We start from the raw sequence: 110,682 nt of genomic DNA, 5'->3' as shown, positions 1-110,682 counted from the left end.
CACGATGACTTCTGTTGTCAGCTGTAGACTTTAGGCCTGTGCTTTTATCTCTGCAGCTGATACCTGGTAAGGATGGTAAGTATTAGAGTGGAATGATTGGGTCAGGCTTTGTTATCTTTTCTGGAACTATCAGAAAAAGTGCATGTGAATTTTTTATCCAGGATGGTCTGCTGGCTGAATGACAGTATGCTTTGTTAAACTGGTTTAGAAACAGTTGATTTTAGCTGCAGTGGTTCCTTTCACTCTTTCCCCATCCCCCTGCAGTCAGTGCTGCTGCTCTGAGGAGGATGCTTTGTGCCCCACTTTTCAGATAATTGTATTTTGTTATTTATATCTTATTTTTTTATCTGTGGATCTAGATGCTACTCATGTCTCAGCTAAGGTAGGAAAAAGGAAATTACTTCAAAAAACTACCCAAACGAGCACCTGATGCAAGAGAGAAGTAAAACTGGTTTTCTCTATGTGTGTTGTTCACTTTGGTCAGTTTTGGGGGATTTGATACTTGCCACTGCATGGATCTTACTTGTTGGTCAGAGCTCGTCAAAGATATTAATGATGAAACCTGTGTTATGTGTCTCAGACCTGGATGAACTGTTCACGTGAAAGTGCTAATGTCCAAATCAACCCTGACCCAACAGGCCTTAATTGCAATGTCTATAAGAAGCTTACAATCCTATTGCAGAAATAAATGGTGTGGCTGCATCTCATGTGAAAAGTCAAAAGGCGACAGTAGAACTGAAAACCTGCCTTTGACATTTCTTAAACATCAGTATGCTCTGCTTTTAATGAAAACCTGCTCCAGTGACTATGTGATCCTCAGCCTGTGAAGCTGAGAGGTTTGTGTGTACTGTACTGATATCCTGCACTGCAAAACCTATGGGTTGTCTTTGTTACTGAAGTGATTTTGGTCACTGTGGACTCTGGTAAGCAACCACCCTGTTTCCTGATCTGGAGAATCAGTAGGAAGATCCTGAAGGAGGGATGAGGAAGATAAGTAGGAAGTACTTATGAGGAACTGTGATGACCTTGCTCAAAGAAGAAAATGCTCAGTCTAGGTTTAATCCAGGTTTGTACATAGAAACCTGTCTTTGTATCTCGGTGCTCGTTCTGACAAGTTCACTCTTAAAAAAACCAAGCATTTGGATGCTTAAATTTCACTGGGTAGTGTACAAAGCCAGGCTGCATGAGAAACACAGATTTCAAGATGAAGTGTCCAAATACATCATGTCATAATTTTTAAGGTGTGTGATGGTCTAGGTCTTCTGTTTCTGTCAACATCCATGTCAGTGCAGCACGGAGAACTGTTGGGGTTGCCTCAGTTCTTGGAAATGACGGTCAGGCATAATGTCCTTCCTGGTATGCAGATGAACTGGATGAAAAGATTTGCATGTGCACTCAAACAGTGGAATATGGTTTCTAACAGTGATACCATCTATGCTGGCCGTGGTGTGTAAATTTTAAGATCCTCTTTCTTAATTATCCCAGCTGTAAAACTCAGTTGTCTGCAGTCCCTTTGGAGGAAGCAGTGGAAGTATCACTGACCAACTTGCTTATTTCAAAGTCTATGGGGGAAGGGTGTGAACTCTTTGACATTAAAGATACTGCTCCGATGATAGTGGATAAAGAAGCTGTGATGAAGGTTGGTTTATTTTAATTGTTTCCCGTGGAGCGGTTTGCCAAAAAATTTCTGGAGCTGCAAGAGGAAAGGTGAGAGGATGAGTTCAGCTGGGAAGAACAGGTGAGTACTTGTGTATCATGTTACTGTTTCCACATATCTTAATGATAACGCTAAGAATACATTGAGCTTGGAAAAACAGGGAAGAGTGGAAGACTTCTGTGCCATTTTAAAGTGTCCTAAATGAAATTGTAGGGAGACAACTGTTAAACCAGTATCTGGAAGAGCCTAGTATTTGTGCATAGCCAAGAGTGTAAAGCAATTCTGGAAATAATGACCAATGACAAAGTGTTACCCTCTTTTTTTTTTTTTTTTTTTTGGTGTCTTTCAGCAAAAAGAAGAATACTCCAAGAGCAGTCAAGAGTCAAGTTAGGATGGACATGTTCTTCAGCTGGAACATGGCAGCAGTTCAACAGCAGTTACACAACAGGAAAGGGTGTGCAGGCTGCTGCAAGTCCCTATGTTAAGATCTGGTATCTGAAAGAGCACAGTAGAGAGAAAAAGGGTTGATTCCACAGCTTCAAACTCACAAGTTGAAGAGAGGGCTCATCTAATACTGAAACAGGAAATTGATTTGATTTTAGATACTGGGGAAGATAATCACAATATGCAGAACTTAAAAGTGCTAGTCAGGACACTGAAAATCTCCCAAGTAGCTCAAGTTCAGCAAACTCCAAGACTCCAGTTATGGCAAGCTCCCTTTTGGAAGGCACACATGCAGTGGGGAGAACTTGGTAAACAAGGGAAACAAAAGTTCTGCAGCTGTTAGCTACACATGGATATATCTCTTAAAGTGAGATGGCCTGACATGACTACTGCAGATCATAAGGCTGTAGGCAGACTGCATTTCTCTTGAAAGGATGTATGCCACTACCCAGTTGAGAGCCACCCAAACTGCTTCAGTTTTTGTCAAATACTGTTAGTTCCTGGAACAAAAGCTTTTCTTGTTCCACCTAACTCCTGCAGAGCCAGCTGGCTGATGGCAGCTGTGCACTGAAGATAAGCCTTCCCCATCCCTGGATTGCTGGATAATGGCACACAAGGATGACTCGGATGGACTCCAGGGTTGAGCTTAAATCCTTTGGTTGCCCCTGTTCTGGCTTTAATATACACAGTGGGTGCCCTGAGGACTTTGATGTAGAACAAGAAACACTTGGAGTGCATGTATAGATGTACTTTGTTTATGCACTGCCCTGTTCAGCACAAAGCTTGATAAAACCCCATATTGCATAAAGCAGGTGGACGTATCACACTGAGGTTATGCTTGGTGCAGACCTGACTCAGTTGCCACTAATCCCAGGAAGGTCTATTTTTGTTGTGGCGTGGTAAACCTGAGTTGGTAACTGATACAGTTCAGCTGATGGGCTTGTCTGTGCCAGGAGGGCCGTCCATGAGCTGACAAATATTCAAGCATGGTACTAGCTTTTACTTCTTTCAACATAAAAAAATAACAATAGGAGGGGAGGGAGCAGAAGATTTTTAAGGGCCACATAAATTCTACTGAAATTAAAAGCAGATACTAAGAAATTTTAATATGTACTGCTATTAAAAGCTATATATCTTCATTGAAAAAATACATTTGGGAAATTATCTCCTTTGATGAGGGCAGTATAAACCTTTGGTTATGGCAAGTGTCCAACACTCTTCCTTGACTTTTTTTGTGAGGTTGTAGGGGAAGAGTGTTGTATGAAGGGAGAATGAAAGCCATAGCCAGAGGTTAATATTTAATTTTAGCAACTATTTTTATGTGAAGTGATAGGCCATTAATAATTTTCAAAGGAAGTCCCACACCTAAATTGATACACTGGAATCGCCTATTGTGTGTTAAAGTGTCTTTGGGTTCTTCAGCTACTTGAGTGCAGTGGTCCAAAATTACACGTTGCTTCCTATAAGATTCAGCTTAAAATACAAGCTTGGGTAGTGTGAGTACCTAAACCAACAGTACTGCAGTCAGAGCATTCCTTAGCACATACTGTTTCCTTTTGAGTAAGGCTGCACTGTGAAAAAGCATGCAGCTCCTAGGACAGTATCATTTGATTGTGTTGCCCGTGTCACAGTTCCCTGGGTTTGCTTTCTTCCTTGTCCTGGACTCTAGCCAAACTTCTAGTATTTCTGTATGTTACCACTGGTTGACTTATTTTGGGGTGGGGTTTTTTTGCTGTTTCTTTGCAAATGCCTCTGCCTGGAAAACTGGCATCGACAGTAAGTATCTCAGGTTCCTGGCCAAGTTTCCACTCACATGGTTTCACTTGCTTCATCCTGTCAAGTTATTTACATGTGGTGTCCCAAGGATGTAATTTAGTGGCTTGCTTGTGAGGAGCTAACCTTCACGTCTTGGCTGCAGTCCACGTAGGTTACACAAACCTGCTTCCTCATGAATTCAGTGGGTACTCTTGCAGCCCTTGGTTTCCTTTATGAAAAAGATAATGTCACACTGCTCTTGCAGAGATTTAAAGATGGTCACACTAGCACTTCTCACTTTACCTGCCGAGTTGCGTGACCCAGAATGATTCCTGAACCTTGTTCTGCATGCACAACACTTAGGGCTCACAAGGTGAGAAGGATATGTTCTTCATGTTTTAATAGGTCTGATGTTCCACAACACAGGAAAGATAACACAGAGATGTGTAGTTGATGACTTAAGCAACCTTGCTCAAGGTAGTCTTAACCCTCATGTTCAGGTTTCATGTGTATCGCCATTGTTTTGTTTCTAGTAGAGCCTCTGGGCATGCATTCCCACGTGGTGTAATTACTTGAATTCCCTGCTTTTGAGCTCTTGAAAAATGCAGTTGCATGAAGCAGAGGCAGTGGTGGCCTTGGTAGTTTGAGGAGTTGGGTGCTACCTTCTGCCCTTGTCTTCCCATGCCTCAGCACACCGTTCCCTTTCACGGCAATGCAACTACCTGGAGCGGTGTACATAGCTATCAGGGTGTTAACATGTTAGCACACACTTCCTGCTCTGGGTATGCTTTTCTGTGGGTCATCGTAGATGTTTGGAGGAGGAGGTCTGTATTTTGGTGGCTTTCTAGAACTTGAATTAGGTTTGTGAACTGATCTAGAGCGTTTTCACCGTGGCACAAAAAACAGGTGGCTGGGTGCATGCAAGAAGTCCAAAGTTGTCACCTTGTTATTGAAGTCTCTGACTCGTTGAATCCTGCATCTAATGATGCTGTTAATTTTGTAGGGGAGGAGAGCAGCAGTATCCCTTGTGCACATGGGTGGTTTTGTTAACCCTGTTTTTCTGTGTTAGGTCTCATGACACAGTGTTTTTGTGGTTTTGCTGTGTTTAGCCTTCTGACCAGGCAGCAGCAGCTCAAGTGACCCTGCTGTCTATAAGCAGCTGTAGAGATTGTTCAACATACTCCAGAAAAATCCTTGTGCAAACAGAGCTGGAGTAAGATGTGGAACAGTTTTCTCCTAAGTTTGGGGGGTTTTTTTATTGCTGGGACTACCAATATGTTTTCCGTAGATGGAACTAACTCTTACATATCAGGAGTTGTATATTACCCCTGCACACATAGCCAAATACAGTTTTACATTTAATGGCAGAGTAGGTCAGCAAAAGAGAGAATTAGGTACTAAAATGTTTCACACATGACAGGTGAAAAATTTATCCCTATTGTCATTTTTGTAGTGCTCCTCCTCTCAGTGAAGGCTGCTCTGCTGTGAACTCTTACTATGTAATTATGATTTCCTTTATCCATTCTGATAATGGTGAATGTTGCCCTCTGATGAGGACAAGGAGGTGGCAGCTGTTTCAGAGAGACCTGCAGTAGCTTCACTGTACATGCTGTGCCTCAGTGGATATCAGCTAAGAGAATAATTGCATCCCCCATGCGTTAGATTGTTGCTGCTGTTAACCTTTCTGGAGAAACGAGCATGAACTAGGGGCAGGTGCAATCCTCAGATGAGTCAGTGGTCACGTGGGTGCTGTGTGTCACCAGGGATGACAGGCAGTCACACTTTAGTAACTCACGGCAGTGAGGTGCATTTGGCCTCCTGAAAATTCTTGCACACTGAAAGCTCATCTCCAGGGTACATTGTGACTGGAGAAACTGCTGTAGCAGTGCTACCTCCTAGAAACAAGGGGATGATGAAATGGAGTTTCTTTTAGTAGGTCCAATGAGAATAAATGAATGTTGTTCATTATAAATATTGATACAATAATTCATAAGTATTTTTAGAGTGTAAATTATTTTTAAGTACATATGTGGACATCTAGGCATAAATGTATGTATATAAAATGTATGTCAATACATTTGTATACATTGTTTTATATATTATTTATAATTTAACACTTTTTAAAATACAAATTAGTAAGTTGGGAGAATGATGGATAAGGAGAGGAGCTTAATGTTGTTGACAAACTCATGGGATAGAGAAGCTATTCCCTCTTGAGAACACATTGAACACAAACGTCTGGCCCACAACAAATCCAGTTGGCAGGAATTGTTTTGTTAAAACGTCTGCTCACGTCTGTCTTTTAAACTCTTATCCTTGAGAGAGTGGATTAACCTTGTCGTGAGTACTGAGGCATGTGACATGCTTGGCCATGAAAGCAAGGATGTGATGGGTGTCTCACAAGTTTCTGTCAACACTTGAGTGATGTGGCTCTCTGGGATGGGGTGGCATTGCTGTCATTCATTCTGAGTGGCATCGCAGCCTCATTCGCATGGGTTTTATAGTACCTCAGATATCCCAGCTTTTTGCTGTAGTTAGTTCTCTGTTACCTGAAGTTAAATTTAGGTACAAATCACATCAGCCAAGATCCTGCTTTTGGAATATGTCTGCCTCACTCATTCTCTCCGATATGACTGGCTCTGCTTCTTGGGTGTTGTTGATTTACCAGCTTATTTCTCCCAAAGGAAACATGCAACCTGAACTTTCCCTGTGCTCTGGCAGTGCTTATGTGTGCAGCCTCCAGGTAATGTTCACCTCCATGGATGTAAGGGAAAGGATATCCCAGTATTTCCTGAATTTACTGCTCAGCAGTCAGTGACATAGCAGGAAAAACAAAGCATTATTTTGCTCATGTCTACCATCCACAAATGGCATTTGGTTTTCATCACCATTTTGTTTCTAGCTAATGTGTCTGCCAACACACAGGTTTTCCAAACTCCCTTGTTTTGTAGTTTTTTGGGGGTTTGTTTTGTTTTGTTTTTTGTTTGGGTTGGTTTGTTCTGTTTGTTTGTTTTTGTTTTTTGTGGTTTTTTGTTTTTGTTTGTTTGTTGGTTGGGTTGGGTTGGGTTGGGTTGGTTTTTTTTTTTTTTTTGTTTCATTTTTGGTGTTTTTTGTTTTTTTTGTTTTTTGGGTTTTTTTTTTCCCCCTACCATTTCCTTGTCACCCATACATAGTACATTGCACTCAGTTCAGCATGTGAGAAACTCTAGGATAATTCCATATAGTAATAATTGGTTAGCTGTGGGGAGATGGTGATTCTGGTGACTGCAGAATTCCACCTATGGTATCTCATCACTATAAAGAAAAAAGTACACTGGGAGGAAAGAGCTCTCCTTGAATCTAGGTGTGGAAACAGATGTAATAACACTTTAAAAGCAGACAAAATGTGTTCTTCATATGCCAAGTTTCATATATCTAACATTTGCATTTTAAAATTTTGAAGTTGTACCTTCTATTTCCTAAACTTATGACACCTCAGTAAAAACAGATCTCTGTAGCCAGTTCCTTCACATAGTTCCAATACAGAAGTAGTGTTCTGCAGATGCCCAGGGAAGATGCAGACCCACGGTATTGCTGGGAACCAGCCTGTCACAGCTGAAACACAATAGTGCAAAAACCCGTCAGCCGGCTAAGCAAACCCAGCCCAGTACCTCTGTAGGGTTCCCCTAATTTTAGCACATTCATAATTGCAGTCAACTATTGTTCTCTCTTTAGTAAAGATTATATTGGAATCCATCTGTAGATAAAGAACTTCTTGATACCGTTTTAACTATTCACCCATTTTCATATGGCCTGGTTTTCACGTCAGGCAGGTATGTTCACATGTCTGAGTCCAAAATGCAAGGTGGCTTTGTGTTATTTCTTTAGAAAACAGTAAAAGTCATAAAAGAAGCCTTGGTTTTCAAAGCAGAAACATTGGATTTGTATTTTATTTTAAATAAAATGAATGCATGCAGGTGGTTGTGTAAGTCAGTGCAGGGTTTGTTCAGGCAGGGTTTGTGGTTTCCTAGCCCACCTGTTTTGCCTGCAGAGCAGCAAAGAGAGCACGGTTTGTGTTAGCAATCATAAATCCTGTTCCTGTCTTCTCTCCTGGCAGACTGCTAGCGACGCGGCTGTAAGGTGAAACCCGGGCTGGATGCAGCCGTAAGGGAGGGAGGGAATGGCAGAGCTTCCCCTTGCAGAGCCCGAGGCACCGTGTGACGAGAGCGGGCGTCTCTCGGTCCCTCCGCCTCCCAGCCGTCCTGGGGTCACGCTGCTCGATCTTTAGGGTAGCCGAACACTACGTGGTGCTGCGAAGTGCGATCAGGGGCGTTGATCTGCGCTGGCTCTGAAAGCGGAGATGCTGCTGTAGCTGCCTTAGCTGCTGGCCCGCTGTAGCGGTGGGTGTCCGCCAGCAGAGGGTGGCTCCGCGACCGCTTACCTATTGCTGTAATGTTTAAACACTACGGCCTGAATAGTGAGCGTGACGGCCTCGGTGCTCCCTTTGGTGCCGAATACTCCATCTTTAGTTAGTAATTACAAAAAAGAAGTACCTAGCAAAGATTTTTGTTTCAGCTTTCCCTCGCTGATTTGTTTTGGATTTTTCTACCTCTTCCAGGTAAGAATAACGAAATATAGATAAATTTAGAAAGACAGGTTTGAAATAATGTTGGTGTTGATTGGGAACTACTTCTGCCTAGGACCAAGGTATTTGAAATAAATAATTGCATAATTTGAAATAAATACTTGTCGGTGCTCTAGCATTTCTTAGAGATTGAAACGTAAGACACTAGTAGTGAATGGAAATAATTTCCCTGAACTTCAGATACCTAACAGATGTCCTGTGTGTGCCTGGGCTTTCCTTGCACTCTGTGGCGAGCACACATCCCAAGATTAATTTCAGCACCTTTTACCCTAATTCAAGATCTCAGTTTAGAGAACACAAGCTGGCAGGAGCCTGAGCCCAAACACCTCTTGTGCACGTATAATTACTCTCACGTGGAGTCCCACTATGTGCGACAGTTAACGACCAGATAGTTAATTACGTGAGTCGTTTATGTAGGAATGGGCTCAATTCTTGTGTCTGTGTTGCAGGGATACTTAATTTGTCTATTGAGATGTTTGTTCCTTTCCGTTGACCACAGAGGAAGCAGAGGTTAGACTAGCTCAAAGTTAAGGTATCTGACCTCCACATCTAGCTGCGATACAGCTCAGTCACAGTGCCTGCAGGTGGCTGCTGCTAACAGGTAATACTCTGCTTCATCTTTGAAGGTCTGCACACACTTAGTAGATTTTTAGGGTCTGATTTCACATCTAAGGAAATAAAGGAAACTTAAACTCATGTAATTAGTAGACAGTCATTAAATTTTCTGAAATCAGTGGAATTTCACATGAGACCATGTGTGCATGAATAAGTAGTTCAGGCTGTTGTTGACTGGGGACGTGTTGAGAAGCTTTACAAAATAAAAGGTAGTAGTAAATAATGATGGAAAATGTTTCATGTTCTCATATATAGTGATTTATATTCTGAATTAGATGTGTTCAGAATTAAGTCGTTTTAAAAGGTTTGAACTAAAATTCAAACATTTCTGTTCTTGATTTCAGTTTATTTACCACTCAGAAATGATTTTCAAAGTGGAATTCCTATCTAAAGTTCTTTAATTAAAAAACCCAAACACCTGAGTACCTGCAGTTTTGAACTATTGCAGAAGTATAGCATAGATGCAGCCTTCGTGTTCAGTAGCATAGGTAAAACTCCTCTGCAGAAGTAGAGCAACTTTGGGACCAACTGAAGCAAAAAATTGAAAAGGCATCTTCACAAAGGCTACAAAGAGTAGATGACCTCTGGCTTTCTCTTCCACAAAAGACAGGCACTACCAAACATGAAGAGGATTCTCTTCCTCCTCATCGGCAGGTATCAAGCCTTTTGAACCTGCTTCCAAAACCGTGTCCATGGTGCAATAAGTGTGTTTGATGTATGTAAACACAGAGACATGCCACAACAATGATTAAGGGATTAGAGGAAAAGAGTCAGGAGAGAAGGTTATTGCAGACACAAGGGTGTATTCATGACAGCAGCATATACTGTGGTTCTTCTGGAAGTTTCCAGTTTACACCAGACTATACAGAGACTATACAGAGCTTTCTGCAGGATTTAAGTGTGCCCAGCACTTGTGCTCTGCTTGAGGTTAATAAGATGGAAAATCCTGTGTGTGATTCCTTGCTCTAATGACCTGTTTGCATGCAGATGGGTTTCAAGTTATGGAAATGACCCATGACTTACGAAATAGCCTCTTCCTGTTTGCAATGATGCAGTCAATATTGAGTCATCTCTAACCCTTGAGCCTTCCCTGTACAAGCTCTTTATTGTTTACTATCTGTCCCCTGGGATTTGGATTGATGATACTGGACAACTTTTCATTTGAACTGGTTCCAGTTTTCCCAGTTTTGGATGAATTACTGCTCTTTTCTAGGGAAAAGGTTTGATCCACATCACTGCTGATTTGAATTATAATAACTTTATGAAAAATTACCTGTGTATAGTTAGGCTTAATGAAATCTTGATTTGGGGGATTAATTACTTGTATTTATTGTATGTACCTAACTGTCCTCCCACAGAGTAATGAGTCCAGGGGTCCACAAAGTTCTGGATTCAGATGGAAAGTACATACTGTAATGCTCCACCAGATTATATTTCACTGCCTTTTGGAGAGAGGCCCTAATGCCAGTGAAATCTCAGCAATATGACATCTGACCCTTCAAGGGATGGAATAGAGTAGGTGCCTGAAAACATAACACAGAATCTTTTGTGAGGTATTTTGTTGGGTATTTTATCCTTTCTCAACAGCATATAGCAAAGGCTTAGGCAGAGCAGGTTGGTTGGCCTTAGCTTACTGTGGTTAAGTTTAGTTTAACTTTGACATAACATCTTGGCTGAAGAGCTGCATTTCTAGTGGCTGTGCAGACTGTTGGGTGTGCTGGAGATTGCAGAGCGATGTTATTGTTGTTAATTCATTTCTGCCAGAGAGACATTCCTGTTCATCTCTGGAACAGTGTAATAAGTCACTTATTGGTCCTGCCCATCGCTGGATCCAGAGTGAACTCAAGCATAATGTGCATGCCAGTCCGTGCCTTCCTAGAAGCAGCTCATATTAGCTGTTAGCCTACAAAGAAGGAGGAAAGAAGGTGGAACAAGCCTAATTACATCAGTGGGGTAAAAGAGCCAACAGTTTTCCAGGTTTGAAATGCAATGCCTTTAGATACTGACAACTGACAGGTGCTTCATCAAGGCACAGAATTTTGCAAAGTCTTTGACAAGTTAAGTACAGACGCAACATGAGGCATTTTCTTGTGGAACATTTTAATGGCAATTCTTGGTTTTCCCAGTGGGATCTTACTGTCTTAGAGCAGAGATTTGTCACCAGTTAATTGATTTGTCTGAACTTTCTGCCAAAATCAACAAGGAAGGAATTGACAGGATGGACTTTAGAAACAGGGAAGTTGTGACATGTTTGAAGAGAAAGCATGCTCAGAGGAGGGTCTACTTCTCTTCCAAAAAAGCAGTTTCCTATCAGCAAAACAAGCTCTGCTCTTTCCTGCACCTATCTTGTCTGTGCCTTGCAGCAATGCCACGGAGATGCTTCATCTTGTGAGAAGCCAAGGGAGAGATTTACTAAAGAGCAAACTTGCACATGCTATTGCAACTCCAGTCATTCTAGTTGAGCTAAGGCAAGCATTAAAGCAAGCTGAGACTGTAAGGATTAGAAGTCTTTGCAGTTATTACAGGATCTGTTTTTCTACTGACATGCTGCAGCTTCTACGACAAAGGAAAGAAGTACATATTAGTACAACAGTACAGAAAAATACCACCCTGCTGCCTGCTCATGGGTGACGTGGAGCAGACATGTCAATCTCCTGAGAGAAATCAACAGTGCAAAACATGGGTAGTTGAAAACTGCCATTTTTTAATACTGAAAGATCAAACTTCAGCAGCGGAGAATGTGAGGCAGTGCCCAGAGCAGTTTTTATCATTCAGAAATGTAACTAAATACAAGAGTGTTTAGTTAGATTTCTGAATGATAGCCAGGAGTTTGAGAACTAACTTAAAACACAGATGATGCCACTTCTCTCTCCATTCTTTTCCTCACCCTTCCCTGAAACACTACAACCAAAACCAACAGCACACCATGTCTTCCCAAGCCTCAGTATTCACTCACACATAAAGAAGAACATGCGAAGCTTTTTAAAATCCCCTTGACAACTGGCACAAGAAAACTGTTTAGCTATGAGTGGAATGTCCTCTTACAAAATGCCAAAAGCCTTGTATTTTTAGGCCAAAAGTTAACAAGTTGAACTGTGAGCTCTTATTACTTCTTCTCTTCCTCCACAGTAAGGATCTGGAGTGCTTTAAAAATGATGAGAGCATGAGAGTGATTGACAAGAAAAGCAGGAATGTAAGGACATACTGTGCTGAAGAAATTTTAATTATTTTTGTAAAACAAAATTGATACTGATGGAGGTCCTGCATTTGCAATTTGAGCCAGGAGCCAGGGCTGTTTTCTCAACCACGACCCTTACATTCTGCCTTGTACCCTTAAGTAGGATCACCTAATTTGGTAAAATCCCAGAGTAACTTTAAGGAGTGAGATCCTAAGAAATTAAACAGCTGCTTGAACCATTCATGTTTTAACTTTTTCTCAGTGAAAGCATGTCTTAACTTTAGTGTGTGCAGTGCACGTGTGCGGCGCTTTCCATCATTTTTATTACTGGATGTATGCAGTGATGGATCTCCAAGCATGGGAGATGGGTTTGGTTCCAGTTCAGTGTGGGCACATGACCACCTTGCCATTGAATTAAATATCTCTGGTATAGAGTTAATAGGAGTTTTTTAACAGTAGGTAGCTGGTATTTAATCTGACCTGAAGTGACAATGGCACAGAGAGAGCAGTAGTTGTAATCACATTAAGTGTGTCAGTGAGAAATCAGCAAAATTTTAGAGAAATTTTAACCAACAGCATGAGTGAAAGCTGGATCTGCACCTTGGGTAGCAGGTTATGGTATATCTGGTCCGAAGTCAAAGGGTTGGCATAACGTTGGATTTATTGTATCATTAAGCCATGGCCAGAGAGGAGGAGGCTGAACCCTGTCTCTGACAGTTGCTAAAAATGGAAAACACTGCCACTGCTATGTTCTTCTCAGTGAAAAAGCCAGTGCTGTGTGGAAACTGCTGTTGGAGATGATTCAACCATCATCTGTCTGCATGTTAAATCTTCAAAATACTCTGTAACTGCATAGAGATGGGAAAAACAATGTGAAACTGCTAACGTGTAAAAGCAGGAAGATTTAAAGATGTGTCACAAGCATTTGTATAACTGCACTTGTTGAACTGAGCTTGGGTACAGTTCTTGTCTGCTTGGATCATTTAACTGGCCAAAGACCAAAATATACCCTTAATATTCCACAGACACCTATGCCCAGTAATGACAGGGTCCTCCAGTGACACGTTAACTGTGTTAAAATATTAGCTAAATAGTAGCTGGGTTTTTCTGGTCAAAAGAAAACTAGACCTTAATTATATTCCAAGATAAGTTTTAAAAAAAATTACTTTTTTCATTATGTGACCTGGTTATCTGCTGTGGTATCTTGGTGACTGGATAAACTGGATCTGCTAATTTATTGACTTAACTGAAAACACAGCCTAAATTATCTAAAATATGGATCATTGCTTTGTTTTCATCCGTCTGTTGAAATTTTAAGTAAATTGGGTAAATGTGCTTTGTGAGGTTCACGCATACATGGGATGTGAGATGTGTTTACTTCATCAGCTCTCAAGCTGGGTCACAGTCAGTGAGGGCACAGCTCTGGGGTGAAATCACCAGCCTCTTGCACCCATCTCCATAGTCACTACCTACACATCCATCCCTTCCATTAACAGGCTCTACATCCCTAATAAAGTGACCACAAGAGATACCTATCTTGCAATACTGACAATGCAGTTGTTCATATAGAGTATAAACATGCTTATACACTCTGGATGCTCTAGCATGCCTTCACTTACCCACATAAATCAACACAACACACAAAATTGCCAAAAGCCTTCACCTCTAAGGAACACCTCCCGGGACACACAGCTGCCATGGAACAGGACAAAGCAGGCAATCACAGAGCATTGAAACTGACTGCCGGGGCAAAGCAGCCACAGCCTTGGGCCTCCTGCAGCTTGCAGGGGACTACCTGCTCTCTTCGTGTTCACTATCGACTGTGTTCCCTGGAACACGGTGTCTAACAAAATATACACTCTGTTGTTTGGGCACCAGGGAAGATGCTGCCTCTGTCTTGGATGCTGCAGCTGCGGTTGGAACCCTGGAAAGGAGACGAGATGCTTTTCTTTGGTGCAGTTAAGCATGATCGGTTGAGTGAACTACCTTAAGGATAGGATGGACAGAGAGAAGTGTTTGGAAGAAAGAAGTGAAATTAACAAGGAGTTAATTTAAAATTTTTCTGTTTCTGTTCTGCCTGTCTTTAAGAGTTCTCTGTTGTTGTTGGGGTTTTTAAAAAAGTATTCCTTTATGTTTCATAAAATCTCATTTCTGAAGTTAAGAGCTTTGTGTTTTGGTATGTCTGTTTCAAGGGAAAACTGGAGGTAGGTCCGCCTCGAAGTTCTGCTGACTCCACCAGAGTGCTAATATAATCATATATGTTTAGTACCTCCAAAATGAGGAGGTGCCTGCTTTAAGGTATGTTGCAGGATTATAATGTGAGTCCCTTAGTTAATTGCCAGAGATGCTGTTCCTCTGCCCTGTGCTTAGAGGATTTGTACTTAGTAGATTTGCATGCTTACATGACAGGAGCAGATTGCCGAACATAAAGATTTGAATGTAAACCCGTTGCTAAACTTTCACCTGGAAGAATCAAGTTGTTCTTCTGATCATTCTCAAGTACAGAAGGTGAGTACAGAGGTAAAGAGCAATAAAAGGGCAAGGCAAAAGAGAAGGACCCATAAAGCACCTCAGCAGAGCAATCCTGTTGGTCTGTGTCAATGAGTCTGTTTTGCCCTTTTAAATGCTTCTGCCTTTGCACCATGGGGCCCTTTATAACAGATGCAGAGCTTGAACAAAGTGTATTTGCAGCTCCTCTACCTATTTATGACCTGCTGCGTACACTTTGCAGGGTTTCACACAGTGTGAGCGAAACAAATTTGTGCCTGGTGGAGACAGAAAGGGGGAAAACTCAAAAGGAGAAGCCAAAATTTCTGCTGTCAGGAAGAAAATGGAGACAGAGAAAATCTAAGAAGATTTTATTTGAGCAACCTACTAATGTATCTGCTTGCTAATGAGTTCTGCTGTAAATCACCAGCTCATCAGTATGTATATATTCTGCTTATTTGCTCTATTTACTTGGTGACTGGATAATTCAGACCTGCAAATTTATTGACTTAACTGAAATTGCAGCCTAAATCGTATAAAATGTGGGGTAAATACATATATGAATTATTGTGGGTTGGTTTTATTATGGGGCTAGACTGTGTCTCATAGCACTGAAGAGGTTAATTCGACACAGAAACACATAACCTTTGTTAGGCCCTTTATCTTTGTCTACGTATGTTTAAAAATATTCTAAGCTACCCAAACATGGTGCTGTCACATATAAACCTGGCTCAAAGCAATAACTGGCTTTGATGAGGCCAGAAACCTGTCCCAATTCTACCTCACTTGGCACTTCTCCAAATGCTGCTTCTCATGGTATATCCCAAGGTACCAGCTGCTCCCAGTGCAAAGACAACAGTTTGTTAGTTCATTATGGATTGTTTATGATTGACAATATTTACTGTGTGAACATTTTGAACAAACACGGCACCGTAAATAAACTGGGATATTAGGCAGGTGTATGTTGCTACACCATGCAAATAAACTGTACCTGGAGCTTTTTTCCTGGTAGTAACTCAGGCAAACAGATTGCAAAAGCAGTTGGGAATTAGCCCAGGACTTTTATGAGGGTTGTGAAGAAGTACATTGTGAGTACTTCTGTAATCGTTGCATTTAGGTCAGCCGGTGAATTGCTTTACTGTAGAGTCTGTGGAGTCCTCAAAATGGCTGCACAGAGTTCGGCATTCACTGAGGGCCAGCCAAGGGCTTTGGGCATGGCCAGTATGGCAAGAAGTCATCGTGCTCATATCACTTTGTCTTTCAGACTTGGAGAATGGGCTGGCAGGCACAGATCTGCTGCAGGGCCCCTCCTTCAAGGCCATAATTTCTGTCCTCTCCATGTCCCCCACAGCAATGTGCCACCATTGCACCGATGCGATAGATGAGCATGGTCTACTCACACCTTTGCTGAAAGAAGTGCTGATTCACGTGGGCCTTGTGTGGGATCCCTTGGGCAGGGTCTGCAGAGATGCTGTGACTTAGCCCCATCCCACCCACTGCCAGCCACTTTCCACCTCCTCAAAACCTTTGCAGCACAGCCAAGGCAGCTTTCCTTTTCAGTATACTGAAGTGTTTACGCTGCTCACACAGGATGGTTTTTTCCAGGAACTGTGGCTGGTGGCATCTGTATGCAACTACAAAGCTCTGGGGATCCTCTGGAGAGGGATGCAGGCAGGGTAGTCCAGCTTAGAAGTCCTCAAGAGCAGCGTAAAATGTGTATAGTCATTATGTCCTTCTGTGTATTCTGACCCTGTACAAGATGAAGCTATCCGTCATATGCTTACTATTAAATGGACTGAGCAGGTTTCTCTTTAATTCTTTAATCTTCTTACAAGATACAAAATAGGCTTAAGTCAGAAACTGTTCCTTACTGTAAAGGGCTGAGGGGGGCGGTTGCTCTCTTGGCTGTATTGTGATGATGACAGCTGTCCCCCAGAAGGTTTGGGCTTGTCAAGCACTGAGACTACTCTCCCGAGCAGGTTTATGCCTCCTTGCATAAAGGGTTCCGTAACGATTCCTGGGAGATAATTGCACGCATAGCAAAGGAAGAGTCAGAGTGTAGTTAAACCTCCCAGCCCACACACAGTAACAGGAAAATCCTGTTTGAAGAATCGGGGAGAGCCTTTTCTGGATAACAGGAGATAATGTGCTGATAATACTGCTGCCCCCCCCCCCCGCCCCCATGTGGCTATCCCAGTAGCGGAATCCAGCCCACGGTGGTTTGATATTTTTCAGGGTCTGTCCAGGGTGGGAAGAGATTCTAGGAAGTGTTTCTGCAGTTGAGCTAGCAACAATTGTATTTTAATGAACACTTGGTTCATTAAAGTTTGGGGGTTCAAAGTTTGGTTCATTCAGAGTTTGGGGGCACTGCAAGAATAATCTGTTTTCTGATCCATGCACGGGTTTTCTTGTCCAGGCTGAAAATTAGAGAGAGATGTGTTAGCAGGGAGATGCATAACACTGCAAGCCATCCAGCATGGGAGTGGGAAAAGAGGGGGAGGCTGCCTGTTCTGTCTCCTGTCCAAGGTTCCGTAGGTGTTAGTGTTGCTGGAATCACAGCTGTGTTAAGTAAGAGTTAAAGCACCATCCCAAGAGGAGATTTGCTTTTCTCAAGAGAAACGCTGGAAACCTTCTGCAATACAATAGACACAAAAAGATTTTTCTCCACTATAAAAAGTTATCCTTGGGCTAACAGTGTAAGCTGAATCCCAAAACTGGTCGCCTTCAGGCAAATGGGAGATTTTTAGTCTAGAATCACAATAGTTCTTCCCAGAAAAACGCCCCGGGGAGCAGTATAAAATTCAATTCAATTAGAAGGTGCTTCCTTCTAATCTTAACGGAGAGCTAAAAAGAAAGACACCACCTACCTTATCTATTGATTTTAGGAAAACTACTTTGCACCTCACTGCCAAAGTGAGCATTTTGTGATGGACGCGGTTCTTTTGTTAAAAGAGAAATGGGAGCTTTGCTTTTAATTAGAAAACACCAACCAAACAAAAATTATACATTTTTTAGAATGTCTTGCAAATCTTTGCCAACATTTCAATATCTTCCTTTCTTTTTCACAATAGGTAATAAAGACAATAGCAATTGGCAGCATTGATTTATCTGAAAAAGTCTTATCAAGCCAATAGCAAACCTTGCATGGGTAAACAAATTCTTGGAAAGGAAAAAAGCACGGAAAATGTCCTCTTGAGCAGGGCTTTTGCCTCACATAACAGCCCCATAAGCAAAGCAGCTACAATCTCTAAAGGGGTGCAAAACTGGTTGTGTAACTGTTCTCAGAAAGTATTTATCAGTGATTCACTGTCAGAGCACAGTGATGTGCACCTGCAGGCATCCATCTCAGTCAGGTCTGCTTCCATAAAGACATAAGGGAATAGCTCTTCCTCTTTCAGAGCTTGTTTACATTGTCTTTTTTATTCCCAATTGATTTTCACGAGGTTAGTGCAAAGATCAGATGCTCCTCTGTTAGTCAAGTCCTCGCTCACTGTGAGCACGCAGTGGTACAGGCTGTAAATTCATTATATAAATCAATTCCAGCATTTCTAGTGGGTTACTGTAAGATGTGTAACTTCAATGCCATCAATAAGAAGTAGGATCCGATGGCTTTGGTTTTTGGAACTAGCAAATTAAAGACTAGCCACCTTCAGTTCTTTCAATTTGGAGCAGATAAAGAGTTACTTGTAAGCATTTGGAAAATAACAAGGAGAGGAGTAGCAACTACCATGGATTCATCAGGTATAAATTATGTCTAGTAGAAACTGCAATCAAATTTCTTTCTATAATAGACTAACGAGACTCGTAAATAAGCAAAAAGTTGTAGATATCATCAGATATGTGGACTTCAGTGAGATTTTTGTCATTGTGCGTGTTCATAAACAAACTAACCGACATCCGAACAGGCCCAGTACAAATCTGGTTTCATATAGTTGCAGCACAGAAAGGTGGCTACAGGGGTCTATCCAAGTGCTTTCAATGTTTCACTAACAGTGCAGATGATGGAATAAAAAATACATGTCTGAAGTTTACCAATAGTGCAGAACTGGGAAGGCCACAGTTACAATGATGGATGGGATTCAATTTCAAAACAAACTTGACAACCAGATCAACGTTTTCAGGACTGCAACTCAATGGGGATCAGCGCAGAGTCTGACACTAAGGCATGAACAGACACACATGCTGAGCAGGAGCTGGTGAGCAGCTGGTTTCTCTAACAGGATCTGTGAAGTAAAAAGAAATCACAGCACACCTTCCATCACCTGCCATACTTTGCAAGTGTTGTCTCTGGCAGGAATATCAGTCACATGAATATGACTGGATTAGGTCTTTCCTCTCATGTGGATCTCACTGTTTGGAGTTGAAACCACAACCAGAAATCTATAACTTTCCAGTCTCCTTATTCCACCGAGTTGGCAGACTAGGAATATTTCTAAAAAGGGACTCAGGAAAATCAGATGCATTCTCCCATACCAACTTCAAATATTTATTAAGCTGGTGCAATGCACAGAAGCCTCAAAACCCCACCAGAATATCCCACACCAAGAAACAGCTGTGATGACAAAAACAGGGGAGGCAGGAGGGGCTGTAATTCCCATGGCAGCTCCCAGCACAATGATCTGGCACCTACAGGGCTCCTGCAGATGCAGGTGACCACTAAAGACATGTGAAGTTGTTGTGGTTTGACCCTAGACAGCTCCTGCCCAGTGGGATGTGGGAGAGAATCGCAAGGGTAAAAGTGAGAAATTCTGTGGATTGGGATACAGTTAAATGGGTGAAGTAAAAGGCATGCACATAAGCAAAGCAAAACTAGGAATTCATTCCCCACTTCCCATGGGCAGGCAGGTGTTCAGCCATCCCCAAGACAGCAGGGCTCCATCACAAGTAATGGTGACTTGGGAAAACAAGCGTCATCACTCCAACATCCCCACTTCCTTCCTTTTCCTCCCAGCTCCATATGCTGAGCATGACACCTTATGGCCTGGAATATCCCGTGGGTCAGTTGGGGTCAGCTATCCTGACTATGTCCTCGTGCACCCCCAGCCCCATCACAGGTGGGATGGGGTGAGGAGCAGAAAAAGCCTTGGCTCTGTGTGACCACCACCAAGGGATAGTGAAACCAACCCTGTGTTATTAGCAGTGTTTCCAGCACACATCCAAAACACAGCCCCACACCAGCCACTGTGAGAAAAATCAACTCAACTCCTGCTGAAACCAGCACACACACCAGGACTTTTTATCAGACCACACTATAACACAAAAAAAAAAAAAAAAAAAAAAAAAAAAAAAAAAAAAAAGATAGCCTATGACTTGAGCGGAGGCTGGGGCTACCTGCAGCCACATTAAACACTAAAACAACCCAAATACTGTTTAACTACATGGAATTTACTCACAAAATTCTTGGGCGAATTCTTCCTGCAAAAGACGGACGAGACCTTGGCTCACCCAAACACTGCTATACACTCCATCTATCCAATACTCATTGACATTTATCCCATACTCCTTGACATCTATCCTGTATTTGCTGACATTCATCCCACATTAGTGGAAAATAGTTGTAAAAGGGGATGTTGTAGAAGAAGGAAGAGTTGAACTCTCAGAACTGGAAAGCAGAAGTGTGGTTGAGAAGGGTATGGATCAAATTCTGGACAGAAAGTTAGCACAGACAGAAGTCGGAGTGACAAGGGTTTATAACTTGTACAGAGGAAATCCTCTTGAATTCCTGTGTAGAAGCAGAATTTCAGTTCTCCAGCTTAATGCTAAGTTTTAATGAGCGCTTGCAGTGCCCTGCCTGAACAGAGCCTCAACACTGCAAGTCCCTCACCGCTACGGGTGCCCAGTGCTATCTGTGCCACGGCTGCTCATGGGCAGAGAGAGGCAGGCAGATCTGAAACACCAGGGAATCCTTTCCAGGTTAATTCCATGCTGTTACGTGACTGTGTGCTCTATCAGTGAGAAAGCCAGCTGCCTCCTTGGTGGCTGTGCTGCGCGAGGGATAGCTGGGGGAGTGTGATGCCAAGTGATAGGAGCAAGTTTAGTTAAACCAGGAGTCTTTCCCGTTATCTTTCTGAAAACCAGTTGACAGAAGCTTGCTGGGGTTGCCTTTCTCAAAAAAAAAAAAACCAACCTAAAAAAACCCAAAGTAGTCTCTGAAGCAAAATGTTTCCAAAATATAGTCTACTTCAGTAAATGTGCCTTGAACTCTCTAGATACTAGTTCCAGCTAATCACAGCTGCTTTCCTTGGAGCTGCCTGCCTGTTTGTAGGGAAGGCATGGAGAGCTGGCCAGCAGAAATGTGAATTATTTATGTTCTTGCTGAAAGCATGAGACTTGTCACTAGAGCCTTGCTTGATTGAATGGATCTGCAGAGACAGTTTCTGTAGCAACCCAGAACCTTGCCCAGCAAAATGTCACCCAGCTAACACAGAATGGTAATAAATATCTGTCTGGGTAGCTGAAGATGACACAGATGTGCCAGAGTAAAATGTATCTGGGCTTTGAGGCCTCCAGTCTCCCAAGACCCACCAAGACGTCATTTCAGAAGGTGAGCTGGTGGCATGTCAACTCAGGTACCAGTAACAATCAAGCTGTGACAACATGGGGTTTCCAAAAATTACATAAACTTTCCTGGGAAAGCAGCAAGTCTTTAGCACCAGGAACACAAGGAAAAAAAGGTGCTGGGGTCAGGCTTTTAGTGGTAGCCCACTTAGTTAAAGTCAGTGTAAATAAAGATGCGCTTCACAAGACTTACTGTCACATTTTTGGGTGCTATGTCCACACACGAAATACTGAGTTTGATAACACTGTGCAAAACATTTCAGAGATCTTTTATTTGCCATGATATTTAGTATAGATTGACGAAGACAGGAATACGTAGACTCAAGAGTTTCTTTCCTATCTATCCTGAGTCTTTGATCTTGGCTCATTGCTGTTTGAGTTCTGTCTGCCTTCCTGTAAAGATAAACCTGTCACACTGAAAATGTTACAGAGATTACAAGCTGCCAGGACTATCTTGCAAAGTTTTGAAAGGCAATACAGGTTGGTACATTTGTCTAGTCATACTAAACATATTTTTCAGTATGTCTGTATTTGAGTTTTTCCTAATTATCAACACAAATGATCTTTTACTAAATATTTTTATCATGTCTTAAGAGTTTCTGAGGCTATGAAACCCAAAACATATTAGAAAAGTTACAATACCCAGAATTTTGAAAGCAATGTTAGTAGATGGTTCCTTCATCATGCATCTCCAACTGAGGTGTACTCCCTGGAAAAGTAAACTGCAATTTTTTATGCTTCCACAGATCTGCAATTCCAGCATTTCCTGCATTTTGACCTCATGAACAAAACTAGGCTCCGGATTCAGAACAACCCAGATGGCTTAGCCCTAAACAGGAGATAATCCAATTATAAAAAGCTTGTGGTTATTTGGACAGAGGTCACCAACGTACAGCTCTAAGGGAAAATAAAAGTGAGGGAAGCTGCCTGACACCTATGTAACCTGGACAAGGAGTAATCAGACTGGCAGACGACCGGGACTTGGTTTATAGTTAAAAGATTTGCTGGTTTAGCAATAGCAGGATGTAACAACACTCATCAATCAATATGGCTTTGCCGGCAAAACCCCACAGTTGTGATTTCAACAGCAAAACATCCTTTGCAGTCCTGGTATAAACAAGAGATAGTTATTAAAGCAATTTAAATTGGATCCTGTCTCTAGGAGGGTTTACCAGGTCTTCTACTGCAGCTACATCGGCAAATCTTCCAGTCAAGGCTGTTCCACACATCAGCTGCCGGAGAGTGCGAGGCTGATGACAGCGGAGCTGCTTTGGAAGCTTGAGGAGAGTATAAAGCTTTGCACCCTCACCCTCTGGGAGGCCCACCGAGAAACACAGCCTGCTTCCTTAAGAGAATCTTGGCTGGAGAACAAAGGACTTCAGCTCATACACGGAGGGGTAATTTGCATCTCATTAAACCAATATTTAAAAATCAACACTGCGTTTGTTTCTTCAGTGTTTGTGTTTTTCCTCTTCCAGACATGTCAAAAAGGATGCATTTTCAAATAGGATTTTTTTCCCTCACTTTTCCAGAATGAAAAGCAGCAAGAACATTTCCAGATGCCTAGAGATCCCTCCCCGCCACGGCCACCCAATCCTTGTTTAGATATAAAACAGTTTAAAGGAATTCTATAAAACTTCCTAAGAAAATTAATCTCAAAACATAAACACATCAACACAAGCATGACTATTCTCAACTATATGTTTTGGAATGTAATAAATTCTTGAAAAGTGTTTTACCTCGATATGTTTTATGTAGTACTATAATTTCACAGCTATCCAGCAAAACTTCCTTAATCATTGATTGCTGGTGATTCTCAAGTCATGTGTGCTGTATGTGGGTCTAGTTTAGAGGCTTTTTAACGGGTTTTATGCCAGCAAAATCTATAGCTGCATCTATAAAAAACCCTCAAATGACCCGAATATCCAAACTTTATCTGACAGCTATGTCAACTGTGATTAGAAGCAGTGGAATACAGCTGCACCAGAGGCATTTCTAGGTGATGCTTTCAGCAAAGCTATGCTTTGGATAGGAGGTTCAAGAACACGTGTTTGAGGCGTGCTTTTGTAGGAATAGAGAAACCCATGCTCTGCAGCACATTGCTGGTACCACCCAATTCCTGTATTAATAAAGATAAATAACATAAATTATAAACCATTCCGTAATAATGATCAACTTTTCATTAAAGAGCCTGAGAATAGACTCAGTGGGTATTCTTGTGCCACTCTGAACGAGCTGTTTCAGAAATCGCTTAGAGCACGGAGCGTTGCCACGACTCATCTGCACACGGGGGCCTCAGGATCAACTCCTCACTACCAACCTGGTGAGGTACCACTGGCTTCACATGAAGACTGGCAAAGGCAGACTTTATAATTATAAAAGGCAAACTAATATTACACTAAAACATGACATCTGCTCCGGCACGTTGGGTGCACTCAGCCCCAGGAAGACTCTTTGTTCTGGAGGCAGCAAACTGCCTCACCTCACATTAGACTCGGTCCTTTCATGATTAGTGAACAGCAAATCTGGTTTTGAGAGTGGCCTTGGACCACATGGTATCTTCATCAAGGCTGTTTTGTTTCTATTATTGGTTTTGCTCCTGTAATTAATAGGAACGAGTGTTCTAACTTACAAACACGGACTTTGGAGGAGGAGCTAGATTTCCCCACCCCCACATTTTTTCCCCTAGCAGCGGAACAGTGTGTTCTGTTTTTGCCAAATAAACTGGGTATACATTATGGCTTGATTCCCGGCACATAATTAATATTCTTCGTAGACAGTGTGTCTTCAAATAGCTGGCTAATATTTACTCTGAGAAAAGGTCTTCAGATCCCAGCTTTGGTCAGCCAGGGATGGAAACTTCAGTTTTATTTTCTTATCTTGTGGTGACACGCTGCAAAGGCGAAGTGGTGTGTTCAAAGTACAGCGTTTTGAGGCTTACAGGAACAAACATGAATGTGCAATTCAACAGGCAAATAGAAGATGCTGTTGCCATTTCCTGTTCCCTCCTTCTCTGTTTTTCATAAAGGGAATACAAACACGAACAGGGAAAGTAAAATTTTTAGCCAGATAAAACAAGCAGCAGTTCTTGTCAGAAATGTGCCAGGTTTATGCTTTTACTATCTATTTACTATATTTGCAGAATATATATATGTGTGTACGTACACGCATCTATAATTTGCACTTTAAACATAACCCCACATGACGTGTTTTATGCAGTGTACTTTAACGAAGCATTCACCCCTTGCCTGGTTACAAATGCTGACAGTTCTCCAGTTACCAAGGAATAATGAAGCATGGGGGGAAGGAACGGCTTCACCTGAAAATGCTTGGCAAGCAATCCCACTTCCAAGAGATACCTTTGGGCAAATCTCATGGCCAAAGAAAGGCAGGTTTTGTTACTTTTCTCTCGCCCCCCCTACAAGCTCTCTCCTGCGGCTCCTGGCTCCTCGTAGACCTGGAAACACGGGAGCGAGGGGCGACCGCTGAAAAGGATGGCATGAGAGGAAACAAGGTCAGGGGCGCTCGCCGGCGCGAACGAGTCACAGCATCACGGGACTGTCAGGGTTGGAAGGGACCTCCGGAGCCCACCCATTCCAACCCCCGCACCAAAGCAGGCTCATTTAGAGCAGGTGACACAGGAACGCCTCCAGGTGGGGGGTTGGGAATGTCTCCAGCGAGGGAGATTCCACAAACCTCCCAGGGCAGCCTAGCACCCTCAAAGTAACAAAAAGTTTCTCCTCATGCTGAGGTGGAAGTTCTTGTGGTTTTATTCACGGCCACGGCTCCTCGCCGACTCGCCTCCCTCGCAGCAAAGAACACCCGGCGCCCGGAGGAGAGGCCGCTCCCGCCGCGGGTGCGGGGGGGCTGTGGGGGGCGAGCCAGCGGCGGGAGGGGCGGGCCCGGAGGGAGGGGGGCTGCGCCGGGCACCAATCAGCGCTCGGGGCAGCGCGGGAAGGCGGGAGGAAGCGGCGGGGCGGGACGGGAGATGCGGCCAATGGCGACTCGGGACGCGCGTGCGAGAGCGGGACTTGGGCGCAGGAGCCCGTCAGCGGTGAGGAAGGGCGGTGCCAGCCAATCGGAGGTGGCCGTGGGGACGGGCGAGCCAATGGCGAGCCGCGCAGGCGGGGCGCCAGCCAATCAGGGCGCGTCCGGCGAACAAAAGGGGCTTTCCAAGGTGCCGGCCCCTTTCCTGAGCACAATTTCACATGACGCAACGGCTGCGGGAAGCGGTTCGCGAGCCGTGCCCGCCGCCGCCATTTTGTGAGCGCGGAGACTGAGCCGGCGGCGGCCCGAGGAGCGGCGGCACCGGCGGCGCAGCCAGCGGGAGCCGCAGCGTGGAGGATGCGGTAGAGGAGCCCAGCGGCAGCGGCGGGGGGGGCGGCATCGGCATCGCTCGGCGGCGGGGGATCGCGGGGAGGGGGCTGTCGGTCGGTGGGTCGGGTCCTGGTCGGAGCAGCATGTCGGCCCCGGAGAGCAGCGCTGGCAGCAGCGAGGCCCGGGAGGACGCGTGCCGCGACTACCAGTCGTCGCTGGAGGACCTGACGTTCAACAGCAAGCCGCACATCAACATGCTGACCATCCTGGCCGAGGAGAACGTGCCCTTCGCCAAGGACATCGTCTCCCTGATCGAGGCGCAAATCGCCAAGGTTTTTATATTCCACCGACTACTACTCCTACCTATACTGCTGGGGGGACCGGCCGGGGCAGCGGGGTAGGGCGGCCTGGGGGCCCGCAGGACAGGCGCGGGGGGGGCCGAGCGGCGGAGCCGGTTCAGGGGGACACAGCAGAGCCTGGGGGTCGAGAGGGCCCGAGGGTCGGGAAGTGGGGCGAGAGAGAGGGGGAGAGGCCCGGGCGGGGTGGGCATGGTTGGCCTGGGGCGGCCAGGGGGCCTAGGAAGTAGTGCCCGGGGTGGGGGGTGGAGGTTGATAGTGAGGGGGCAAACAGAGAAGACAGGATTTGAGCGGAGTTGGGGGAGGAGGGGGGTGTAGGAGCCTGGAGGTCGCCGTTGGGGGGAAGCAGGCGGAGGAGGGAAGCGTGTCTTAGCTGAGATAGGGAGCAACGGGGCGAGGCGGCGGTGGGGGGGGGGGGACTCCTCTTTCCATCGCGAGGCTTAAGGGTGCTGTTGCTGCTACTTCTATCCTCCATCGCATAGGGAGCAGGGGACTCGAGGGAGGGGAGCAACCTCCACACTACCCTGTTGGGAGTAGGGAAGGGTTTGGGACTCGCCCCAGGAAGAGCTGAGGGAGGAGGGCAGCGTGGCTTGCGCTGTGAGCCCCGCGTAAATAGCAGGCACAATATGGCGGCCCGGCAGTGACTGGGCAGCTGCACTTCCTCGTCCTTGGTTGGAGCGGGGTTTTCCCCCGACGTGCAGCCCAGAGTCGGTGTCCGAATCTGGTGACTAAACTCTTGGATTTAGGCGATTTCTGCAGTAGGTGGATAGTACAGTCGTTAGGGAGGGCCCGAGTGGGGAGATCTCCTGGAGAGTTGGGTTTTTCTTGGGGGTAGTCTAAAAGGAAAATGAGGTTAAGTTTCCAGAAGGCAAATTATCCGCCACTGAAGGACTAAGCATAGTGACATTTAAGTATGAGTTAAAGCTATTTCCCCAGTGCGGTCCCTGTGAGAGATTAATTGAGCGTGGGGGCTCCCTTATATCGTAAAAAAGTTTGTGGGTGAAGGGTGATCATCTCCTTCGGTTAGGGAAGTGTGTGTGGTGGTGATGGGGGTTGTTTTGCTCTGCCTCGTTAGACAGAATTCTGTGTTTGGATTTCAGGTGATTTATGCCCCGAGTAGCACTAGTGTTGTGTGCGTGTTTAATTTATTTTGGCTAGAGAAGTTTATTGGTTGAGGATTTGGTAGAAGAAATTTCTCCCTGACTGTAGAAACTGCAGCAGCCTGTAGGATCCTAACATGGCGTCTGAAAGACACATGATATAAAAAGGGAAAGAGGAGGCTCCCTCTGAGCCCAGCCCAGGCAGTTGCTGACATCAGTCAGCCACTGTACATGCATGGGGTTTGCAGCACCTTTTTACCGAACATTTTAGAAGAAAAGGGTTCTTCTTTCAATCCCCCACCCCCCCGTATTCGTGCCAGCCACCCCTCCCCCGTTGTTTCCCTTGCTCCCTCTGATCTCAGGTGTTAAAAGGCTTTTTCCTTTGGCTTTAATCGTGGTTTATAATGGTGAGAATTGTACTATCTAATGCTGGGGGTGGGAAACATCTCTTAAGATACTTAATCTGTCTTTCTGTCAATGCAGGGTGTCTTTTTAGTGTGCCACAGACCACTTCCAGTCTAGTTTTAAATGCTGCCAGTGGCTGAGTTTTGCCATTCCTTGGGGACGTGACCTCATAATCTAATAGCTCTCACCATTATATCTCTTAAAGGGCAGTGGATGTGTATAAAATGATTTGTGATGAATAACAATGCTGTCAATTTTTTTTTCCATTTCTGGGTGATTTAGAACCTGCCCTGAGGTGTGGGGGTTTTTTTAAAAGTTGTCTTAAAACCTGTATCAATGGTTAGTTTTGCTTAGTTACTGTTTATTACTGTAGTTTATTCAAGGCAAGTTTTTAGTTGTTTCTGGGAAAGCGATCTCCTTTACTAAGCCACTTTTAAAAAGTGTTGCCTGGAGACAGTTTGTTTAGTGTAAAACTTGAGTGGTCTGCTTTACAATTTAATAAATGGTTCTGAGATGTGTGTCTGGTATTATAAAATTTGTAAATAAAAAGTGTGAAATATGTATTTGTCTTTTTATTTACCATTGTATAGTGCAGAATTTGTTTCCAAGACGCATTTTGTATACAAAGTTGCTTTTCTTTTTTTTTTTAAAAACAAATTTTTTCACAAGTTTGTGACTTGGGGTTCAATTTCCAGATACTATTTTAAACTTGAAATCTTTTAGGAAACTAATAAAAAAGAGCCACACATTTCCAACAATAGCTTTCCTACGTTATTTGAAGGAACAGTGGGAGTTTTCTAAGGAAGTCTTTAATATTATGCTGATGAGTTCAGTGTTAGTGTTCTGCGTTCTGGTGATTATGCGGCGCCTCCCTGCCTTTTGATTAGTGTCGTGCGGGCATCCTTCTTGCTTGGGGGTTTTGCAGAGACCTGGAAACAAAATGCATTCCGGTGTGAGATTCCCTTTTGTGGTTATTGAAGTACGTGCTAGATACCTTGACAAAATAAACACTTGCAGAAGAGAAGACTTAAATGTTCCAACCGTATTTAAGTCACGTTTGTTAAAATGCGACACCTGAATAGCTTATATTTGAAGCAGGGTACACTGCTGAGCTGCTAATGGTGCTCCATAGTTGGAAGTCGGCTTCCTTACCTAGATGATGGTGTTTCCGTGTGTGATTGCCATAACAGTCTGATGCATGATCTAAGTGTCAGTTAAACCTTTTCCAGTGCTTTCGCTACTAATGGTTCCCCAGCATCTCAAACTTTCAGCTTAGCCAAGTGTAGTGAGCTACTTTCCTGCAATGGTGAAATGGAAGAATTTAACTCGGGGAGTAGCTCTTGGGCATAGGTACTTGTGGGACAGCTCTTTGTGTCCCTAATACAGCTGACTAAAAGTCAGAAATGGTGCGCTGTCATTTTGTTACAAAGGAAGGCACTCAGAACTGGAGTGTTTTTAATGTGCCATTGTGCAGACTGCTTCAAAGAAGAAGCCAGTATTCCACAGACATTTTAAATAGCTGCAGATCCAGTCTTTTATGTCTGAGACTTAAGCGATGCTTTTTTCTAACACTTGCACATTAGGTTGTTTACAGTTCAGTATTGCTTCACAGTGTGAGATTGCTGCAGTTAGTTTTAGCTAACCTAGCTGGGGTTTTTGTCTTTTTATGTACAAAATGCATCACTTGCCTGTTAATTCTTTTTTCCCATATGTTTGAAGGCAGTGGCACTCCCTTCCCCCCCCCAGCCTTTCCACCCCCAACTAACAAGGAGTTCTGCCCTCTTCAATAATAAGTTTCAGGTCATGGCAAATAAGTGCATTTTTAAGGGTGAGGAAGCTCTCTGATTGCCCATGTAAAAATCCTAATGAGTGGGTGCCCTTCTGTGAACCACCTTAAAGGGGAAGGAATTGAATTTTAAACGGTGAAGCAGTAGCACTTCGGAACTTAAAATATTACAAGTGGATGCTCTTCCAAGGGGATCATGGTCAACACACTGCTTGTGTTGTCTTTCATGTCCTCTTCAACAAGTCTGTGTACTTGCTAATGTTTTTTTTAAACTTCCCTGTGCCTTCTGCTTTGTGAAAGCCACTGGCAGGCATTAAAATCACTTTCATTGGTCCAGTACTGCTTTCTGTAAATTGGAAGTTGCTGTAGCGGTCCACGGTCCCCACACTTACCGCACAAACTTGGTATAAATTTTGAAAAAGGATTTTAAAAAACCCCAACCAAAACCAAACAAACAAAAGCCTCCTGTAGCAAAGCTGAGTCCAGAAGAAGACAACCTTCTATGAAAATGGTGGTTGCAGTTCCTGAACACGTCTGTGCATTTACCCAGTCGACCAGATGATTGAGTTTTGACTGGCTTTTGAACTCTGTTCTGACTGTGTTTTTGCATGCACTCTGAAAATCAGACTCATCACCATCTGCAAGTGCCAAGAGAGAATGGGACTCTCTGCTATATCCACTTGGATTACAGTGAAATAATTACAACCTATTCTACGTGTATTTTATGAAAGACTGTGATAATCAACATACAGTTTACAGCTACAGAAGTTCACTGACTTGGGCTATTTGCCAGAAGTCTAATTTGTGTTCTGTGAAATCCAGAAAAATCCATCCCGGAGGTTTGAATTATAAACAATTTTTAGAAGTTCCTTGAAGTGCTGACGATGGTTTCCTGCTAAGTTACTTCCTCAAGGGAAAGGTTACACTCAGTACACTAGTGGCAATACTGTCTCATGGGCTTCTTTTTTGCTCTTCCCCCCCCCCCCCCCCCCCCCCCCTTTCCCAAAGCTTTGATGCACAAACAAATTAACGTAAGGTTTTCCTTTTTTTTTTTTTTTTTTTTTTTTTTTTTGTGATAGACCCACTGCATTATAATTTGAACTGAGTGTCCATTTTCCAGATTAAGTTTTTGTATAAACAAAAATCCCAAGCCAAATCCCTTGGTATTTATAGTGTCAACTGAAAAGAGAGGTCTGTATTTCTGGGATTGGTAATCCCTTTATTTGAAGAGGTTAAAGTATGTTTTTGTTGTACTAAACTTCTCAGTTTCTTCTTATTACTCCAGGCTCCTGCATCAGAGAAGCTGCCCGTTATGTACCTAATGGATTCCATTGTCAAGAATGTGGGAAGAGAGTATCTTACTGCATTTACTAAAAACCTAGTTGCAACATTTATTTGTGTATTTGAAAAGGTATATACACTTTCAGAAAAGTACTGTATTCTAAGCAAAATTTGTTCCTGGTAAAATAAGTACGTGCTTTCAGGTTTGAGTTTTCTTGTGTGGTGAATATATACAGATTGATTGGTTTTTATAAATATCAGTATCTGTGCTGTGAAAGATTATTCCTTCTGCTATCAAGCATGTAAGCTAGCTGAAAGACTCAGAGTATTACTTAATTTGGTGTGTAAACACCAGTAGCTTTCCTGTCCAGGCAAGATTTTACTAAAAGTATTTTGATTACTGATGGCTTAGCTGGATGGACTTTTTGTAGTGTATAGACCAATTAATTACGAATCGTTGGCTTATTTTTAAGGTAGTTCTTACGCCAAGAATAGACTGAGAATCAGTTTCTTGTGGATTTCTCAAAGCTTCACTCTTATAGTTAGATTTGTCTGATTTACAGAATTCACATTATGCAGAATGATTGCTTAAACTCAAGTGAGTAGCACTAACCCCTGATTGTCTCTTGGTGGTCTGTCAGCTGAAAAAAATGCTGCAACTGTGTGGGGGAAGGTCCTTAAAAGATGTGACTGTATTATAAATAAGTGTTTTAATTTCATTCAACATTGAAAGCTGCCACCATATCTTTTAATTCTGGGTCTTAATCTTGAAACCCAGTGAAGTGTGCATACTCCTCAGTGAGAAAAGCATGTCAAAGGCCAGGTTTTGAAAGGCCGGACTTGAATGGGTTTAACTTGGATCAGAAAAGGGTTAACTTCTGTGGTTTCCTATATGTTAGAAGAAAGTGGTGTTTCATAAGAATGAGATGAATGAATCTTTTGCATATTTATCATTTCATATCAGCGAGGATGTGAAATCCCAGTATGCTTTTTTGTGGTTTTCAGATGTAAAGTGCATGATGAAATAAGGAATAGATTGTTACTGTGACTGTAAAAGACATAAACTCCTGTGTATAGAGCAGATAGAGATAGATTTACTTGGGTTCTTTGTATTAAATTGTGAATGTTACTGAGTTGCTTTTAAGGTTGCAGCTGAATGAAGCTCTGGATAATAGCTAATCTTCAGAGTTTCATATGTTAACTTGCTACTAAGCTAACTAGAAACTATTAATGTGTGCTAGTTAGATTTGTGAAGTGGCAGTCTTTTCTAATATCTTAGCTGGTCATGTTAAAGGATGTGAGTAGAATTCCAGCACAGGCATTGTTACAGATTTGGTTTTATCAGTAAATGGTCACTAAGGTATCCTTAGACACCTGAAGTCAAAACTGTTTGCTCAGTCATTCCTGCACATTTTTGCAGTAAACTTCAGTGAAGCCTCTCATGGAAAACCATACAGAGGCATCATCCCAATTACTAAGTATAAATTATTTCTATTGAAGCTCCTGCTCTTACCCAGAAGGAGCCTCCAACCTTTCCAGAATATTCTGTCTAGGTGTAACATCTGCAAATGGCAGCAAAAATCATCTGTATGGGCAAGACTTAATGATTTAATTGGAATGTTGAAATTAGGACAGCTGCATGTATTTTGTCTTCTAATGTTTTTTATTTATTGTTTAATTGAACCACTTAGGTTATGAGATGAACTAAATTTTGCTTCACTGTAAATTTCTGGTTTAGCTGCCATGAGGTAATCCAGTTGTTGATAAAGAGATAAAATTGGCGTCTGGTCCTACAAGTACATTTGATCTGTGACTCATACATAGATGGGTCTAATTCTGCAGCTGAACTGAAATAATAATTGACTTCATTTTAGCTAATACTCATTTTATTGCATTTGTTGGGAAAAAAATCCTTCAGTGACTAAACAGCTGAGCAAAACACCTTTTTTTCATCCAGTTTGGTTTTTCTTGATTTGTTTGTCATTGTTATGCTCTAGCACAAACACTTGAATAATGTATTGTCTCAGAGGCTGTTGCCTTTCAATACTTTGTTACTGTATTTTTTTCCACAGAAGTTGGGCCAGTAAAATGAGAATTTTGCTAATGGAAAAGTTGAAAGAAAATTCTCAGAGCATGGTAATACACAATAAAATCTTCAAATGGCCTTGAAACAACAATTCCACATTTGAGCTTCTGTTACTGATCCCGTTGATAAAGATGTGTGGTCTGCACTGCTTATAAATTTTGTGTAGCAAGTTCAGTATGTTGAAATGGCAAGATAGAAATAGGAAATGAATGAAATCTTAAGTTCTACAGAAAAGTTTAAGAAATTGTTCTATATTAACTTAACAAGCCATAGAATTGTTTTATTGTTTTAGGTGGATGAAAATACTAGGAAAAGTTTATTTAAATTGCGCTCCACATGGGATGATATTTTTCCTTTGAAGAAACTATATGCACTTGATGTCAGAGTCAACTCATTAGATCCTGCCTGGCCAATTAAACCTCTGCCCCCAAATGTGAATACTTCTAGCATCCATGTGAATCCTAAGTTTTTAAATAAATCGGTAAGTTTTTCTGCCTTCTGTAAGAACAGATGGTAATAAGTGTAGTTTTCATTGTTTGTATGCTGCTTTTTGACAATTTAGAATATTAAGAATGAAGTATCTGACTTTTGTAAACAGGTAAGAGAAGTCTACAGATTCAGAATATTTGAAGGGTTTGGTTTTTTTATTTACAAATTGTATTCTAGGTTTTGAAACATTGAGGAATTTATATTAAATTCCCTACACCTGTCAAAGCAGGCAAATCATAGCTGGGCAAAAGAATTGCAGTTTATAACTCCTGTATGAACTATGTCCCAGTACTGGATCATGATAACACTGAAAGGAGATTGATTTAGTTGATTTCAGTAGGATTTTAAGTGTAACTTTTCTTTATTTTGTTTTTAGCCAGAGGAATCTAATGCACCTACCTCTGCTGTCACTTCTGGTGCCTCTCCTCCTCCAGTTGTTCCTGAAATACAAAAGAATTTGACACAGGAGCAACTGATAAGACAGCAATTGCTTGCAAAGCAAAAGCAGTTGTTAGAACTTCAGCAAAAAAAACTAGAGCTGGAGCTGGAACAAACTAAAGCACAGTTGGTGAGTAGGATAGTTGATAAAACTTTCTTAGTTGGGGTCTCTCTTGGAGAGTACTTGGCTGTACTGGTAAGTGCAGTGCATTGTTTTTTCCTCATGTTCGGCAAGTGTAGCAATTTTAGGACTACTAGAACAATGCAAGGTGATCCAGGTTTCCTGAACAGTTTTTGTTACCTTGAACCCTAAATATTACACTTAAATGTAAAAAAAAAGTGAAATTCTTGTGGTTTGGGTTTAATTTTTCTTCAGAATGATGCCTGACTGTGACCTTTCACCTCTTGCAGCTGACAGTGAGTTGGGCTATTTCAAATACGTTTGTTCCTAAGGAACAAAGGGGCCTGATTGATTGTAAACAAAGTCAGCAGTAGCTGGAAGTCTTGCTGTGTTGGCAGTTGACAATACAAAATAAGGCATCTTTGAACTGAAGTGTGAAAATTGGATACTTGGCAGCTGAGTTGCCTAGAGCATGTAGAATATATAGGAAAGCTAGCGCTGTAATTGGAATGTGTGCCAAAGTTACATATTTTGCTGTGTTTACTTTATATACTGATCTTGCATTGTATTTGAATTTGATTCGTAATGGTACTGCATTATTTCAGTGCTTGTGATTAGCAATTAGTGGGTCAGTTTCAGTTAAATGGCTGAAGCTCATAACTTTCAAGACATGACTATTACAATTTTGGTTTTGAGACAGAATATTAGCACCTCTGGGTAGGAATTGTGGCATACAGATTAATGCTGGTTTTTTTCCAATTTCAGGCTGTATCTCTTAGTGTTCAGCAGGGGTCATCTAGTATTGCTTCAGTTCCAGCACCTTCCAAGCAACACATGTCTCCCACACCTCATATGACAGTTAAACCACCTCATCAGACTGCTGTGCATTCTGAAAAAAACAAACCATCCCCAAGTCCTCCACTTCATGATATCAAAATAGTGAACAGGGATCCTCGGCTTAATAGGATGGGTCAACATTCTTCCCACACTAAAGATCAGTCTCATAGGAAAGAGTTTTCACCAAGTGTGACCAGTCAGTCTGAGACCAAGGGAAACAAAACAGCACAGACTGAGAAACAGAACTCAACAAAGTCAGAAAAATCAAAAGCAAGTGAAAAAACACAGAAGAAAGAACTTGAACAGTCCAAAGCAAAATCTAAATCGCCATCTCCTTTGAAAAATAAGCTGCCTGATTCTAAGGACAGTAAAAGCCAGGAATGTGAAAGCACTAAGGTTTCTGATATCAGTAAGCGGGATCCAAGACTTAAAAGACATCTTCAAGATAAGTCAGAGGGGAAGGAAGAGGAGGTCAAAGAAAAGAGGAGAAGTACAGAGAAGAAGGAAAAGGAGGAGCATAAGACATGTGAACATAGACCGGTGGGGAGCAGAAATAAAGTGATTAATGGTGCTGTTCAGAAACAAGACACGGCTACAGAGGAGTCAGAAAAACAGGGTGGAAAACCAGGAAGATCAAGTAGTAGAAAACGGTCACGGTCACGCTCTCCTAAGGCAAGATCACCATCTACGCATTCTCCAAAAAGACGGGAGAGGAGATCACCTAAAAGACGACTTCGGAGTTTATCTCCTACTTCATCAACTCCTAAAATAGGAAAGATACGTCAGATAGGCCCTAAACAGTCTCATGTTGAAGAAGGTACACAAGCAACAAGAGATGAAAGAAATTCTAATAAGAGAAATGTTAAACAAGAGGTGCGTGATCCAAGGAGATTGAAAAAAGTCCAAGAAGAACGACCCCAAGAGACAGCCACCCAGCATTCTGCAAAAGCTTCTCCAGATCCAAAGGAGAACGCAGAAAACTGGCAGGGATCCAAGTCAGGCAAGAGGTGGAAATCTGGTTGGGAAGAAAATAAAAAGTAAGTTACTATCTTTTAAACAACTTCTGTGTGATGTCAGTGGAAATTCTCCTGTTGGCTTCAGTATAGTTGACTTTGAGAAGCAGTGTTCAGATTGTTAAAATTGATAGGTTTAACTTGTTCCTACTAGTGAAAAACAGAGATAACACATGTTTAAAATCTAAGGTGATACCAGTGTTTTGCTGTGATCAGTTCTAGTAGGAACTGTTATATCCCGAATAACGAAATAATCTATATTTAAAATATATTCTTGTTTTCAGCTCACAGCAGAATGATGAACACCAAGCACTTGTTAAATCCCCTCACCAAAGACATCGGGAAAACTGGCCTGCTGGTAAAGGAATTCTATCACCCCGAACACCAAAGCAGCAGCACCGGTTAAGCGTGGATGCCAATTTACAGATTCCCAAAGAATTGACATCTGCAAGTAAAAGAGAATTACTTAAGAAGGTAGTACTAATAAATCTGTCTTCATAGAAATGTCTCAGGTATGGGGTTTTTTTCTTCTCTTTTTGGAAGTCTAAATTTAAACTCTATATTGCAGGCTAATGACCGCTTAACATCTGGTGAAATAACACAAGATGAGTTTCTCATGGTAGCTCATCAGATCCGACAGCTGTTCCAGTATCAGGAAGGAAAGCACAGATGTAATGTCTGGGATAGCCCTACAGAGGAAAAATGTGGTTTGAAAAAGAAACCTCTTCTATCGGATGCAGAATTAACGTATTATGAACATAAAGCTAAACTAAAAAGGACACAAGTTCAGCATTCGTTGTCAAGGCTTGATCTGTTGGATCCTGATGATATTTTGGATTATCATATACCTGATGCGTTGCTTTCTGGAATAGAATGTGAGCAGGCAAAAGCCAAAAGGGGGGTACAGTTTGACAGAAAAGAACCATTTCCAGAAAGAGCAAGGAGACACTCTCCTGTAAGTGGCACTACAAGATCTTTTGCTGAAAACCTGTCACCGCTTGAGAGTCGACGAAGACTTGAAGACCAGCGTGCTACTAAAGGAACGAGAGGTTCTGATCCTTATGACAGCTGGGGAGAATCAGATGAATTTAGAGATGCTCTCAGACAACAGGGCAAAAGTACTGCGGAGTTCCAGAAAATTGATGGAGATGCACTCTGTAGGTTTGATAATCGTGAGGAAAGACAGCTTCTTGGGCAAGCTGGTATGTAATTTTACTTTATTTTATATTTGTTAAGTAATTGACAGTATATTACTGAGTGGTTATGTGATTTGTTCTGGGTTTTTTTAGGTGTTCGAGAGGAACCAAGGTCGCCATTCACTGAACGTTTCAAAAGAGCTAGGTATGAAGATCCAGAGAAAGCACCATTTCCAGAAAGTCCAGGATCAAGATTCGGAGGTATTGAAGCAAAGCAGAGGATAACTGCACTGATGGAAGACAGACCTCTGTTTGATGGCTCCCCTAGACCAACTGCTGCAAGGGTTGGGGTAGATGGACAAGGAAGTCCTTTTGTTGATGGTCCTGCTGCTGGTTCAAGTTCCAGAATTGATGGGCCAGCTGGACAGGCTGCTATGAGATTTGAGGGGCCTTTGGTGGGGACAGGTGCATCTCAGTTTGATGGGCCGCTGTCAGGATCAGGGGGAGCTGGAGCCCTAAGATTTGATGGGCCGCCAGGGCAGCTGGCAGGGGCCTTGAGATTTGAAGGACCCCCAGGCCAGGTTGGTGGAGGAGGTCCGATGAGGTTTGAGGGACCTCTTGGGCCTTTGCGGTTTGAGGGGCCTGCGGGGCAGCCTGTGGGCGGTCCTAGATTTGAAGGTCCTGGAGTTGGTCTCAGGTTTGAGGGTCCTCATGGTCAGCCTTCAGGTGCTCTCAGGTTTGAGGGACCTCATGGTCAACCTATGGGGCCTCGGGGTCAGCCAGGGGGTGGTCTCAGGTTTGAGGGACCCCATGGTCAGCCCTTGGGGCCTCATGGTCAACCAGGGGGTGGCCTCAGGTTTGAGGGGCCACATTTACAGCCAATGGGGCCCCATGGACAACTTGGAGGTGGCCTCAGATTTGAGGGGCCACATGGTCAGCCCATGGGGCCACATGGACCGTCAGGTGCTGGGCTCAGGTTTGAGGGGCCGCATGGACCGTCGGGCGGTGGGAGGTTGGAAGGACCACGTGGTCAGCCGGGTCTGGGTCCTAGGTTGATTGATGGACCAGTCCACCAGGGAGCTGGTGGACTTAGATTTGATGGTCCTCTTGGTCGGGCTGGTCCGAGATTTGATGGCTGTCACGGAGCTGGATTTGATGGTCCGTCTGGACAGCTGTCTCTCCTGCAAAGATTTGATGGAATTCATGGACAGCCTGGTCCAAGGTTGGCACCTGGCCAGCAGGCACAAGCAAGATTTGAAACAGCCATACCTCAAAGATTCGATGGACCTCACCAGCCAGCCTCTAGGTTTGACTTGCCCCTTGGCCTTCAGGGTGCACGTTTTGAAAATGTAGCTAACCATCCTGCCTCAAGACTAGAAATGTCACCATATGGACAAGGCGGTCCGTTCGTTGAACATCCTGGCCAGGGCTACAATGGACCAGCTCATGGAATGCAGTTCCAGAGAACTGATTTATTTGATGGTTCGCCTGGACCAAATTTCAATGGGCCAGCTGGCCCAGGAGCACAGAGCTTTCCACTGAGAGCAGCTGGACATTACTTCGAGGAAAAAGGTCTCCAGGGTCCTCAGTATGGAAATTTCAGTAATATGCCAGTGGGAAGTAATCAGGTAAGAGCTGATTGCATCAAATACTTTGCTTGCAGAAGTGTATTTGTTAGAGAATTAGCAGGATTTCTTCCTGGAAAAACGGATTATTTTTCTGAAGAGTTGGCAGTCTGAGAGTCAGTTTCAAACTAAAAAAGTCAGTAGATAATTTAAGAATGATATACATTGCCGTGTTTCAACAATCTTTTTTTAAGTATTAGACAAAATAGTGGATCTTGGCAATCGCTTCTTAGTTCAGAATATCTCTTTGAAATCATTATTTTCAACATTCAAACAAAACCGGGTAATTTGAAGCTTTTGGTATTTTCATTAAATTTCAGTAAAAGTGAATTCTCTATAAGGAATGAAGGGTAGTGTATGTGAAATACACGTGATTAATTTTTCTAAGAGATGTGAAGTTAGACTGAACCAAAAGAATAGTTGTCTTTTTGTAGCTGTTAGTACTGGTTACAAGCCAATTTTAAAGACATACCGGAGAGAGAACTTGGGGCAATTGAGGAAGGTAGGGCATTGTTGCACTTTGTTGCTCAGCTGCACTGTTGTCTTTTAAAATTCTCTTGGCACCATCTTGCTTTGTCAGTTCAGTTGTCTTTGCTGTTGCCTCCTGGAAATGCTCTCTTCAAAAGGAGGAAATTATACTTTACAGTGGTGAAACTGATGTAATTTCTTGCAGTACATTAGAGATTTTAAAAAGCATTTTTCATTTTGGGGGATAAAAAGTGAATATGAGGAATTATCTGATTGTGCAAAAGCAGATGATGTGTCCTGCAGACTTCCAGTGGGATAAAATCTTAAACAGTGTGTGAATTCAGAAAGCAGCCAGTTGGTAAAAAAAACCCAACCATTTTTATTACAAGTGTGTTGTAAAGACTGTTTTTCTACCTACAGCTTACTGTAGCTGATGAGCTGCGAAGTCTTGCTTTCAAGATGTGTGTCTGTAGTGAGCGCTGGTTCAGCTGTTGATAACAATTAATTGTGGGTTTTATTAGTAGACATTTACGGGGTCCTGGAATTTCTTGAGGAGCTCTGCTTTGGTGAACATGAGCAATTTAAAAGGAAGTACTGTGTTTGGAAAATGTGATGGTTAAGTGGAAGGAAGGGTGTTGAAGGTGTTGTGGTGGGGCTTTGTTTGTTTTAATATTAAGCAAAATGAGCATGTGTTCTGAATTTTCCTAGTGGAAAATGAAAATGGGGGAAAGGTCATATAGTTATTTGTGGTCCTTTTCAATACCAAACTGACAGGGTTCATTCCTGGAAGGAGGTCCATATTTGTGAAATTATTGAGAAGCATCTAGAAGTTAATAATAAAATGTGAAGAGTAAGTTTGTAATCACAATATTTTACAAAGAATACTTAAATGTTTACTTTCACAGGTTTCTCTCATGTCTGCTCAACCAGGACCTTATGGCCAAGGTCAGCAGTATTTGCCAAATCCTGGAAGTTTTGTCCAGAATCCTGCAGGTATGTAACAATAGAATTCCTTTTATTTCTGTTGGATTTGTTCATTCAGTGGTGGCCACAAAAATGGCCTTTTTTGATGTCCTGATTTACTGTGTGTGGACTAAGGGATGCCTCTTCAGTGAGGTGGCTGTAGATGTAGTCTCTGTAGCACCTTCATCTCCTAAGGAGCTTTTCTCAAACACTGAAGGTTTTTGTGAGTTTTCATTAACCATGTGGTTTGGGTATAAAATTGTGCTGAAAAAAAAAAAACCAAAAAATTTGATCTGTTTTTCTCGAAGGCATCAGTCTGTAGGTCTAGATTGCTGTGCTGGGGTGTGCAAACATTTCCAGTGTGTGAGTGGTTAGTAGTGAAAAACTTCAAAGACATCATAAAAGGTTAAACTAGGTGATGAAGTAGATGAGTGTGGTGAAATGTCTAAGTATGAACCCAGGACAATACTGCATTTCAAGAACCACCATCTGTGGTTCACAGAGATCTCTGTAGGGACAACCAGCTTAGATAGCATTTCAGAATACATTGTGAAGGAGAGAAAATCTTATTACAAATATTCCCTGTTGCAAGGGAAAAAATTAGCCAAACACTATATAAGGCAGGGAGTTGTGAAATAATTTGTAACAAAAAATGAAAGAAATGTGAGGAAACAGGAAGATTGTGTTGTGGAATATACAGATAAAATCTGATGCCTAACCTTTTGCCACCTTGAATATCTGTGTTCTTCCCCAGGAGCCCTTTCCCATTCATATCCTGATAACCACCTTGGACAGGTTGATGTGAATGAATTGTTTGCAAAACTGCTGAAAACAGGGATCCTCAAATTGTCTAAAACGGATTCCACTTCAGCACGTATGTAGATTTATTATGTTCAGACTATCTAGTTTATCCACAACTCAAGTGTAAATCTGAGTATACAAACTTCAGTGAACTCCTGTATGTTTTTTTTAAACGGAACTATTTTGGGGAAGGAATTTACTGCATATGATTGAGTAAATTCTTAGTATCTTGTTTAATTTACACTTCAGCTGTCCAGAGCAGTCAGTTTTGTCTTTGCTGCTGTGCTTTTGTAACTTGTTTGTGATTATAATTAGGGTCTTTTCATCTGAAGACTGAATTTTAATGCCAGACACTGAGGTGAAATACTGTTTTCTTCAATTGAAATACTGGCTTATTTTCTTTTATGTGTTTTTTTTAATAGTGTCAGAAGATGACCGATTTAGCTGTCACACAATTGTGTTTGATCACAGTCAGATTGTATTAATAATGTTTGAAAATAACTTTCAGGAGCACATAATTTCTTTCTGATGATGTACTGGAATTTTGATAAAATAATCTCTTCATGGTTTCTAGAAGCGAATGAAACATCGGCCCAGCCGACTGCTGAAGAAGAAGATGATGATCAGAATGAAGATCAAAATGTTCCAGACCTCACTAACTTCATAGTTGAAGAACTTAGACAGTGCGTATAGTGCAACGGGCTTACAGTAGGAATAATAACGTGGCAGTAGCTAGATAGTTCATCCAAGACAGTTAAAAGCTTTTAAAAGATTATCTGTCAGTTCATGATTCAGAGGAGGTTAAACCTTCATTGTTTGATGTCAGCCTTGTAGAAGTTGAGAAGGGAAAAAGACGGGAAATGAACATGGGAAAACTTAACTTCACACTAAGGTGTGCGTTGTTACTTGAGCACTAAGGTTGGGATAGGCAGTGAAGCCTGGGCCTCGGCTGCATCAAAAGCTGTGTGACAAGGAGCTCAAGGGAGGTGATTTCTTCCCCTCTGCTCTGGTGAGACCCCACCTGCAGTGCTGCTCTGGGGCCCCAGCACAGGGAGGACTGGATCTGTTGGGAGTGAGTCCAGAGGAGGCCATAAAGATGATGAGAGAGAGGGCTGGAGCACCTCTGCTAAGGAGATGGGCTGAGCGTTGGGGTGATTTATTCTGGAGAGGAGAGGGGTCCATGGGGGCTTTACTGTAGTCTTCCAGTACCTAAAGGGGACTACAAGAAAAGCTGGAGAGGGGCTTTTCACAAGGCTGTGTAGTGATAGGACAAAGGCAAATGACCTTATGCTGAAGAACAGATTTACTGTAGATAGCAGGAAGAAATTCTTCACTAAGAGGATGATGAGGCAGTGGAACCGGTTGCCCAGAGAAGCTGTGGATGCCCCATGTGTGGAAGTATTCAAGATTGGATGGGGTCCTGAGCAACATGGTGGAAGGTATCCCTGCCCATGGCAGGGGGGTTGGAACTAGATGGTCTTCTAGGATCCATTTCAACCCAAACCAAACCATTCTGTAATTCTAATTTTACCAGTTTGGTAGTAGCTTGTAAAGCTGGGCCAAATGAGGGCATTGCTATTTGTGTGTTACCAGGTGAGAAAAGGTAGTAGGAATGAGACACAACAATAACATGTTTCTCATGATTCATTAATAAGAGCCCATTGTTTTTCTAATGTTCTAAGTTGATTGTGTGTGAAAATCAGAATGAAATGTAGTCATATTGTGTACTTTTAACTTGGAGCAGATTCATGCTTTTCCCTTCCCATTGCAGGCAAATGAAGCAATTTACTGTGAAACTTCTTACTGTCTCTTTAAAAAGAAGTGTTAAGACTTTTTTTTTTCATCTCTTTTTTAGACGTTATGATAGTGTTATAAATCGACTGTACACTGGAATTCAGTGTTACTCCTGTGGAATGAGATTCACTACTTCACAGACAGATGTGTATGCAGATCATTTAGATTGGCATTATCGCCAGAACCGGACAGAAAAAGATGTCAGCAGAAAAATTACACACAGGAGATGGTATTACAGTTTAACAGTAAGTAGTGCAGTATTTGCGTGGATAAATCACAGGCTGGATTCTGTGTTTTACTCCTGTGTGTGCTGTGGGATTGCAGCTGAAATTTGCATCATCTCAGGAGTTGGTTGTGATAAACAGTGATGTCTTGATACTTCAAGTAGTCCTCAAATGCCTGTCAGAATACAAAAGGCAATTGTGTGATGAACAATAAGCAGTTTAAAGCTGCTTATTGTACTGTTTTCATTCCACTGAGAATGGAATTTGAAGGATAGTGATTTTTTTGGAAAATGAGTTTTTGAAGTGTAGCATTGTGAGAAAGAGTACACCGTGCTAATGTTGCATGTGGGAAATATTTCAGTTTTAACAAAGTAAGATTTATTAAATATGATACTTTGGGCTGTCTGAGTGAGAATGAAAACTTTCCTTAGGACTGGATTGAATTTGAAGAAATAGCAGATCTAGAGGAGCGTGCTAAAAGCCAGTTCTTTGAAAAAGCTCACGAAGAGGTTGTGTTGAAGACACAGGAAGCTGCGAAAGAGAAGGAGTTTCAGAGTGTCCCAGCTGGGCCAGCTGGAGCAGTTGAGGTAAGTTTCAGCTTGCCAGATAACAACAATCTAGTTACCAGCTCAGATAGCAAGAATCTAGTCTTTCAAAGGCTTTTACTGCATTCTTGTTACTAAATGTAGACTGGAATATTGTACTTGGGCCTTTGTGCAGCCTCTCCATAGGTCATGTACTTGTGTATGTAATGGTTGCTTCCCACGAGCAGGGGTAGTATAAACCACCTGTAGTTAAAAAACATCTACACACATTGGCATTTTGTGGTTTTAGCAAAATTGAAACAGGCAAAGTGTGTTCATTTGCCAAATGTTTACATAAATAGAATAAGCGATTTGTCCTTTGGTCATTTGTTATTCAAATAACTATGGGGTTTACTGGGGTTTTGGTACTTCCAAACATAAAAAATTCTATCTTAACGGATAGGCGTTACAAGAAAGAAGTAGCACAATTTGAAAGTGACCAGTAGAGCTGTATTTTGGTAGATGAATTGGTGTAATAATCAAATACAAATGTTGTTAGAATTACAATTTAGATTTACATGCTAAGTCTCTAACGAGCTAGCTATAAAACCAGAAAGATTTTTTTTTAATTTTTAAGAAGTACCTTTTGTGCATTGTTCTTTGGATTGATAATTTTTCACAAAAGTCCTAAAAATGTTAGTACTCCATCTAAAAGTTGAAATTGCAGGTTAAGGGGGAAGAATTAAGATAATGCCATTAAAAAAACTGGTTAAATCACTGTAATGGATTGTCTTACATGACAGTAAGACAACATTACAATGTTACAAAATGCTTTGTAGACTTATTAGCTAAAAAGGCAAAGCTCACATTTCTCAAGTGACAAAGGGTATTCAGGGCCAGAGGGTGATCCTTTCTCTGTGTGCAAACTATACTCAATTTTTAATAAAGGTTTGCTAATTGTTAAAGTGATTTTTAAAGTGTGGAGGAAAGATCATGTTCTAGGTTTAATATACTTAATTTAAAAGAACCTTATTTGACTCTTACTGGGTTCTTGAATTTCATGCAGGAAATTATAATAACATCATTTATCTCTGTTATTCCAACAACTTTTCAGAGCTGTGAAATTTGCCAAGAACAATTTGAACAGTACTGGGATGAGGAGGAGGAAGAGTGGCACCTGAAGAATGCTATCAGGGTAGATGAAAAGGTAATCTGATCTTATTTACATGTGATAATAATTTATAGTAAAACCCCTGAGGAATTGCAGAAAAAAAAAAAACAAAACCAGGAGGAGGGTGGCAAGTGCACTTTTTCTCCTGAAGGATTCCTACTGTAGTTTTCCTGGCTTCCAAACACATAAATATCTCTGCCTTTGGAAGTGCCTGAAATCCTGGTGTCATTGGTATGGGCTCACTAGCCCTCCTTTACACTGCAGTGCTCAGAGAAAAATGGATGTCTCTATGTATGGGTGTATGGGTTCAATTATTTCTGCGTGCAGCTGTGCACAGATAATTCCCAGCACTTACCAACATTCTGTATGACAACATTTCCTAAACAAGCATCACAAAATCATCTCTCAGGTGTAGTTGACACCATACTTAGCCTGCTCAGACCATAGTTTCTCTAGATGAATCGTGTGATAATGTGTGACACTGTTCAGTTCATTATCAGTGATCCTCCTGTAATTTTTTTTACATATCTAAATATATAACCTTGTTTGGTTTTGTTTTTTTAGATTTACCATCCATCTTGTTACGAGGATTACCAGAATGTAAGTAGACCCTTTGTATTTTTGGAAGCAGCTTATTTTCAGTTGTTTGCTTGATCTCTTGACTTTGCAGGGAAGCAGATGTGTTCAGAATGTGCTGCCCAGTTCTCTCGCCTAAGACCTGGAGGCTTTGGGCATGGCAAGTTTATAATACAGAATTAGCTGAGATGCATTTGTGGTTGTGATGTACCATGACAGCTTGTGTGCCATAAAGCAAAGCCATGGTTTGATGGGTTTATGGTGGAGTAACATGTGGAATCTTAGAAATTTGTAACAGTGGAGTAGATGGGTATTGGTGTGTGTGACACTTTTAATACTTTGGGAGTTAAAATTGTCCTGAGGGCGGATAGCAGGGAACAGTTCATGGTAATGGTGTTAAGCATTTCATCACTGCTTGGTGATACTTTTCAAAGGAATTGGAAAAAAAAAGTAATGCTATTAAGAAATGAATTTTTTTTCTTAAAAATTTGATGAAATAAAAGTTTAGATTTTGAGTGCCTGACTATCAACATATTTGCGTTTTGAAAAAAGGCAAAAAGAATAAGAGGCTAAAAATGGTTATTTTAGTGTGCTAATGGTACATTGACTTTCACTTTGCAGACATCATCATTTGATTGCACACCATCTCCCAGCAAGACTCCTTCAGAAAATCCACTAAATATAATGTTGGACATTGTTAAACAAGAAACAGAGGAGTCCTGTGACTCACCTAAAATCAAAGAAGAACCTGATGACACCCCTCCTGCCTGTGCAGAAGAGAGCACACCTGCATCTACAGAAATCAAAACAGAACCCGAGGAGTCTGTTTAAATAAACTGGGGTATGATTTCTTTTTTTTCTTTTTTTTTTTTTTTTTTTTTTTTTTTTTACAGAAGAGCTGCTGTGTTAATTCTGGAAGGCGAATACTTTTTATATGAATAAAAATGTCCAACTGAGGCAGGGCCTCAACTACTGTTTGGTTAATAAATACATTTTTGTATTTGAAATTTCTTATTGCCTGCACAGTTTCAGGTGTCATTGTGTGAAAGTTCTGTAGATGCGTGAAAATTTAATGGTATATGTAAAAATGTAAAATTTTCACTTGTTGAAATGTAAATTATAAATAAAAGATATTTTTGCTATATATGGAGTGTAATGTTTATGCACACCATCAAATAAAGACTGTGTTTCTGTACTTTTTTCAGTTTAAAATGAATTAAAATTAATTTTTGCTTATTAAGATTCAGAAAAATGCAAGCAAGTCTCTTCCTTCAGTTATCCTATAGCTGGGTTATCAGGGGAAGGAGCTTCTCAGACAGGCCTAGATTCCTTGTCTTTTTAAAGTTATTTGAACAAACTTAACATATCCAGATGCTAAAAAAAAAATTGCAACAACAAAATAATAAAAAATCCACAAAAAAACTCAAAAAAAGACAGTTCTGGGTAGAAGGGGAAAATTTAACAAACCAACCAGAGTGCTTGATTGTGGTGAACACAAGTGCCAACAAAAAAATTAACAAACCAGGATGCCTGGTAGTTAAGACATTTTTAATGTTTGTTTTTTTTTTTTTCCATTAGTCAAACACAAATTTAATAAAGCTGAATTTTCTTTACAGGGGGGAATGAATGTAAGAATGCTCATTAGAAACATGGCTAACATTTTCTTTTTTTGTTGCTTATGACTGGACTTAGATGGTAAACCAGATATCCTGAAATGTTCATACTTCTTAAATGTTATAAATAAAACTAAGCATATATTTGAGTGTGAGTCTCTTCCTTTCAATGGTGGGTCTGTGTGGCTGGTACGTTTGTGGGATTGGAAATAAAGCTGCGTTTCAGTACGCATTTGCTGTTTTATTCACTCAGTTACCGTGTGTATTTTTAGCTTGCTGGGAGCAAGACAGAAGCACTAAGAACTTTGTAATATCAGTCCTAGCATGTGACTCTTGCAGTGGGAATACTTGGGAGTCAGAATTCCCCCTTGGTGTGTAAGTAGAAATAATCAGCCGTGCAGGAGATGTTGGCTGCAAAGACTTCCATGTTCACCCGGGCTCTGTGCAGTTTTTAAGATGTGAGTGATACTTCGATTCTTTGATTAAGGTTGGAGCTGTAGTTGTGAGCCTGCCCCGTTCTAGATGCCGACTTTAAAATGCTGTTTAATTAGAGACAATCCAGAGGAATGGAAACACAAAGGATCAGGGTGGGGTGAGTCCATGCAGTGGTGTGTGTGGCTGCTGGCTGTGTTGTGGGGAGCAACTCCTGTGTTAGTTCCTGCAGCCTCTTCCCGGAGCTAGCACGTAGCCTGGTTCCCTGGCCCAAATACGATGCTTTTGTGTCCTGGAATGCTGTAAACTTAGTAAATCACACTAATTGAAGTTCAGAGGACACTGAGCAGAGACGTGATGCCTTTAAATATGTAGAAGGCTGTTCAGAAAAGGGAACAAATTACTCTTGTCTGCTGGAGAGAGAACAAAAAGAGACCCGTAAGTTGCAGAAATAGGTTTTATGACAGCTCTCTAATGACAATGATAATTAAGCTCTAAATGGTCCATTAAGTTCACTTGGTCCATGTAATTGTCACTGCACACCTGTAAATCTGACTGGGAAGGGTACATCCTGCCTGGAAGCAGGATTCTGGAAATAGAAGGTCCCTTTTTTCCCCTCCATCAAAGGAACCAGGCTTACCCCCAGGGTATCGGCTGGTTTTGACTAAGGGAACTGAGGAGCAGGATCTCGTCACTGCCGGAAGGAAAAGAGGGTTAAAGATTCCCACAGCCTGCCTGGAGTCCGATCATCCAGAGCGCAAGCTGGTTCAACACCTTTTGGTCAGAGCATCACTGGGGGGGTTCCGAGATGAGAATTGGTACTTGTTCCACTTCTCCCGGGGAACGCCGCGAAGGCTGTAGCCCAGGGCTGCCTAAAGGTGCAGAAGCCCCGGGCAGATGCAGCGCATTCCGCGCGGCAGGGCCAGGGCAGGGCCAGGGCAGGGCCAGGGCCGGGCCCGCGCCTCTCCCGCCCCGCCCGCCATTTCCTCCCGCGGGAAGGGCGAGCCCGGGGCCCATGGCAACGCTGCGCCGAGGAGCAGCAGCTGCAGCAGCAGCAGCAGGGAGCTGCTCCAGCGATAGCGGCGTGCTGCCGGCCCCTGCGCTCCGAGACCTCGCTCCGGCCGGTGAGGCTGCGCCGCGCGCGCCTCCTCCGCCTGCTCCTTCCCCCGTCCCCTCCCCGCGGGCGGCTCTGTGGCGCGGGGCGGGCCGGGCTCTCCCGAACCCCCGGGTCTGTGCCACGGGGCTCCGCCCCACGCACAGCACCTGCAGGCTCCACATCCGCCAAAGCGCCGGGAAAGGCGGTGTTCGGCGCTGGCTGGCCGGGCCCATCCTCTGCCCCGGGCGTGCCAGCTCCGCCTCCGCCGCGGAGGGACGGGCCGGGTGGGAGCGGCGGCTGCCGCGGCCCTGGGGCTGCTGCCAAAGCCGAGCTGCAAGGGGTTGGGTTTGTGTGTTACGGTAACATCGCAACACCTGAACTGTGCCTCTCCCTATTCCGAGCCACATCCTTCTTCACTCGATCTCTTTAATTGGATTTTGGGCAGGTACCCATCTCAAAGTGCTTGCCGAATTCTTTCTGCAAAGTTCTCTCCCAGAATGTCGAATGAGTGTTCGGTAACAACTTTTGGTTAAAAAAAAAAAAAAAGCACTCGAATTATGGAACCTGCCGTTCGTTTTGAACATCAGTGTATTTTTTTACAGAATTTATGTTAATAGCTGTTTTGTGAGCTTCAGTCCCGGGCTGCTGCCTTTGACTTGTGCGAAGAAGCCAATGCAGCCCCCGCCCTTGGCATTCGTCTCCATGCAGTAGTAGGTATCCACAGGGAGAGGGGAGACAAAATTCTTCCTGCTGGTGGGCCTTGTTGTTTGCTTTACCTTTGGATTAAGGGGAAAAAAACCCAAAAAAAACAAACAAAAAACCCCCCACAACATTGCCTTGAACTTGCTGTACCGAAACATTGTGTTAAACACGTAGAACTTTGCTGAGTAGTGTAATGGGCCAGGCCTGCCCACAACTGTGGTGTTGTGTAATTCAGCTGAAGTCTGTAACCCTCGCTTGGTAGAGTGAACAATTACTTCCTTGGTGAAAAATTATGTCCTGGTGAAACTGTTCTTTAAAATAACCAACTCAGAACTTACTTAAATGTTTTGGAAACATGATTCAGAAACATGAACTAGACAACCTCCTGAGGCCCCTTCCAACCAGAATTGCGCTGTGTTTCTGTGCTGCTGCTGTTTGTTCTCACAGTGTTTTGCAGGATGGACTCCTGGTTTTTAAGTTTACTAGGCTTTGTGCAGGGCAGTGATGCAGCCTGCCAGGCTGGGCAGGTGGAGGTGGGGTGGGACACAGGCACAGGATCCAGCAGTGTGTTACAACACACATGGGGTGTGTTACTGTCAGCCTGGAGTACTGGAATACAGCCCCCTGCTCCTCTCTGTGGCAACACCAAATCTGCCTGAGCTCTACTGTCACACTACAGATTACGTGAAAATAAGCACTGCTAAACTACAGAGGCTGCTTTTAATTATATCTAGTGGTTTTTTACAAATATGACAAACATGTCCTTGCAATATATCTTTTATATTCTTTAGTATTTTTTTTTTACCTTGAATTGTGTAACAGTGTTAAATGCTAGTACCATTTCTTCTCCACAGGCAGAAGAGCTGAGGCGCTAATACTTCGAGACCTTCAGTTTTATGCTTTCTTGACTTGCTAAACAGTAGCCCAATTCTTCAGGACTTCCAGCAGTGTGAAATGTAATCAGAGTGTTAGTGCATTTTGGTACCGGCATGATGACTACTGTAGAAGGTGAATACTAATTGGTGTAAGTTCCTTTCATGCTTGGCTATCTGAAGTTAGCCCCCTCAGCCATTAGATCCACTTACTTCTCATATTTCTGTTTACAAGTTTTGTCAAGGTATCAAGATGTTGCAAGGGGTTTGGATATGTAATTCTCATTGTTTCCAGTCATGTAGTTAATCAGTGGGAAGGCCTGAAGGGAGGACACAGATTATTTGATCCCATGGCCTGGTGACAGAAGATTTTTTTTCTTTTACCCTGTTGCTTCTACATTTAGAATTTGAGTCTGTGCCATGAATGTCAACTCTGATATTTCTTTGATTCATCACACATTTTCTGTCTCTTAAATGTCGCTGATTTAAATGATGGACTAATGCCATTTTTTTACTTCTCACTAGTTGTCAAGAAGAAGCAAAATTATACTAGTGTGCATGAAGCAGTGAAAGCTGGGGATGTAGAACAGCTTGCATTGATGATAAAAAGTGGAGCCAGTATTAATGAGGTGGATGTAGTTCACAAATTCACACCCTTGCAGTGTGCTGCGCACTCAGGAAGTCTGGAGGTAAAATGTTACCTTAGTGCATAGGCATAGCTGAGCTTTTTTAAGTCCGTATTTCCTTCTTTGGGAGAACCTGAACACAACATTGCTTTGGTCAAACTGAATCAATAACCTCTACCTGTTTTTCTTATTAAATATATTCAGCAAGAGCAGGAATACAGGATTTTAGATTTTTTTTTTGTTCCTTTCTGAAGCTCCAGGCAATTTACCCAATCAACTTTGCCATATATTACAAATCCTTTGATTTTCTTACTCTGAGCAAAATGTGCCTCCCTTTCAGACTCGTGACCTTCTTTTGCCTCTATTGCATTTTCTTCTTCTCTTGAGACACCTAGAAAATCCTGTAGGATGTGTAAAATGTTCTGAAGGTGACTGAAACAGATGAGAAGTGACATGAAAATATGTTCATTCTACTTAGCCATGTCCCATGCCTCATTCTCCATAGAAGTACATTTTATTTTAATAAATGAAAATGTTGAATAATGGTAGAGAAATCAGCAGGTGATTGCATAAATACTTTAAACTTCCAGAAGGACTGAACTGCTGTGTTCAGCACAACATTCCCCTTCTTCTTGCAGCCTCCTTGTTCATTGTTCATGGCAATGTAACCTTGAAGCAGCAAGGCTATTCGTGTCCCATAAGAAAAAATGTGAGGTTCTTGCTAAACTCAAGTGCAGTGCTGCTTCTGGACTGTAGAGACACTGTCAAGAAAATGCCAATCATCACATCAGCCCCAAAACCAGATTGCTTACCTACCCTTTCTGTCTCTATAAGTTCTGCCATTTGTCATTTGTTTCTCCTACTTGGCAGTCAGTCTGTTAGACTTGAATTACCTGTCATCTGTTTATCACTAAGCTCCTTGGCAGAAATAGTGGAGGAACCAGAGCTGTAAGATGGCCTGAAAGAAGATAATAAATAATAATACATAACAAAAATTTCTAACTGTTCCTCTAGCTGTCTTTGGGTAGTTCATAAAGCTTTCCATTGCAAGCAATGATATCTACTGGAAAAAGGTGAATAAAACAAAACTAGGCCGTGGAATGATGAGGAGAGAGATGGGATTACATAAGCCTAAGAAATCTAATAAATTAAACGAGGCTTTAAATTTAGTACGTGATATTTTTCCTGCCAGTAATTTTAGATGGAATTTGTGTGAGCATGCTTGCATTGTTTTTTCAATGTTTTTACCTCATGCCATGTGAATACTCTCGCAGATAGCATTTTAAATCTGGAAGAGTAAAATGAAAAAGTCATACTGTAACACTGATGCTAGGATCTGAATTAGTAGGTTATTTGCACATTTTGTACCCTTGGGTGAAACCTGGGAAGTGTAACTTACCCATAACTTCTTAAAGCACAAACACCTGTTTAAGGTGTGCTCTGGGGTCTCGTATTTCCGTAAGGAAGTATTCCAACGCTGTTTTGAAATGTAACTTTGATGGGTAAATTCTAGTTGAAACGTCTCACAGGCATGATGCGAATAGTTTAACCAAAAGCCCTTTGGTGTCGTTGAGCAGTGCCTTCAGTGGTTGCTCTGGCATGGAGCTGACACCACACGCGTGACTGTGAGAGGCTGGACAGCGGCTCACCTCGCTGCCATCCGAGGCCAGGATGCCTGCATGCAGGTACTGTGAATACTCACTCTCGAGCAGAGTTAGCAGGGCAGACCTTAATACTGGACCAATTCATTATGAAGATCAGCTGAAGGAGCCCCTCAGGGAGCTATGAGTAGCTCATCTTGGTGTCTTGAAGTGTCAAATGAAGTTAGTAATTTTCAAACCGGAGCGCTCGTTTGCGCTGTCTGTGCAAACAGATCTATTTTGTGCAATGCCAGGCCCCCGAGGTCAGCCCTGAGTTATCCTGGTGGTCATCATAAACCATCCTTCTAGGAAATGTTTGCTTTTTCAGCTTGTGAAATGGACTTGTGCTTTGCTTTGCTTTCAGGCCTTGTTACTGAGCGGAGCGGACGCAGCAGCTCGGGACGAGCGCGGGTGCACGGCCTCGCACCTGGCTGCAGCCCACGGGCACTCGTACACCCTGCAGACCCTGCTGCGCGCCGGGGTGGTGAGACTGCTGCCCCGCAGCTTTTCACAGCAAAACTCTCTCTGGCTTAAACTGAGATTTAGGGCTGTGCATTGATTACTGTGGGGGAAGGGATTTTGTGGTTAATTTTCTTTTTTTTTAGATTGTGATATACATTTAGGAAGGTGATCAAAAAATAATGTGAGTAAATCACCTTCCACTGAGGATGTCATTAAATGAGTGTCAGGTACTGGGGTGGTGGTAATTTTTTGGAGTTCTAAAAATCTTCTGTAGTAAGGGAGGCATAAACTTAAAAAAAAGAAAATTAGTCCAGATCCATATTTAAGGAATAATGACCAATGCAGGTCATTATGTTGATAAAAACATGTCTAAAAATGCACCTTTTCTAAGTGTTTTGAGTAAAAGCAAGAACCTGTGAAAAGTACCTGTCTTGAAACTGGAACTGCATATAATGCATGAACTTTGAAAAACGTTATTTGGTTTGATTTAAATAATTTAACACAATGAACAGCTGATTCCCATATATACAATTTGTCTCGTGTCTAAGATTCAGAAGTGAATGAATTAACCTGCTACTTTCATTTTAGGATGTAAATGTTTCAGACAGGAATGACTGGAAACCTGTTCATTATGCTGCTTTTCACAGTCGCTTGGGGTGTTTGCAGCTTCTTGTTCGATGGGGAGCATCTGTAGATGATGTGGATAACAATGGAAACCTTCCAGGTATGTATCAGGATTAACTGTATGCTTTTAAACCTTTGGTTTGTTGTGAAATGTGATGATTGAGCAAATTATAACTAATGCACAGCAGCAGCATTTGCTGTTTGATTCCATGCAATCCATATAGATAGTCCATTTTTCTAATGATGGGAGGATTTATAAAATCCAAAATGTTGCTCTGTTGGTGCCAGCACGCCATTCACTTCCTACTGCTGCCAGCAGGGATGAGAGCTCACAAGTGCCGGGATGTGGAGCAGGCTGAGCCTCACTGGGAGCAGGTGAGCAGCATCTCCTGTGTGTGTGATGGAGCTGGCGTGCCAGTGGAGGTCACAGGAGAAGGACAGGTGGAGGCAGTTTCAGCTACCATGTGCTACTTTTTGAATTGGTGCCAGTGTAATGAGGTTCTGTTGTGTTTGCATGCAAGTCTTGGGGTCCCACTGTTTCTTAACTGATTTTGTAAAACAGTTGTTTTCATTTTCCTGTGATTTCTTCACCTTGATTTCTGGGATACTGATTTTTCTGGATTATCTGTAATTACTTTTCATAATTATCAGTGTATTTAGCATAAAAATTTGCCAGTGATTGTTCCTTGCTTTTTTTATTTTCTCCAGTATCTCTCTCCCTACCTCACTGCCTCAATATCCTCTGTAAGCTCAATGGTATTGTTCCTGTCTTGGATTCTCCTTGCTTGCTTTCTCTTTTAGCATTTTCCTTCTCATGGTTTGTTACATTATTTCTTACAAAGAGCATATGTTTTTCTCTATAACTTGTAAAGAGTTATCTTTATAAATCCTTTCTTAAAATCTTTTACCCTCTACTAAGGACTACTTACCTAGGAAACAGCCACGCTTTGCTTTGCAAACCTGGGTCTTGTTAGAGGATGTGAGGCTCCTGCATTCCAGCAGGAGATCTGGTGCACTAGCAATCAGGGGTCAAGACGTTAGGCACCTTGGGGGCAGCATGGAAGGCAGCTTTATTTGCATTTGGGAACACTTGCCTGATAACAGACTTCTGTGGAGAGAAAGCCGGTGCCAGCACAGTTCTACTTAAATGCTCTGTATAGAATGGTTAGTAGAAAACTGGTTTTGTTGTATTTTGACATCTACAGAAGCTTGATCTTCCAACCTTTGTTCTGTTCCATTTGATCATATTATCTTCCAAAGGAAAAATAATATTTTGGAACATGGCTAGTAACAGATTAGTAAGAAGTACTGTGCAAACCAGCTTGTTGTCTGCTTGTGTAACAGAAGTGAACTTAAATTATCTTTACACGCTTCAGCTTCAAGATTAGCTGAACTGTGCTATAATTATTCCTAAGAGAATACTGAAAGAAATTCTTTTGAGGTTGTGGTGCCAGGCATCTGAAACTTAAAATCTGTCTGCATCTCTTGTATACATGTGTTACAGCAAAGGATCTAACTATCCTTGCTAGTTTGCTTGCTAATATTTTGGAAGAAAAAAAAATCTATGGCTTATTCAATGTACAGAATGGGCTGTGATTATTAACTGAACATTTAAATTTGCTTTCTCTCTGTATTAATTTTTGGGCCACATCCATGCTTCTTTTATTGCTCACTAGTCAAACCTATTCTAAATATTTTCCACAGACACAATATTTGAACTTGTGGCTTTGAGAAGAGTGAATATTGTTAGTCTGATTTTATAAAAGACAATATGAAACACAGAGAATTTGGGATACCAACAGATTTTAGGTATCTGAAAATGGATTCATAAGGGTTGAATCAGTTTTTCACTAGCTGACTTACCTTTAGCATGTACCCTTCTTTTCCCTTCTCCCTGAGAACCTAACTCACTGACTAAAATTCAGACAATGGCAAAAACTGTCCTTATTTCAGTGAAGCTTAGATTTTAAACAATCATCTGTACAGAGGTATCGTCATCTTGCTGTAAAACCAACATCCATAACCTTTTAGAGCAATTAAGGTGTGGATCGCTTGGTTTGCTGTAGAGAACTTGTGTGTGCCTAAAATAGGGTGACGTGGATTTTTTGGGTCCCAGTACACTGTTTGTTGATTATAATGATAGTGAGATTCTTACCTGGAGACAAACAAATCCTTTTGTCTCTAGAACATCAGCCAGCTGTTACTGAGCATTTTCACGGAGCGATAGATCATAATAAGCATTTCTTTGGCAAGTTCTTCTCATTAATGGGATTAGAAGATATTACTTATGTCAAATGAGTCAGTATGTGTTTGGTACCTCTTACTTTGTTGTAGGTACAGCACTGTAGTAATATTAAATAAGTAAACCTCTGCATAGCTTAAAGGTCAGGTGAGGAATGTACCTTCAAATACTTTGTCCTTTAAAGTGTCTATCACTGTACTCATTTTGTAGGTGGGGTGAGGGTGTGGTGCAACTTGTTTGTGGTGGCACAGTAGAGCCTAAGGCAGAAATGGCCTTAGCTCCTAATCAAGGACACTGCTTGCTGTCCCCCTATAAGGAGTATCCCTGGGACAGCGGGGTTCAGGCAGCTGCTGAAGGCAGAGATCCATGTTCCTGGGGGAGGTGAGGCCCCAGCAGTGCCCCCTCTGAGCAAGGCCTCGCTGCTCTGTTGGCAGCCTGTTTTGTCTCCTGCAGTCAGCTCTGCCAGGGAATCACCTTTGCAGATGCCATCCTTGGCAGCTCTAGCTCCTTTGCCTAGAGCTGAGCTCTGTCCTGGGTGGGAGCTGAACATCCGCAGTTCAGCTGAGGCTGCTCTTCCCCTTGTGCCGTGTGGGACCCAGTGGTGAGAGCATCGCGTTCTCAGCGGGCAGCAGGGCTCTGCTCTAACACCTTTTGTTTCACTTGTGCTGTAGCACATCTGGCAGCAGCGGAGGGACACTTGCATTGCTTTAAGTTCTTGGTCGGGAAAATGGCTGGAGTTACGCACACTCTGCAAGCCAAGAATGACCATGGAGAGACTCCAAGGGACTTGGCTGAACGGTTCTCTAAAGATAATATTCTGCAGTATATCGATGGCGTGGAAAAAGAGGAGGAACATCCGGAGACACAGGAAGGTGAGTAGGGATCAAGATGCACTTCAAAAAGGCATTATGTGCAATTCTGTAGAAGTACACAAAGGTGTACTTGTTATTTCAGGTTTGTGAAATTAATCTCTTAACTGTATGAGATGCCTGTAGCCATAACCAAGACATGTTTAGTCAAGTATCCGGTGAGCACTGCTTGTTACACAGCTGCATTTTAGCTGATTAAGGAGCATTATCCTTGCTACCTCTGAAGTGTCCATACCTAAGTTGCTATGAGGGAGGTGAGCTGTGAGACAAATATCAGCATGTTCAGTGGAACTGCTGGCATCTGCTTGGAAACATGTGCATTTCGTTTTCAGTTTTGGCTTTCCCAGCTCATGATGCTGCTTTCAAAGGGGACTTGTTAGTGGTTAGAAGACTAGTGAGAAGTGGAGTAATCAATATTAATGAGCGGGACGATAAGGGATCCACTCTCCTGCACAAAGGTCAGTAAATATGATCTGTGTTTCAGCTTGTTACTCTTTGTTGCTGATTTATTTACTTTGTTTTTCAAGTGGCTGCTTATCAGATAAACCTAATGAAAAACAGCATCTCATTGCTTGAGGGCTTGGAAAGGCAACCCCAAACCTTGTATTTTGTAATGTATGTGTGTGTGGGTCCCTTTAAAAGCAATATAACCAAGCTCAAGTCAAGAAAAAAGAGCTTACAATAAAGAGAAGTCAGCATCTAAACTGAGAACTAAGTAGCTCTGACATTTATTTACTTACTAGTTGTATATCAATAACATGTCAGCTTTGTTGGAATTAATCCTGATTTTCAGTGATGGAGAAAGAACAGATCAAGCACATGAGTTCCAGCTTTGAGTGATAAGCAAGGCTGTACTCTAGCTATAAAAGCTTTTAATTTTCACTTAATTTAATGTACCTAAACAGTTTTGGGGTTTTTTGTTTGTTTTTAATCAGACAAGATGTGGCTTTTAGAAACATCTGGCTGGCTAAGTATAAGAATTATCTGTATTGTGGACTGAGCCTTTATTTACTGAACGCATCAGTACTGTGGGGATATGTTGTAAAAACCACAACAAAGTCATTTGGTAGGATGCTGTGAAAAAAGGTAAACTTCTGGTTGACACTTTGACATGTAGTGGACTGCTAACATTACAGAAAAAAATGGTCCTTTTGTATTTGGGGGTTTCACAGTATTGTCTGAAAGAAGAAACAAAAGACAAAAGAAAGAGGGAAGCATCGTTGTAGTATTCTTTTAACACATTTCCTACATTTCTTTTTGACTAGGTATAAGTGGTCAAAATGTTAAAAATGTAATTGAAGTTCTTATTAAAAACAAACAAACAAAAAAACCCCAAACAAACAAAAAAATACCCCAACAAACCTGGTATGTAGTGATTTTAAAGTCCCACTTTCTTTTCTTGGAATGATGCTGACCTACAGTTGTTTCATCCCCAGTGTTTACATGCTGATGTTGCAATTTTATCTCCTTATCTGAGTAAGAAAACAAATATAAAAAAATATCTAAAAGGGAATGCTTTTGAGAAATGGATTTATTCTTCCTTGAGAAAATCAGTGAACAGTTTCACCTACACTTGCCAAATACCATCTTCCATAAGCGAGACATTGTTCCTGGCACCACGTGGTGGGAGCAGTGGCCACGGCACATCATATGAGTAGGGTTGTGTTAGGATGCTGCTGAGAGGTGCTGCCTGGAGTGTCTGCCCCAAGAAATGCTGTACCTTTAGCTCCATCACAAAGCCCTGCTTCTCCCTTCTGAGACAGCAGCACACACCACAGACTGGGGCAGCCAGCTGTGTCTGACACCTGGGAGCCCAAAGCCAGCGAGAGGTGACAGCACTTGGCTTCCAAAGTGTGACATAAAGGCCTTTCTTGCTAGGGCAGCAGGTATTTGTGTGTCTTGTGCTTTGTACATGAGACTGGGCAAGCTTAGTTTAGCTTGTGTCCAGCAAGAGCTGCCAGTACATTTCTAGAACTAGAAAGTCACCAAACCACACTGCATGTTCTTCCCCAAAACTCTGTGTACCCAAGTGATGTCAGCATCTTGACACACAGGCTCCTCTTGAAATAGTGTCTCCCTTGTAGTGTCTTAGTGAACCCAATCTCTGGCATGTCAAAATATGGCAAGAGGAGGAGATTTTAGTTTTGAAACACTTCAGCTGTGTATAACTGACTTGTGTGCACCTTCCTTTCCTTAGCTGCTGAACAGGGGCATATCCATTGCTTACAGTGGTTGGTTGAAATGGGAGCTGACTGTGACATTACAAATGATGCTGCAGAGACTCCAAAGGATGTAGCCAAGAGGTAGCAGTACAAATCCTGTAGCTCTGACACTTATTTACTTACCGTTTGTGTATTAATATCATGTCAGCTTTGTTGGAATTAATCGGGATTTTCAGTGATGGAGAAAGAATAGATCTGGCCCACGAATTCTATCTTTGAGTGATAAGCATGGCTGTATTGTAGCTATAATGTTGAAGTTATAAAAGATTTTAATTTTCACTTAATTTAATTTTCTTTTTAGTGAGGTCAGCCACTAAACAAGGAAAACTAGCTCATTTGCAAGAGGACAGTTGTGAGCCAGTATGCTCAACAGTTTGCTGTATAAAGTACATGGGAAGTAGTGGAGGCCAGCTGATTTTTGCATTATAAAAATAATGCAGATTCTGATGAAATTCAATTAAGAAATACTGCAAAGGAAAAAGGTGCCATTGCCATAAGATTCCATTGAGGCAGAGCTTATGCCATAAGAATACTACAAAAAGTAGGTAGATAGTTGTAGTGTGTGTACAGTGCTTCCTTTAGTCTTGAAACCCTTCTGATAAATGGGAACATGGATAGTTTCAGAGAGTTTCTACCACATGTGTTTTTCCATATTTTAACTGTTCTCTGTGCAGATTTAGCCATCTGGCAGCTGTAGAACTTTTGACACCAAGAACTGGAAACAGTAACTCTAGTGATGAAGAACTAGATGCAAACAACATCAAGTTTTTTGAAACACATGGTGTGGAAGGGAGCACAGATAGCAAAGAAGATTTAACTCTGGATAAAGCAGAGAAAAGGAATGCACGCAGTAAGCACTCTATTTCTATCATTCCTTGTTTGCAAAAGTTGTTATCAAGACATTATTGTCCTAACTAGGAGGGTTCCTGCCAACTGCTCTGATCTTTTTCTTGTAAGATGAGATGGTTGCCAGCATATCTGTAATACTGAGCATTGAAATGAATTGTGGAATATTAGAAAGCAGGCAGAAGGCAGTCAGATCATAATTGTTACACCATTTTAATTCCTGTTGGTGCAACAGTGTTGGTTGGATTGCTGTTTGTTTTTGACATCTGCTTGCTGTGTGGGTGTAGCTCAATGTTTGCTGAGCAGTGTGATTTCTGCTCTTCTGTTTGTGAGACTATTTTCCAGACTATTGGACTCCAGCATGACTGTCTTCTCCTTGCATTTTACCTACCTGGAGAACTCTTGTCTTACAGTGAGGGCCTATCACAAGATTAAAGAACTTCAGCGACTTCTAGAAGTTGCCTACAGCAACTACAGACAGCTGGGGGGACTAACTGAAGAGGAGAGAAAGACCAAAAAAGAAGAAAGGAAAGTTGAGAAGTAAGGTCATTCTGCTTTGCTAATGTTTAACTCAGTGGGGCCCATTTTAAAGCCGATTTACACTCAAATTTGCTTTGGCCATTCTGTCTTTTCCACTTACCAACTTCAACCGTGCCAAAAGAAATGAACTGCAGCAATTTGTCTCGCCATTTCTAAACTTCTACCACCAAGATCAGCCCCACAACACAAGTGCTTGATAGGTCCATGATTCTTGTGCAAGATCATCTGTTCAGTCTTCAGATTTTTTTGCAGATGTGTGCAGTAGGTCTGATAGGTTCTGGCTGTTTTGTTTCCACTGGGGATGCCAAAGACATGTATGCCCTTCAGGAAATCTGCGAATAGGCAATAGTCTTAGCGTGGCTTGGATGGAAGTGCATATACAGCAGAGATTACTCAGTGACCTGCTAACATTTCTGTTCATTGGCAATATATTTTTGTGCTCAAGAAAGGATTAACTTGTATCCAGACCACAAGAAAAAAACATCAACAGACTTGCCCTTGCATGTGAAGCATTGTTTATAAGATCTAATTCTTAGTGTCTCCATTAAATCAAATGGTTCTGTTAGGTTGGTGATTTGGTGGGCAGACTGTCTACATTTCAGAGAAAAGTCCGTCAAAGATTTAGCGATTAAACAATAATGCAGCATCCAAAGATAGGCCTGTCTCCACCTCTTTGTCAAAGATTTGGCTACCCTCTGTTCTCAGTCTCTAGATAACCACCTCCACAATGTGTCTGGGCCAGCCCAAACCACTGCCTTTATTTGGTCACCGAGAGGAGATGGTCCTGAGCCATCAAGATGTATGCCATCAAGAAGACAGCAGACTTAGCAGTCTGTGTGGATCTGGAGCAGGTAATGGATGTCACAGATTGCAGTTGTGTTTGTTTTACAGCTATAGCTGAGCCAGGAAACTGAGGTCAGGGTTTCTTTTGGTTTCAGGTCACCCTTTGGCTCAGCTTGTGCTGAAAGTCCATGTAACTGAACTTGATGTGTATACAATAGGTAACAGACACCTGCATCTGAGTTAGTTATTGTGAGCTCCTTTTTCAACTTCTTGGAGAGGTGTAGGCACTTCCAGGGCATAATTAGACATGTACTTCAGGATGAGATTCATCACTTCTAGAAGTGTCTCTCCTGGTCTTAAAGGAGGAGGGTGACCAGCTCAGGTGTTGATGCCTACATTGAAAGGTCAGAGCAATCTGGTTTTAATGATGGAAAAGTCACTGTGGATTAATGGCAGACATGAAAGTTCATTTTGGATAGAGCAGCTGCCCAAAAGCTAGCAATGTCTATTTGAAGGCTCTGGTGGGGCTCTTTAAGGGATGTTGCTTTCTGTGGCTTGTGTGGCTGAACTAGAAAAATTGTGAGGCTCTCTGAGGGGCTTCTCCCACCTGTGAAGGCTAGAAAGCATCCCTAGCCCCAAACTATCATTTTGAAAAGGAAATGGGGCTTCTCAGCATATCTGCCTACCCTTCTCAGGGTACCTGCCTGTGGATAAACCCCACGATGCTTCTATCATAGGCCAGAAGATCTCATTATCAATAAAATACTTAATGACAACACCATTTTGCTAGATGAAAAGCAGGAGTTGCTACTTGGGAGGGCCACCGTGGCAGATATTAATGATTTCTGCTTTAGTTCAGGTTTTTTTGGCTCTAAGAGGCCTGGTGTGAACCTCTTCACAGTGCTTTAACCAGGGTTCATTGCAGGAAATTGTCACCATGAATGCGCCACAGAGTTCGGGAGCTGTGCCTCTTTAATTGGAAGCATGGAAGGAGTCAGCTCTCCCCTGAGCACAGGCCATTCTTGCAGTGTCAGTAAGAGTAGCTTAAAGGATTTGAGTCAGGAATTCTTCACTCTGGAGACAGGGAAACATGGAAGGTCTGGCTGAGAGCTTTCCTGCTGTCTGTTTGAATGCACAGGGCAGATGTCTTCCCTTTCTTTTACTGATCTTCAGTCTTTGTTGCTGTGATAATTCGTCCTGATATAGGAGAGAGCCAGCTCAACTCCAGATTCTCAGTTTATGTGTCAGCAAAACAGTTCCAGGAATCTCAAATAATTTAGGAGCCGTTGAGGGTGTGACCGGTGCGATCTTGTGTAACTGTGCATAAACCAGTCATGCAAGCTGTCCTCTGAGTATTCCTCATCCGTGCCTACGCCAATCAATAGGAAGGATGTAGAAGCACCAGATGCGAATGAGAAAGCTGCCGTGACCTTTTCAGAACGCCGTCCGCTTTGTGCTTTTTCTGTGTTTCACAATGACTTCGTTGGTGCTCGGGCGCTCCTCCCTCGCCCGCGGCCGAGCGTGGCTCGCTGTGCGGGCCCGCGGCTCCATCTCGCGGTGCCATCGCGCTGAGCGCCGCCGGCAGCCGGGGAGGGGACCCCGCTGCCCGGCGCTCTCACCGAGGGCCCGGAGCCCCAGCGCGGCTGGCGTCCGGCGCTGCTGTCTGCGTGACTGACCCGTTCCGGGCGGAGGCACGGCCGCGGCGCGTTTGGATGTACTTCACGCTCCGCTTGTCTCCTTCGCTTTTGGCAGGGCTCTGAGGGAGCTGGAGGCCCAGCTGGAATATGAGCGAGTCAGGCGGGAGAAGCTGGAGAGCCAGCTGGATGATTACCGTGCTGAGATAAAGCAGCTCCGAGAGGGCCGGGGGAAGACCCGCAGCGCCTCTGCCGCCTCCGCGGTGAGTGCCCCCTCAGCTGCCCTGGCCGTGGCACAGGGGCCACTGCCCGCTGCTTGTGCGTGTATGCTCCCTCTATTAGAGGGCACAGTGCCAGGGAATACTAGAGAAAATGTGCTACAGCTTTCAGCTCGGGGCCCTTGTCTGTCCTTGACAGTGTCTCTGCTGTGAAAGGATATCAGTTTCTTTCTGTACCTTGGCAGAGAAGCACAGCTATTCTTCATCTTAATGTTCACCGAAGGGGTGGACTGATCCCAAGGACTTCCATACTGCATAGCCAGTGACTGGCAGTTCCCCTTGGACCTGAGTCCAAATGGTGCTTCAGGAGAGGTGTTGTCACCACCTAAAGGGCTGCCCAGCCTGCAGAGTGCGGGAATCATCGCTACCAGGGGTCTCGAGAGGGGGACAAATTCAATAACAGGAACTTGATCCATGTCACAGTGTCTGGAGTCAGTCAGGCATCCTGAATGAGAGTCCAAGATCTCATAGAAAATTCATGGAGAGAATTCGGTTTGATTGGGGAAGGTACGGTACATGCAGCACTAGAAGTTCTCAGACAGCGGTTCTATTTTGAATTAAAAAATAAGCTCTCTTTATATGATAGAGACATAAGAGGGAAGAGGACACCAACACTGCAAGCAGCCAGTAGATGACAATGTTTCTGATTTTTTACTTTTTCACTTGTACAGGCAGTAGATGATGGACCTTCTCTTCTTTCAGAGCATTTTTTATTTTCCAGACTATTTTCCAGCTTTTCAGTCACTTGCCTCTGCAGTCCCTTGTTCTTGTGCTTCTTGGTGGAATCTCAGGCTCTGAATTCTAGGTGCCACAGCTAGTATTTCAGAGGCCAGCTGCACTTTTTCAAGGATGTTCCTGCTTCTCAGCCTTGTGATTGCCAGGCAGGCAAACATTTTGTCAGTATTTTTCATTAGACTGTTGTGGGGTTTTTTTGTAATTTTCCTCTTCTAACCAAGCTGCCTTTCTGGCTGAGTGACTACTACAGCCAAGGGTCCTTCAAGTCTCACACTGCTGTGCTGCCATTCCATGCTCTGGGACTGTGCTGTGTCCTCAGCTTCAGACTGAACACAGAATTCTGTGGTTACTCCCAGATGGAGATTTTTACATCCTTTCAGTGGTTGCTGTTTAATGGCTGCAGTATTCTTTGTTTCAGGAAGCCGAGACAATGGCAAAGTCTTGCAACGACAGCCTGCAGCCCAGGAGGAGCGAGACCACACTGAGGAACGAACCTCAAAAGAGGGGCAGCAGACTGGAGGTATAAAAGCAATGTTCCAGAAGATGCAAAGCGTTTGCACAGCCCAGCTCCACAGGTGAGCTGTGGGTCTCTACCTTCCACTGAACTATGTTCTTAGTTCTCTAGTTCTCTGGCCTAACAACAGGAGTCACAGGCCCTCATAGTTCTGAGGAAGTATCTCCATCCACTGCTCTGCTTTGTACTACTACCGTAGGATGGAAAAAATGCACATTACCTCCTAGCATATTCAGAGTGGAAGCTGAATAGTGGATGGGAGAATTACTTCTCAGCTTCAGAGAGGTGCCAGGCCCCTTGATTTTCATCTTTAGTCATTCCCAAAGAAGGCAGAAAACGACTCCTTTGTGTGGTGCCAGATGACCTGCAGCAGTTGGTCTCTGAGTCTAACTCAGGGCTGAAGGGTTTACTAAGGTTATGGGGCAGCTTGTGGTTAGAAATGGCAACCCCGGCCTCTCCTCCACACCGAAAAATAACTACACATATGAAAGTTTTTCTGTCAGCTGTGTGTTATTGTGAAATTATTTTCCCTCTGGAACCCTCATTTTGAAACTTAAAAGATAATTATTTTAGTGCATCAGTCCTGATGTGTCCTCTCCTTAGTACCAAAGAAAACTTAATCTCTGAGAATTTCAAAGATACTGAAAAATAAAATGCTATGGTTTTGTGTGCACTGTGTAGGAGAGGGACGCTGATTTAACAGCATAAGCCTTGCATCAAGAGACTAGTTCAGGGTGTGTGAAATGATGGTGCTGAGAAGCTGCACCAGATGAGCTACTTCCTGCATCACTATTGGTGCTAAACTTTCACAGAGAAACTCTCAGACAGCAAGACAGCAAATGTAAGAAATTAATTTTATTTTCTTGAATGAAGATGATAAATAATTTAATGCAGAGAATATAAGAATTTGCATAATACCAGCACATTCAACTGTAAACAGAATAAAACAGCAATTAAAATAAAAAAGCCACAAGTCAGTACTTCGTAGTCCTTAGCCCATAAAAGGCCTATTCTTACTTCAAAGTTAATCCAGAAAGATTTAAAAAAAAATAAGATTTTACTAAAAGAATCAAACCAAGCATTTATACTCAACAAGATGGAAGTGCTTCAGTTTTGGAAGACATCTACCTCTGTTGCAACTCTGCACCAAGGGTTGTTGAATCCTTGCAGAAGGCAGAGTGGTCAGGAGGGTCAGTGTGTACCACAGGATTACAGAAGTCTGGAGAAGTGGGGAGGAGGATCACCACCATCAGCACCACCCTGGCACCACTGAGACTCTTGAGTATTTCCATATTAAAAGCCAGATACTATGCCCAGAAAATATGTGCAGGTTTCTTGGAAATACTCTGCACTACTTGAAGGGAGAAGTTAAGAGCACTTATCTTCCCCAGGGCTGTACACAGCTGCTGGGAGTGGAAGCATTTCTCCTCAGAAAGGCAGACAGTGAAGTTCTCCCCTTCTTTTGACCTCTGCAGGAGATACTAAAGAAAATAAATCTATAGAGACATTTTGTACATGAGATTTTGAATTCATGTAAATCAGTTTTCAAGGCAAAAAAAAAAAGGTTCTTTAGTAAAGGCCCTGGAGTGTGTTTTTACATAGGTAGATTAAATTAACACCCCCCCCCCCCCCCCCCAAAACAAACAAACAAAACAACACACACAAAAAAAAACCCCAAACCCACAAGCTTCAATTAATCAAAAAAGTGAGGAACAGAAGTGAAAATCCTGAACCTACGTTCAAGATTAATTTACTTGGATCAGATTAGGTATGTTGAAGTCTGGTATTAGCATCTCCATACTGGGAACTCTAATTTGGAAACTATATTCCCATTTGAAGGGTACATAAAATGTTTAAGATTTCCATTTTGAAAGGAGCTGAGAATGAGAATTTTTCAGAAAGAAAACAAATTATTTGGCTACTTCCCCCCCAATTATTTTGATCTTTAGTGTTGCATATTCAAACACTTTATTATACAGGAAGAGTATCAAAACAAGAAGGTGCCAAGGTTATCTACAGCACAAATGTGATTGTCAAAGTGATGCTGCCTGGGTGGCCTTTTCTGTCTGTATTTAGTGCAGTCATTCCATGTAGATCTATTTCCAGAACCTGTAAAATCCCAGTGCTATTGCTAGGCAAGTGAACACTGAAGCTGTTAAAAAAAAAAAAAAAACAACAAAAGAAAGAAAGGAGATAATTAGCTGAATCCACAGAGAAAATTAGCTGCAAACAGACAGAAGAATGTAACAACTCTAGAGCAGAGCCTGCTAAACCTCCTGGATTGCAACAGAACAATTCCAGAAGCCAGTGGCTGGTCTCAGGTGCCGTACCCAGCACAGCAGCACAGCCGCAGTGCTGAGATGGGAGGCCCAATGCAGCAGCCTGAGCAGCTACATTTGCAGGGGCACATCCCAACAGCTATGCTGGAAACCTCAGAGCACCACAGGCTACAGGGGCTTCTACTACTGTCACCCTGCCTGGAAACTGCACTACAGGAGAGCTGGCTGCACCAGGGCTCACATTACACGTCACAGATTTCCCATGGAACCACAATGACAATAACTTTGAAAATGAGCTGTCAAACATGGCAGCACTCCTGAAGCCTGAGGAGTTGTCCTTTGGATTTGTAACGGTGCTGTTTCAATTAGTGTTAGAATAAAGCTAATTACATTTTCCTTTGAACTTATTATCACTTGCAAATATAATGCATTACTCTCTTTTCATCCAGCTCCTACACAATAAAAGCTTCACTGGTTGTGTATATATTGAGAAGACTAATCTCCAACCAGACTGAAATTTGTTCTGCTTGGCAGGGGAAAGTACAAGTGCTGCCGCACTGAAATTGTGCATGGAGACTCAATGGAAGGCAGAACTGGTCACTCTCAGGCCAGTACTGAATGACAGCAAACTTTCAGGCCAATGCAGATTACCTCAGCAAAACCTCTGTAACAACCCCATCACATCAATGGCTGCTGCAGCAAGCAGAGCTACTGTCGAACTGGATAAGGTATTTAGGCTTTTCCTTTTTTTAAAATCATGTCCATATTTGTCCTAATCCCAGTTCTGGGCAGAATCCTAGTCCTGCTGTGGCATGTTCCCACCTCTTCTGTATTCCCTATCACATTTCTTCCAGCTGGAGTGGGGAGGGAGATCTCCTCCACCACCCAGTGCCGGCTGTCTGCTGCTACAGACGTGCTGTGTCTCTTTCAGCATATACTCATGAAAAGAATTTTATACATCCACGATCCAGTACTCACCTCCTTGCCTATCACATACCTGCCAAATAGCGAATGGTATCAAGTTTATTCGATTCCATGAGTGTTTTTAAGGAAGCTATTTCAGTGTCAATTTTATTACTGATTTCTGAGATAATGCTGTTGGTATTTGCATCCTGAAATATTAAAAGACAGCATATATTTGACAATGGTCTCTAGCCCCTTCAACTTTCCGAAGCTGAACTACAGTACAATGGTACCAGAAACAAGAAACAATTTCCAACCCAACTCTGCTAAGAGACATTTGAAGACAGAGAACATCGCTTTATACAATCTGGGAAGATTGCTGAAGGGAGATAGAAAAAGAGAAAACTCCAATGATCATAGAACCACAGACTGGCTTGGGTTGGGAGGGACCTTAAAGACCATCTAGTTCCCCCGCTGCCATGGGCAGGGACAGCTTTCACTAGAGCAGGTTACTCAGAGCCCCTTCCAGTCTGGCCTTGAACACTGCCAATGGATGGGGAGTCCACAACTCTCTGGTTGCCTCTCTGGGCAAGCTGTGCCAGTGTCTCACCACCCTCAAGACACAGGCTTTTGTCTCTGATGTGCCAGTGTCTCTTAAAGGAGATATTCTACAGCACACAGAACTGTATTCCCAAGTTTTTGAAAAACAAAGGCTTAAGCATTCACATGGCATATTGGAGAAGTGGAAGATAGGCTCAAGGTGGGACATAGTCCCTCTTCAGCCTCTTAGACTTGCTGTCCTCCAGCAGCTTTGAGGACTTCCAGCCCTTGAATTTACATGTTTGTAGGCACCTGCACCGTCCCTGTGGTACAGCTCATCAGTCAACATTGGGAAAAAGACATGATAGCTCACAATCCCACCTGTGCCAGCCTGCAACAAGGTACTTGGGAAGTGAGGACAAGGCTGGAATGCCTCCCTGTGCTGGTTGGAGTTTAGCATGAATCCCACAGGCAAGAAAGACCTACAACAGCCCTGAGTGAGAGAGCCTGGCCTTTTGCTTTACCATACCCATAAACATATTAGCTTTCACCAAAGTTTGGGGTTTAGATAACATGCAATGCAAAACTATATCCTGCTTTCCTCAATACTTACTTTTTTGTGAAACTCTGTAGTTGCTTCCATCAGTTTCCTCTCCTGATCTGTAAACTGTGGATAAAAGACAAATCACAAATGTAGCAACAGAAACATAACACGGAGCTAATAATGCATCTTCACAGACCAACTTACCATATCTGTCACCCTGCTCCTCTCCAGGTTTATGTCCAGCTTGCTGTCAGCTCGGATTTTACCGGTTTCAGTCTTTAAAACAAATTAAGATTATGAAAACAGCTGTTTATTTTCCCTAATGGGAGCGTGTAGGTACTTGCTGTTTACTTACCATTAGCTGCTGTTTAACTTGATCTAATTCAATTTTCATTTTCTAAGTGCATAGGAGAAAAAAAAAAATTTTATAAAATTCAGGAAAAAACTTAAAAACTTAACCAAATGAATCAGTGATGTAAATGTTATCACTGCATCCATGCAATTATTCTTCCCCCATTTTTCCTCGCAATAGGGCAATTTGTTCTTGACTAACGATCCTAACTAATGTGTTTGGATGTACAGGCATATATAATCTGCTGGGAATTTTGTTCAAAATAAGGGCATTATTTTGTAACAATGATGATCTTGTTATTCTGAGTCTAAAGACTGCAGAGAAATATGAAAATACCATGAAATAAAAGCAAAACATGCCAAATTAATTAAATTGTTGCAAAGGAATGGCTGACTCCTTTCCCTGCAGTATATGGTTAATGGCCAGAAATGGCAGTTACCCTTAAATAAAATTACAGAGGATGAAAAAACTGTACAGATCTTAGAATCCTTTACAGATTATCTGAGCAGGTCACAGCATGTGAAATGTGTGATCTCTGAAGTTGTAATATACAGACTCTTCAATTCTGATGAAAGTATCCAGAATTACTTTTACATTTATATTTGGTTCCACAAAACTCCACATCAGGTAAAATGCAACAAATACTGCAATTACGCTGCTGAATGAAAATATGTATTAGTACCTCATTCTCTGCTCTCAAGTTTGCAAATTCACTTTTCTCCAGGATGACCATATCTTTTCGAATGGAGTCCAAATGTGCCATTATCTGCTGTAAAGTTATTTCCTTTGAAAAATAAAACATGCCATTGATTAAGGTGCACTCTTTCTGGCAAGGAAAGAAAAAAATGTTTAGGTCTGAAATGATGAAATTAGCTACTGCAAAGCACAAAAGTGGGGAGTCTCTTTAACAAGAATGTGACAGAAACAGACAATTTCATACCAGCAATTTGTTTGAAAGACTCACAAGGTTTGTGCTTTTCCTGTTGCTTTAATACACTAACTCTGAACTTAAGCAAAAAGGCCAGAGGTCATAGTCCAAGGAGCAATGAAATGAAATAGACCTGGAACTACAGGTCAGCCCTGCAGTCTCTTTCACTTTCCATGAACATTCAGTAGCCTCAGAAGCATTAACTGATGATCTGAATGCAGCTCTTACTAAGCACTTCCAGTTCTTGCCTACAAATTCATTGAAAGCCAAAGACTTAATGATATGAGTGTCATACTGCCAGCTTCAAAGTCTGATGGACAGAAGTAAAACACTGCTAAAAAGCACTGAGAAAAGCCTTCTTGGGGTTTGAACTAACAAGTTCAGAATTCAACCACTATGTATAAACACAGGAAAAAACCCAAACCAGAAAATAAAGGAAGAAACTAAGTATTTTAAAATGCTGAAAGCAATACTCCTTCACCCAGTATATGGAAGTTACCCTACTATTTAGAATGGAAAATGACACATTGTTGTGGGAATCTCTGATGCACAGTGATGGCTTTGATCATTGCTCCAGAAGGCTGTGCAAGCTGTGCCATTCTTCTTCAATTACTTAATGTAATTAAGCTTTCATTTTTATTTGAACTGTTGCCTTTCTTCTAACAGATTTTTATCTTACTGGCATTTACTTGTAATAAAAGTTGTCTAACTTATTTTTTTCCTTTTAAATCTCAGAAGAAGAGATCACTATCACTGTGGTTTTCTTTCATCAAAATTAAAACCTTTCTTTTTGGAAATCCTATTATATGCAAAGAAAGTCAGCATCCCAAATAGAATTTGCATGGAATTGTATTAGGCAGAAACACAGGTTTTCATAATGTAGTCAGTATTGAGAATGAATATTTTAAGGTGGTATGAGGCCTATTAGCTCCTCAGTGTAAATGCAACCACAGTCTTCGCAGGAATGTAAGAACTTTGTTGTGTTCAGTGGAGTAGTCAGACTTCAGTGGAAGTTGGTCAGGGCTGTAACTATCTATCTGTTAAAATCCCAAGGGAAACTTAGGAAAACCTGGCACAGTGAGGTGTTTATAGTACTGGAGAGCGGCTCACTTGTGTTTTAAAGATGCAGACATGAGCCTCTATGGCTGCACAGCACGGAGGAGTTTTTACCTGCTGGGCCTGTGTGACCATGTCCTTATAGACGGTGTCTAAGCTGACATTGGACAGGGTTATCAACGCCGACACGATGGTCTGTGCCTGCTCCTTCCCAAAGCCTAGGGGACAATTGAAGGATGACAAGTTAAGGTGGTATTAAAAATCTGCATGAGGAGCAAGAGACGCTCAAGTGCCTCACCTAACCACAGCGGCACATGGGAATTCACACAATGACTGGAAACTGACAGCCAGGAACCAGTCACTGGCACTTCAGCTAGGAAAAACAAACTTAGTGCTGCAGAAATCTGAAGGACAGTACCTTTTAACATACTGAAAGTCTAGACATGCAGCTGACAGAAAGACCAAATTTCTTCATATGAGATCCAGCCGTTCATGCATTATAAAAATAATTTAGCAAAACTTTACTTCATCATGAACTTCCACAAATTCTGTTAAAACCAAACTTACCTTGAGCTATAAAGCACTCATTCTGCAGCGTGATAAGTAATTCTGCATATATATTTGAACTGTCCTGCACAGATAGGAACAAATACAGAATTGATTCTTAAACTGCTCCATCCATTGCCTGCAAAATGTACTCAAACTGGGATTTTTGCTTTCTGATGATAAAAAATACACTTTGTCTGTAGCTTGGTATAAATTTGAAGTGTTAAAGATGAAATGTGGTGAGTAATGGGGAAAAAAATTGCTCTCATTTTAGCTGGATCTAGTCAAGTGCAGATAGCTTTTGCCCTAGAGATTTATTTCCACCAATCTGACTGGTATGTTGTATTTCAGCTATCCCATTTTATAAAGTGGGCTAAATTAATATTGAAAAATGCTTTCAAGGCATATTATTTAGAGAACTATGCCACTGCTCCCTTCTAGAATACTGGTGCACCACTGGTTTACATGTCTAAAAAAGCTACATTCACTTTATGACAGCTTCTTTCCACTACAAAGTGTGATAGTATTGCTTCAGTTTCTCTGGATTTTCAGTGTTACTTAAGCTCTTGCCAATTCCTTATGTTGCTCTTCCCCCGCAGCAAGAAACGACTGTGCTTTGTGAAAGTTTAGAAAATGAGGAAAAATTTATAAAAGCAAGAGATTGGAGCCCAAAAACTATCTAAAACTTGGGAAAAACTAAAATGGCTCTCTTACTTTTGTGGTTTTACCTATAAAGACCTGTCACTGTGGTACTGAAGTATTTGTAGAAGTTTCAGAATAAATTAAACTGAGTAACAACCAGCACCAGACAGACTTCACCCCACAAGTTCTAAAGGAACTCGAAGAAAAAACAACTAAATCAGTCCCTGGGATTGATTCATTTCACAGTAACATTTCACAGCCTACCATGGTTACCCATGGACTGGAAAATAACAGTGCCAGTTTTTAAAAACAGTTCTAGAGATGTAGGGAAGTACAGGCTGTCAAGTCTAACACGCATGAAAAAAAAAAAAACATAGCAGACCACTGTAAATATTTTAATTACTAACACTTATTATTATTATTATTATTACTATTATTATTATTATACCCAAATGGTGGAAACAATCCTAACCTCTGACTACACAAAGTTTCTATTGTCACTTGGGATTTTAAAAGACAGTTGCTAGTCTGATGAAGCCATCAGCTCAGCAGGGATCAATAAAGCAAACCAAACCCTTTGAATTACTAAGAAAAGGAACAGAGAACAGACACAACATTACTTTACTATGCAAATCCACAGGACATTCAGTTGTCAAGTAATACCAGCACTGTTCCCTGAAAACACAAAATGGAATGGAATGTGACAGGAGCAGAAAATATTAACAGAAGGGCATAATGAATAATCAAAAATATGCAAAATCTACTAATTCAGGAAAAATGCAACAAGCTAGGATTCTTCCTTGTTTGGAAAATGATGGGGCAATATGACAGAAGTTTGCATAATCGTGAATGACATGAGAGATTAAATGTTCATTCCTCCTTCCCACAGAAGAGCTGTGTGGGCATCAAATTCACCTCACAGATGCCAGATTCTGCATAAACAAAGCATGTGGACGTCTGAAGTTCCATGAGAAAGAATGTTTTGGACAGTAATCTGTTAATAGTGGCTCAGGGACTGCATAAACTTGTGAAAAGATTTCCATTGAAGGTTACTAAAACTCTCATCTGATTTAAAATACCTCCAAGGTGACAGAAACTGGAAACTTGGAAAATACAAGGGGATGTGTGACATACATCTGCCCTGTTGTAACACTCCTCTGCAGGCTCTGACTCACAGCTGCTGCCAGGAGACAGAACCCAGGACTGGATGGACCCTTTATCTGGCTTCAGCCAGTCTCACTCACAACAGAAGTGTGGGCCTCGATAATGTATCACAGCACCATGCTGCTGAAAATACTTTCCATTAGGAAAAATCCTTCAGTTACTCCTAGTAACTAGTAGAAGGAATTTCTTAAAGAGCTTCATTTTTGCTATAGAAAGTCTTTAACTGTTGCTGTTACTTTACATGTGTTACCTGTGTCATGTTCCTCAGCTGGAAGACACCACATGAACCTGCCTACAGCTACAAATGAGGTGTATCTAATGTCCTAGTTCTTGTACGGCAGAGCATCAGAGACCTCTCCTTCACCAGCCTCCTCAAGAGGCTGCCAAAACATCTTACTCTGGGGAAACTGGCAGCACTCAAAGTTACGCTACTTAATATTAAAAGCTTTCCTTTGAATTATTTATCTGATATCAACTTACCATGGGCTTCCAGATCCTGCACTAAAGCATGGGTATCAAAAGTCACCTTCCTCTGCTCCAGGGGAGTGATATCAATTCTTCTGACATCATATGACTTCCTAACGAACGTGGCAGCAAAACCTGGAAGTAACAAAACATTCCTTAATCTTACCTTGATTGGCTTATCATGCAATACACTGATTTTAATTTCTTTCATCACAGAAAAGTTGCACGGATGTTGCAACAAAAAGCAGGGTTACAGCACACACAAGAAACCCTCAATCCCTGTTCCACAGGGATAGGACTAACTAGGACTTACAGGTCTGTGCACTCATGTAACTGTGCAACAGACAAGCACAAATAAACCCCCACGGCCAATTGTTCTATACTATCTGGGAAACATCACTTAAATAATTTTTGTACTTGTAAAACACTGAATGACTTTATGCAATTAAGCGTCCATTGCTATTTTATTTAAATTGCTGAGCCTTACTTCCAACAGATTTTATCATAGAATGGTTTGGTTTAGAAGGGACCTTACAGATGATCTAGTTCCAACACCCTGCCATGGGCAGGGACACCTTCCACCAGACCAGGTTGCTCAAAATCCCATCCAACCTGGTCTTGAACACTTCCAGGGATGGGGCATCCACAGCTTCTCTGGGCAGCCTGTGCCAGTGCCTCACCACCCTCACAGTAAAGAATTTCTTCCTTATATCTAATCCAAACCTCTCGTTTTCAGTGGCTTGTGTGAACATAAAGCTACAATTTTTTTAAAAAATATATGCAAGTCTAATTTTCTTGATGAATGAATTTATTGGTTCACCAGGAAAGTAACTGGACAGTAAAGGGATATGATGTTTGTATCTAATACCTCAGAGATTAGGTATACCTAATCCCTAAAGAGGTATTAGCTAACCTCAGGTATTAGTTAAAGATCCACTCTATTTATGACATGCTTTCCCACAAGCAGGTTTCACTGCTTCTCCTACTTTTATTTCAAGCATATGTTTCTCTTCGCCTTATGTTTTTTTGAGTATTACAGATTCTGTTCTGATTAATTCTTTGTTATCCAAGCAGGCCTGTTACTTCTTGATCTGTTTGTCTGAACTACATGCACTGCTCTCTGCCTTAACCAAATTATTCTGTGTCTTATCCGGATCTTTATTCAAAAGCGTTATATCATTTAAACAACAGGGAATTTATACTGTGCCACTAGTAGATAAATCAAGTTATGTGCTATCTTACAAATACTATAAAGATCTGGCTATAACTAAACCAGCCACAGCACTGTATTATTAATGACTATATTAGAGCTAAGATGCACCGAATGCTACATACAAATAATGAAAACCAACTCAAAACATCGCTTTCATGGAGATGTCCCAGCTTTTAAACGCGCAGCTCTTGTCTTCTAAACGCACTGGTGGATTTTTTCATTGGTTTGAACAGCTACATTGCACAGACACTGTCTCAAATAAGCTGATATTACAGTTCTTGTTGCTCGCCACACTGCTCTTGGCCCCACCGCTCCACTCCTGCAGTCTCGACTGGATGCTCCACTCCCAGCCCCGAGCTGAGAAAATCACGGCACAAACCCTTACGTGAGAGACCTTCCGGTGACACCCTTCTACACCCCCGGCAACTCCTCCCGTCCCGAACACCGCCCGACAGCCCCACACGCCCGTGGAACTCACCCCTTGTTCCAGCCCCGAGGGAAGGCGCCCAGCGCTCCCTCACACAGCGCCTCAGGGACGGGCCCCGCGGCCGCTCCCACGCACCGAGTCCGGCCAGCGCCCCGCGCAGCCCCAGCGCCGCTCACGGACCCGGCCCGGGCTCACCCGACCCCGGCAGCCGCCTGCCCGCCCGCGCGCGGGGGCTGCCAGCCGGCCGGAGGACCGAGCACGGCGCTGCGGCGCCTCTCACCTCTGCGAGGAGCCGGGGACGGCCGGGACGGGATCGGGAGCAGGAGCTGGCCGGCCCAGGCGCGGATGGCAGCGCTGCTCCCGGCGCCCCTCATGGCCCCCCAACCCTCCGCTTCCGCCTGCTCCTGCCGCTTCCGGTCAGTCCCGCGGCGCATGCTGGGTATTGTAGTCCGCGGCCGCTAGGCATGGCTCGGCCTGCGGCGGCGCAGCGCCCCCGTGCGGATGGAGGAGTTGAGCGCTCTGGCTGCCATGTCCGCCCTCAGGCGGCGGGAGCTGCTCCGCTCTGTGACGCGCAGGGAAAGCGCCTTGATGATCATCTAGTTCCAAACCCCTGCCATGGGCAGGGACACCTTCCACTCGACCAGCTTGCTCAAAGCCCCATCCAGTCTGGCCTTGCACACTTCCAGGGATGGGGCATCCACATCCAGAGCTTCTCTGGGCTATTTGTGCCAGTGCCTCACCACCCTCACAGTAAAGAATTTCTTTTTATACCTAATACAAATATCAGTGGCTTGTGTGAATTTTTTTTTTTTTTTTTTTTTTTTTTTTTTTTTTTTTTTTTTTTTTTTTTTAAGAAACACATACAAGTCTAATTTTCATGATGAATGAATTTATCGGTTCACCAGGAAAGTAACTGGGCAGTACAGGGATACGATGCTTGCATCTAATACCTCAGAGATACCTTCTCTGGGCAACCTGTGACAATGACTGGCCCCCCTCATGGTAAAGAATTTCTTCCTAATATCTAATCTACACCTGTCCTCTTCCAGTTTAACACCCTTGCCCCATGTCCTGTCAGTGTTGGCTGGTTTAAAAGGCCTCTCTTTCATAAACCCCCCCAGGTGGTGGAAGGCCGCAGTGGGGTTTTCCTTTCCGCTTCTTCCTGGCTGAATGTGCCCAGCTCTCCCAGCCTTTGTAGGAGAGGTGCTCCAGCCCTTTGATCATCTTTGCGGCCTCCCCTGGACTTGTTCCAACACACCCACATCCTTCTTGTGTTGAGGTCCCCAGAGCTGGACACAGCACTGCAGGTGGGGTCTCAGCAGAGCAGAGCAGAGCAGAGGGGCAGAGTCCCTTCCCTTCCCTCGCCCTGCTGCCCACGCTGCTTTTGCTTTAGCTCAGGACACAGTTGGGTCTCTGGGCGTGAACACACTGCCAGGTTGTGTTCAGCTTTTCATACATGAGAGCCCCCGAGTCCTGCTCCTCAGAGCTGCTCTCAGTAAGTTCCTCTCCCACTCTGTGCTCATATATGGGATTGCTCCACCAGATGCAGCCTCCTGGACTTGTTGAACTTCATGAGGTTCTCATGGGCCCACGAATCAACAGCTCCTGTGTTGCCGAGATACAGACATTAGAAACAAACTCCGACAACAGCAACAAAGAGCTGTCACTACGGGAGAAGAGCCGCAGATCCGCGCCCTCTCTGCAGGGATGTTTTGGTTCAGTGCTAACAGTGTCACACGCAGGCTCAGGATAGCAAATGCTCCTTGAGTAGCACACAGTTCCTTCCATCTGCAAAAGCTTCCTGGCGGCGCAGAGAGGCTGAGTGCCCCAGGGTGCTGATTTTCTACTTCAGACAAACAGCGAGATGGCAAACTGGGTGTTTGGAAGCTGTGATTTCTGTCAGCCGGAACCAGCAGCTGAACTCGGTACGTTTCAGCAATGCAGAGCTGCTCCAGGCATCAGAGCTGCTGTCCCAGTCTGCCATAGGAGGGCAGCAGCCTACTGCCGCATGGGCTGGCGACGGGGCTGGGCTCTCTGTTCTGCTCAGTTCACCCTTCTGCTCTGTTTTATTCTCATTTGTACACATTCAGTGGAGAACAGCAATTTCTATGCTCTCAGCTGGCTATTCTACAGCTTTTGCACGCACACAACTCACACATCTCTATATTATCAATCCATTTGTCTGGGTGAGGGTCTGCAGCAGGGATTTCTTTCATGCTGCCATACTCTGCAAGGATAGACTAGGGTAGAAGGCTCTTGTCTGAAACAGATGAAAATAGGGAAGGTGAGTGGAAAAATAGAAACTGCCGAGAGAAATGCGTTGAAACCAGTGAGATGGCTGGAAGGAGAGAAAATAACAAGACACATCCTCTGCCTGGTGTTGGGACTATCCATCTATCATCCCTGCCTCAGCATCCACCACCACACCTCCCTCCCAGCTCTGTTCTGCTTCACCTCATGGGATAAGAGGAGAGTATTGCTGGGAAGCAGAACTGGCTCTGATCCCTCTCCTGCCACACACTGGTGAGACAAAGCCAAAGTGCAAGGTACGGATTGGGAGGCAAAGGTGAGCGTGATTCAACAGCCTGGAGTGGAACAGAAGGCAGCTTGCATCTGGAAGATAGTTGCTATTAATCATAATTTTGTCCTCTAATTGTTTCAGCACTGGTTGGGATTGTATATATTTAGGAATGTGAGACCTCCACAGTGTTGCTTACTCAGGTCAGTGTGTTCTGCTCTGACTCTCTTCTGCATTACATAGCCGAGCTGTGCCACTGCAGGCTACTCAGTGGGCTCTTGAGCTTCAGCATTATGCTAGCAAACACCTCTCAGGATTTCATTCTCATTTGCCAAAGGTACCTTGCAAACAGGAGATTGTAACCCAGCAGCTCTCCAGAGTTTCTTAATCTCTTTATGGGAAACCCAGAGAGAAGTGCTGTTGCATTCTACCCAGTTTTGAACTGACTGGGGCTTAGGAGCTGAACTGTGCTTCACAAACATATGGAGACAAAGAGCAGGAGCTGGCAAATAAATCCAGTGCAGATCAACAACAGCAGTACAATAGATTCTGCGTTCCTCATACAAAAGAATTCACTGAGGCATGCATCCTGGAAAGCTTTCTTCCTCCTAAGGTACCTATCACAGTTTGCTTCCACCTGGATAAGCATATTTGCAGCAAATTAGATTACCTTCCAAATAAACATGCAGGGTAGGGAATGGGAGCCTGGGGTAGGATAGGTCAGTGCTCTGCATGATTAATTTACTTACATCAGGCTCAGATAAATCTTACCAAATTAAATTTAAATGGAGTATGGGCTGTGGACAGACAGACTTTGAAGCTGTGGTTGACTTGATGTTGATTTTGATCCTTGTCGGTGTCTTGAATAACACTGAGACCCCAGTGGGAAGGAATAATAGGAGAGTGATCACAGATGTATTTGATTAAGTCTTGTCTAAGTCAGTGAGGTGGCTGCAGTGCATGGAATCATGCTGACTTGTATCAGCAGAGGCTACTGTTTGTTCTTTGTAATCTTGTAGTACTGAGAAGCCCAAACCCTGCATCAGCATCAGCATCACCGTTGTGAAATCTCAGTGTGTAGATTCTGCATGCAGACAAAGTCAATACAATTCTAGTGTGGAAATTATTTAGGGAAAAGAGACTTGGTGCTTGTTCCGTGATGCTTCTCTTGCCTATCTTTCTGAATTACCCCCTCTCTGCCCTTCACAGAATTGCCGTCTACCATCTGTGTGATACTTTGGTAGTTAGGTGCACCCCTCAAGCCCACCCACATATTGCATCTTTCCCTAGATGTCACAGTGTTTCATGGGCTCACTAAGCTACAGATAGCTGACCCTTGCATTCCCAGCCTAGGTCACTCCAGAAATCCAGATGGATTCTGCTCTCTTGTAATCTGATGATGTTAAAGTACGCTGTGCAGCAGTATCCAACAAAACCTTCTGCTTCTGTGGATCACATGCCAGGCCATCAAACCAACATTCTTGGATGGGTGCTTTGTAGCTGTGGTTTGCCTTGCAGTCCATGCATGCGAGCTTCTAGATTTGAGGTGGGCGCATTGTTTCTGATTGTGCAGGAGGAACCACAGGCTGGCATGGCATGTCCTGGATCCCTCTTTCCCTCTGGCAGGACAGAGTCAACTCTGTGGGGCATCTCTGGCAGCTGACCTGGACCTTTGGTCGGGGGAAGAGGGGAATTTCTCTTTGAATCCTGGGAGACATCAGAACAGTCACTCTGCAGATGGTGGTTTGGGGTCTGTCCAGTGCATCGGCCCCACGGTGTCGGCATGCGACACTGGTGAGTTCATTACACCTTCTGCACACGGACTGGGTGCAATCCCACCACCTCTCCTTCCCTCAAGCATTGGATGCCTTTTACAGTGATAGTTCACTTGCTCAAGCATCCTTGAGGGAGTAACTTTCATTGTCAATGGGAATTATGTCCAAAGGCTTCCCTTTGTCAGTCCTGGTGTCTCTACTTAGGGATCCCAGCTGCCTGGCTTGCTGGCTGACTCCTGACAGTGGACCCAGTATCCTGACATTGGAGCAACTGGGCAGCAATCCCTTCACCTGGCTTGTGGCTGTAATTTTTCCACAGCTCTTGCTGCTCCTTTAAAACTTGGGGTTTATGGCTGGCGTGATTTCTGCCTCTTTGGTGACTTTGTCCCTTCCTCATCCTGCCTCTTCTGATGGTGCTGGCTGAGGCTCAGTAGGCACAGGCCAAGGCCAAAAACATTATCAAAACTTACTAGGTCTCAATGGGTTAGGCAAGGCACCTTTCTTTAAGTGGTGAGCCAGTTCAGCTGGTTTATATGCCTGTTCAAGTGTAAAATCTCAGGCTGTCAAAGGTGATAACTGCTCTAGGCACCTTCCCAAATCCTCCCACAAACCCTGCCAGCACCAACTGGCCACCTTGGTGCACATTTCTTTGTCACCTCTCTGACAAGCTGTTTACTCTTGTGCCAGGACAAACCAGGTTCTGCAAGCCCAACCAGCAATCCAAAAATGCTAGAGAACATGATCAAACAGCATGTATGATGATGTACGGGAAACTTGGGAGCCCCTGCAGAAGAGTTGGACACATCCATCCCACAGGAGCAGAGGGATGTGTAATCCCTAATGCTTCCCGCAAGGGAGCTCACACGGTGCAAGAGGAGCATCAATGCCAGCCCTGGCACACGGCCATTGCCTTTTTCAAAAGGTGCCCAGGCACAGTGAAGTAAAGAAATAAGCACCACAGCAAACAGCAGAAACAGCCTCAGACTGTAATATACAGTAAAGAACACAAACTGCATGCAGGCCAGCACAGGACCTGCCAGTTAGCAACTCTGACCACTGATAGAATGCTCAAATTGAACCCGTTCTCTCAGGCCCCATGCTGCTCTTGGAACAGACTGTTATGGGTTGACCCTGGCTAACAGACACCCAGCTGCTCGCTGACTCCCCTCCCTCATGGGGTGGGGAGAAAACAGAAAGAAGGTGAGGAGACTTGTGGTTTAAGCTAGTGATAGTTTAATGGGGAGAGCAAAAGCTGCATGCACAGGTAAAGCAGGGAAAAAAAGGGAATTTATTACTACTTCCCACTGGCAGGCAACAGTTTTGCTACTTCTTGGCAAGGAGGACCTCAGCTTTAGTTGAATAAACAAATGCTGTAACCACAAACATAGCTTCAGAGAATCACAGAACCAAAGACTGGCTTGGGTTGGGAGGGACCTCAAAGACCATCTAGTTCCGACCCCCTGCCATGGGCAAGGACACCTTCCACTAGAGCAGGTTGCTCAGAGCCCCATCAAGCCTGGCCTTGAACACTTCCGGGATTGAGGCAACCTGTTCCAGTGCCTCACCGCCCTCACAGTGAAGAATTTCTTCTTATCATGCTCCATTTTTCCTCCTTCCTCTGAGATTTTACTGCTGAGCATGATGTCATATGGTATGGAATATCCCTTTTGTCAGCTAGAACCAACTGTCCTGCCTGGGTCCCCTTTCAACCCTTTGCCAATCCCCAGCCAGCTTGCTGGGTGAGGTGGGCAGAGGAGGAAAGAGAAAACCACAGATGCTTTGTAAGCTCTGTGCAGCAACAGCCAAAACACTGTTGTGTTACCGACACCATTTCAACCACAGCTTCAAAGCATAGCTCCACACAGGCTGTTTGGAAAAAAAGGTAACTCCATCCAAGCCAGGTCCAGTACACTTGTCTTGCAAAGATCCTGAAGGACACAGCTGTACCGGAGAAGCTGGCACAACATCATAAATAAGTTCATAAAAGTCACTGTGATCTTATTTACAAGTTATTATGGAAATGGCTGACAGCTCCCAGGGAGACAGTTTTTCACATCTCCTGATGTTGCTCAGAAACTCTGATGGAGTCCAAAATGCTTTGCCTTAGATTGCACAGTGGGGTTTTAGTGTTTTGAGACCACACAGACACTGACTCATTGCCACATAGGCATGAACAGAATCTACCCAACCCCAGTGCTCTGTATCATGGGAACAACTTGCAGATCATTATTTTCACAGATCTTCTTGCTTGAATAGGTTATACAAGAACTAAGAGCTTTTCTCAAAGTGATCAAGTGTTTATGAGTCAAGAAACAGAACAAATATATTTCTTTGCAGGTTAATGTAAATCCAGCTGGGATCTTAAAAATTTTAACAGGTGAGCTTCAGAAAGGTACACTGCTTGCTTCAAGACAAGTGGAGACATGGCAACATCTCCACTTAGAGCTCCCTCGCACACAGAGGGTATCGTCATCCTGGCTTGGCCAGGTTGTGTCGAGGGAGACATGTCACTGTAGCAGCTGCTCACTTCTAGATGCTCGTTTCATCCATCTGCCCTGCAACCCATCGTGCTGTTAACTACATTTGCCTGTAAGGACATTTGTCTTCTCAGCAATTCTGTAATGGTTAGACACGCTACAGCCAACTGCTAAATGCCACAGACCGTCAGAAATGACTGCAGAGTCATATGGGCCGTTGCATAATGGAGTTAGATGAGGTCAATTTTCTCCCCTGTTGCAGGTAACGCAGTTTACACTGGGGAGCTCTGTCATCTCACCCAAAACTTAATTAAACAGGAAGTGTCTAAACTGCCAGAGTAAGAGCCCACACCTGACCTTCAGTCCCCAGGAGGCACTTTTGATCAGTAGGTAGCTGAATGACAGAGTTTCTGAGTTTACAACACACACACACACACACACACAGAGTTCAAGGTCAGAGCTGCATCAGAGTTTCAGACTGCCTTGAGATACCTCTTTTGCCCAAAATGAAATTATTCTCAGTATCTACAGGTAATGTGCAAAACTGAAATCTCTCCTACCCCAATAGACAAATCTAATTAAGACTTACATAAAATATTCAAGGTGTTTATCATTGGCAATAATGGAGTTGAGGCTGGATGGAGCTTTGAGCAACCTGGTCTAATGAAAGGTATCCCTGCCCATGGCAGAGGATTTGGATTAGGTGATCTTTAATGGTCTCTTTCAACTGAAATAATTTTTCATTTTAATGATAAATCTCTCAGGTTTGTTGTGCCCAGAGGATTACTTCTGAATAAATGTTTTGTAGATCATCAGTTCTAGTGTATGAGAGGGAATGTGATGCTCAAGATCAGAAGTGAAAAAGATTGCATAAAGGGATGCCAAGAGGAAACTGATTTGGGGCAGGCTTGGGGTGGAGTTCAGACTCCTTTGCATAAAACCAGAATTTTTGGCATGGCTCTATGAAATAGATGAGGTCTTTTGTCAGGAGTGGAATGGAAACGCTGCCTGCTTGTACCAGTCACAGAGGGAACATCTGAGGAAACAAGGGCAAACTTTCCTAGAGGTCTGTAGTTGTTCTGCAGCAAAGATGAGAGTAGCACAGAGGCATTCTGGGTCCTGCACCAGAGTCTAGTCACTTCATGGTGTAATATATTTTTCTTTACTACAGTTTAATCATTTGGGCTGAAGTATTCCAAGTTGAAAAATCTGTTCATGGCTGAATTTGAAAACTTAAGGCAGAATGGTCCAGATCTTTCTCATCAGGCAGCTCTGGTACTCCCACATCTTGAAATAGCATAGGAATTTTGGCAGAGAATTTACTTGGGTCAAATCCTTTGCTTTCTCCTTCAGATTTTATAACAAGGAATTTTTAAGAATCTACAATTTCCTTACAGTTCTGCAAGTGGAGGGATTAACCCATGCTTCTGTGAGCCACGGAGACACAGACCTAAGCACTGAATGATCACAGATCTTTAGGAAAATACCATGTGATCTTGTTGTTCAGAGCTGACTCATAACACATGCACAGTGTGAGGAGGTGAACCTTAAATCTGGCAATATAGTACTTGCATATGCTTGGATTTGCAGGTTTAATAGCCTGTGTGTAATATATATTTATCTGTGTCTGTGTCTATATACACTATGTATGTGTTTAAGCTTTGCTGTGGAAAAGCAGCCAACCTCTTTCAGTAGCAACTGGGAATTACACAGAACAGTGAAATAAAGCTGCGGAAAGGATTGTTTTGATCTTAGATGTTATTTCTGTTCTGATTTCTCTTTCCTTTTCTTCCTTTGCCTTAATCAAAAACTATTAACCCAAGATCATACCTCAGAGCTAAAGCAAGCCCATGGGGAATTTCTGAAATGTTCAAAAGGAGTGCAAAGAAGCAATTTTGCTTTATTTTGCTATGATTGTAGATGTTCTGTGCCAGGTCTGGTCCCTCCTGTAGGCTCAGAAAAATTACTTAAACAGTCCTAATTGATGAACACCAATTAACAGGCATAGGTAAACTAGCATTAGTGTGCCAGCCTCTCCATGCATGAGATGAATCATGCCCTGGAACAGACCCAACCTAGAAATTTTGCTGCTCTGAGCATTGTAATAAAATTATTTGAGTTTCCACATTCTAAAGTAACTCTTCATCTCAGTGCTGATATGTGGACATGGCTAGCAGCAACAGTCTTGGTTGTAATAGGATTAAATGAAAGTGTAAAAGGATTAAGTTAAGGAATGGAAAATGAAGCTTCCATAATAAATTTCCTAACGATGAGACTCAACCTGACAAGTAAAGCTTATCACCTGACACTGAATCACTTAGGAAATATACAGTGCAGAAATTTGATAAGAGAAGGGATTAAATCTAATGCCTCTTCTCCATCACAGAGTTTTATGATTTCTATCTTCTTCGCAGGGTCATGTAATTTAGTACGAAGAGAACAATTAAAAAGAACAAAAACTTTTGCAAGTTTACTTTTATAAATCACCCCCCTGGAGAAAAGGTGGGCCTCTCCTGCTGTTGGCTGAACAAAATGATCATTAATTGAGAGGTTGGAGCAAAGCATAGTCCAAACGTTCATATGAATCACTCACATCTGCAAAAGAAGAGGTCCTAGATTCCTGAGTATTTCAGGCTATTCTGTAAACCTGCTTTCAATTTAGGAAAATCCTTCTTACTTATTTTAGATGCTTTTGGAATTTAGTTATTTGCAAGTTGCTTCCTTGAAAACTAGGAAGGGACAATGTGTGTGGCTGATTCAGCTGAAAAAAATGTCTTTTAAAGACTTTAAAACTGGTTGTTGTCATATTCCCAAGAGATGGTGTTTTGTTACTATTTGCATCACAGAAGTTCCTATAGCTGACAAAATACTTAGTCAGGAAAAGGTTAATCCGGGTCTAGGATTGTGAGTCCTAAATCAGAATTGTACCCAGCTGGTAGTACATGGGATATTTCCCTCTTGTTTGCCAACTTTATCCATAGAGGAACTAAATACTAGGCTTGCAGACTTCCTCTTGTCCTCAGAAATGCCTGGAGAGCAAGATAAAATAGGGGATACATCCTCACTTACTTACCATACTCTCTGCTTTGCATATGGATAGGTTGGCAAGCCTGCATCCCACATAAAGCCTGGGGTACTTAGGGACACTTAAGTGTTGAGGAAGGATGACCATGGGTCTTCATGCAAAAATAGACCAGGCTAAACCTTTTAGTTTTTTCCTGAATGTCCTCAAAACTGGTACCTGAGAGTGAATTTCATGTTGAAGCAGTTTGGATTCACAAGGGCATGGGTTGAGGTGATCAGTAAGGTGCAGATGGGATGGTTATGTGGCTCGAACTCCTAAGACCTGTACCAGTGTCTTAACCAGAGATCCTATTTCCCTTTTGAATAAGTGGGATTTTATTCACCAGGGCTGAGAATCTCTTTATTCAGTGGCAGGTGTATGAGCTGAAGCTACTACAGCTTTTATTAGCTTAAAGCCATGATTTTTTGTTTCCCTGAAATTAGGTTGGTGATGTGAAGGAGCATAGAGTAAAACCAGCTATAGCTTCCTTCTCTACTTTCTCTCTCTTTTTGTGAGGAAATGAAGGGCCTCTCCTTTTGTAGGTTGAAATTTTCAGCTGCCTTCTTCAGGAAGCCTTTTCCCACTGGGGATGCTAGGACAGGCATGTGGACATTGTTGTTTCTAGGAATGCATTTGTGAGGCTGGACGTGATGGCCACTGCCTTGTCCTTGGGCAGATCAGCCACACAGACAGGCCAGTTCTGATTTGGATCAGCAACAGCGAGGAGGCAGCTTTGGGAGACAGTGAGCAATTCAAAAGGATGTGATGAACTTTCTGCTGCTGTTGTAGAGTCAAAATTTCTTCATCTTCTCCTGTGTTAGACATAGATAATAGGTTTGAACAGTAGATGCAACATGGGCAAAACTGGTTAAAAACTTCAATTTTCTGTCTTCCATTAATCTGTCTGAAAAAAATTTGAAGTATTTCCAGGCCAAGGAGTTTCTGGTACCTTCTGGTCTCTTAGAGGACATCAGCAGAGCCCTGTCTGCTTGACAAACAAATCTAATGTTATTTGAGTTTATATCAATCAAAGAGCAATTATGAGTGTTCTGGTTTGGCACATATGAAATCCAGGTAGGTAACTGGCTTGAACTGGAGATCTATAAATGTTGCATCATAAAACAATTTCCTAAGTCACTGATAGCAAATAAATTTGAACGGCTTATTTAGGCTGTTCAAGGAAATCCAGAAAGGTAACATGGCAAGGCAGTGGAGCGAGAGAAAAATCAATTTTCATTTAACTCTAGTGGGAGTTAACTGGAGTGTGAAAATTTGGTGGTCAATTCCTGCTATAGAAGGAAACTGTTCTCGTTGTCCTGAGGGGCAGAATTGTGGAAACAGCTGGTTTTTATATTCATGGCCTAAGTGAAAAATCACTAAAATTAATTTATTTGGGTTTGATTGAGAGCAAAAAGACAAACAACAACCTAACAGCAAAACCAAACCGCTTTCATATCAATTGGAGCAGTTAAATATTTTCTTTAACAGTTGAGAAAATACATTTAGGAGTGGGCTAAGAAACTTTGTTTCCATTAAAAAATGTTCCAAGTATTCCATTAAGAAAAAAAAGTGGAAACAGGATTTGACACTTTTAGTTGCTGAGATCATCTGAATTCGTGATTTGTGACAAACTTTCTGATCAAAACATTTCATGCCACTCTGCTCAAGAAAGTCTGTAGTGGAGCTACAAGCTGCACAGGGACAGGTTTCTGTATGTCAGAGCAGGGACTGCTAAACAATCCTTCCACCTGACATGACAAAAAAGAAAATTTCCATGAAAGTGGAAGCAGCGGTACAGAGGAGACAGGCCTATAAAAGATGAACGAGCACTGGCAACCTGGTGCTTTCCTCATGACACGAGTAGTCATAAAGAACAAGTCTGTCCCAGGGTTGTCAGGTTTTACCTGTGTGTCTAAAGTGAGCTGATGTGAATGCAGGGGCTCTCCTGGGCGTGCAGAGCCGTGGCTTGTGCTGTGCTGCACGTTCAGCATGTGTGGTGCTGCGTGAACCCCTACCATGAGCCGGGTGACTGCAGTGGAGGGGTCTGCCTGGTCTCTGCCTGGGGGGTTGACAAGAGCTCTTCCTTCCAATGGGCAGGACTTTGTTGAATTTCAGGAGGTTCCTGTTGTTGCCTTCCTCCAGCCTGTCTAGGTGCCTCAGAACAGCAGTCCTCTTTCATTTTCATTTTGTCCCCAGTGTGGTAGAAAGAGAAGGCAGATGAAGAAATAGAGATGTTGTTCTTTCTGCTTCTCCCTTTTGTTCTATGAGCTGCAAGGAGGTTTCTTTTGGGGACAAAATCAAGAAGCATTTACTAAAAAAGTGTAATTCAGGTGAAAACTGATCAGTAAGCTCCACTTGAGTAAGCAGGCAACAACAAAACTACGGGCAGGAAAAAAGGGATGCAAAATTTAAAAAAGTTTTAATTGGATGTAAGTCAGTGTGATGAGATCGATGTTCCTGGTGCTCTTTGATACAGAATTACATTAAGCTGGTCAAACAAGTAAAGGCAGGGAGTTCTGACTGTGAAAGCTATAATTCTAGCTGATTTTAACAGCCAAACACAAGCATGCAATTGCTCTTCTGTGAAGATATCCTGGTGCCTACTAATCATCTCATTCTTGGGATGTCTGAACTTGGGCAGCTGCTGCTCCAAACTGGCTGTGAAATGGGTGGTGTCTAGAGTGAAAGGAACTCAGTCACACTTGATGCCATAAATAATAGCACAACAGTTTTCTGCTCCTAAAATGGGAAAGTTCGGCATTTTGCAGTAGGGAATGTGTTGCATCTTTTTTCCAATGCCATCGCTCTGTGACAAATGAGTGCAAATTTGGTATGAATCAGTAATATCCATTCACAAAGAGTTCCAATCCAGGTGTTACTGCAAATGAGAGGAGGAAATACCGTGCTCCTTGAAGAGATCTACTTCTTTCCATTGGAACAAAGTGTTACCAAACAAGAGCTCTTCCCTATTCCCATGAGCTCAGACCTACTTTTATCAAGATAAATAACCAAATGAAAATTCTTAGCCTTCAAAAGGGACAGGCAGGCTCAGGTATTTCAAATATTTGGCGGCTTAGAACAGTTAGAATTATTTCTGAATAGACCTGGACATAACAACCCATACCTTTTAATGTAGAATTAATCTGCTCAGAAAACCTGAGCACAGGAGCAGTGCAGCTGGCTCAGAAAGGATAGCCAGGCTATCCTCACATCCCAGCACAACAGCCTGGCTTCTGCTGCCTGCATCCCTCCAAAGGTTTTGCTTCCTTGGAGCTACTTGGGTGCTGTGATTTATAGGCATTTTCAGCCTTCAGTAAATTAACTGGATGCTCATCTGGTCCACAATTGTAGGATTACAAAAAAGAAATTTACACCATTTTCATGGTGTGCTCTCAGAATAAAGATGAGCCTGTGGAGATCAAATTACAACACACTCATAGTTTCTACTTATTGAATATAGGTGCAGCTTGTGGCCATCAGCACAGCTGGATAATGCAGAGAGAAGCACAGCTTAGGCCTATGTACTGATTGCATCAAGGGCTTTCAAGGAGCAACTCCTTAGATCACCTGATTTCCTCATTAGCTCACCCAGCGGTTTTCAGCAGGAGTGGCTCAGCAGCCTTTGTAACCATTGACAGGAATGTTTCTTCTTCTTTGCAAGGAAGAATGTAAAATAATGTGTTGTCATTCAATATAGAAACTAGATTTCTTCCCCTTCACATTATGAAGCTGTAAGTGTGATGTGATTTAAGTCAGCCTTAGGAATGCAGAGTAAATGCAAATAAAGAAGAGAAGGATATATTCCTATGCATATATAATATATTCCTATATATTCCCCTACTTGCAGATGTTGCTAATACAATTTATGTGGGGAATTTCAATGCAAGAGTAACTATGGTTCATCTACCATCCATAACTTTTAATTGTGGTTCTAACTATTCCCTTGCAAATGTGTATACTGCTCACAAACTGGAAGAATCTATGCTAAAGACCACTAAATTGATGAGTTCATATAGACACACACAAGAGATTCAAATTAAAATTGCTGCATAATTGAAATACCTATACAAATACAGAGCTAGGCATAATGGCAGATAATGCATTTATTTGTAAATTACGCGGTATTTCTATTCAAATTATTCCTTGACTGTTGGTGAAGTTTATAGATGTGAAAGAAATTTGCCTCACTAGACAGTTGATATTGTATACTCAGTTTGAAACTGGGGTGGAGGAAGACAAGATAGGGGGAAAAAAAAAGGATTAAAGAAAAGTCCACCAACAACAATCAGAATCATTATGGTTGGAAAAGACCTCTAAGATAGCTGAGTTCAACCATTAACTTTTGTGTTCACCACACAATCATGTCCCCAAGTGTCACATCCATGTGTCTTTTGAACATTTGCAGGGGTGGTGATGCCACCTTCTTTCCCTGAGCAGCCTGTTCCAGTGCCCGACCACCCTTTCAATAAAGAAATTTTTCCTAATATCCAATCCAAACCTGCTTCCCTGATGCATCTATTTGGGGTTTTTTTCGGGGAGAAATCAGCACATTCCTCCAGCCAGGCCTGTGGGGCTGAAGCCTACCCCAGTGCACAAGAAAGGTGAAGTGCTTGAAGCAGACATTTGGTGGATATGCGACAGTGACAGAAAGAATGCAGCATTCCTCCCCTTCTGCAGAAGGCAACACCACTGCCTTCTAGTCCTTCTCTAGGCAACCATGCCCTCCCAGGCCTCTGGCAACTCCCCCTCCTCCATGCTCTCTCCCTCTTTCCCACACCAGTGCATGAATGGCCACTTGGCAGGGCTCCAAGCTCATCCTTCCAGGGGCAGGATTTGGAGTTTGTGATAAAAAAAATAATAAAGTTCTTATGTTCTTTCTCAGCTTTTAAGAATAATGTTTTTATTACTGAACCATACATTTTCCGTATAAGTTTGCAGATTACAGGCAATATTTACATACTTTATTGTGTGGTATAGTCTGTTCTCTGACTATTGCATTGCAATAGCTATTGGTACACTGACATTCATCCTTTTTTACAGTCCATAGCACCAGTCACAAGAGCAGATAGTTGGAAGATTTATTGGCTGTGAGCACATCTTAATCTAAAATATCCTTGTGATTTATTACAGAGACATTTTAAATCTTAATGTATTAACGTCTACAGTAATGCTGTTTTAATGCTAATGTTTCTATTATTCAATTAAGAAAAAGATATGTTTTCCCATTCTGCCCTTATGTTCAAGGTCTTACATTTATTTCTGTTCTGCTGAAGTTTTGTGCATGTGATGTATACCCCGATAAACAGTAGTGGGAAAAGACCAAGTCTTGTTATAGAGGAGATAGTGATGATTGCTTTTAGCATAGGTGAAGGGTTAATGAGGATGTAGGAGGTTTGTGTTCAGGTCAGACAAAGGGATTCCAAAAACATACCTCATGAGAGAACAATTTTCACACCCTAATCAAAGCGGATATTTTGGAATCTCTCACCCAATACAATAACACAAGGCTGCTGTATAAAATGTGATACACTGATAAGTCTCTCCACCTGAGTTTTAAGCACTTACACCTGTACTTTGTGAGTAGGATTTTGGCCTGTTAGGCACTCTGTGAGAGCATGTGCTGATCTGATCAGGCCTCTCAGGGGTCTGTGTGCTCCTTTGCTTAATTTTTGTGTCTGGCTTGAGTAGAAACAGGTGCCCATGCAATGAGAGGGAGAATATGCAGAATTCTGTGCAGCTGGGAAACTCCACATTCTGAACAGACCAGGTGAGCTGCATCTCTCCAATACAGCCATAACAAGAGCTTCCCTGATGGGAGTTTTAAGATGATTTTTGAGAAAGTCAGCACTAAGGCTGGTTGTAAGCTGTTTCTCGCTTTAGCTTTACAGTGGGAATAGTCATTGAGCAATATTGCTCGCTACAAGAACGTTGGCATTTGCATTTATGAAATTCAACTGGGATGTCTCTTTGCTTGGAATACATCTAAATGCCTCTAGGAACAGAAGGCTGAAGGGTGAACCAGGGAGCGAGAGCAAGTTTACTGTCCAATAGTGGAAGGAAAAAGGTATGGCTTGGTCTGCTCTGAACATTTTGAGGGTTGTCAAGAGCAATCCTGGGAAGGGAAAACATCCCTACTGTTGCATGGTGCTTGAGATACCTGTTAAAGACTATGTGTTACACAAAGGGTTTTCCTTGGGGTGGCTCTGGTGACAGGGAGCTCCCAAATCCAGCCTGGGGGTTGCCTGGTAGCACAGCATGCAGTCAGAGGCTATGAGGGTTGTTTTGACACGTTTACATGGAGTGGAGTCAGTCAGATGTCCAGGATCCCACAGCATTATGATCTTTAGAGTCACTTATAGATTAAAGGAATCTGGTATGATGGATGGGAATGGAAGCTCCAAAACTATTCTTCAAACGAAAATATCTTCTCACTGCTGTGCACAGCCCATAAATCATCACAGCTTTCTCCAGCTATTAATTTCCTGAAGAGGTCCACTTACTTTTTAGGGGAAATACTGCTAAAGGGATTTTCCACACCAGTGGCCAGGCCTTAGCTGGGTACCTTCTAAATATGATGAATGTGTTGTCTCCTATGCCTTCCCTTTCTAAGATAAAATCCAAAGGGATTTCTCTTCCATTAAATGATCAAGAAACTGCATGAGAACACCTCTTGGAATGTGGCCAGCTGGCCAGGGTCAAAAGCAACCCCAGAGCTGTGCCAACACGTGCAGGTGGTGTAGTGACACCACCCATGCATTGCCCACAGCCTATGCGGTCTTCCCCTACGCAGAACACCTAGAGATGAGCAGAGTTGTCCTGACTCTGGGACCACACCAGAGCTCACACGGAATTGAGTAACCCTGCCAGGGCAGTCAAGTTGTCTGCACATCACAGAGGTGCTTACACCACTGTTTGCCTGAGGTGAAAGCGAAAATAACTCCTGCTTTTGGAGTAAGGGCACCTTTTCCATTTTGCAGCATGTGCAATGAAAGCTCTTGTTGCTCCCATTAAAGGTTCTTGCTGACTCAAGCAGTCCTTTGCACCTACAAAGGTTAAAAGAGTAGTACTGGCTGCCAGATCTAATAGTAAGGGCAAGATGACATGTTTTACACAATTACAGGATAAATCAGTGCAGATATCTAATTTTCACTGAGAATGAGATCTGTAGGGATTTACAACTTGACCTGTGAAAATTCTCTCCTTAAATGTTAGCTGAATGTATTTTTCAGGCATTCACAATGTTTTAACTAAAATGCAAAATCGTTATTTGCACAACAGTTTATACAATAATTAAATTTGCAGTTCTTATTCTTAGTGCAGTTGTGGATAGAGAAACCCTAGCCCACACCCTTGCTGACTTGACTGATCTGCCTACCTATATTGACATATTTTAAATTGGTAAAGCAACTCTTGAAGTTTAATTCTGTTAATATCCATGGAAAATTCACATGCTACAGGAGCATGCATTGTAATCTATTTTAACTTTTTGTATCACAAAATTGTTTTTACTAGTGGTTTCTTTGCAAGTCAATAAAACCCAACAAACTTTATTTCCCAATCCTCTGCTGAATATGCTGTCAGTTAGGAATAAGACCAAATCGATTTTACTTGCAAATTGGACGGATCTGATATGGAGTCATTGATCAAGTTACAGAGACTCCAAGACTTGGGCCTTTTAAGAAGAGGAATCATATTTCAAATTTTGTAATGCCTTTTAAATATGCAGTCATCACTGCAAATAAACAAGCAACTGTAACTACCTGGATATTTTTCCCCTAAATTCTTGGTAAATAAAAGAAGGAAGAAGGGATTTTAAGGAATGCCCAGCACATATTCTGTGTTACAGTCTGGGCAGCATGCTTATTTTTTACTTCTTAATTTCTAAAGCATTTTTGCTCAAAAAGGACTGTGTCTTTGCTGCAAGCACATTATCTTGAAATCTGGCTTCCAAGATACTTCTGGGTGCAAGCTTCTCTTTTATTCTTTGAGCTGGTAGCTTAAGAGGCTGAGTTTAGTGAAAAACAACAGCGCTTATCTGAACCATGGACTCCAGGGGACACTTAACCTCAAGGCTTTTGTTGCTGGCAGCGCAAAAGGAGCTGCTTTAATGAGCTTTAAAGTCACATTAGAATGCCATAGAAATCAAAGTTCTCACAGAGTGTACATGGCAAGGTCTGCTCCCTGGATAGGCCCATGGTTAAGAAATTCCAAAATAGGTTTCAGGTGAAAAATATTTTATCATAAATTTCCTCTATTAATTATTTCCATTTTCCAGCTACTTGTTCCTGGTGCTATAATAATACTGAGCAAGAAATTAATAGGGAATGATTTAGCAGTGGACTTTACTGGTTTTAGGCGCTGGTTGTTAACCATTTTCTCAGAGTTCATTCAGTATTTAAAATCCACAGATGAGTAATTCCAGAGTGATATTTGGTCTCTAATGAGTTGGCAAAAAGTTCATTGTGCCTCCTGGATGTGACTGATGGATGAGTTTAAACAGATGTGTATGGCATGTGGTTGGTTTATTCTTTCATTGGATGCATTTAATAGGATAATTGTGTTCCAGTATGAAAAACTGCATTTAATTTAAAGGTTATGTCAGAGTACTCTGAATCTTAACCATGGCAGGAAATGTCCATGTCAGTGGGGATGCGTCATCCGTGATCAAACTTGAATATCAAAATGCTATAGGTAAATAGCCCCTGATTTCACATTTTCTGTTACTTTCCCTTCAGATGGGCTGAGACTTCTTAGTCAGGCTTAAAATCAGCTTTTTGTGATGTGCAGTCCTAGTCTGGTTAAAGGGAAGAGGCCAATGAAAGACAAAGTCTCCCACAGATGGTGTCAGGGCTCTGCCCTTCCTGCCTCTTGCCGAGGAGGGAGAAGTGGAGGTTGCTGGCAGTGGGAGCTGACCTTGCACACACGCCTTGTGGGCACCAAGCTGTGCTGGGGAAACTGCAGGCAAAGCTTTATTTCAGAAAATGTACTTTAAGACTCCTGAGCTGCCTTGTGTTACCGCAGTGAATGGTGTGCAGGTGAGTGGTGCGCTGGCAGAAATGCCTCCCGGGAGAATACGCAGCTTGTGGCTGCTATTTTTGAAACAGTCAAAAACCATTGAGAAAGAAGCTCCTCCCAGGTGCTCCCTGAGCTGTTATTTTCTATCCTTTTGTGCACTGAGAAACTGGCTGAGGGAAAGCTTGCAGACACCTCCAGGGTGGAAGAAATGAACATTTTGGGCTTTTTAAATAATAAAGTAGGAAAGTTAAGACAACATTTCAATTCTTTTTAAGAGGCCAGGACATACCTCCTGTCTAAGCAACTTTACAGATGCCAGGTTGATGACATTGGAGGTGGAGTAGAGGCACTTGTTTTCCCTTGAACTCTTCATTGCCGCCCTGCCTCCAGTTCTGCCCATTTCCCTCACACACACTCTTTGTCCATACACGGTGCTAATCAGACAATAATCCCTGACTTGTAGGCTTGCCAGTTTATTAAAAAAAAGAGTAATATCAGTGCTAAAGCCCAGGACAACATGGAAACCTCAAATTTTGTTTTTGGGGTCTTGGATCGTGTGTGGTTTACCTGAGCTTCCTCCTGTAGAGCAGACTGAGAATGACAGCACCAGAAACTTGTATCACATAGCACATGAACTGAATCAGCTGTCTCTTGTCCAGGGTCTGTGGTTATCCATGCTTTCAGGTAGCTGCTGGGATAGCAAAACAATGGTAAATGAGAAAGGAGGTCCAAATGCAAAAATCTGGCCTGCAGAGCCATGCCACGCACTGTGTCTGCTTCCCCTGCTCTCTTGCAAATAACATCATGTAGCTGTCATTTCTCCTGCTCCTAATTCCCATTAATCATTGTACCAGCCACAGTGCACCTGATGTCATGAATGCTGCTAGCCAGCCTGTGCTTCAGTGTACTTCACAGTCTGCTGATTTCAGCACAGCCCAGTGAGTGCCAGACCTTGCAATTTACCTTGTTGAACCTCATGAGAATCCGGTGGGCCCGTGTCTTGAGCTTGTCCAGGTCCCTCTGGATGATATCTCATCCCTCAGGCATGTCAGCCTCACCACTCAGCTTGGTGTGTCTGCAGGCTTGCGAAGGGTACACTCAATCCCACTGTTAATGTCAGTGATGAAGCTATTGAAGACTGGTCCCAGTACAGACCCTTGAGGGACACCACTGATCACTGATGTCCACTGGCACTCTGAGCTGTTGACCATTACCCTAACTCACCAACCAGTCCTCCCATCAAATCCACATCCCTCCAATTTAAAGAGGAAGAATGTTGTCAAAGGCCTTACAGAAGTACAGAGTCTGTAGGTTTTCCACTGTCCACAGATGTAAATTTCTCCATCAGTCTACATGTGTAGTCTCATGTCAAATAGGGTTCTCAAGAGCCCAGCTCAGTGCTACTGAGTATAGTAGAAATTGCGTCTATCCGTCATTATCCAAATATCTTAAAAACTCATTAACTAAGTGAGTTGCCACTATGTTTGTCAGGGATGAATTCAACTCGTTGCCCTGAGATACATTTTCCTCCTGTTGTTTATGTGGCTGTAGAAAATCAGCTCGACATGACATCAGCTCTCATTCCTCAACAACTACATTAAGATTTATGACAGTGTTTCTAGCAGCATGTTTCACTTGTTGTTAAAGAAGAAACAGAGAAGATGAGCACATCAAAAGCATGCCCTCATCTAGCAAAAGGCAGCAAACTTTACATAAAGCAGCACATCATTTTTGTCTTCCATTTGCTGCTGATGTGTTCTGTAATGTGGCAGCAGCTGTGACAGGAGCAGTGAAGGCTCCTGACCCGTAACCTCCAGCCAGTGCTGGCAAATACTGCAGGAATGCTGTGGGATGATGGATGTGCAGTCTCTTTAGGCAAAACATTATGCTCTAGAAAACTTTACTTACCGGGTTTAATTTGGCTGCACAGACAAGGGACACACAGTTGGCCTGCTGCCACGTCTCCTTCCTCTCACTTGTGGGAAGGAGCTTCATTTACTTTGACAATGGTGTCTGCTTTGCCAGCGTATCTTCCTCATGCTTTTCCTTGTGCTGCCCCACAATGGCTTGCTGATGCTCTTCTTCGTCTTACCCCTGCACCAGATAGCTGCAAGGTGAGTGACTTCACTCATGGGTCTTTTCAGCTGTATGTGAAATAGAAACCCTCTGTTCCAGATAGGAGATTAGATCACTGCAGTAGAGAACCAATTTATCCCAAGCTGTGACTGCAGATAAGGAGAAGGTGTTTTAATTTGGTGTTATGAGAGTCAGAAAATAAGGATGGAGAGAGTTCAGTGCAAACTCAGCTGTATCAGTGGAGTTCACAACTCAAGGTCAAAGCAAATAAGGAGGCAGCCAGCCTTACAACTCAAAGACCATGAAGTTGAGAACATGGCAAATGAGAGACAGGAAGGAGGTGTCTGAAGACAAGCAATAGAGATCGGGGGGATGTTCAGAGACAGGTTCACATCTTTCTGGAATGCAATCAGTGTAATTGCTCAAAAATGAAGAGTGCTGATCAAGATGACTCTGTGGGGTTAACACAGGATCACAATTTGTTTCTCCCTGTCTTTGAGAAAGGACAGGACCTTCTCAGCACAAAGCTGAGGCATATGTAGGTGCGAGGGAGGAATGCCATCTTTTCAGTTGAAACTACTGCTTCCACTAGCTCGGTCTTCTGTCCAGCCCCTGATGTGGCTTCATAGTCAAGGAGTAATTTGAGGTACTCTCTTAATCAACACCTCACACAGGGCAGAATTGCAGAATTTTCCATTGGCTGCTAGGGATCAAAGGAATCCAAATATACTTATTCTGCACTTCTTTTAGTTCTTTTACTTACTAACAATTCTTTAAATCAAAGTCATTAGTTATTTCCGCACACGCGTTGAAAAAAATCCATATTTAAACGCTTTGTCATCATGCAACTTTCAGTTTAGTGGTTTGGAAGTGATGAAAAAGAGACACATTAATTTTCAGTATTAGGCGTGTTATGACAATTATTCTCTCTTCTGTGTTCACTGTGACAGCTCTTCAGACGGGCATCAATCAATTGTTGTTTTCCAACTTCAAATGCAGTGTTTGGCTTGTGACATCACAGACTTGTTCGTCAAGCAAGATATCCTCAAGAGACAAAGTAGCTTTTAGATGCTGTGACTTCCCTGGTAAACATACTTGTTCAAAAAACAATGCAAGTAAATAGCATCATGCTTGGAGCTTCCTAAAAGCCAAAACTATAAATTACTCGTAACCTTTGGCAAAGTTTAATTTATGCATTCTCATTCATGCAACAGTCATGTCTGACTGCATCTGTTTACGAGTGATCTCAGACTAATTTCTTCTTCAATGCCACTGATGCATGCAGTAATAATCTCTATTTTTGCTAGTGAATGTAGAAGGTGAATCAGCTCCGTATTATTCTCAATCTTACCTCCCACCCTTAGCTTAATTATGCTCTAGAGGGAGATGAAGGTAGGAACTGGGACTGAAGCATTTTATTTCCAGCTTCAGGTAGGTATATACAGATGTATCCTTGAAATGCAAATTTATGCCATTTTTTCCCTTGTGAAATGCAAAACAAAAAGTTAAAAAAAAAACAAACAGAAAACTTTAGGTGAGGTAAAGAACTAATCTCCCATACTTACTCCCATGTTGTATTTTCTGAGGAAAAGCAATAGTTAGAACATTTTAGAAAGGAAAAATGATTGGAAGTTCCAGACCTCTGCCAAGACAAGCAGTCAGAAATTTTGGTGTCCACCTCCACAGTACCACAGGATAAGGGAGATCCAAATGGCAGCAAAAGCAATACATATAAGTACCTTCCCCGTAGGTCAGGCAGGGCTTTTCCTGTACAACTCTTCCAATCGGTACCATTTTATTCCATTTTAATCTTGTGATTAATAGAATAAGGGGCATTCTTTTACCTAAATCTTCTCTGAATAAAACGTAGACGTCTGGTTCAGATAAAGGAGCACCATTCCCAGCAGGAGGTGAACACTTAGCAAGAGTGGGACTGTGGATATGTGGAGCTTACCATTCTTTGAGTCTGCTGGATGCTCTTCAACAGCAATGCAAGGGCCAGGCTGTAGGTTGGTGGTCCTGTTTCAAACCTGGGGTGAGTTTTCCCTTGTCCTTTCTATCTATAGCTCTTAGCTGGAGAGTAGGGGGAAGAGATGAAACTCTGGAATTACTCTGAACATGCCACACTGTGCCACATATTGGAACAGGGAAAGCCTACAGAAAATTTCTAATAGCTGTAAGATTATGTTTGCTAGTGATACAATTACCTTTAATTGGTCTTGGTCTAGCTGTGCAAGCCCTTCAGGGAGTGATAAATTTATAGCTAACGCATTTTAGAAACCCATGAAAATAGACCTAAAATAGAATTCCATCTACAATGCCCCTTTTTAAGTGTCAAAATTTTAGAAATATTTGATCAGTTCCTTGTTGGAGAGGTAAAATCTCATTTTCCTACTCTATTAGAAACACACGCTATTAAACCTTATGTTGTCACTGATGAAGGATGTTTTCCTACATCCATTATTTCCAGGTCAATGGAAGATATGATTGGGCTAGATGTTTGGGGCTACTCAATAGTTTTATATGGTGACCATGAGAAACCTGAGAGAGTGCTTTCATATGCACAGGAAATCCCTGAAGCTACATGCCCATCACAGACTCTTATCCCCTTAGTTACATTTTTGAATTTTTTTTAGGATTTGTAATTCCATGGCCTTAACTATTCTTGGACAATTCCTGAGTGGAATTGAGGAGGAGGAAGCAAACTTCCCTTGCACCTCCTATTAGCATTTTGCCAGCTGTATTTTAGAGGTGAGAAGTGAGATACGTATGCCTGGAGAAATCGAATGGTGGGTTGCTGGAACAGACAGTTCAAAAGTTCTTGTATTTGTACAGAGAAATGTTTTGATGGACACTCCCTGGGGAAGGACAACTTGCACTGATCCCCATGCTAATGAGTTACTCAGTGCTTAGATTCAAACAAGTTTGGTACCTTTATTTCCCACACGCCTTTCAAAAATTCTTTTAAAGGTGAGTCTCATCTGACCAAGTGGAAACACCTACACATATGATCTCATCATCTCATCTACTTTAGTAATCAATGGGAGAGTAATGGGCACTTCAGCTTATGCCAGAATAGATACTGAAAATATGCCAGATGTGTCACAACTTACAAGTGAATGTTCTTCCCTGTGGAGTAGAAAGAGAGCCAGTGGGGAGTATTTCAGATAAAGATATGGATACTATGGACGTTTAAGGCTAGACTAAGATCCTTGGACCCATTCTGGCATGGCTCAGCAAGAATTTTGGCACTGAGATTTACTCCTAGTTTTTTTTTTGTTTTTTGAGTTGTGGGGTTTTTTGTTTTTTGTTTGTTTGTTTGTTTGTTTGTTTGGTTTTTTATTTTTGTTTTTTGTTGGTTTTTTTGTTTTTTTTTGTTAAATGTGATCTGAAATTGTGGTCATGAAGTTTTCATAAAAGGAGGCAAAAAAGTTTAAAACACTTTGAGCAGAAAAGTTGCTTAATGCTACTATACTAATGGCTATAATGGCTTACAATTAACCTCTCCACCATGCATTCCCTATAATATCTACTGTATTCATTGTAGTGCTTGCAACTGAGGCTAAATGTTGTTGCTTGACATATTTTCTCCATGTTCTTCTCTGTGATTCAGAAGTATTCACAAAACAATATGAGACGTGGCAGATGACATTCTCGTCATCATTTTCTTGCTGCAGGTTTACACTAGGTAAGGGGTAACAGGAATGGAATTGAAAGAATTATGTCAATACAAACCTGTGTATTCAGGATCAGATTTTGACTCTTTTTATTTCTTCTGAACAGATAGGCCCCTAATTAAGCAAGTTCTTTTGGAGGAATACTGGTGGGAATAGTATGGAGGATTGGTTAAATTTCTCAGTAGCTTTCTTACCAGCACCCTCATTCTTGGATCTATTGAAAGTAATGTTGATTGATATACTTTCCTGCACTTGCTGTAATAACCCTTTTATACTAAAAAATTATTCTTACTCAGAAATGCCAGCAGATAATAATGTCCATTAGTGAACTATATATTTGAAAACTGAAAGAACAGCCTCCCAACACAACAAACACAACAGAACAGACATGGGACTTTCAATGAAGTCCAATTTTTCCTTCCAAGCTAATGTTCTGTTTATTGTTTAGAGCAGTGGGTGCTTAGAGATCTTCTGCAGCCATCCAAACTGAAAAACAGCAGAGTGATTCAGACATCAGAGGGCACACAATACAACAGCAAATACTGATACACTAATTGCTGTGCTGCTCTTGGGTTAATTGAAAAAAATCTGTCACTATTTATTCCTCTACAACTAATATCTAGCTTACAGGCAAGCTCTATTAGTAGCTGCTTTAAAAATTAATTGACCATATCACATTATTGAGAAAAAGCAGCACTCAAAAGAGTTGCATGAAATTTCCCATTTTATTTCTCCGCAAAACCAACAAGGGTAAGTCACTAAAGGACTCTTAAGGCCTTTACACCCTTCAGTTGCATCCAGAATAGAAAGACATAGGAATACAGTAACATTTAATGGAGTGACATGTTCATACCGATTCTTACACTGCAAACAGCTACAACGTTTTTGTGTCATAAAAATCCTGATCAGACCAGGAACCAAAATGTTGCATGATCTGAAGATCCATAGAAAACTAGTGTCTCCACTTGTCATCCTTAGCAAGTAGGTCTGACTTGGTCATGCCTTCCTTTAGAGGAAGAATTTCTGACTTTCTTGGATATATACTGCATCTTCCCTCACCTCCATTCTTAAATATCTGCTTCACTCATGGCTTGAAGGACCTCTTGAGTCCTGTGGTCTGAAGGCTGAGCCCTTCTGTGCCTGCTGAGCCCTCTGAGATTCAGTGCAGCATCAGATTGTAAGGGCATCAGGGGAAAGAGTTGTGCAAACCAGTAAATTCCATACTCTGGCAAAGATGTGAATGGAAGTGCTAACCTAGTGCTGCCCCTGGCTCTAGTGCGTAAATATTGTGCTTTTTCATAGAGGAATGTGGATTATCCTGGAACTCAGGGAGGAATGAAAATGGGAAAGTGTGCAGAATCGTAACAAACAAAGCTCAAGGGACCACAACAGGGAATTTATTAAAGCCATCTGTGAAGGTTAGTATTCTGCCTCTTGGTCATGCTGTTCTCTCAAATATGCAGCAAATAGAAGAAATCCCATTAGTTTTGGGTTTACACCAGCACATATACCAACTCCTGAGAAATTTTCAAAGCCACTTTATTATATTGGTTTGTCCACAAGTAAAAGTCAAGTGTTTGAATTTGTGTATATTTTATCTTTTGGAAAATTTTCTGCACTTTTTTTTTCATGTTTAAGAAATACTTTCATCCAGCAAACTCTTCAAAGAGTTGCTTCAGCTCCCTCTGAGGTGAAAACAATATTAGCAACATGTGAGTTAAAACTGGATTATTGATAGTTCAAGAAATATCGATTGTTATATCAAAAAGAAATTAGCCATTTGGGCAATTTCAGCTCTGTTAACATTTCTCTAATCTAAGCCATAATTGCAATCCTCTAAGAAACTCAATACCATAACAAGCAGACCCAAATGATTTCAGATCTATCTTGCATATTACACTATGCAAAGCATAGTGTCCAAAGCAGTTATTCTCATTAACAGAAATAAAATTATTAATCTGAACGCTTTTCATGTCCTTGTGAAATACCCTTTCTGTTATATTCCAGTCTTTGTCTGCAGGAAAGGAAAGAAGAAAAGATTTCTTTCCTAATTAAAGTGGTCTGGTCAGAACAGAGTTGATAGCAAAAGTCCAATTAATGGCAAGAGAGGGAATACTGAATTAAGGCTCTTTGAGAGACCAATAGATTCAGCAGAAATTCAGGTCATATTGCCCTCTCATTTCTACAAGTTTGTTTTAGAATCTTTAAGTAGTCATTGTCATTGAATTCTGTTTGGTATCCAATGAATGGGGGGAAATTGCCTATGTATTAAAGCAGTGTTCATCCTGTTTTGGAGTCTTCAGGTCCCTCTTAGCTGTCCTTGTTCTGCTTCAGCTTTTCTAGCTTTACTATGGGCATAATATTGAGCCACCTTTTAGGGCTGTTGTGGTTTCCAGAAAGGGGGCCCACAAGATGTACTGATGTGCTGGTGCCTAGGACTATCCCACCCCAGGGACAGGACTTTGTTTTTCTTTTTGTTAGACTTTGTGAGGTTTCTGTTGTCCCATTTCCCACAGCCTTTCAAGATCCCTCTATGAACGGCAGTGCAACTGCAGGTGTTTTCAGCAGCTCCTGCCACTTTATCAGCAAATTGCTCAAGGTGCAGCCTGTCCCATCATCCAGGTCATCGATGAGCATGTTAAACAGCACTATCCCCTGTCCATCCTTGAGGTACACCACTAGTGCCTGCTCTCCATCTGGACTTTGTGGTGCTTGTCAGAATCGTCTGAGCCCAGTTCAGCCAATTTCCAGCCCATCTCACTGCCCATTTATCCAGCCTGTACTTCACTGGTTTGCCTATGAAGACATCATGAGGGCCATTGTTGAAAATCTAACTAAAGTCAAGATTAAACAGTGCCACCTTCTTCACCCCATCTACCAAGATAGTAATTTCATCAAATAAGGCTGTCAGATTTGCAAAGCATGATTTCCTCTTCCCAAATCCGGGCTGACTACTTCTATAGTCACATTTTCATTCATATGTGTGTTTGGAAGCAGTTTCCAGGAATATGATGCATTTGTTACTATTCTGTTACAGAATTTGTTCATGCATATAAACACATATATATACATAAAGGGGAATCAGAAAACACAAATCTGTAAAGCCATAGGTCATAAAAATACTAAATAGTCATGGAAAGAGTTTGAAAGTAGGAATTTGTAAGCGAAAAATTGCTGGTGCACACATAGGGCCATAAGGTAGTTATTCTCCTGCTTAAATTTACATGGCTTTATTTGTTCTATCTTCTGTTGTATTAGATAAACTCAAGGAGCAGCCAAAAGTCATCTCCTAACAACTGCTTTCAGCTCTCTGGAGAGGCCCATGGCTAAAAAATACCCTGCTCACATATCTTGACACTCAAGTATTTGTACTTAAAGGAAAGAATAATAGCTCTAAGGTCTGTCTTTCTTCCTGTCGTCAGCCCAAGAAAGGATTCCTTCAGCAGTGTATTCTTTCCCCTTGTCTGATCAATGAACTCCTCTATCTGTTATCTATGGTCTTTACCCATTAATCTCTTATTCAGTTTGATTTTGACTTTCTTTGTCTTTTGAACAAATCCTCAATCTGATGGAATCAGATTCTTGCTTTCTAATTCTGGAAATGAGTCAAGTAGAAAGGTTCCTCTAAGTTGTATGACAATTTTGGGACTGTCTGCAAAGAACTTCTTTAATCTTTTGGACGTGGGGGACTTTTCCTTGTCTGTGGCGTACTGCAGAGCTCTACTTGATGCATGGGGCTGCCTGTTGCCCTCATACCTCTTATGGTATGGGCTGAAGCTCCAAGGAATTGAAATTTGACAAACACTTTGGACTTAATAATGTGGTAACTCAGCAGTATATTGCTTGGTGGATTAAAAATTTAAGTTCAGTGGGGTCCAACTGCTTGATGTGATAGTAGTGTTACATTTAGGTGTGGCATAGAAAGTATAGTGTGTGATAATATTCCTGCAAAGCATGGAAAGAGCTTTTGACCTCTCAGAGTCTATTGGTACTACAGATTTCTGAGCTGCCATACAAGCTGGAAGAAGTCCTTTCTTCAGCCTTTCCCCTGCGTCACGCTGGTGGATATTTGTGGGGCCACAAAACTTCAGTGGTGGAAGTTCAGCTCACTAGCTGGTTTTCCCATAACAGCCCATACTTGGTGTATTGCCACAAATGAAGGGGTGTCTTGGGGTCATGAATGAGCAGTCAGGGGCAGACTATGCTTGGAACTGCAATGGCTCTCAGTTAAAAAATGACCTGGAATTCTCCCAAGAAGGCATTGAGAGGAAAGCCAAATATCTCATTCTGTGTAACATGTGGGGTTTTGAATCTCACCAGGATACATCCTGAATTAGTGCAATTCCCCAAATAGGAAAAGAAGTCCCAAATAAACAACATCAAATCAACCCACTTAGTGCAAAGCTGCACTTTAGAAAAATCAATTGGCTCCAGAAATTCACCGAGTCAGAAGAAACAGTGACCTTGTGAGCAAGACATCAAAGTTAAACGCATCAAATCCTGGTCTTCTTATACAATCGCAGACAAGTTGGAGCCTCAACTTCCATCTGTGAAAGATGACCATCCTGCGTCCCAGCTTTTCAGATCTGAGTTAATGTGCTGTGACACCTTTGCAGATCATGGAATAATCATTCCTAAAGGAATAATCAACACCTAAAGGAACTCACCTGGCAAGTGACACATGACTAAACAAATCCCAAAATGGGTGGAGTCACTTCCCATTGAAAATTGTAATTTGATTAATGGCTTTCTGGTTTTAAGAGAGTGTCATGAGCTGGTCACCTCCTGTTTTGGTGTTATCCCAGCTGCAGCAGCTGAGAGCAGCAGCAGCAGCACTCCCTCCCTCTGGGAAGCAGCGATGGCCCTGCTTACAGAAATCTTCCACAAGTGGACTCCACCACTTTCTTACACAGACGACACGATCAGTAAACCTTGCACCATTTTTGATACCACTTGTAACCAGTGTCACCTGTCCAGGTGTGAAGCTGCCCTGTCCCAAGTGCTGCTGTGTGGCTGGAGCCCACCCATGGTGGTGATGTAGTGAGCTGGAATATGCAAAGCCACATGCACCAGCCTCTTTTTTTTGTTGTTGTTCTCCTGCAATCTCTTCATTGACTGCTCTGACCTTGCCTGTGGCAAGATGGCTTGGGCAAGATTTTTGGAACACTCTCTGGGGAAAGTTCTTTCCTCCTGACTCTTTGTTTCCAGTATTTAGTATTTCTCAGGTATGTGTGTCTCTGTGTAACTGGAGAAACAGTGGTGTCTCTATGAATTAATTCCCTCCTATATTTATTTTTCTAGAATAATATATTTATAGTTACCTGGGTTGCTGCTGCCCTTGCAGGCTAGTGTGAAGTCAATCACTCCCTGCCACCTTTTATCATGCTGTTTTATCAGTGAATTGCTCCAAATGCACTTATCTTGCAAATTGCGCAGCATGAATTCACTCTTCCTTCAGGGTCATTTTAAAAATAGTTTTCAAGAAGGCTTTTTTTTTTTCTAGTTCAAATTGCTTCTGTTCTCTTTAAAATAAAGGAATACTGCCTATAGTGGCTGAGCACAAAATCCTGAATTTAAACATGCTTGTATTTCAGGCTGTTTCAAGTCTGGATCCAAACCTAGCTGGCTAGAGCTTCTTTTACGTTTTCCTTCACTCCCTTGAAGATTCATATGTTTTCCTAATGCTTATTTATTGGCAGTGAGAAATAGAAAAATGTAATCTCATGCAAGGGAGGGAACCTTTTAATGAGTAATTCATATCTGGAACAATCCAATTATAAGTATTTGAAAAAATAATTAATTCTGAGCTACCTTTTTGCACAGCCAGTGACTAACTTTGAAGAAATAGATAAATTCATGTAACTCCTAAGTCGGTTGTGTTTTGCAATGGATCTGAATGGCAGATTTATTTAAGCACAAAACAGGTTAGTACTTCTCTCTACCCTTTGCTTGCCCTATCTCAGAAAAACCAGGTTTGGGGTTTACGGCCAAGGTGGCTGACCTCCAAACATTCACGCACCCTCCATTCCTCGAAGTCCTGTGGCACAGGACCCAAGGCTGATAAGTTGGGACTTTTCTACCTACAGCAGCCTCTGCTGGCACAGAGCTGCACAGGCCAGTGAAGGAACGTGTTTCAGAGGGAAACTGGTTTTTTGGGTACCTTTCAGGCACTCAAAATGAAATTCAGCAATTAAAAGAAATAAGGAGCTTCTGTGTTTTGTCATTTGATCACAGCTACACTTGCTTCCTACCAACTTGCCAAAGCCTAGTGACAGTAGAAGAATTCTGCCAGTCTTGCTGCCAGTTCCTCTAATAAAATTCTTCCTTATGTTTTTTCCCAAACAGACCTGGATCTGAACATCTCCAAAGGCAGTAAGAGAGGAGTGTTAGTGCAAATCAGAATTGAGTTCTGCTTGATTCTGTGTTGGAAGTAGTGTCAAAAAGTAGAGTCAGCCTTCAAGGGACTCTGTGATGTCCAAAACCCAGAGCCAGTGTGCTTGAACAGTGCACAGTGTGCTTGAACAGTCATAAAGCACTGGGTGGCTGACTTGCCAAGATTTTGCTCATCTGATGAGCTGCAGAAAATATGTATTCTCAGGCCATTGCAAATGTGAAATGAATTCCATTAGCACAAACCTGCTTTTATGTAAGAAAAGGCTTTTAGAGGGATTGAAACAACCACTGTTAACTTCATATTTTTTTAAGGGGCTGAGGGCCATCCACCAGCCTATGGCTGAGTCATGAGCAGCAGCTCCTTAGGCATCAGTATCTTGATTGCTTTTGCTTTGATGAGTGTTGCTGCTTGCACTTTGATATACCAATAGCTGCATTTACAATGGCTGCGTATCAAATGGTACCACAGCTGACTACCCAATATTATCTTCCACAGTCAGGTTTGATGGTCTGTTTGGGTAGTTAGTACTAGCCCTGCACATTGTAATTACTTTCTTCTGGAAGAAAAGTTCTTAAGTCTATCACTGAAATCCATTATTAGAAAACATGAAAATAATTGCCTAAGACCTCCATTTCTACCTCATCTTTTAATCCTGACAGACACTTGTACCCTCATTGGTATGATATTTTATCTTCTATATTAATTTTATTATTTATTTTAATTTTAGTTCTATTTGATTTATTCCAATTTGTAACTTCTAGAGTATTTGTAATTTAATGTAAGTGTGAGTATTGTGGCTGATGGCATATAAAAATCCTGATGGCCTATTTCTCTTGGGATTTTCAGATTTAACTAATTTTGCTTTGTGCTGCTAACAGCCCATTCCTCAGATAGGCTACAAAAATGTCATCAGACATTCCCTTGTTCCAGTTTATGACGCTCTGGAGATAAATTTACCTGCTGAAGTCTGAGTCATAGTTTCAACTACATCATGCTGTATACACACTGTCTTCTCCCTAACCCAACCATCCCAGTCTTCTTAGCTCTTCCCACGTGCCATTAAATATTTGCATTGCTTATTCCCAATTGCTCTGGTTTCCACTGCATTCTCTGCAACAGCAGAACTGGACAAGAACAGAGTGTTTCAGGTGAGGAATATAAAGGAATTTTTGTATTTTTCTCCTATATTTTCAAAGCTGAATATTTGTTGGCTTTCTCTTTCTCTTTTTGACTACTGCAAGGCACTAGGCAAAGCAACTGGAATAATGATGTACTTTTAAGTGAAACTGGAAGTGTGGTGAAGTAATAATCCAGCAATACTCATTTGCTTGTGAAGCCTCAGACCTTAGTTAGCACTGCACTTTGTTCTTAGAACTCCCTGTCTGTCCATTCAGCAGGTTGTGAAAGACTTGGGGAATTTAAATTATGGGAAGCTCAATGTGTCCTGGCAATATTCAGAGGACAATTGTAATGATGATCAGAGGGCTGGAACACCACTACTATGAGGACAGGCTGAGAGAGATGATGCTGTTCAGCCTGGAGGAGAGGAGGCTTCAGAGACACCTTAGAGCACCTTCCAGTACCCAAATCTGCTACAAGAGAGCTGGAAAGGGACTTTTTGCAAGAACATGTAGTAGTAGGACAAGGAATAATAGCCTTAAACTGAGAGAGTTTAAAGACATTACATTGGATATTAGGAAGGAATTCTTGACTGGGAAGATGATGAGTCAGTGGCACAGGGTGCGAGGAGAGCACATCCCTGGAATTGTTCAAGGCTGGGTTGAATGGGGCTCTGAGCAACCAGATCTAGTGCAAGATGTCCCCACCCATGGCAGGGGGATTGAAACTAGATGAACTTAAAGGTAATTTCTGACCCCAACCATTCTATGATTCAATTATTCTTTGATCCTTGGCCTGCTGGTTCCTGTGCCCCACGTCTGGTGGCAGTTCTTGTGCTCTCCCCTTCCTTCTGTATGAAAAGTTTGCTGTCAGCCACCACCCCCCATTGCATGGAAGAGCTTCATTTCATCCCATTGCAGGCTCATGTCTACAAACCATATGGCCTTTTCTTACAGAAGACTGAAGGTGACCTTGACCACCTGACAGTGCCTGCCAGGTTCCCACCTCATGGCTATTGTCATGGCATTCATCTCCAGTTACATGCAATTTTCTAGTAGATCCTCCTTTTTTCTTGTAATGAGACTAGAACATCAACTTGCATTATCCTTTTACACAGAAAAAGAAGAAGATTCCGACTCTTTCAAAAGCAAATAATTTATTTCAGTGGGCAGGTGCTCATAGCATCTAATTTACAAATTGTTAACACCAGTAGGCTTTTACTTGGAGGTTATTTCACCTTTCACAGCTGTTGCCTCTCTGACAATAATTATTTAAAAAATCTTAGAACAATACAAGTTCTTTGCCAGAACAGAGAAGATTTATATTTGAGGTTAATAAAATGTAACATATCATTCCAGAGATCACAGCTTGTGTCTAATGCTGTAATGCTCTTTGCTTAGAAACATTTTCCTCTGGGGTGGAAAATGGCTAGGTGAAAGCATTAACACAGAAACACTACTTTAGAACTGTCCATGTCTATATTTGTTTTCATGCAGAGCCAAAAAGGAGACTCCTAGACTTAGTAAGCTACAAGATTTAAGAATTACAATAAGATAATACAAGCAGACAAAAACAGCAGAAAAATGCATCTATTTTTCAAAAAGTGACAAAAGAAAGTTCTTTTGACTCTTAAAAAAGTTTCTTCTAGTACAGAGAGATTCTGATTTCAGTATAGAGGGAGATGCTTTGTGGCATCACCTCTGCTGTGAGCTTGAAACCATTAACTGAAGGACTCAGCTTGGTGTCTGAGTCCTTACCCAAAATACAAAGTGCTTCTTGACTCCGCTAGATGAACACAGAAAATGCGGACACTCATAGCTCTTCTGCCCTACTTGGAGAGCGAGACTGATAGCAATAAAATGAGGTTTTTCTCCCGGTTGAGGAGGAAAATAAAGGTGAATATGAGCAGTGGAGGCAAAGGCAAGCAGATCAGAGATAAAGATTGGAGATGGATATGGAAGAGACAGCTACCCCTTTTTGAGATTATTTACTGCTTTTAAAATGTGTAAGAGCTTCATTTAGAACATAGAAATATGATGGAAGGAACCAACATATAGGAAGAAAATAAGATTTTTTGGCACGAGATGTCCAAAAGTGTAGCATTTGGTGAAGACATCCATGAGAAAGCAGCAGCCAAGATCAGCAGCAGCAACAGGAAATGCATTTTGAAGTGCTGAAATCAGTACAGCTTCATTATCATCTCGTAGTGTCATAAACTCACAGTTTAGCAGCTAATGTTCTCCCTGGTAACCACACACTTTGAATATGATATGAACAACGTCATACTTTGAGAAAAGAAAAATCTGAATGAACTCTTTGCTCTTCCAGTTTATGTGAGGGATCATAACATTTCTCCTACACACATCATAAATAGGACTGTTCTTTATGATCACATTCAAGAAAATCTTCTCTTTTTAGTAAGACCCAATTTCCTGCCCAGAGGGCTTTGGGGAACACCCATGCACGCAATATGGACCTGCTGGGGTGCTCGGGTACAAGCTGAAATGGGGTGAACCCAGTGAAGAAAGTGAGACATCCCACAGTGAGATTGCTTTTGTTTCAGTCTGATAACATCTTTTCCATCTCATTCTCCGAGGTGCTCCATAAATCACAGAGTATTCTGACCTGCAAGGGACCCACAAAGGTTGTGAAGTCCAACTCTTAAGTGAACGGCCCATGCAAGGATTGAACCCACAACCTTGGTGTTATTAGGCAGATTATTTCTGCAAATCCCAGCTTTGCAAACCTCCCCTCTTCAGGCCGCTGGGTTTCTGCTTGCCCCCGAAAGCTATGCGGCTCAAAGTATCTCTCTTCCACAGCATTGGTGTGATGCCCTTACTGCCTCATGGAAGGTTCCTAATGTAGGAGAGGAAGGAAGAAGAGGCTGTGGATTCTGTGGAGTCTCTGATAAAGAGCTTTTCACTGTTGTCATATCAACCCCCCTCTCTGTCTTACTATGAAGCATCACATATGAATGAAGGCACCTCAGCATTTGTCATCTAAGCTAAAAAATCATTGAACTGGGCATCTTTATGCTTCAGATCATAATGTAACCCCATACCATCAAACAGCTAGAGACCCAAGGTCAGATCTTGCACAATTTCCTATTTGAAGGCAGCAATTTCTCTTCTCAGAAAGCTGCAGAAGCTGGCATACATGCAGGCCATACGTCCTGCCTGTTATCTCTGGGTGCAGTCAGAGGTCTGGATTAATGCTGAATACAGTGAAAACTGCAGTACAGCCTGTCAGACCAGCCACATGTCTGTCATGCTGGGCACAATGTGTAAGATTCACAGTACAACCTTGTGGAGTTCTGGTGGGGTTTAGAGTTTAGATATAATCCACTGTGAAAGCTCAGTCAGGAAGAGCTGGTAACAACAGGAGAGCTTTACCTTCTCTTTTAGATGGGCAAACATGTTATGAGTGGTTGAATACTTCCACGGCTGGTCAGCACAGGGGTGGGACAACCAAGAAAAACACTGGGTTAACTGGGCTCAGAGTTGTAAGCTCTGCACAGGGCGAGGCTGAAGTATATTTGCTTTAAAATGTGGCTTAAAAGTGTTGTCCCACCCACTAGGGATTGGCCAATATTTAGTCTTTTGCATAAAAAGATGGGAGCTCACTTCTGCACCTATGTTCCTGTCGACCTCCTTGAATTTCCTCTTTCTGGCAGAAAAACTGCTCTTCTCTTCTGGATGCTACAGGAGGGGGTTGGCTCCACCACCCAAAACCCTATGCAAGCTCTGAGCTCCAGTAAAAGAGTGGGCAGTGGGGGCGGTAGAAGCAAGAGCTTATTTATGTGCAGTGCCACTCTAAGTGGTGTATTTCAGACAGATAAGGTCTGTTGCTCTGCCAAATGCAAACTTAAATGTACAGCCCCCCCCCCCCTCCCCCCGCTACCCCTTGCAAAATGGTATTTGTATTTTTTTTTTTAATTACCATAGTCTCC

The 110,682-nt window shown here is 42.4% G+C and overlaps 3 protein-coding genes and 1 long non-coding RNA gene across 6 annotated transcripts; 3 read left to right on the top strand and 1 right to left on the bottom strand.

The window, feature by feature from the left end:
* Positions 1-6,978: 6,978 nt before the first annotated feature.
* LOC120749337 (uncharacterized) lies at positions 6,979-23,006 on the top strand. The gene is made up of 3 exons (XR_005699626.2): positions 6,979-8,453; positions 15,005-15,197; positions 22,065-23,006. It is a non-coding gene; the product is annotated as an uncharacterized LOC120749337 (long non-coding RNA).
* Positions 23,007-25,732: 2,726 nt separating this feature from the next.
* On the top strand, positions 25,733-46,591 carry PCF11 (PCF11 cleavage and polyadenylation factor subunit). The gene is made up of 16 exons (XM_040089013.2): positions 25,733-25,967; positions 30,568-30,693; positions 32,942-33,130; positions 33,515-33,706; positions 34,463-35,571; positions 35,832-36,021; positions 36,116-36,749; positions 36,837-38,311; positions 39,682-39,769; positions 40,494-40,613; positions 41,115-41,223; positions 42,396-42,579; positions 42,990-43,145; positions 44,197-44,289; positions 44,818-44,853; positions 45,451-46,591. Exons 1-16 carry the CDS (start codon positions 25,779-25,781, stop codon positions 45,658-45,660), a joined length of 5,100 nt encoding a protein of 1,699 aa, XP_039944947.1. The 5' UTR covers positions 25,733-25,778; the 3' UTR covers positions 45,661-46,591.
* A 1,980-nt stretch (positions 46,592-48,571) lies between these two features.
* ANKRD42 (ankyrin repeat domain 42) lies at positions 48,572-64,444 on the top strand. 2 transcript variants are annotated; one of them, XM_040055577.2, is made up of 13 exons: positions 48,572-48,680; positions 49,527-49,680; positions 50,070-50,233; positions 51,748-51,855; positions 52,175-52,294; positions 52,861-52,996; positions 55,810-56,010; positions 56,340-56,465; positions 58,205-58,310; positions 58,904-59,079; positions 59,489-59,615; positions 62,151-62,295; positions 63,464-64,444. In XM_040055577.2, the coding sequence occupies exons 2-13, from the start codon at positions 49,662-49,664 to the stop codon at positions 63,569-63,571; spliced, it is 1,536 nt and encodes a 511-aa protein (XP_039911511.1). In that variant the 5' UTR covers positions 48,572-48,680; positions 49,527-49,661; the 3' UTR covers positions 63,572-64,444. The 2 variants fall into 2 exon arrangements, with proteins under 2 accessions (XP_039911511.1, XP_039911510.1); XM_040055576.2 differs by lacking the exons at positions 48,572-48,680; positions 49,527-49,680 and having other exon boundaries at positions 50,045-50,233.
* On the bottom strand, positions 64,400-75,018 carry CCDC90B (coiled-coil domain containing 90B). 2 transcript variants are annotated; one of them, XM_040055578.2, is made up of 9 exons: positions 74,899-75,018; positions 72,994-73,113; positions 70,276-70,379; positions 68,860-68,961; positions 68,181-68,222; positions 68,030-68,101; positions 67,895-67,948; positions 66,836-66,950; positions 64,400-65,711 (listed from the first exon to the last, which is right to left on the bottom strand). In XM_040055578.2, the coding sequence occupies exons 1-9, from the start codon at positions 74,990-74,992 to the stop codon at positions 65,656-65,658; spliced, it is 759 nt and encodes a 252-aa protein (XP_039911512.1). In that variant the 5' UTR covers positions 74,993-75,018; the 3' UTR covers positions 64,400-65,655. The 2 variants fall into 2 exon arrangements, with proteins under 2 accessions (XP_039911512.1, XP_039911513.1); XM_040055579.2 differs by lacking the exon at positions 74,899-75,018 and adding an exon at positions 70,729-70,792 and having other exon boundaries at positions 65,199-65,711; positions 72,994-73,115.
* Positions 75,019-110,682: the final 35,664 nt, after the last annotated feature.

This window comes from Hirundo rustica, chromosome 2 (genome assembly GCF_015227805.2).
Source record: "Hirundo rustica isolate bHirRus1 chromosome 2, bHirRus1.pri.v3, whole genome shotgun sequence".
NCBI classification, from domain to species: Eukaryota; Metazoa; Chordata; class Aves; order Passeriformes; family Hirundinidae; genus Hirundo; species Hirundo rustica.
This window is presented reverse-complemented; position numbering and strand designations above follow the sequence as displayed.

What these genes read in the sequence shown, in the direction of transcription:
- CCDC90B (XM_040055578.2), bottom strand. Translation starts at nt 74,992, where the DNA reads ATGAGGGGCGCCGGGAGCAGCGCTGCCATCCGCGCCTGGGCCGGCCAG. An exon ending in TGGTCACACAGGCCCAGCAG is followed by an intron (nt 68,962 to 70,275) that starts GTAAAAACTCCT and finishes TATTTTTCAAAG; the next exon opens with GAAATAACTTTACAGCAGAT. An exon ending in AAGTTAAACAGCAGCTAATG is followed by an intron (nt 68,102 to 68,180) that starts GTAAGTAAACAG and finishes TTTGTTTTAAAG; the next exon opens with ACTGAAACCGGTAAAATCCG.
- PCF11 (XM_040089013.2), top strand. Translation starts at nt 25,779, where the DNA reads ATGTCGGCCCCGGAGAGCAGCGCTGGCAGCAGCGAGGCCCGGGAGGAC. An exon ending in TTATTTGTGTATTTGAAAAG is followed by an intron (nt 30,694 to 32,941) that starts GTATATACACTT and finishes TTATTGTTTTAG; the next exon opens with GTGGATGAAAATACTAGGAA. An exon ending in GATGGTATTACAGTTTAACA is followed by an intron (nt 42,580 to 42,989) that starts GTAAGTAGTGCA and finishes AACTTTCCTTAG; the next exon opens with GACTGGATTGAATTTGAAGA.
- ANKRD42 (XM_040055576.2), top strand. Translation starts at nt 50,045, where the DNA reads ATGCCATTTTTTTACTTCTCACTAGTTGTCAAGAAGAAGCAAAATTAT. An exon ending in CCAAAGGATGTAGCCAAGAG is followed by an intron (nt 58,311 to 58,903) that starts GTAGCAGTACAA and finishes TTCTCTGTGCAG; the next exon opens with ATTTAGCCATCTGGCAGCTG. An exon ending in AGAGAAAAGGAATGCACGCA is followed by an intron (nt 59,080 to 59,488) that starts GTAAGCACTCTA and finishes CTTGTCTTACAG; the next exon opens with TGAGGGCCTATCACAAGATT.